This window comes from Cherax quadricarinatus, chromosome 57 (assembly GCF_038502225.1).
Source record: "Cherax quadricarinatus isolate ZL_2023a chromosome 57, ASM3850222v1, whole genome shotgun sequence".
Classification (NCBI taxonomy): domain Eukaryota; kingdom Metazoa; phylum Arthropoda; class Malacostraca; order Decapoda; family Parastacidae; genus Cherax; species Cherax quadricarinatus.
The window spans coordinates 12,592,457-12,697,456 of NC_091348.1; the positions used below are offsets into that span (position 1 = coordinate 12,592,457).

At 38.5% G+C, this 105,000-nt stretch overlaps 1 protein-coding gene across 3 annotated transcripts; it reads left to right on the forward strand.

The window, feature by feature from the left end:
- Positions 1–28,707: 28,707 nt before the first annotated feature.
- Positions 28,708–84,210, forward strand: LOC128693407 (zinc transporter ZIP1-like). 3 transcript variants are annotated; one of them, XM_070097367.1, is made up of 9 exons: positions 28,741–28,829; positions 29,351–29,395; positions 41,282–41,430; positions 43,600–43,830; positions 44,773–44,886; positions 65,820–65,997; positions 67,155–67,295; positions 75,190–75,348; positions 76,794–84,210. In XM_070097367.1, exons 3-9 carry the CDS (start codon positions 41,288–41,290, stop codon positions 76,947–76,949), a joined length of 1,122 nt encoding a protein of 373 aa, XP_069953468.1. In that variant the 5' UTR covers positions 28,741–28,829; positions 29,351–29,395; positions 41,282–41,287; the 3' UTR covers positions 76,950–84,210. The 3 variants fall into 3 exon arrangements, with proteins under 3 accessions (XP_069953467.1, XP_069953468.1, XP_069953466.1); XM_070097366.1 differs by lacking the exon at positions 29,351–29,395 and having other exon boundaries at positions 28,708–28,829; XM_070097365.1 differs by lacking the exons at positions 28,741–28,829; positions 29,351–29,395 and adding an exon at positions 29,591–29,793.
- The last annotated feature ends 20,790 nt before the right edge of the window (positions 84,211–105,000 follow it).

Here is a 105,000-nt window from a genome sequence, read left to right on the forward strand (position 1 = left end):
GTAACGGAAGATGGTTTGGGAATACCGACGAATTGTAAATGATAAAGGCACAGAAGCACTAATTAGGTGTGCCTGAAGAAGGATTCTGTGGTCATCTGGTAGGTTTATCTGATACTGTTTGTTTACTGTGAGGTTGATGTTGTTTTGTCTTGAGACCTGGACCTCCAGTGTTTCTTTCTGGGAGGATAGGAGGCAAGAATGTTAGTTCCAGTTTTTTTCTATATCTTAGTTTTGTCAGGGAAATCTGTTCTGTTAGCTACTAGGTGTTGCTCTCTCTCTGGCCAGAGATGTAGTTAGGTTAAGTTAGGTAAGGTTTGTCGGGAAACAGGACAAGATATGAATGTGGAGGCCTTTATAAGCTCAGGGAAAGTAGTTATATACATTATTTTAATTTTTAAAGGGGTGGACCTGTCTTACGTCAGTGAAAGGCCTCGGTCAGATGACCAAAACTTATATGACTAAAATCCGCGTCAGGAAACACTTGTCCTGTTTCCTGATGATTCTTACTTAACCTAACCTATTTGAGAGAGGATTTGGTTATGAGCTAGAGGACAGAGCTAGAGGACAGAGCTAGAGGACAGAGCTAGAGGACAGAGCTAGAGGACAGAGCTAGAGGACAGAGCTAGAGGACAGAGCTAGAGGACAGAGCTAGAGGACAGAGCTAGAGGACAGAGCTAGAGGACAGAGCTAGAGGACAGAGCTAGAGGACAGAGCTAGAGGACAGAGCTAGAGGACAGAGCTAGAGGACAGAGCTAAAAGACATGAAACCTGATGACAGGAGCCTGACTGGCCTTTGAGTGATGTAATAGGACTCGAATTTATACTACAAATAAATATTCATTTGGATTAATTATATTCCTCTGTCTCATTTATATTATATGGTAACTTCTCAGACATCTTAGCGTCAGGTCCCTTTCTCGTTAACGAGTATACTAGTTTGATAAGTAATCAGATACTTATAAACTATAATAATGAGATTTAGAATTTACTCAGTGGCCAGTAACGAGTGACGTGAAGTTTAGACCCCACCAGCGAGGAGTGAAGCGAGATACTCTCCTCACTCTCTCACTTCATTGCTTCCCATGCTAACCTCCGGACAAAAAATAAAATAAAACACATGGCCTCTAAAATAAGACTGAAAAATAAAACTGAACCGACCGCAGACTCATCAGAGTTCCTTGCTTATCGGGAGGACTAATGCAATGTAATCCTTAAATTTATGCCTCCCCTTATATCTGAAATAACCCGAAATCCTTTCCTCCTCCACTGCTGCTGTTGTCATATATGAAATAAGCTAATTTTAGCCTGCAGGAAAACAAGAAACGAACTCTATTTCATGTCATCCAGCCAACCAAAACAAAAAAAGAACAGTAACTGGGGCGACCACAAGGCTGTCACCACATGTAAACTAACGACCTCATATTGCGGGAATGTTGTCAGTGGGTGCGCTAACCTCTTTAACTCGGCCCATGGCTGCCTGCCTCCCCCCCCTTCCCCCTCACTCCTTTGCAACACACACATAAAATTTTTGGGAAAAACAGTCTAACAGCAGTTTACGCCCGTTGTATTTTAGCCGGAATATTTTAATTGCAAAAAAAAAAATATTTCTCTCGGTGAATGCTGGAAGCCATCGTCAGTGTGGGTAGCGTACCTTCCCCACAAGACTACAACCAATAGAACGATTTGGAGGTGTTAATGGCGTCTGTGAATGTGTTTCCCGCGAACCCAATTTTCCAAAAACCATTAAGGTCTTTAAAATACTTGGGTTTACATTTACTTTCATATATTTTGGATAGTAAATATTTGATGGGAAAATTGGCAGATGCGGTTTTTATTTTTTTAATTGATAACGCGGTATGTTGCGACGTTATGAAGTATATTGCATTAAATGTTAAGAAGCGTATGCAAGGAAATATATGCAATTAAAGACGTTACGAAAAAATGTATATATATATATATATATATATATATATATATATATATATATATATATATATATATATATATATATATATATATATATATATAATATATATATATATATATATATATATATATATATTATTGTGACCACGAACGAGTGGTATTGATCAATAACAACACTGCGACTAGCCAAAGGCTCGAACCCATACTCCTTTGGCCTGCCTCATGGTGGGCGAGAACACATGATGCCCTTATCCACTGGACCATACGATCCTTAAGAGTAGCGCATCCAGCGGAACTGGATGTTGTACTCGCTACCCTCGCTACCCAAGGACACACGATGGTGTGGATGACTCTAGACTAATTTCATTCTAGTCCCTGTTTGGTGTACTAGTACAACGAGCAGTATTTTATATTATTGTGACCACGAACGAGTGCTATTGATCAGTAACAACATTGCACTAGCCAAGGACCGGGTTCGAGTCCTTGGCTAGTGCAGTGTTGTTATTGATTATATATATATATATATATATATATATATATATATATATATATATATATATATATATATATATATATATATATATATATATATACATATACATATATATATATATATATATATATATATATATATATATATATATATATTGGTGTTGCAGTTTAAAAACTGTAGTGTAAAGCACCCTTCTGGCAAGACAGTGATGGAGTGAATGATGGTGAAAGTTTTTCTTTTTCGGGCCACCCTGCCTTGGTGGCAATCGGCCAGTGTGTTAATAAAAAAATAAAAATAATAAATATATATATGTATATATATATATATATATATATATATATATATATATACATATATATATATATATATATATATATATATATATATATAGACACACATATATATATATATATATATATATATATATATATATATATATATACATATATACATATATATATATATATATATACATATATACATATATATATATATATATATATATATAAATATATATATATATATATATATATATATATATATATACGTACATATATATATATATATATAAATATATACATATATATAAATATATATATATATATATATGCAAAACAACCACTCTGAAAGAATAGAGAAATTCCAAGCGCTTTCGTGACTACTCACATTATCAAGGAACTCAGTTCCTTGATAATGTGAGTAGTCACGAAAGCGCTTGGAATTTCTCTATTCTTTCAGAGTGGTTGTTTTGCATATTTTGAAATCACCTGTTTTTGTGATCTTATTGCATATATATATATATATATATATATATATATATATATATATATATATATATATATATATATATATATATATATATATATATATATATATATATATATATATATATATATATATATATATATATATATATATATATATATATATATATATATATATATATATATATATATATGTTGTGCCGAATATGTAAAACTGGTCAATTAGCAAGAACTCATTTAAAATAAAGTTTTTTCTAAAATTTTCTCTTATACGTTTAAAGATATATTTTTTTCATTAATACTGATGTAAAAATTTATAATTTTGCACCAAAAGAATCTTAGAAAACTTACCTAACCTTAATATAACAAGAACAATTTATTTTAGCCTAACCCAACTAAATATATTTTAGATCTGTTTACAATAATTTAACACTAAACAAACACAGTGAAATGTGTTTTTTTCGTTAGGTTCAGAATGATTTTGGCGAAATTATTGCATACACAAATTTTGCTTGTCCTATATGGCAAGATGAGCGTTGCTATTTAAGCCAAGATAGCAAGTTCTGCCTATATAATAATAATAATAATAACAATAATAAGAATAATGGTGTGAATCATGTTCGTTAATAACTTGGAAAGCATGGCGTGTTCGTCAGAATTTAATCCTGTTTTAATACAAATGCCTGAAGCAGGCTAGCAGCGAAAATTAAACCGTGAATGCATATCCTCACATTCGTTCATGTTTAATACAAGCTAAGAGAATGATATTCAGTGTTCTCTTTAACCTACCTCTCTCTCTCTGTCTCTGTCTCTGTCTCTCTCTCTCTCTCTCTCTCTCTCTCTCTCTCTCTCTCTCTCTCTCTCTCTCTCTCTCTCTCTCTCTCTCTCTCTCTCTCTCTCTCTCTCTCTTTCTCTCTTTACCCTATCTTACATTATATTTTTTTGTCAAAAATTCCATTATTTCGATTTCTTTTAATCCAAGCCCTCGTTCATTCTCAGTCATATTGTCAACTGATAAATGTAAACACTACCTACATCATCAGCTGATAAATGTAAACACTACCTACATCATCAGCTGATAAATGTCAACACTACCTACATCATCAGCTGATAAATGTAAACACTACCTACATCATCAGCTGATAAATGTCAACACTACCTACGTCATCAGCTGATAAATGTCAACACTACCTACATCATCAGCTGATAAATGTCAACACTACCTACATCATCAGCTGATAAATGTCAACACTACCTACATCATCAGCTGATAAATGTAAACACTACCTACATCATCAGCTGATAAATGTCAACACTACCTACATCATCAGCTGATAAATGTAAACACTACCTACATCATCAGCTGATAAATGTAAACACTACCTACATCATCAGCTGATAAATGTCAACACTACCTACATCATCAGCTGATAAATGTCAACACTACCTACATCATCAGCTGATAAATGTCAACACTACCTACGTCATCAGCTGATAAATGTCAACACTACCTACATCATCAGCTGATAAATGTCAGCACTACCTACATCATCAGCTGATAAATGTCAACACTACCTACGTCATCAGCTGATAAATGTCAACACTACCTACGTCATCAGCTGATAAATGTCAGCACTACCTACATCATCAGCTGATAAATGTCAACACTACCTACATCATCAACTGATAAATGTCAGCACTACCTACATCATCAGCTGATAAATGTCAACACTACCTACGTCATCAGCTGATAAATGTCAACACTACCTACGTCATCAGCTGATAAATGTCAACACTACCTACATCATCAGCTGATAAATGTCAGCACTACCTACATCATCAGCTGATAAATGTCAACACTACCTACATCATCAGCTGATAAATGTCAGCACTACCTACATCATCAGCTGATAAACGCCAGCACTACCTACATCATCAGCTGATAAATGTCAGCACTACCTACATCATCAGCTGATAAATGTCAACACTACCTAGCCATCAGCTGATAAATGTCAGCACTACCTACATCATCAGCTGATAAATGTCAGCACTACCTACATCATCAGCTGATAAATGTCAGCACTACCTACATCATCAGCTGATAAATGTCAGCACTACCTACATCATCAACTGATAAATGTCAGCACTACCTACATCATCAGCTGATAAATGTCAACACTACCTACATCATCAGCTGATAAATGTCAACACTACCTACATCATCAGCTGATAAATGTCAACACTACCTACGTCATCAGCTGATAAATGTCAACACTACCTACATCATCAGCTGATAAATGTCAGCACTACCTACATCATCAGCTGATAAACGCCAGCACTACCTACATCATCAGCTGATAAATGTCAGCACTACCTACATCATCAGCTGATAAATGTCAACACTACCTACGTCATCAGCTGATAAATGTCAACACTACCTAGCCATCAGCTGATAAATGTCAACACTACCTACGTCATCAGCTGATAAATGTCAACACTACCTACATCATCAGCTGATAAATGTCAACACTACCTACGTCATCAGCTGATAAATGTCAACACTACCTAGTCATCAGCTGGTAAATGTCAACACTACCTACGTCATCAGCTGATAAATGTCAACACTACCTACGTCATCAGCTGATAAATGTCAACACTACCTACGTCATCAGCTGATAAATGTCAACACTACCTACGTCATCAGCTGATAAATGTCAACACTACCTAGTCATCAGCTGATAAATGTCAACACTACCTACGTCATCAGCTGATAAATGTCAACACTACCTACATCATCAGCTGATAAATGTCAACACTACCTACGTCATCAGCTGATAAATGTCAACACTACCTACGTCATCAGCTGATAAATGTCAACACTACCTACGTCATCAGCTGATAAATGTCAACACTACCTAGTCATCAGCTGATAAATGTCAACACTACCTACGTCATCAGCTGATAAATGTCAATACTACCTACATCATCAGCTGATAAATGTCAGCACTACCTACATCATCAGCTGATAAATGTCAACACTACCTACATCATCAGCTGATAAATGTCAACACTACCTACATCATCAGCTGATAAATGTCAGCACTACCTACATCATCAGCTGATAAATGTCAACACTACCTACGTCATCAGCTGATAAATGTCAACACTACCTACGACATCAGCTGATAAATGTCAACACTACCTACGACATCAGCTGATAAATGTCAACACTACCTACATCATCAGCTGATAAATGTCAGCACTACCTATATCATCAGCTGATAAATGTCAACACTACCTACGTCATCAGCTGATAAATGTCAGCACTACCTACATCATCAGCTGATAAATGTCAACACTACCTACGTCATCAGCTGATAAATGTCAACACTACCTACGTCATCAGCTGATAAATGTCAACACTACCTTCGTCATCAGCTGATAAATGTCAACACTACCTACGTCATCAGCTGATAAATGTCAACAATACCTAGTCATCAGCTGATAAATGTCAACACTACCTAGTCATCAGCTGATAAATGTCAACACTACCTAGTCATCAGCTGATAAATGTCAACGCTACCTACGTCATCAGCTGATAAATGTCAACACTACCTAGTCATCAGCTGATAAATGTCAACACTACCTAGTCATCAGCTGATAAATGTCAACACTACCTAGTCATCAGCTGATAAATGTCAACACTACCTAGTCATCAGCTGATAAATGTCAACACTACCTGCGTCATCAGCTGATAAATGTCAACACTACCTAGCCATCAGCTGATAAATGTCAACACTACCTACGTCATCAGCTGATAAATATCAACACTACCTAGTCATCAGCTGATAAATGTCAACACTACCTAGTCATCAGCTGTTAAATGTCAACACTACCTAGTCATCAGCTGATAAATGTCAACACTACCTAGTCATCAGCTGATAAATGTCAACACTACCTACGTCATCAGCTGATATATGTCAACACTACCTACATCATCAGCTGATATATGTCAACACTACCTACGTCATCAGCTGATATATGTCAACACTACCTACGTCATCAGCTGATATATGTCAACACTACCTACGTCATCAGCTGATATATGTCAACATGGCCTACGTCATGATGAATGGTTTTGAAATGTTAGCACTTCCCGGCCTTAATGTTGTTGCCTTTTCTCAATAATGATGATAATAAAAAGGGTTATGTTGGTAATGACATTAATGTTGAGTAACACACACACACATATATGCAACATTAAAATTTATTTATTTATGGAACGTTTCGCCTACATAGTACACGCATCGACATACAAGTTGTACATGAATACAATATACAATACCGACACGAGGTATACAATACAGTATACAATACCGACACGAGGAGAATTTAGACACATGTGTAACATCTGGGTATCTTTATTTGTAGACATTTCTCCAACCAGTGGCTTTATCGGTACAATAAGAGGACGTAATGTGAAGAAATATATGCAAAAGATGAGGTAATGAGTCCCTCAGACATAGCAGAAGCAGTGACAAAGCATAGATGTTGTGATCAGACCGTCAGTCTTAAAGTAGTAGTTTCGAGGTGATCAGTCCCTTTGCCTTGAGAAGTGTTCAGCTTTATAGTCTGGAACATTGACAGTAATACTGATAACGAAATTTTTTTAGCTATGAAGCTGACGATAGGGATAATAGCGGCGATGGTGAGGGTGATGGCTGTGGTTGGTGCCTGGAGCCTCCAGCAGCATCTGTTGGGAAACCAAGACACGTTTTTAAAACCCAATCTCCACTCCACATAAGAGCATGTTAACAGCAGTGTACTCGATATTATAGCTATCGAACGGAGAGAGCCCCGTTTTCCTGTTTAAACGGCACTTTACTGGACTCAGTGCAACGAACGCAAAATCTATTGTTATAACGTCCCTCCGCTGCTTTCTGGAGAGGGGAGTGAAAATGGTGGGTCGTTGTATTCCTGCGGGATTATTTAAGAGCCAGAGTGGTTCTCATACTACCTGCTGGGTGACAGGGAGCCTTGGCAGCTTTCACTCGGTGTTGGAGCAAAATCCTACCTGAGAACTCTTGCTGAATGCAGTGAGTCAAGATGTTTTGTATGTGTCTTAATACATTCTGACTTTTCTGGATTTCCGTATCTATTTCTGCAACATTGCAAGCACTTGATGGTGTTGACTGCAACACGAAGGGCCTAAAGCTATCATTTAACTCTCCCTGTGGTTAATTTGCATGCTTGCCTGTATATATATATATATATATATATATATAGATATATATATATATATATATATATAAAATATATATATATATAAAATATATATATATATATATATAATGTGTGTGTGTGTGTGTGTCGTGCCGAATATGTAAAACTGGTCAATTAGCAAGAACTCATTTAAAATTAAGTCCTTTCTAAAATTTTCTCTTATACGTTTAAAGATATATTTTTTTCATTAATGTTGATGTAAAAAATTAGAATTTTGCACCAAAAGGAACTTAGAAAACTTACCTAACCTTATTATGACAAGCGCAATTTATTTTAGCCTAACCCAACTAAATATATTTTAGATTTGTTTACAATAATTTAATATTAACAAACACAGTGAAATATATTTTTTTCGTTAGGTTCAGAATGATTTTGGCGAAATTATTGCATACACAAATTTTCACTTGTTCTATATGACAAGATGAACGTTGCTATTTAAGCCAAGATCGCAAGTTCTGCCTATTCGGTACGACATATATATATATATATATATATATATATATATATATATATATATATATATATATATATATATATATATATATATATATATATATATATATATATATATATATATATACTTCAACACTTGTCCAACCTTTGGACGAAGACCTACTTACCCTAGTGGATGGTTCCACTGAGACTCCGCCTCCTCCTGCTTCTACTCACCTGACTTCAGCATATAATCAACTTCTTTGACCATATACTGTATTTTCTTCAAGATTGATGGACTGATCCCATTGATTCCAGTTTGAGTGACTGATTACCTCAAACTCCTCCTCTGCTTACACTGTTCTTCTTTGTATTTGACTGATGAAGCCTCTGCGGCGAAAGATTCCCATATATTGAAAGAGCATCGGCAATTAAGATAACCAACTTGTATAAGTCAATAAGGAACAGGAGAAGTCCAAAATTTATATACGTACTGTGGATAAGTTTAGACTTGGAAATGGTATAGGAAAGTATTGGTTTGGAAATAGGGTAGTCGATCAGTGGAACAATCTGCCTAGTAGGATTACTGAAGCTAAAACATTGGCTAGTTTCAAATTTAGGTTACATAAATACATGAGTGAGAGGGGTTGGATTGGAGTGGGACTTACACGTGAGTTAATATGGTGATTCAAGCTTATTCCTTGGGTAACACTGAAATGGATTGGGCAGATATTTTTACTAGTGGATTTGGGTTTGAGAAGAACCTGCATAGGATTTGCCAATAGACCTGTTTCTGTGTTCCTCCTTCCTTAGTCTCTGTTGACTCGGAAACAAAATTAAATGAAGAGACGTATTGTCAGATGCAATGTTTATATTCTGAATTATTTGAACTTGCTAATTTCGACATAACATTCCACATGAAACATTCTCTCTCTCTCTCTCTCTCTCTCTCTCTCTCTCTCTCTCTCTCTCTCTCTCTCTCTCTCTCTCTCTCGCTCTCTCTCTCTCTCTCTCTCTCTCTCTCTCTCTCTCTCTGTTATCCAAATACGATTCCACCTCGAGAAATGGTATTGTGATACCGACTAGATATGGGAAAAGACACTTATGTGCAGTCATCAGAAGTATTTTTTTCCACAACAAGATTCCACCCGCAACATTCCAGCTGGTATCCACACGCCTTCTGTCCACATGAAAGCAGGTTTGACCAAAGCAACACTTGCAAAAATTGTTATATCTGTCTCACAGTGGTAAGGAGACACGCTTGTAGTTATATGGAATTTAACTGACGACGTTTTTCTTTTCCATCGGTTTGTGACCTGACAAAGCCCACCACGTCAGGGGAACATTGTCAAATAATATTGCACATACCTGACCTGGATGTGCGTCTCCTCACCATCGTGTGGGCATCTTACACCATTACACACCTCATCTCACAGAAGAAATATTAAAATAACTACCACCATTTTTTTTTTTTTTACAATTACAGGAATCATCTCACTACTACAGACAGGTCTTTTAATTATAGTACTAGTGGCTACTTTAGATATAGTGAGAGGCCTAATTGCTCTGCATAGGTTGGTTTAATGGGAGGTCATTAAGGCCTCACAGCGACCTTGTGTGTGTATGTGTGTGTGTACTCACCTAATTGTGGTTGCAGGGGTCGAAACTCAGCTCCTGGCCCTGCCTCTTCACCGAGTGCTAGCAGGTCCTCTCTCTCCCTGCTCCATAAGCTTTATCATACCTCATCTAAAAGCAATGTATGGTTCCTGCCTCCACTACCTCACTTCCCAGACTATTCCATTTCCTGACTACTCTATGACTAAAGAAATACTTCATAACATCCCTTGACTTATCTGGGTCTTCAACTTCCAATTGTGACCCCTTGTTTCTGTGTCCCCTCTCTGGAACATCCTGTCTCTGTCAACCTTGTCGATTCCACTCAGTATTTGTATGTCGTTATCATGTCTCCCCTGACCCTCCTGTCCTCCAGTGTCGTCAGGTCGATTTCCCTTAACCTTTATTCATAGGACATTTCCCTGGGCTCCGGAACTAATCTTGTCGCAAACTTCTGCACTTTCTCTAATTTCTTGAAGTGCTTGATCAAGTGTGGGTTCCAAACCGGTGCTGCGTACTCCAGAATGGGCCTGACGTACACGGTGTACAGTGTACAGTGTGTGTGTGTGTTTGTGTGTGTGTGTGTGTGTGTGTGTTTGTGTGTGTGTGTGTTTGTGTGTGTGTGTGTGTGTGTGTGTGTGTGTGTGTGGTCTGAATAACCACGTGTGCTGTTAAATGATACTTTATTATCATTTGATAATTAAGTATCATCATCACTAGTTTCATAATTATTATTAATATTATTTATTTATTTATTTTGACACATGGACCATCTTCCACCAAGATAGCGTGATATGAAAAAGAAGAAACACTTTCACAGTCATTTATTCAATCACTGTCTTGCCAGAAGCGTGCCGACATCACATCTCAGAAAATTTTCGATCTGCAACTTCCCCATCACTCCAGAGGTCTAGCACTGTAATATACACCTCCAGGACTCAAGTCCGACTAATCAGATTCCCTGCATCCCTTCGTAAATGGTACCTCGCTCAAACTCCAACAGCGAGTCAAATCATAAAAGCCACTTGACCCCAATCACTCCTGTCTTGTGTAGAGAAACCTATTGGATGTTTAAGCCCCTAGCACTCGAACTGTTTCTTACCCCTTCCCTCTAATTTCTCCTGGGACGACTCCTATCCCTCCTACCATCTACCATATATTTATTGACTCTCCCAATTTTCCTAGTTTGTTACAAGCTCAATGTCCAAATTATCTCACCAACCCTTCATCTACCCTTTCAAGACTACTTTTGGTAACCCACATCTTATGGTTTCCAAGTTATGAATTTTCTTCACATTGCTCTCAAACATTACATCTTCACTGCCTCCAAGTTCCTTCTCACTCCAACCCTTCAAAACCCATGTTTCACACCAATACACAATGTTGATAATGTTATATACTGTTACATTTCCATTTTTGCCTCCTTAAAGTTCTTTGTTTCCACAAACGCTTCAAGGTAACACTCAACTTTTCCTCTCGTTATTTCTATGGGTCACCACATCTCCCATAGAACCATCTGCTAACAAGTCCACTCACAAATAAACATTTTCGCTTCTTTCTTACTCTTGATATCCAATCATTTATTGTCTTTTTTTTGTTACTCTCATCACCTTGCTCTTCACAAGGTTCACTTTTAGTTTCCTTTTTTTACATGCTCTCCCGAATTCGTCTACCAACCTTTGCAGCTTCTCTCTAGAATCTCCCAAAAGCACCGTATCATCGGCAAAAAAAGTAACTGTGGAAACTCTCACTTTGTATTAGATTCATTAACTTTTAATCCCACACTTCTCAACACCCATTTTTTTTAAACAATCTATACACATCAAAACTCTTTATTGCTTTCAATAACCTACCACCTATGACATACATTTGCAGCATCTGCCATATAGCACACCTATTCATTCTATCACATACCTTTGCTAAGTGCATAAATGCAACGGAAACTTCCTTACTCCTGTCTAAGAGCTGTTCATTAATGTGTTTCACTGTAAACAGTTTGTGGACAAATCTACACTTACTAACACTACATTGTTTCTCTGTAATTCTACTCTGTCTTACCAATAATTCTTTTAGTTATAACTCTGCCACACACTCTACCTGATATACCCCATATTTTTTTTTAATCACGTCGGTCGTCTCCCACCGAGGCAGGGTGACCCAAAAAGAAAGAAAATCCCCAAAAAGAAAGTACTTTCATCATCATTCAACACTTTCACCTCACTCACACATAATCACTGTCTTTGCAGAGGAGCTCAGATACGACAGTTCATAAGTCCTTCCAAACTGTTAATATCCCAAAACCCCTCCTTTAAAGTGCAGGCATTGTACTTCCCATTTCCAGGACTCAAGTCCGGCTAACCTGTTTCCCCGAATCCCTTCACTAAATATTACCCTGATCACACTCCAACAGCTCGTCAGGTCCCAAAATCTATTCGTCTCCATTCACTCCTATTTAACATGCTCACGCACGCTTGCTGGAAGTCCATGCCCCTCGACCACAAAACCTCCTTTACCCCCTCCCTCCAATCTTTTTGAGGACGATCCCTACCCCTTCTTCCTTTCCCTACAGATTTATACGCTCTCCAAGTCATTCTACTTTAATCCATTCTCTCTAAATGACCAAACCACCTCAACAACACCTCTTTAGTAACCCCATACCTCCTAGTAATTTTCACACTCCGAATTCTCTGCATAATATTCACACCACACATTGCCCTTAGACAGGACATCTCCACTGCCTCCAACCGCCTCCTCGCTGCAACATTTACAACCCAAGCTTCACACCCATTTAAGTGTTTTGGTACCACTCTACTTTTGTACATTCCCTTCTTTGCCTCCATGGATAAAGTTTTTTGTCTCCACATATACCTCAACACACCAGTCACTATTTTTCCTTCATCAATTCTACGGTTAACCTCATCCTTCACAAACCTATCTGCTGACAAGTCAACTCCCAAATATCTGAAAACATTCATTTCTTCCGTACTCCCTCTCTCCAATAATTTTTATAATTCTTATACTCTTTTATCCCCTTTTCCTTTGTACAGAGGAACTGCTGTAAGCGTGCCCTCTGCCAGTCCCCAGGCACCTTCCCCTCTGTTATGAATATTTTGAAGAAATGTTCCGACCACTCCCAGACTCAATCCTCACCTGCACTTAACATTTCTCTCTTGAATAACAATATTGTGGTGTTGTAGCTTGAGCGTAGTGGGAAGCTAGTGTCCTGCGTCTACAACTGGAAGTGTCTGTACTCATCTATTTGTGGTTGCAGGGGTCGATTCATAGCTCCTGGCTCCGACTCTTCACTTGCAGCTACTAGGTTCACTCTCTCCTTTCTTCATGAGCTTTATAATACCTCTTCTTAAAGCTAAGTATAGATCCTGCCTCCACTACGTCACTTTCCAGACCCTTCCACTTTCGGACAACTCTCTAACTCAAGAAATACTTCCTAACATCCCTGTGACACTTCTAAATCTTTCTAACTGCGATACGTTGTTTCTGTGTCCCATCTCTGAAACATCCTGTCTTTGTCCACATTGTCAATTCCTTGCAGTATTTCATACGTTATCATGTTCCCCTTCCCTATCCCTCCTGTCCTCCAGTATCGAGAGGTCGATTTCCCTTAACCTCTCCTCGTAGGACATGCCCCTTTGCTCCGGGACTAGTCTTGTTGCAAACCTTTGCATTTTCTGTGTATGTGTGTGTGTGTGTGTGTGTGTGTGTGTGTGTGTGTGTGTGTGTGTGTGTGTGTGTGTGTGTGTGTGTGTGTGTGTGTGTGTGATTTCTTTGGATCATCCTCAGGCCTAGCTCAAAAAAAACTTTCCCTCCAGACATTCATTTTCGTACTTTAAACCAGATCAGAATTTCTCCCATACTTTTATTTCATGGCTGCGAAAGATCTTGAAACGATACAGACCAAGGAGTCTAATATGCATATATATATATATATATATATATATATATATATATATATATATATATATATATATATATATATATATATATATATATATATATATATATATATATATAATATTCACATACACACCTACCTACCTCTCAGTGATCCAATTGTCTCTGTTCATAGGTTCGAATCTGCAACATTTCACAACTTTTTCTCAACCAAAACTCAACTCTTGCAACCAGACATAAGTGACTACTTCAGAATGCTAAGTTACATTTATAACTTTCATTGCGTTGCAGTATAAGTTTCCTCAAACACTTGCTGAAATTCACACACGAACGCGCTCTACATCGAAATTAAAAAATATATTTCCGTACATATAAGTACATTTGTAAATTCAGTCTTGCTAAAGGCTCCTTGTATGCTGCCGAGGATAACAAAAGAGGCGCACAATGTGTGCCTGAATATATGATCCACTTCTCACAAGGGATTAGAATGGAAGAGAAGACTACTTAATTCCAAAATAGATATACCATTATTATTATTATTATAATTTTATTATTAATAATAATAAAAACAAAAGTAATAATCATAATAATAATAATAATAATAATAATAATAATAATAATAATAATAATAATAATAATAATAATAATAAAAATACTGACAATAATACTAATAATAATAATAATAATAATAATAATAATGTCTTGAGGTTTTTTAGAGAGTTTTTGTTAGGTCTGTATTTTTTCTCGTAACTTTATCACGGTTTGTTGACAGAGGCATGTAAACCTAAGTTGACAGAAAGCCTCTACACCCTTTCATGTTGACAGAGGCAGTGTTTAAAGGCAGTGTACGAACCTCTACACCCTGGTTCATGTTGACAGAGGCAGTGTACGAACCTCTACACCCTGGTTCATGTTGACAGAGGCAGTGTACGAACCTCTACACCCTGGTTCATGTTGACAGAGGCAGTGTACGAACCTCTACACCCTGGTTCATGTTGACAGAGGCAGTGTACGAACCTCTACACCCTGGTTCATGTTGACAGAGGCAGTGTACGAACCTCTACACCCTGGTTCATGTTGACAGAGGCAGTGTACGAACCTCTACACCCTGGTTCATGTTGACAGAGGCAGTGTACGAACCTCTACACCCTGGTTCATGTTGACAGAGGCAGTGTACGAACCTCTACACCCTGGTTCATGTTGACAGAGGTAGTGTACGAACCTCTACACCCTGGTTCATGTTGTAAGTGTGTAGTGTATCACCATCTACAGTGTAGAAAACTAAGTGAGAAAAATACTTTTCTCAAGGATGATGGACTGAACACATCGACTCAAGGCTGAGGGACTGATTACCTCAAATTCCTTCTCATCTTCCACCATTTATCTCTGTACCCGACTGAGGAAGTCACTTGTTGGTAAAAAGTTTCCACAATGAAGATTCCCATATGTTGCAAAAGTGTCTAATTCTTCAACTTGCCGGTTTTCTAAAGCATTTACATCAGGTTATTTATTCACGTCTGTCTGTTAAATTTCACTCAAATTGTTGAACAATTTAATGATTAATTTCCCGTGATTGATATTTTTCTTAGGTATTGTCATTTCATGATTCATTTATGCAGTCCATAAAATCTTACAGTATTCACTGATATAGACCACGACTTAGCTAACATAATTATCCCAGGTGAGCCAAACTGACCGCGAGAGAGGCACGTTCATCTAACAATTCACTAACGAAGGATCGAGTCTCCACTACTCCTTGCGCTGAACGGACCGCGCGGGTGTAGTGTTTCACACAAGTGTAATAATACAAGAAGATAAGATAAGATAAGATAAGATTTCGTTCGGATTTTTAACCCCGGAGGGTTAGCCACCCAGGATAACCCAAGAAAGTCAGTGCGTCATCGAGGACTGTCTAACTTATTTCCATTGGGGTCCTTAATCTTGTCCTCCAGGATGCGACCCACACCAGTCGACTAACACCCAGGTACCTATTTGCTGCTAGGTGAACAGGACAATAGGTGTAAGGAAACGTGTCGAATGTTTCCACCCGCCGGGAATCGAACCCGAGCCCTCCGTGTGTGAAGCGGGAGCTTTAGCCACCAGGCCACCGGACCACCAAAGAAGGATATCTAATAACTTGAAGGGTACATAAGTGTTGTTTTAACATATTCAACGTAGTAAATATTTTCAGGTCCCTCTTTGTGGAACTTGGAAGGGAATAAATTCCACTGAGAAAAGTGAAAGAAGTACGAAATTCCGTGTGATCAGGATCCCAGGTAAGACGCTTTGACATTTGCCATGGGTTCAAACCCAACCCGTTCCGTGATTTGTTTGAATTTATTTTCTCCACGAAAGTTCTCTCTTTCGCACCCGGACAGACCAGTAGACCATCACTTGGTCTTTGATATGTCAACTTCTGGTGGATCTTAAAATCGGGAACCTCAGAATCGTTTTGTAATTCCATGAGTATCAAATGTGATTATCAGAAGCCGGACATAGATATGACTGAATTGTTGACAGTGGAATCAGAGTATGCATGACGCCATCAAATGCATGATAACACAAATAATTACCTAAGACCTTCATGCAGGGAGCAGATTATAACTTTTTTCTGCCATCTAAAAGTGTGAAGGCAATACAAAAAAAAAATTAAGTTAACTTCACTGGCATGAAACTGAGAGATCTCAAACTCCTGTTCTTCACGATTCTCCTTTGTATGGACTGATGAAGTCACTGTGTGGCGAAACGTTTCCCCGTTAAAGATACCCAAGTGTTGCACATGTGTTTAATTTATCAACCAGTTTTCACATTATGTCCTTGGATTGACAAAGCCACTGGATGGCGAAACGTTTACAAATTAAAGAAACCCAGATGTTGCACATGTGTCTTATTCTTAATTTAATTTAATTTTAATTTATTTAATGTCTTTGCAAACAGTACATTGAGATTGTGTATATACAATAGTGGGTTGCAATACAAAGAGAGCCTCTATTATGCCTTGGCATTATGGGCCAACTTAACATTATTGGCTTACAGTCTACTTAATACTAAGAAATAGTATATCATAGTTGTACAGTAGGAAAGTAATTATTTCATAGTTGTACAGTAGGATATTAATTATAAATGAATCAAAATTTGTATAATACAAAGATATACGTATTTATATTCTAAAATGCTTTTGTGAAAAACAATGATTCAGTTATATTCCTGTTAACAATGGATAAAAGGTTCAATGTGATTGTTTCAGTTATGATGTGGGAGTACATAGGTGAGTAAATGTGTACTGAGTATTTAGCATTTAGTCTAGGGTGATTAAGTGGCTTTTGAGAAGAGTCTTAAATTGATTTTCAGACCGGGTTACTTTAATATCTTCTGGTAATGAATTCCATATTTTGGGACCCTTTATGTGCATAGAGTTTTTACACTGTGATATGGACACGAGGTATATTAAAAAGATATCTGTGTCTTGTGTTGTGGTCATGTGTCCTGTTTTGGTTGGTGAGGAAAAGTTTGAGTGGGGGTTTATATTTGCGTGTATTGTTCTGTGTATGTAGTAGGCTCATGAATAAGTATGGATGTTCTTAATGGTAAGCAGATTCAGACTTTTGAAAATTGGTGGAGTATGCTGGCGGGAGTGGGAATTTGGTATCATTCTTACTGCTGCCTTTTGCTAGGTTATGAGGGGTTTTAGGTGACTGGATGTTGTTGACCCCCATGCACAAATTCCATATGTAAGATAAGGGTATATGAGTGAATGGTACAGTGCGAGGAGAGCTGATTGTGGAACGTAATACCTTATCTTTGATAGTATGCCTACAGTCTTCGAGATTTTCTTGGTGATTTGTTGTATGTGTGTCCGGAACTTAAGGCTACTGTCAAGGTGGATACCTAGGAATTTTCCCTCTGCGAGTCTTGTGACTGATGATCCATTTAGCGTAATGTTAATTGGATCATTTGCAGCTTTGTTTCCAAACTGAATGAAATAGGTTTTATCAGTATTCAAGGTAAGTTTGTTAGTCATCATCCAGCAGATATTTTCTGTAATTCAGCATTGACTGTGTTTGTTAGTATGACTGCGTTTGGGTGGGAAAATACATATGTAGTGTCATCTGCAAATAATATGGGTTTGAGTAGCTGTGATGCATTCGGTAGATCATTGATGTAGATGAGAAAGAGGAGTGGTCCAAGGACGCTTCCTTGTGGGACTCCTACTGTGATTGGTTGGGTGGAGGAGTTTGCATCATTTGCATACGCATATTGAGTTCTGTTACTAAGGTATGACTTTAGGTAGTTGAGAGAGTGGCCTCTAATACCATAGTGCAGTAATTTGGAGTACAGTAGTTCATGGTCGACTGTATCGAAAGCTTTACGTAAATCAATGAAAATGCCCAGCGGGACTTCTCTCTTTTCAAGTGCGGTATATATTAGTTCTAGCATGTGTATAATAGCGTCATTTGTGCTTTTATTATTTCTGAACCCAAATTGACAAGGGTTTAATATGTTGTGTGAAACGAGGTAGGAATAGATCCGTCTATGAATTATTTTTTCAAAGATTTTAGAGAGCAGTGGTAAGTTAGATATTGGTCTATAGTTATACAAGTCAGCTTGGTCACCTTCTTTGTGGATCAGAGTGACTCTCGCTATTTTGAGGATTGTTGGGAAGGTAGGTGATTCAATGGATTTGTTAAAGAGCGTTGCAATAATTGGTGACAATACTTGAGAAGCTTTTTTGTACATAAAAGCAGGCAAGTTGTTTATGTCTCCTGCCTTGTTTTTAAGGGTGTTTATGATGAGCGTAACTTCAGTGGGGTTGGTTGGAGCTAGGAATAGCGTATATGGGTAGGTTCCTCTGAGGTAGTCTGATGGACGGGCGTTTGTGCTTGGTATTTTGTTTGCTAGATTTTTTCCTTTGGTGGAGAAGAAAACATTAAGTCTGTTTGCTGTTTCGGTTTGAGTGAGTAAGGGTTCATCTGATTTTGTTAGTTTGATTGCTTTGTTTTTGGATAACTTTTTAGTTCCAAGAATTTCAGATAGAGTTTTCTAGGTTTTTTTTCATATTACCTTTGATGTTATGTAATCTATTTTCATAATACAATTTTTTTGACCTTCTTATCAGGCTGGTAAGTGCTGACGAGTAATTTCTCGACTGTTCTCTTGTTATTTGACCCATTCTATACTGTTTTTCCATATTTGTGCTTTGTGTTAATGGATTTGAGGATGCTTGGTATTAGCCAGGGATTATTCAGTCTCTTTGCTGTGATCTGTTTAGTTTTTCTGGGGCAATGTATGTTGTAGAGGCATTGGGCTTTTTTTTAGAAAATTATTTATACATTCATTCATATCTGTATATGTTTCAAGCTCATTTTGCCAATCGATGTTATTCATAGCTGCTATAAAGTTGTTAACTGCTGTCTCGTTATGTAGTCTGAAGGTTACTTTAGTAATGTCTTGTGGTAGTTTGCCCAGATTAGTTATGAGAAAGATTGGGTAGCGGTCTGTGGTGTTGTCCGTGATTATGCCTGATTTTAAAGGGGATATAGTGTTTGTCCAGATGTGGTCTGTTAAGGAGATGCTTGTCTCGGAGATTCTTGTAGGTTTAGATATTGCTGGTAGCAACAGACAGTTACTCAATGTGTTTGTGAATTCGGTCACTTGTGGGTCCTGGTCGTGTAGTATGTTTATGTTGAAATCACCTGTTAGTAGTAGGTGGTCTTTATTCATGTGTGCATCAGATTTAGATTTTGCCACCGAAGTGGCTAGTTTATTGTGCACCCCATATCCATCCTGTGGACGGTAGCGCGAGAGCATATGGATACACAAAAGGCCTAGGAACTAGGCCCCAAAGGGTTAACAGGAATACATATGGATCTATATCTACATATCTATAGCTCACTTATCTGTTACAAGCAAATTTAGGAAATTTGCTTAGTATATCTGGTATCTTATTTTCATTAATAAGATATCTTGACATGTCACATAGGTTATTATTATACTGTCTGTCTCTGTATTCCTCAATAAGTGGACAATTAAGCACACAGTGTTCAAGACAGTGACCATATGCCTGATCACATAATTTACATTTAGTTTGATCATCATCTGTGTGTCTCCCAAACTGCCAGAAGTACTTGTAACCAAGCCTAAGCCTGGCCACTACAACATCAGTCAGTCTGTTCACATTGCACGTTGCTCCATAAACATACTTATCTACGTTCAAGTTATAGTGGGTTATAGATCTCAGGCTTCTAACTGCATTCCTATAACAATCATTTTCATTATTTACTTCTCTCCTAATATTATTCCTAATGCTAGACACAGTTATACCAAAGTTATATTCTACATTCTCCTTCTGGGTACTCTTCTTGGCCAACATATCAACTTTATCATGAAGGAGTAATCCAATGTGTGATGGGATCCATAGCAAATGTACATTAATTCCTTTGTCCCTAATTTTTGAGTATCTGTACCTGGCTTCTCCAATGAGCATGTTGTTGGAGTCATTATATGAGTCAAGAGCCTTCAATGATGACATGGAGTCAAGCTCAGTATCATAGGTTAGCTTTAGCGCCATTAGGATTGCGAACAATTCAGTTTGCAGTGTAGACGCCCAGTTGTTAATTCTTATGCCTAACTCAACAAATTTATTATCGTTCTTAACTAGGGAGGTGGCAACAAGAGCAGATGCAGCCCTGCCAGAAGATTCCTGTTTAGATCCATCAGTGTATATAACTTGTGATAACTTGTTACTACCAGCTAGGTGAGAAATTTCTTCTTGAGCAGTTGCTCTAACAAGAGATTTAAGGAAGGGATTACTAGCAATGAGCTTCTTGGGAGGGACTTGTAGGTATGTGATATTAAATGAACACATCTTCCACGGAGGGGTGAAATGCTCTTGTTGCCTAGAGTGATACAGTTCATGCAGGTTATAAAACTTAATGCAATTGCACATTTTCACAATCCATTTAGATCTGTGAGTATTTACCTCTAGACACTTGGTAAGTGTGAAGGCTTACTCAGCCCTGTAACAACTTCAGTCAGTATTACTAAGGCTGGCTCCTCCTCAGGAAAATTAATGAATAGAAAAAGAAATAATAACAGACAAGGATAAACACTTTATTATTTAGAAACTGAAAATGTGAAACAATAAAACATGAATGGGAATCCTAATTGAAAGAAAAATGAAAAATGAAATAAAAGGACATTTGAACTCAACGCTAATATAGTGATTATGGGGTGTCTGGTGTTAGTGACACTGCGTGTTGCTGAAATCGTAGCAGTTGCTGATGTGGGGGGGTTTGCAGGTGTTGGTTACAACCCACCGGCTTGTTCTTCACAGAGTCTAGCCATGGATACTCAGTCCAGATGACAGGAAAGCAGGTTTTTTCCACTGCAATGATGAGGGGTTATATCCTGTTACTTGCATACACAAACAGGTAAGTGGATCAGAATTTGGGACATATCAGAACGTTAGTCCGTCTCCTTCAATTCTACTCATTGATTGGCAGGTGACCCTCTCTGTCATCCAAGCTGGAAAGATAGACAGGTTACCCACTGCTTAAGAAATCACTCTCCATGATAAGTACAATACCTAAAAGATGTGGTGATTATTACAACAGTCAACCTAGAGCAAGACTGAAAGGACTAAGTTTATTGGTGAAAAGTGAAGCTTTCAACCAATAAATCCACTAGAATACAAGGCAGGCATGTACTTACAGTAGTGCTGGGAGCTGTGAGTCTAGTGATTACTGTTTGGACCGGAGCCCCACATGTCACCTTTCGGGGGGGGGGAGGGATAGCGGGAGCTAGACTGACCCTACCTTAACAAGCAGCCAGCAATCAAACTATCACTTTCGGGGTGGGGGAAAAAAGGCGGGAATAGTGGGAGCTTGACTTACCCTACCTTAACAAGTAGCCGGCAATGAAACTATTGTTACTATATACTCCCTCGCTACTTCTATCTATTGAACTTTTCCCTCACAGGAAGATTCATTGTGACAGTGTCTGGTTCGTTTCTCAACATTCTAATACCGAGTACAGTGTTAATCTCAACAATCCTATCACTGATACTAGAAATACCAAGCTCTTTCCTCATGTTAAGAACTTTTGTAGATCTGGGACAGCCATGAATAATCCTGAGAGCTTCATTTTGCATTAACTCCAAGGGTCGGAGAGAACTTTCTCTTGCAGTAATCATGTTTCCTAGTTTTTCACTAAAGTGATAAATGTTTGACTGTGGTACTCTGTAGATGTTAATAACTGTGAGGGGTTTTTGCAGGTCTTTTGATTTAAATTTGGCTATGATATATTCTCCATGTTCATCCCTTGTGCAAGATTTATTGATACATTCGAGTTGATTTGAATAGTATATAGCTGTTCCTCCCCCTTGCTGGTCTGTTCTACAGTTGTGTATGACCATGTAGCCAAGAATGGTATAGAAATTGTAATATCAGGCTTAAGCCAGGTTTCTGTGAGTCTGATGATTGATATATTGGAATGAAGGGAACTGAGTAATGCTGTGAGGTCATCATAATGTTTGCTCAAGGATCTGACATTGCAGTTAAAGATGGTTATGTTATTATTTGTACTAAGTAATGTCTTTGCTTGGTCTGCTGTGTAGTAATTACAGTTACTGGTTGATTCATGTAGCATGTAATTCATTTTGTAAAAAGTTTACATCAGGATCTATGTCTGTAATCATAGGATGAGAGTAATTTTACAAACTAGATTTTCTGAGTAAAATGATGTAAGATTTATATTGAATCTACAACTAGACTTATGACTAAGACTGTGATTAATCTAAAACTTGTAAAAATATGAAAGAAAAAGGTATTATTACAGAATTGATAATTCAGTTATACACTGAAGTATCTAATAGCACCTTAATTATTATAACAAGTGAGTTTATGAACTACAGTAGATATTTACAATTAAAATAAAGGAGCTAATGGATATAATAGTAAAAGAATGTATTAAAAGTAAAATCAGTAGCACCTGAGGTAGTCTATAGCACCTGGAGTATTTTAATGGCAAAATAGTGAACTTATTACACTTTAGCCTCTGAGAATAGCATTTTCATTATTATAACAATTGTGAATATATGAACTAAGGTAGTTATTTAATACTAAAATAAAGGAGAAAGTATATAAGGGACTAAATTAAGTAATGGTGAACAAAGTTCAATGGACAGATAGTCACTATGATATAATATTGATTTGGGAGTAAGATCTGATTTTTAATGTATAATAAGTTGAGCAATTAATTGCACTATAAAAAGTAGAGAAATATGAGGCAGCTGGTACTAGCTAGCAAAAGATAGTTTTGGGACTCGCACAATAATGTAATTGGAATATACACTAATTGCTCACACAATATAAAGGGGATTAAAACAGTAGTGGTAAGCTGAATTAAATGGACAGGTAGCAACCATGAATAACATTAAATTGGAGTAAGATTTGTCTTGCAACACAAAATTATGAGCAATAAAAGCAATTAAAAAGTAAAAAGTATTTGAGGTAGCTGGTATTAGCTAGTAAAAGAAAAAATAATAATACACAATAATGTATTAGTAAATAATAATAATGCACAATAATATAATAATAACATACACTATATGCACCACACGTAGTAAAGCAACAGCAAAGAACTACAGACCAATAGCACTAACATCCCATATCATAAAAATCTTTGAAAGGGTCCTAAGAAGCAAGATCACCACCCATCTAGAAACCCATCAGTTACACAACCCAGGGCAACATGGGTTTAGAACAGGTCGCTCCTGTCTGTTTCAACTATTGGATCACTACGACAAGGTCCTAAATGCACTAGAAGACAAAAAAATGCAGATGTAATATATACAGACTTTGCAAAAGCCTTCGACAAGTGTGACCATGGCGTAATAGCGCACAAAATGCGTGCTAAAGGAATAACAGGAAAAGTCGGTCGATGGATCTATAATTTCCTCACTAACAGAACACAGAGAGTAGTCGTCAACAGAGTTAAGTCTGAGGCAGCTACGGTGAAAAGCTCTGTTCCACAAGGCACAGTACTCGCTCCCATCTTGTTCCTCATCCTCATATCCGACATAGACAAGGATGTCAGCCACAGCACCGTGTCTTCCTTTGCAGATGACACCCGAATCTGCATGACAGTGTCTTCCATTGCAGACACTGCAAAGCTCCAGGCAGACATCAACCAAATCTTTCAGTGGGCTGCAGAAAACAATATGAAGTTCAACGATGAGAAATTTCAATTACTCAGATATGGTAAACACGAGGAAATTAAATCTTCATCAGAGTACAAAACAAATTCTGGCCACAAAATAGAGCGAAACACCAACGTCAAAGACCTGGGAGTGATCATGTCGGAGGATCTCACCTTCAAGGACCATAACATTGTATCAATCCCATCTGCTAGAAAAATGACAGGATGGATAATGAGAACCTTCAAAACTAGGGAGGCCAAGCCCATGATGACACTCTTCAGGTCACTTGTTCTATCTAGGCTGGAATATTGCTGCACACTAACAGCACCTTTCAAGGCAGGTGAAATTGCTGACCTAGAAAATGTACAGAGAACTTTCACGGTGCGCATAACAGAGATAAAACACCTCAATTACTGGGAGCGCTTGAGGTTCCTAAACCTGTATTCCCTGGAATGCAGGCGGGAGAGATACATGATTATATACACCTGGAAAATCCTAGAGGGACTAGTACCGAACTTGCACACAAAAATCACTCACTACGAAAGCAAAAGACTTGGCAGACGATGCAACATCCCCCCAATGAAAAGCAGGGGTGTCACTAGCACGTTAAGAGACCATACAATAAGTGTAAGGGGCCCGAGACTGTTCAACTGCCTCCCAGCATACATAAGGGGGATTACCAACAGACCCCTGGCAGTCTTCAAGCTGGCACTGGACAAGCACCTAAAGTCGGTTCCTGACCAGCCGGGCTGTGGCTCGTACGTTGGTTTGCGTGCAGCCAGCAGCAACAGCCTGGTTGATCAGGCTCTGATCCACCAGGAGGCCTGGTCACAGACCGGGCCGTGGGGGCGTTAACTCCCGGAACTCTCTCCAGGTAAACTCCAGGTAATATATGTGTTAAGGACACTTATCTAATCTGTTACAGAAATGTTAGCTTTTCTAAGTAAGGTAGAGAAATTATGTTCGTTTGAGATGGTGTATTGTTGTCCTGTTGATGTTTTTCTAATTAGTATTTTCCCATCTCGAGTGAAACACTGATGTATTTTGTTTTCCTGTTTAAGTTTTTTCAACCTGAACAGGAGGTTTTGACGTTTTCTCGTTAGACACTCGTTGATGTACACTCCATTTTTCATTGTAATAGCTGATTTAATTAAGTCCTTTCTTTTATCATATGAATGAAGTCTGATCATGATACTGTGTTTACTTCCTGGTTTTCCTAACAAACGTTTCTTTGATTTCATCGTTTTGCACGATGACGTGGTCCTGTATTATCCTGACAGCAGTTTCTTTGCACTGTTCTTGGGTTATGTTACTAGGAATGTGTAGACTGTTTATTATAACTGCATCAGACAACTTATCTTGTTCAGTTTTGTCGTCTTGGAAATCAAGGTATTCATCCAGTCGAGTGTGCATGTTCTGATTCCAGTCCTTGATTACTTCTTCAACCTTCATATTTAGAGTTGTCATTTGCTCAGTGTGACTGACTATTGCTGTTTTCAGAGTATTTTCTGTGTCAGCACTTCCTGAGGTGATCTTCTCTTCAAGGTTTTGGATCTTGTTCTCGAGGTTGGTTATCTTGGATTCTCGTCGCGCAAGTGTTGCTTTAATATCTTTGATTTCGTTTTCTAGAGCAACGATGTAGTCCCTGATATTGTCAGGAATAATCATACCTGAGTTATCATGGGTGAATCCTTTGAAGGGAGTGGAGTTGGAGGGGTTCTTCGCTTACGACTATTGTACAATTCGTATAAAGACGTCAGGTACCCTCCTTGTATGGTATCCTGTTCTCTTGATAACCAGGAAGAGAATGAAATGGTTATACCAACAATATTTGGAATGTTGAAAATAGCATAAAATACCGACATGATCAAGATTTCGAGGAAAAAATGCATGTATAGTTTAGGACATTTATTATAAGAATCGTTTCGCCCCGAGCGACTTCTTTACTCCTAATACAGACAACTAAAAATGGATTATAGCTGGAGTTTGGTCATGGACGTCGGCATTTTAATGCTAGTAACCTCTTGGTTCGTAATCATGAGGACGGGCTAACGTATCGGTGACCTTCTGGAAATAAGGCAATAATTTACCTTATTCCTTACCAATAAATCCCTTGAAATATGTAGGTTCCCATGGATCTGGTAGAAAGCTGGCATACAGCGAGAAAGTTGTATTAGTAGCAGAAGCAAAAGTATTACCTCTACCATTACGGTGCCCCGTGGCCTGGTGGCTAAACTCTCGCTTCACACGGCGAGGGGGTGTGACAGGAAGGGGTTCGGGTTCGATTCCCGGTGAGGGTAGAAACATTGGGCGTGTTTCTTTACACTGATTGTCTATGTTCACCCATCAGTAAAATGGGTACCTGGGAGTTAGTCGACTGGTGTGGATCACATCCTGGGACAAACTGACCTAATTTGCCCGAAATGCTCTGGGCTGTGGCTCGTGCGTTGCATTGCGTCCAGCCAGCAGTAACAGCCTGGTTGTTCAGGCCCTGATCCACCATGAGGCCTGATCACAGACCGGGCCGCGGGGGCGTTGACCCCCAGAACTCTCTCCAGGTAAACTCCAGGTAATAACAAGCGGCTTTCTTTATAATGTACATCATTGATGTCAGCTAGGTCTGTATACCTTGTACATGTACTTGTAGTAAGTGAAGATATTATTATACTATTAGTATTACTTTCCTTCTTTTCCTCTCTTTGTCCCGTCCCTGTCCTCCTCTCCTATATATACTGACTCGATTCGTGTGTTAGTGTGACTAGTCAATGGCCCAATTCTGACTGAAACGTCGTCATAAGCTTCTTTCTCCTACTTTTGGGTTATTTGTGTATTGTTCTGGTCACGGTATTGTGCCTCTTTGTTCTTTATTGGTGAGACTGGTTGTGTATGAGAAAGATCTGTCTGCATGGGTCAGTAGGCCTGCCGCAGTCTCCTCTATACATTTGAGAGTCCTACGTCGCAGCCGTCTCCAAAATGAGCAATATCCTGTTTACCAAGAGTTTGGAAAGGATGCAACTGCCACATTTCTGAGGAACTGTTATTGGCACCAATTAGAGCGGCTTCCATTCACTTGTCTGCGTCTGAACGAAAACTATTCCAGTTTTTTTCTCCTGTCCGGTCTCTTGCCTCAAGCCTACTTGGACACATCAGTTACATCGTCTTCATGTCTCTTCTATCAACTTTTCTGTACTCGACTGAAGAAGCCTACTGTGTAGGCGAAACGTTTCGAAATAAAGATACCTAACTGTTGCATATGTGTCTTACCTAACAACCTGTCGGTATTTTATACCATTTTAATATTCACCCTACTTGGACATGCCTCATAAGGTTCATTCTTGTTCACGAGTGTGTGTAGATCATTCAAGTGTCCTGTAGTTCGATTGCTAGAGCATTCAGCTCGCATACTAAGGTCTGGGGGTCAGTCCCCGACATTATGCTGTGTTTCCTTAAGACATCTGCTGTCCCTGTTCAGCCATTAGTAAAATAAGTACCTGGGTGTTACTCGACTGGTGTGGGTCGCATCCTGGGACAAAGTTGACCTAGTTTGCCCGAAATACTTTGCTTAACAAGCGGCTTTCTATATAAAAGTATGTCATGGATGTCAGCTAGGCCTCTATACCTTGTATATTTACTTGTAGAAATAAAATTATTATTTCGGGTAAGGAGCACGCAGACTCACGAATCTCTCTTTTTCTCTCTCCTCGTCAAGAAATTTGACACGGTGGATAAGGACAGAATGTTTCAGAGATGGGACATAGCAAGGCATGTTAGGAAGTATTTCTTCAGCTTTATAACTCGCACCTGTAACTCAACCCCTGCTACCACATATAGTTAAGGGCACACCTCCAAGAATTTAGTTTAATCCCAAATCATTTTAAAACATTTGTATGTCATGCATTCAAATACCGAAATAAAAGCTTACTGACAACAACAACAAAACACTTTATTTAGGTATTGACCTACATAAATAAAACGTTGCAAACAACAAGCTAAATTTTTAATTAGATATTGCCATATTTCAACAAAAACTTGACAGTGTAAAGCTGTATAGCCCTTGATTATAATAATACTAATAATAATGTAGCGTAAAAATGTTTAACCGCTGAATCTCTGGTTGTAAACAAGAGCAGCTGAGGAGGTCGTAGCGTTTGTAAATAAATACATTTATCCTCATTTATGACCCTCTGTCTGAAAGTCCAGAGGACAGGTGAGTTACACATTTTAGTTTTAGTGTTAACCTTGATGTGTGAAGGTTAAATTGGATGAAGAATAATACAAGAGGTGTGTGAATGATGGAAATAAGGTTGGTCTCGTGACCTGATGATCTCATCCATGCCCTGTTACGTCATCCTCTACCGTCTATAGGATTAAGTAAGTTTATTTAGGCACAGGTACATATAGTATAATTATCATACATAGTGTAAATCGCCTTGGATAACCCAGATTTAGGCACATGTACACATAAGAACAGTTATCATGCATAGAGTAAATTACCAAGGTTAACCCAAACAAGTCATACCAAGTGACTTACTTCCATTGTAATGCATAATATATTCATCACCCTAGTGGAAATAAGTCAGTTTGTCTGACTTTTTTGGGTTATCTTAGATATTCTACACATACGCTGCTATTTGTGATAATTTTTGTAACGGTATTTATGTGTACCTGTACCTGAATAAACTTATTTACTTAATGACTTTACATCATTCTTTTTTTCTTGTATTTCAGTATTATGGAAATTGTGCTGCTGCTATAATTTCAAAGATCTCCCCAGTAAGTTTTTATTGAAGTATTATAAACATGACAATTTCATTTGACAATGATCTTCAGGGCACAGGTATTAACGGCTCACATAAATAAGTTTATTTAGTCACACGTTCATATAAATGCAGTTATCATACATAGTGCAAATAACATAGGATAACCCAATAATGTATATACATTAAATAGGTTTACCTGGAGAGAGTTCCGGGGGTCAACGCCCCCGCGGCCTGGTCTGTGACCAGGCCTCCTGGTGGATCAGAGCCTGATCAACCAGGCTGTTGCTGCTGGCTGCACGCAAACCAACGTACGAGCCACAGCCCGGCTGGTCAGGAACCGACTTTAGGTGCTTGTCCAGTGGATAATGCAGTACAGTGAAATTATATAACCTCTCAAGGATGCCAATAGAAGTAAGTCACTTTGGCTTTATTTGGAGTTATCCTAGTTGATTTACACTATGATCAACTTCAATAACAAAAACATACAATGGGAACAAGTCAGCCATGTCTTTATTGAAATAAGCTGGGAAGATATCCTAAACAACACGGATCCAAACTGTTGCCTAGAAAAAATTAACTCTGTGACACTTGAGGTCTGCTCAAGGCACATTCCATTAAGAAAAAGAAAGAGAAGATGTAAACTAGAAAGAGAGAGAGACTCCCTATGCAGACAAAGGCGAAGAATCACAGAGCTACTGAGAGGGGCCAATATATCTGAAATACGAAGGGAGGCACTGGTCAGAAAAATAGCAAATATCAAACTTAAGCTTAAGTTATCTTACAGGAGACAAGAATCTCAATAAGAACTAAAAGCCATAAAGGAAATTAGAAAAAAACAAAATATTTTTTCTCATATGCCAAATCTAAGGGTAAAACAACATCCAGTATTGGGCCCCTGCTTAGGTGAGATTAAGTAAGTTAGTTTATTCAGGTATACACAAATACAGTTACATAGATTATCATACATAGCAGCATATGTGTAGAGAACCTAGGATAACCCATTGGGGTCCTTTTAATACCTCATTATTATACAATGTAGGAGATATTATTATACTATAAAGCATATATACTAGGAATAAGGTAAAGAGAGTTATTTACATTTACATGTGTGTTAGCTATAAAAATAAAAGATCATTCTCCTCCCTTTCTGTCGCTACATTCATTAGGTACCTTTTGGCTCTCTTCTTGAACTGGCTCATGCTATGACTGGCTTTGACATGTGCAGGCAGTCTGTTCCATTCCTTTATTGGGACCTACACAGATGACACCAAAGAGGTGAGTAAGATGCTAAAGTTCCAATACGGCTCACTGTTCAGTGAGCCATTACCCAGACTAAGGGTCAACAGTCTAAATGAATTCTTTATGAATGAGACCCAAAATTTGGTCATCTCAAAAATCTTGGATATTATCTTAATGCCACAAGACCATGAAAAGGCAATAAAGGACATGCCCATGCACTCTGCCCCAGGCCCAGACTCGTGGAGCTCTGTGTTCATCAAGGACTGCAAGAAGCCCCTGTCATGTGCTTTCAGCAATCTATGGAGAGGAGCATGGACATGGGTCATCCCACACTCACTAAAACCAACAGACATAGCCCCACTCTACAAAAGTGGCTGTAAAGCAATTGCAAAGAACTACAGCCTGATTGCACTAACATTCCATATCATAAAAATCTTTGAAAGCATTCTAAGAAGCAAGATCATCAACCACCTAGATACCCATCAGTTACACAACCCAGGGCAACACGGGTTTAGAGCAGGTCGCTCCTGCCTGTCCCAGCTACTGGACCACTGTGACAAGGTCCTGGATGCTGTAGAGCAGTGGTTCCCAAACTTTTTCAGCTTGTTACCCTATTTAACATGCCACATAAAGCATGTTATCCCTTTCACAAAATGTTGTTATTATTGATATATATGGCTAAACGTGAACGTATACAGCCTCGCATACTCTGCTAATCCTAGCAAAACTATTGAAAACGTAAGAACCACACATACATTATATATAAAATTAATAATAGCTACAAATTCACAGTAACAGTGGGTAAGTACTAACTATATACTGCACAGGGCAGTACACATACATACCAGCTTATGTCTACCTCGGCTGATGCTCACAGATAAACTGACAGTGTGAAATAGAGGCAGCCTCAGGAAGTGAGTGATGCGTACTGGACAGGTCGATCTGGGCTACTGAGTGACTTTTGTCCTGAAGCATACTTGTCAAAATACTTTTGGGTTTCCACACACTTAGCTATATATTTCTTCTTTTCTAATACTGTATATTAGTTTTTGATGTTTATTGTCATTTGGTTTAACTTTATTACTTACTTATAATAGGTTTACTTTACAACTTTATATACTAAGACAAAGTTAACAATAATCCTCATGCCGGGTACCGCATTGTTTTCTTGATTTTCAGAATTCATAACTTTTTTTCTGTCACCCCTCCATTACCCCCCAAAAATGGTTAAATTACCCCCAGGGGGTAATTTACCCCCAGCTTGGGAACCACTGCTGTAGAGGATAGAAAAAATGCAGATGTTAACTTCCTAACAAATAGAATACAAAGGGTAATAGTAAACAGAATAAAGTCTGAGGCAGCTATGGTGAAAAGCTCTGTTCCACATGGCACAGTACCGTACTTGCTCCCATCCTATTCCTCATCCTCATATCTGACATAGACAGAGATGCAAGCCATAGCTCCTTTGCTGATGACACCCGAATTGCCATGACTGTGTCCTTCATCGAAGACACCACAAGACTCCAAGTTGACATCAACCAAAACTTCAAATGGGCCACTCAAAACAGTATGAAATTCAGATATGAAAAACTTGAGGAAATTAAAACTGTATCAGGGTATTCAACAAATTCTAACCATACAATAGAGCGAATAAGCAATGTGATGGACCTGGGAGTGATAATGTCAGAGGATCTTGCCTTCAAAGACCACAACAATGTATCTACTGCATCTACTAAAAAATGATAGGATTTATAATGAGAACCTTCAAAACTAAGGATGCCAAGCCCATGATGATTCTCTTCAAATCGCTTGTTCTCTCTAGGCTGGAATACTGCTATACATTAACTGCCCCTTCAGGGCAGGCAAAATTGCTGACCTGGAGAGTGTACAAATAACTCTCATGGCACACATAAGTACAATAAAACACCTAAATTACTGGGAACGGTTGAAGGCCCTTGATTTGTATTCCCTGGAATGCAGGCGAGAGAGATACATGATAATATGCTCTTGGAAAATCCTAGAGGGATTGGTGCCTAACTTGTACACGAAAATCATTCCCTATGAAAGCAAAAGACTCAGCATGAGATGCAGCATTACCCCAATGAAAGCAGGGGCACCGTGAGTACACTGAGAGACAACACAATAAGACTGTTCAGCTGCCTCCCAGCATACATAAATGTTTGTATTTGTATTTGTATAAAGGGGATTACCAATAAACCCCTGGCTGTCTTCAAGCAGGCACTGGACAGACACCAAAAGTAAGTACCTGACCAGCCAGGCTGTGGTTCGTAGGTCAGTTTCTGTGCAGCTGTTAGTAACAGCCTGGTTCATCAAACCCTGATCCACTATGATACCTGGTCTTAGACTGGGCCTCAGGGGCATTGACCCCCAAAACCCTCTCCAGGGATACGTGTACCTCTACCTAAATAAGCCTACTTCATTTCCATATTTCAGTTAAGCTGTTTGCAGGACGAGTATGTTAAGTAAGTTTATTTAGGTGCAGGTGCAAACAAGTACAATTATACATATAGTAACGTGTGTAAATTTCCTAGGATAACCCCCCAAAAAAAGTCAAAGTGACTTATTTCCATTGGGGTCCTTGTATAACTTAATGTTAAATTCTTATGTGCTGTATTTATATTATATCACATGGAAGTTAATATAAATATTCAAAATGACATATTATGATGATGTAACACAATAATTCTTCAATAGGGTTTAGTTCCATTGGAGTCCTCTAGTGTAGTTTAGTTCTTTATTTAGTTGAGATGTATGCAGAGGCAATTGCAATACACTAAGCCATTTTTTTTTTATATATAAGCACACATTGCCTATTGTCATTATACGTACAGTATACAAAATCTATATTTTATGGTGACCTAACTTAAAATATCCCTGCAATTCCTGAGAAAGAAAATATGTCCATCAGGGTCCACATTTTGAGTCTCATCCAAACTTGTATGTACATGCAAGAAGATCACAGTAAACAGGTGATATCAGAATATGCAAAACAACCACTGTGAAAGAATAGTGAAATTCCAAGTGCATTCATGACTTCTCACATTATCAAGGAACTATAAAAACAATACATCAAAGGAAGGCATATAAAGGGTCCAAACTACATATGTACATATATCATTTTTATTATTATGTTGTACATACATGTAATTTCTCTTCATTCATCTTACTCATATACAGTAGGCCCCTGGTTTTTGTTATTAATCCATTCCAGAAGGTTGGCCTAAATCTGAAATGGCTGAAAACTGAAGTAATATTTCCCATAAGAAATAATGTGAATCCAATTAATCCGTTTCAGACACCCAAAAATATTAACAAAAAATTAATTTTATAGAAAATAACTATAGTGTTGCAGTTCTTCAGTGGTTAGTACATTCATTACTTACCTTAAAATATTTGTAGTCTTAATGTAGGGCGAGAGGTGAGTAGTATTTATTTGTAGGAAGTCGATGTAGGTAGCCTGTAGATGTAGGTACACATATGTAGTCCTGGGCTACACCTACCGGCTTCCTACACTGCAGAACACAGCCATATTATTACCTTCGACATACCATGTTCACTGAGTTTAATCTTTTCTAACAACTAAAGTGAATCCCTGGGTTTCGGCCATAATCTGTTCCAGGAGCTAGGCCTAAACGCAAAACGGCTGAGATGTGAAACAATATTTCTCATAAGAAATAATGTAAATAAAATTAATCCATTCCAGACCTTCACACGGTGAGGGCCTGGGTTCGATTCCCAGCCAGAGTAGAAACATTGGACGTGTTTCTTTCCACCTGTTGTCTATGTTCCCCATCAGTAAAATGGGTACCTGGGTGTTAGTCGACTGGTGTGGGTCGCATCCTGGGACACTGACCTAAGGAGGCCTGGTCACAGACCGGGCCGCGGGGGCGTTGACCCCCGGAACTCTCTCCAGATAAACTCCAGATAACACAGATAAATACACATACAGTGGAACCTCAAAAATCGAACGTATTAAATATCAGACGTTTCGAAAATAAGACCATTTTTTCGGACAAACTATGTCCCAATTATTGAACGCGCCCCTAATTTCAGACCGCCAGGTACGGGACCTGTCCGCTGGCCCGCTCTGTCCGCGTCCCCGCACAGGCGCTGTGAACAGTCTAGCTTTGTTTATGCTTGAGTGAACACTAACCTGCGATCTCATTCACACATTTTACGATTATTTAATTGTGTTTAGTGCTTGTGGGGCTGTGAAATAAGCTGCCATGGGCCCAAAGAAACTTGCTAGCGGTACCCCTGTGGTAAAGAAAATGAGAAACACCATAGATGTGAAGAAGGAAATAATACAGAAGTATGAGATTGGAGTGAGACTTGTTGAGCTTGCCAGGATGTACAGAGGACTGTGGACAGTTATTTTGTGAGACAGAAATAGAAGACTGTGGAGTTATTTTGTGGGACAGAAACAGTCGACTGTGGAGTTATTTTGTGAGACAGACGATTGTTGACAGTTATTTTGTGAGACAGAAACAGACGACTGTGGAGTTATTTTGTGAGACAGAAACAGACGACTGTGGAGTTATTTTGTGAGACAAACAGACGATTGTGGAGTTATTTTGTGAGACAGAAACAGACGACTGTGGAGTTATTTTTTGAGACAAACAGACGATTGTGGACAGTTATTTTGTGAGACAGAAACAGACGACTGTGGAGTTATTTTGTGAGACAAACAGACGATTGTGGACAGTTATTTTGTGAGACAAACAGACGACTGTGGAGTTATTTTGTGAGACAGAAACAGACGACTGTAGAGTTATTTTGTGAGACAAACAGACGATTGTGGACAGTTATTTTGTGAAACAAACAGACGATTGTGGACAGTTATTTTGTGAGACAGAAACAGAAGACTGTGGAGTTATTTTGTGAGACAAACAGACGATTGTGGACAGTTATTTTGTGAGACAGAAACAGACGACTGTGGACAGTTATTTTGTGAGACAGAAACAGACGACTGTGGAGTTATTTTGTGAGACAAACAGACGATTGTGGACAGTTATTTTGTGAGACAGAAACAGACGACTGTGGAGTTATTTTGTGAGACAGAAACAGACGACTGTGGAGTTATTTTGTGAGACAAACAGACGATTGTGGACAGTTATTTTGTGAGACAAAAACAGACGACTGTAGAGTTATTTTGTGAGACAAAAACAGACGACTGTAGAGTTATTTTGTGAGACAAACAGACAATTGTGAACAGTTATTTTGTGAGACAGGAACAGACGACTGTGGAGTTATTTTGTGAGACAGAAACAGATGACTGTAGAGTTATTTTGTGAGGCAGAAACAGAGGACTGTAGACAGTTATTTTGTGAGACAGGGGTCCAATGACTCAAGCTGGTCCTAGTGGCATTAAAATACAGAGAAGGGAAGCAACCCCAAAGAGGGTTTTGATACCGGAAGTCCTCATGGAGGGGGATTCTCCTTCCAAACACAAACCCAAACTCCCTCTCTCCTCCTCCCTATCTTCTAGATGCCATCACCAATCTTCAATAAAGGTAAGTAAAAATGTTATTTTATATTACTATACATAATTAAAGACTACATATAGCATTTGTTGTGTGTATGTAAAACTGTAATTAATCTCTATAAAATGTATTATTTTTGTGAATATTTTTGGGTTTCTGGAACGGATTAATTGTATTTCCATTATTTCTTATGGGAAATATTGCTTTGAATTTCAGACTTTTCAAATTTAGAACTAGCTCCTGGAACGGATTAAGTTCGATTTTTGAGGTTCCACTGTACGTATGTTATATAGATAAAGTAAAATTTAAATAAACATTTAAAATAACATTTACTTTATTGAAGAGACTTGCTGGCATCTGGAATATAGGGAGGAGGAAGGAGGGAGGACTTATTGTTTGGAAGGGAAATCCCCTTCCATAAAGACTTTAAGTAATAAGTCTTTATCTGGGGTTACTTACCTTCTTTGTCTTTTAAGGCCACTAGGACCAACTTGAGTCACTGGACCCCTGTCTCACAAAATAACTGTCAAGAGTGCTGTTTCTGGCATCTCTTTAACCCCTTGACTGTCGCAACCCCTAATCCTGAGGTCTCTCCTGGTGTCGCAAAAACTAAAAAAAAAATAATAAATTATTTTTTCTTATGAAATGATAGAGAATCTTTTCCCAATGGTAATGACTCCAAAAGTACGAAATTTGATGGAAAACTTATGGAATTACGCTCTCACGAAGTTAGTGACCTCGGCGATATTTACGAATCTGCGATTTTGCCCACTTCGAGCCCTACTTTTGGCTAATTTCATTGTTCCAGTCGACCAAATTCATAGCTATTTCTTTAGAACTCCATTTTTTCTATCGATTGAGTACAAGAAACTGCCCATTTACTGATTTCAACTACCCAGTAACATGGTCAGAAATTTGCAATTTGGCCAATTTCGCAAAAAGTTAAAAAATATGACAATTTCAAAATATGGTCCAGAATGAACAATGCAGACATTCCTGGCTCTAAAATAACATTTTCTTTGTTCATCAGTCACGTCTCCAGGCTCCTCTGATATTACTCTTGCTTTCTATTTTTGAATTTTTATTCAAACAAAAAATAGAAGATTTACTGTTATGCAGACTACTGCAATATTGTAATAATTGTATAAATAATGTCAACTCATTCATGACTGCATATTAGAATAGCTAGTTGGACATTTATTGGACAATGGCATCATTTGTTTACTTTTGAACATCGGCAAAAATCAAACATTTCCCCTACTTTGAGCTCCATTTCCAGGTTCCTTTTACAGTAAAACCAATCAAAATCACCTCTACTTCTATAATATGTTTTCCATTTTATCAAATGAGACCAAGAAAACGAGAATACAACCATAAATACTGTACGAAAATAGACCACAAAGTCGGCATTTTAATAAAAAAAAAAGTTGGAGTTTTTTTTTTCTCATACACTGCGTGCTGCAGGATTTTTTTTATATGGTGCACACAGACCCATTCTCTCTCATGTGGGCCTACCAGCTTTCTCCTGCTTGATTTGAAGTCGCTAGAATTTATGAGTATATATATACATGCACGTCAAACACAGTGGCTCATAAGACGTATAAATACGACTGAAACAGTCAAAGGGTTAAGATTTCCCTGAAGTGGGACAAGGTTTTGTCACTGAACATGTTGCAGGTATGGCTTGTTTCAGCTTGGTCAGGGTGATACTTTTCAACAAAAGTTTGCAACTCATTCCACTTTGCACACTTTTCAGAGTCACAATTAGTGGCTGGCTGGCTTTCTGGCTGGCTGGCTTTCTGGCTGGCTGGCTTTCTAGCTGGCTAGCTTTCTGGCTGGCTTTCTGGCTGGCTGGCTGGCTTTCTGGCTGGCTGGCTTTCTGGCTGGCTAGCTTTCTGGCTGGCTGGCTAGCTTTCTGGCTGGCTGGCTTTCTGGTTGGCTAGCTTTCTGGCTGGCTAACTTTCTGGCTGGTTAACTTTCTGGCCGGCTGGCTTTCTGGCTGGCTGGTTGGCTGGCTTTCTGGCTGGCTGGTTGGCTGACTTTCTGGCTGGCTGGCTTTCTGGCTGGCTGGCTTTCTGGCTGGGTGGTTTTCTGGCTGACTGGCTTTCTGGCTGGCTGGCTGGCTAGCTTTCTGGCTGGCTAGCTTTCTGGCTGGCTAGCTTTCTGGCTGGCTGGCTGTCTGGCTGGCTGACTTTCTGGCTGGCCAGCTTGCTGGTGTGTGTGCATGCGTGCGTTTACTCAAGGATAAGCAACGCTAGACTGGCTGACGATGCCTGCGCGGGCAGGCGGACAGGTCCAGTACACCAGTCGAAACGCGGGACAAAATTTGGCCAAAGAAAAGCGGGTGAAACCCGAAGCAGCCGAATCCCAGGGTGGCTGAAATCCAGGATTTCACTGTACCTTTAGATGCCATCATAAACAAAGGGAGAAGTAATGAATAATTCATGCCGAGAATTGTAAACAAATGCATATTAAGGGTGGTGACTGGGCCAGACGCCAGATTCACAGTTTTCTCTAATGCTCAGCCAGAGAAAATGTAATGTTTACCCTCCACCCAACTCACCACTTGATAGCATATAAATATTGCATGTTTATATGCTATGTTTATATGCTATATGCTCTATAACGTGTTTCTTATGTAATTTTGAAGAAAATGTCATAGATGGATTAATGAAAATGTCTATATTAACCTAAAATAAGACATTTAATGTGCCCAAGAGTGATTATTATTACGTATTAATATTATAACTATGGCGTTAAGACTAGAGGGACACACTTAGTGAACGAGTAACAAAGGCATGTTTATATGCTATACATATATGTAATGTGTTTCTTCTATGATTTTGAAGAAAATATCATAGATGGATTAATGAAAATGTCTATATAAACCTAAAAGAAGGCATTTAATGTGCCCAAGAGTGAGTCATGAGTGTATGAGCAGCCCAGGTGAATGTGTCTGGTACCACCGATTTCCAAGTGGATGCACGAAATCCGGGGGGAAATTTTGCCGAAAAAAGTTTTCGATTTCCTCACCGGCTGAAAACCGGGGGTCCACTGTATTTTATATATAATTATAATTATATTCGTTATATAAAAATAGTGTGTCAGGATGATTGATTTTAAGAAATCTATAATTAAAAAATATTTAATATGTATACTATACCTACATTTATGTGATAAAGTTTCTAATCTTCTACATATTTATGTAATAAGAGTTTCTTGTGAAAATTCCATGAAAAATAAAGAATAAAACAAATGTAACTATTGTGCTATAAATCCTACAGTTGGACAGATTATATTATAAATTCATTTTTTGCTTATGAATATAAAGTATGAGATATATGTTTCATGTGTAATAAGTATTGCATGCTGCCCGCTTCATAATATTTTAATACATATTATACATTTAATTATCACAGATAAAAATCTGAAATTAAACTTTTTCGTTTGGCAATTTCACCATTGCACAAAGTGCTCACTCTCCATTTTTTTGTGAAACTTAAATTGCATGTTGCTCCTTGACTTTACCTTTAAGTAGGCAGTATCATTATAGGCTTGATGTAGTTTCAAGAGTTTTTCATTGCATTCTAGCTACAGTTAACTTTCTTATAAAGCTCCTCTATATAGTGCAATTTTATGTAACTTTGATTGAAAAAATGCATCCAAAGGCCTTCATAGTATGTGCTGTTAAATTTTGGAGGAACTTTTTCAATCATATTTACAAAAAATTTAACTTAATAGAGGAGTTTCATAAGAAAGCTTTTTTTCTAAATGCAGTGGGTATTACAGAATCATTTTCAATTTACCTGATACCATTTTGAAATTTATCCCATTGAGATAAAGACAACTTACGTCTGCAAATGTCTGCCAATATAGGTGTATTGTCAAGTATAATTTTTTTGAAAACAGATCCTAAGCATATATACATGTGAGTTTATAGTCAGTTTCATGCAAGACTTTGTCTTGCAAATCATAGTAAATCCTTAAAAAGACAGAAGAACAGCTAATGTAATGCAAATCCTAGTTACATATTATAATATTACAAAATAATCTGAGAAATAAAATCTGAATCACAATTTAAGAATGACATGTTCACTATGCATGTTGCCTCCTTTTAGTGGAGCATTATATTTGTGATAGAAATAGCCACTCTCCTCCCTTTCTGTACCTTTCATGCCTGAGAATGTTTTATTACATGTAAACTACATTATCTGTTTATGGCATAAAATAAATAAAGTAGTATGTATTTGAATTCAGCCTTGAACTAATCAATTCCATTACTGACTGACATTGTTAGGTAATTTATTGCAGTCTTAATGAAAGTTGTGTAAAAAAGTTTTGGTAGCAGGCTGCATTATTTGGGCATTAGAAAATTGTGTTCCTTCCCTAGCATTATAGTTTTAGTTCCTAACCTTTTCATGAATAGGCAGTGTTGTCTGTACCTGGCTTGCTGGAGATATTGAAGACATAATTTAATGTCTGCTGTTTTACTCTTATTTGCCACATTCATGTATTTGCTACTTTCTAGTTTTTGTAGTGCTTTCTTACTTATAGAGATGTTTCCTCAAACTCATTTCTATTACAAATCTTTCCTTCTTATTTTGACTAACTTGTAACTTGTTTTTCAAGTTTATTGTCTGAGTACAGCACCATTATGAGCAGGGTTAGTCTACACTGCAATATATGAGCCTGATAAATGATCCTTCATACCTCAGTAGGGATGTATGTACTGTGTCTAACTATAGTAGAACTTTAAGTTAGTAGAACTTTATCCTTGAATTAAATTTAGGGATTAGTTTGTTGCTGTTTTTACTTATCAACTTTGTCCCCAACAGAGATAAGGTACCCACTCACAGTTAAGAGACTGGGATGAGTCAGCCCACTTAGGGGTATAATGTCACTACCACACACACACTGATGGAGATTAGAGACTATGGTATTTCTGCAACATTTGGGTGGCTGTAAAACATTTGAGAAGACATTTCTATACATACTTGGTTATTCCAGAAAGTGCATTGTAACACTGAAAACCCATCATAACATTTAATTGTATGTTGTTTGTACAAGGAAATTGAAGATGTGTTATACTGTAAGTTCTTATCAGAGCAAAATTACTTATAAATTAACATTTTCTGACTTTCATATTCCTTTCACAGATAAGCATGGCAGGAACAATGTGGGACATAGTAACAATAAAGGGCATTGTCCTTGTAGTGATGTTTGTCATCACCTTTGTATGTTCGATGCTGCCTATTATATTTGTCAAACGCATCAGGCAAACACATGATTCCTATCTCAGATCCAAGTAGGTATTTTTTTCTGCAAGTTCAATTTTTTCTCATAGTTCATGATTTTGTATATAATTTTATATCCTCTTTAAATATTAATAATATAAGTAAGAAATAATCAAGCCTTTTTAAGTACAGCCTCTCCTCACTTATTGACAGAGTTCCATTCCTAAGACCACGTCGGTAAACGAATTCGTCGTTAAGTGAGGAGCATACTATAATGATAGTAGTGGGTTTGTGTCAACCATCTTTGATATTGTCTTAATGTCACCTTTGCACTATTTATAACGTTTCTGGTATATTTTTAAATGTTTATACAGTAATGTAGTAATAAACAGAATAGAGAAAATCAGCTCTTATATACATTATTTAGGTATGCATACTGGTCAGAGAGCCCATCGTAAGTCCGAGTCATCGGTAAACGAGTATGAGGAGAGGCTGTATAAATCTATTCAAAAAAAATTATTACTGTAAATGTATGCATTGTATGTGTGAGATTACCTATTGCTGTGGTTGGGCTCTGTGAAATAGAGACTTTAGTATAGACCTCTAATACCAGTATGTATATAGAATCTGTGATCACTTCTTTTCCTAGTAAATCACATTTTTTCTTCTCTTGAGCATCAGCACACCTGTGCTTAGTTTGGTGTCTGTATTACTCTCTGCACTCTGCAGCCTGCTTCAGTTCCATTCAGACCTCACAACATGGAAATCATTACTCTTGCATGTGGCCATTGTACTTGATCCTCCTTTCTGGAGGATGGTGATAAACTTTCTTATATATGATGCACAGGCTGTGCTTTTGTGGAAAGGCCTGTTCAGTGAGCATAGCTGGAACAACAATGGTTTTAGGGGAGACATGCACTAATATGGAGATGAAGGTATTGTGGATGATTTAATAGTTTATGCCCCACTTTAATGAGCTCTTCTAGGTTTACTTGGGAGTATACATAAGCTAGGCTCTTTGTCTTATTTTGGAGGAAATTGAATGTTAGGCCTAAGGTCAGTTTTCTTATGAAAATACTGTAATACATTTGTAGTTTCAAGACATTATTAATGTACTGTGATCTATTACAGAAGGTGCTAGTTATACAACTACATTCCTTGAGACTTGCCTACATAGGATGAGATCACCTCATATCTTCATTAGTTATGGCCTAACTGGTCATGTTTAAGTTTTAGCTTATGACTGGGGCTGGCCATGACTGTTAATAGAATTGAAATACAGTACACCGTACAACATTTGGCCTTGCTTTCTACAGAGGCTCTTGCAGTAACCATGTCCTCTCTTTTGATTTCAATATTTAGTTCACTTTTCATCAAAACAAGAGATCTTCTAACGAGAACTTTCACCTTCACCAGCACTCACATCCTTCATCTTAGTCATTTTGGACCCAGTGATCCAGTTCTGCTCCAGGTTGGGAGCTCGCTCATGCTTAGTGCACACAACACACACATAGACGAGTACAAATAGGAAGTTCATCTGTCTCACACTCAGCAGATGAAGGCTCAAGCCTTCACCACGTTTTGTGCTGAATGACTCACGTGAGTTTAGTGCTTAACATTAATTTATGATTTATAGTACACACAAGGTCCCATATGATATTAATACTATAGAATCCCTGGTGGGGTACCAGAGGCTTCCTGAAAGAGAAGTGACTTCTAGGGGTTCCACTTCAAGACACAGCGGGAAGTGTGTGTTGAAGGAAGACTGGGGTATATCAGTATGGCTTAAATTACCTTCCATGGCATTTCTCACTGTCAGTTACTGAAAAGGGTCTTAAGTTATTTTTTAAAGGAGATTTATCCTTGTCATTGTGCCTCTTTCCTCCATAAAGTTCTTTTATCAAAGATATTAACTCATATCTTACCAATTTGTTCAAGGCTTCCTCCATGAAGGAATTAGTATCTGAAAAGTACAAAATACTCTTCCCTGGTTCTTCTTGCTTTTTTTTTGTGATAACTCTTCCCTTCTTGACTCTTAGGAATGAGTTATGGAATGAGGGATGGTGAATGTGTTTCCTTTTTTTTAGACCATCTCTGCTGGTGACAAATGCTGATGGGTTTAAAAAAAACTATCATAAAGAACCTATTTTTTTTTTTTTTTTTTTTTTTTTTTTTTTTTTTTTTTTTTTTTTTTTTTTTTTTTTTTTTTAACTTTTTTTCCACTCAATTTTTTTTTTTAGATATCATGTTGTGCTGAGCCTGATGTCCTGCTCAGCTGGAGGAGTCTTCATGGGAACATGTCTCCTGGACCTGTTTCCAGATGTACAGGAACAGTTGGACATACTGATGGATCAAAGTTCTATAATGAGCTCCTTTCCCATTGCAGAATTCATTATTGTTTTTGGTTTTCTTCTTGTCTTGACAATGGAGCAAATTGTGTTGGACTACAAGGAATCAAGATTACTTAGTAGGTATGTCATTTATAGTTAGTATTGTGTTCATTCTATCCAGTACTCTTAGATGTGCTAAATATTTGTGATATTCAGTTTTTCTGTAACATTTTGAACTCTACCCTATAAACTTTTATATCCTCTGTACCTCTATAAATGTTTTAGGTGTACTTTCTTTAGTTCTATTATTTTTTGTTTTTAAAAAGATACACAAAATGCAGTACGTTTGATATAGTTTTATGAAATGTACATTTGAATGAAAGTATTTTCTTTGAAGCCTTTGGTATGTACAACATCTTGGACAGAACTACAGCTAATAAATATGAAGATAGATTTTACATAAGTTAAATAATAATAGAGTGCAGTTTAAATTAAATTAGAAAGACAATGTTGTAATCTTATTGGTTAGGGACTACAGTGGACCCCCGGTTAACGATATTTTTTCATTCCAGAAGTATGTTCAGGTGCCAGTACTGACCGAATTTGTTCCCATAAGGAATATTGTGAAGTAGATTAGTCCATTTCAGACCCCCAAACATACACGTACAAACGCACTTACATAAATACACTTACATAATTGGTCGCATTGGGAGGTGATCGTTAAGCGGGGGTCCACTGTATATTGAACCTGTTTATAATTTGATATCTTACTGTTGATTATGGGGGGAATACAATTTTGTTGAGAGGTGTTACACATGTGTGTTATTCAGCATAGGGAGTGATGGAGACTTAGTCCCTACATCTGCTAATTTTCTTGGGCAAGTGCAGTGCTGCCACTGAATTTTAGTAAATAGTATATGGTACCATATTGAACATTATCACCCAGCTGGTGTTATGCATGTAGTATATAGTAATTACAGTTCAGTCTGGATTGTCCATTTTTAAACAGAATTTTTGTTTTGAACAGTCATGATTAAAGAAATTTTTCTTAATTGTTTTAAATGTGTTACATTATTCCTTCAGACCACCAGAAGTACAGTCCCTTCTTAGCGACCCAAGAGAGACAAGACGCAACTTACAGCAACAACACAGCCTTAGTGGAATCTCGGACCAACCAGACCTCACCTCGTCAATGCGGTAAGTATATATTTCTTAACGTTTTATTGTGGCTTTCCTTGGGAACATTTTTTTTTTATATTTTTTTTTTTTATTATCACACCGGCCGATTCCCACCAAGGCAGGGTGGCCCGAAAAAGAAAAACTTTCACCATCATTCACTCCATCACTGTCTTGCCAGAAGGGTGCTTTACACTACAGTTTTTAAACTGCAACATTAACACCCCTCCTTCAGAGTGCAGGCACTGTACTTCCCATCTCCAGGACTCAAGTCCGGCCTGCCGGTTTCCCTGAATCCCTTCATAAATGTTACTTTGCTCACACTCCAACAGCACGTCAAGTATTAAAAACCATTTGTCTCCATTCACTCCTATCAAACACGCTCACGCATGCCTGCTGGAAGTCCAAGCCCCTCGCACACAAAACCTCCTTTACCCCCTCCCTCCAACCCTTCCTAGGCCGACCCCTACCCCGCCTTCCTTCCACTACAGACTGATACACTCTTGAAGTCATTCTGTTTCGCTCCATTCTCTCTACATGTCCGAACCACCTCAACAACCCTTCCTCAGCCCTCTGGACAACAGTTTTGGTAATCCCGCACCTCCTCCTAACTTCCAAACTACGAATTCTCTGCATTATATTCACACCACACATTGCCCTCAGACATGACATCTCCACTGCCTCCAGCCTTCTCCTCGCTGCAACATTCATCACCCACGCTTCACACCCATATAAGAGCGTTGGTAAAACTATACTCTCATACATTCCCCTCTTTGCCTCCAAGGACAAAGTTCTTTGTCTCCACAGACTCCTAAGTGCACCACTCACTCTTTTTCCCTCATCAATTCTATGATTCACCTCATCTTTCATAGACCCATCCGCTGACACGTCCACTCCCAAATATCTGAATACGTTCACCTCCTCCATACTCTCTCCCTCCAATCTGATATTCAATCTTTCATCACCTAATCTTTTTGTTATCCTCATAACCTTACTCTTTCCTGTATTCACCTTTAATTTTCTTCTTTTGCACACCCTACCAAATTCATCCACCAATCTCTGCAACTTCTCTTCAGAATCTCCCAAGAGCACAGTGTCATCAGCAAAGAGCAGCTGTGACAACTCCCACTTTGTGTGTGATTCTTTATCTTTTAACTCCACGCCTCTTGCCAAGACCCTCGCATTTACTTCTCTTACAACCCCATCTATAAATATATTAAACAACCACGGTGACATCACACATCCTTGTCTAAGGCCTACTTTTACTGGGAAAAAATTCCCCTCTTTCCTACATACTCTAACTTGAGCCTCACTATCCTCGTAAAAACTCTTCACTGCTTTCAGTAACCTACCTCCTACACCATACACTTGCAACATCTGCCACATTGCCCCCCTATCCACCCTGTCATACGCCTTTTCCAAATCCATAAATGCCACAAAGACCTCTTTAGCCTTATCTAAATACTGTTCACTTATATGTTTCACTGTAAACACCTGGTCCACACACCCCCTACCTTTCCTAAAGCCTCCTTGTTCATCTGCTATCCTATTCTCCGTCTTACTCTTAATTCTTTCAATTATAACTCTACCATACACTTTACCAGGTACACTCAACAGACTTATCCCCCTATAATTTTTGCACTCTCTTTTATCCCCTTTGCCTTTATACAAAGGAACTATGCATGCTCTCTGCCAATCCCTAGGTACCTTACCCTCTTCCATACATTTATTAAATAATTGCACCAACCACTCCAAAACTATATCCCCACCTGCTTTTAACATTTCTATCTTTATCCCATCAATCCCGGCTGCCTTACCCCCTTTCATTTTACCTACTGCCTCACGAACTTCCCCCACACTCACAACTGACTCTTCCTCACTCCTACAAGATGTTATTCCTCCTTGCCCTATACACGAAATCACAGCTTCCCTATCTTCATCAACATTTAACAATTCCTCAAAATATTCCTTCCATCTTCCCAATACCTCTAACTCTCCATTTAATAACTCTCCTCTCCTATTTTTAACTGACAAATCCATTTGTTCTCTAGGCTTTCTTAACTTGTTAATCTCACTCCAAAACTTTTTCTTATTTTCAACAAAATTTGTTGATAACATCTCACCCACTCTCTCATTTGCTCTCTTTTTACATTGCTTCACCACTCTCTTAACTTCTCTCTTTTTCTCCATATACTCTTCCCTCCTTGCATCACTTCTACTTTGTAAAAACTTCTCATATGCTAACTTTTTCTCCCTTACTACTCTCTTTACATCATCATTCCACCAATCGCTCCTCTTCCCTCCTGCACCCACTTTCCTGTAACCACAAACTTCTGCTGAACACTCTAACACTACATTTTTAAACCTACCCCATACCTCTTCGACCCCATTGCCTATGCTCTCATTAGCCCATCTATCCTCCAATAGCTGTTTATATCTTACCCTAACTGCCTCCTCTTTTAGTTTATAAACCTTTACCTCTCTCTTCCCTGATGCTTCTATTCTCCTTGTATCCCATCTACCTTTTACTCTCAGTGTAGCTACAACTAGAAAGTGATCTGATATATCTGTGGCCCCTCTATAAACATGTACATCCTGAAGTCTACTCAACAGTCTTTTATCTACCAATACATAATCCAACAAACTACTGTCATTTCGCCCTACATCATATCGTGTATACTTATTTATCCTCTTTTTCTTAAAATATGTATTACCTATAACTAAACCCCTTTCTATACAAAGTTCAATCAAAGGGCTCCCATTATCATTTACACCTGGCACCCCAAACTTACCTACCACACCCTCTCTAAAAGTTTCTCCTACTTTAGCATTCAAGTCCCCTACCACAATTACTCTCTCACTTGGTTCAAAGGCTCCTATACATTCACTTAACATCTCCCAAAATCTCTCTCTCTCCTCTGCATTCCTCTCTTCTCCAGGTGCATACACGCTTATTATGACCCACTTCTCGCATCCAACCTTTACTTTAATCCACATAATTCTTGAATTTACACATTCATATTCTCTTTTCTCCTTCCATAACTGATCATTTAACATTACTGCTACCCCTTCCTTTGCTCTAACTCTCTCAGATACTCCAGATTTAATCCCATTTATTTCCCCCCACTGAAACTCTCCTACCCCCTTCAGCTTTGTTTCGCTTAGGGCCAGGACATCCAACTTCTTTTCATTCATAACATCAGCAATCATCTGTTTCTTGTCATCCGCACTACATCCACGCACATTTAAGCAACCCAGTTTTATAAAGTTTTTCTTCTTCTCTTTTTTAGTAATTGTATACAGGAGAAGGGGTTACTAGCCCATTGCTCCCGGCATTTTAGTCGCCTCATACGACACGCATGGCTTACGGAGGAAAGATTCTTTTCCACTTCCCCATGGACAATAGAAGAAATAAAAAGAACAAGAGCTATTTAGAAAAAGGAGAAAAACCTAGATGTATGTATATATATATATATGCATGTGCGTGTCTATGAAGTGTGACCAAAGTGTAAGTAGGAGTAGCAAGATATCCCTGTTATCTTAGCGTGTTTATGAGACAGAAAAAGAAACCAGCAATCCTACCATCATGCAAAACAGTTACAGGTTTTTGTTTCACAGTCATCTGGCAGGACGGTAGTACTTCCCTGGGTGGTTGCTGTCTACCAACCTACTACCTACATACAGTATGATATTATAACTGCTAACAATAAAAATGGGTTATTCATTGATGACTATTCATTTGTAATTCCTTAACATTTATATTTACTCTCAGGAGTATGTTTATTAACCCATTCAGTGTCAGTCCCGGAATATTACGGCTTGAGAGCCAGTGTTGGTCCCGTAATGCTACGCCAAAATTCTAGCTCCTTCAAACCTGGTGGAAGAAATCTGGTAGGCTTACATGTGAAAGAATGGGTCTGTGTAGTCAGTGTGCACAGTATAAAAAAAATTCTGCAGCACACAGTGCATAATGAGAAAAAAAAAACTCTGACTGTGTTTTTGGTTTAAAACAGCAACTTTGCTGTGTATTTTTGTATGGTATTTATTTTTGTATTCTCGTTTTCTTGATCTCATTTGATAGAATGGAAGATATATTACAGAAATAGAGATGATTTTGATTGGTTTCATGATGAAAAGTACAGTGGACCCTCGAGTTTCAGCTGCCACAACTTTCGTGAAATCTGACTTTCAGCAACTTTTTTTGTCAAAATATAGCCTCACTGTTCATAATTTGCCTCACGATTCATCCGTTGTACGGGACACGGCCGGGTGTACACAAAGGCTCCCACACAACATTCAGAGGGTTAGTGTGGCATGCTTTGTGGGCGAGTGACCATCACCCCATGGGTTCATATGATATATTTCATAATACATTGTTTTTCGTGCTTGCAACTGCTAGATAAGCCACCATGGGCCCAAAGAAAGCTTATAGTGCCAGTCCTTTGGTAAAGAAGGAAAGAAACACAATAGAATTCAACAAAAAACTTATAGCGACGGGCTGGAGTTTTGAGACACTCTGACTGCGGGTTCAATCCCGGCCGGGGTATGGTTTGGGTTAACAAAGTACCAAAGTGGAGGAGGACGAGAGAGAGGAGAATGTTCTTTCTTCGGTGATTCAGTGATTCTACTATATGTACGGTACTAAAGCAGCAGATATCGATAAAGGCTATAGCGCCAGCCAGTGATAAAGTGTAGCATTAACAGTGTAGCAAGTAAGTTAAGCAATTAAGCGATAGAAAAACGACATGAAAGTAACTCCTATGTTGTTGGAGGTGTATAGGGCTGTGCAAGAAAGGTATAAAATACCGACAATATGAAAGTTAAGACACGTGCAACATCTGGATATCTTTATTGTAGACGTTTTGCCATCCAGTGGCTTTATCAATACAGATTCTAAGACATTATTGGAAGACAGTAGAACTATATACAAAAGATGAGGTAATCAGTCCCTCAGCCTTGGAGTTAGGGTTCACAGCATCGTGGTGGAGGAGAATCTGGAGCAAAGGCAAGAAGACTGGCGGTTATATAGGCGTCAGTGGATAAGGACGTGCAGCAGACGAGGGCATAGTCACTGGTAGGCGGGATTCCCCAGTGGAAGTAGGTCCTTCCCAAAGAGAAGGGTTAGTTGTAGCAGCCGTGAAGAAGGTCTTGTGGATGTCCTCTGAACCAAGATTCCATGATGTTGCAGTGTCTGACAAGTTGTGCAAGAAAGGTATAAAATACCAACAATATGAAAGTTAAGACACATGTGCAACATCTGGATATCTTTATTGTAGACGTTTCACCATCCAGTGGCTTTATCAATACGGAATCTATATTGATAAAGCCACTGGATGGCAAAACGTCTACAATAAAGATATCCAGATGTTGCACATGTGTCTTAACTTTCATGTATAGGGCCACTGAACATATGCTGCCCTGCTATCTTCCACCACCCTAAACCTCTGCCAGCATCTCCCCCATCAAACTAACTAATTTAACTAACATCTCCTCCAAGGTAAGTGTAAATCTTTCTTATTTATAAATTAAAGTGTAAATATTTCTTATTTATAAATTACGTACATTGTTTCAGTGTGAATAGTGGTGGTGGCGGCTTCTGCTGCCACCTCCACTACCACTAATATACACAAATAACCCGCACATAGAAGAGAGGAGCTTACGACGACGTTTTGGTCCGACTTGGACCATTTACAAAGTCACACTAATATGTATGGCTTCTCTCAGTGGCCTTTATAAACCCAACAACAATACCACCACTACTTACTCCTCACATACATTATGATATATGTATTTTATTAATTCTATGTTATTAATCCTTTGACTGTCGCAAGCCCCTTTCTGAAACTGTCATTGTCGCAAAATTTTTGGAAAAAAAAACTAATTTTTTCTTGTGAAATGATAGAAAATCTTTTCTCGATGGTAATGACACCAAAAGTATGAAATTGGGTTGAAAACTCGTGGAATTACACTCCCGCGAAGTTAGCAGTCTCGGCGACAAATACACATTGGCGATTTCGCCGACTTTGAGCCCTGTTTTTGGCCAATTTCGTTGTTCCAGTTGACAAAACTCATAGCTATTTCTTTAGAACTCCATTTTTTCTATTAGTTGAGTACAAGAAACCACCCATTTACTGATTTCAACTACCCAATAAAGTGGTTAGAAATTGGCAATTTGGCCAATTTTACGCAAATTAAAAAGATGCCAATTTCAAAATAGTGTCCAGAATAAACAATGTAGACATTCTTGGCACTAAAATAACATATCCTCTGTTCATTAGTCACGTCTCTAGGCCCCTCTTATATTACTATTGCTTTCTATTTTGATTTTTTATTCATACAAAAAATACAAAATTTACTGTTATGCAGACTAATGCATTATTGTAAAAATGGTATAAATAATATCAGAGCAATAGTGAAAGAATATTAGACTCCCCAGTTGACGTGTATTGGACGTGTGGTGTGATTTGCTTACTCCTGAACATTGGTAAAAATCGAACATTTCCGCTACTTTGAGCTCAATTTCAAGGTTGTTTTCATCGTGAAACTAATCAAAATTATCTCTATTTCTGTAATATGTTTTCCATTTTATCACATGAGACCATGAAAACGAAAATACAATGTAAAATACTATACAAAAATACATCTCAAAGCCGACATTTTAATCCAAAAAAATGGTCAGTTTTTTTTTTCTCATTATGCATTGCGTGCTTCAGGATTTTTTTCATGTGGTACACACTGACCACACAGACCCATTCTCTCACGTGTGGGCCTACCAGCTTTCTCCTGCTTGATTTGAAGCCACTAGAATTTACGCGTATTAATACGTCCAAAACAGTGGCGCGTAAGACGTATATATACGACCAAAACAGTCAAAGGGTTAATATTGTTTATTATGTCATATTAGATGAATTGTGATAGATAAATAAGCCGTAGAGATGATATTAGCGCCATATTGAAGCATAATATACTCGCCTCCCTCTCGCCTCGTACCTGTCTGCCATACACCAACAAGAGTCTTCAGTAAAGGTAAGTGTGATGTTAAATGTTCATTTATCCATTTTATTAGTGCTTTATATTTATTTGTCATTGTTTTCTGTATGTAAATATATATTTAATCTTTAAAAAAAATATTTTTTGTTAATACTTATGGGTGTCTGAATCGGATTAATTGCATTTCTTTTATTTCTTATGGGGAAAATGGTTTTGCCGTTCATGAATTTCGCCATTCAGCAGACTCTCTGGAATGGATTAATCAAGAAACTCGGGGGTCCACTGTACCTTGAAATTGAGCTCAAAGTAGCGGAAATGTTTGATTTTCGCCGCTGTTCAAGAGTAAACAAATGATGTCACTATCCAATACGTGTTCAACTGGCCTGTCTAATACGCATTCGTGAATGGGTTGACATTATTTATACAATTATTATAATGCAGTAGTCTGCATAACAGTAGATTTTCTATTTTTTGTGAGAATAAAAATTCAAAATGGAAAGCAAGAGTTATATAAGAGGAGGCCTGGAGACATGACTAATGAACAGAGAAAATGGTATTTTAGTGCCAGGAATGTCTGCCTTGCTTATTCTGGACCCTGTTTTGAAATTGGCATCTTTTGAAATTTGTGTGAAAATGGCCAAATTGTTAATTTCTGACCACTTTATTGGGTAGTTGAAATCAGTAAATGGGCAGTTTCTTGTACTCAATCGATAGAACAAAAGGTATTTTAGCGAAATAGCTATGATTTAGTCAACTGGAACAGTGGAATTGGTCAAAAATAGGGCTCAAAGTGGGCGAAATCACCGATGCGTGAATATCGCTGAGATCGCTAACTTTGCAAGAGCGTAATTTTGTAAGTTTTCCATCAAATTTTGTACTTTTGGTGTTATTACCATTGGGAAAAGTGTCTCTATCATTTCATCGACACTGGATCAAGAGTCTCAACACTGAAAGGGTTAATTAAATTTATTAATTGAATAATGGTAAAGAAAATACTGGAAACTTGAAGTCTTGACATCCTTTAAGGTTAGAATAGAGCTGTCAATAATAGGTATTCCCCATTTAACAAGAAACTACTACTAAAAAAAAAAGTGCATGTGCTTGTCACATTAGGGCACAAATTTGTTTAGCAAAAAGGTGACTCTACAAACACACTGCCAGTGGTTCATTGCTTGCATCAGAATTACTCAGATGAATATAGCTGCTTGGCCACTTTTGGGAGATATAGCATTGAGGTCCTGGTGCTACAACATTTGCCTCTAGGTATACACCCAAAGACTTTGAATCATTTGTGAGCAACATGAATTATCCTTTGTTTTTCTACCCATATTGTAATGTTTCTTTACATTCCATCCCGCCCAAGATAAGTCTTTAGAGTGCATACATGTAGTGTATATTGAAAATTTTATATCACACAACAAATTACTGACTGATTTAACTGAATATTTTGCACTAGGATGTTCCTGTATAACATTGCTTTCTAGTTTGCTTTTATTATAATTGGAGTTACAATTTTTTTATTTGTTTTCTTCAAATAACTGTTCATCATCTTTTTATCCAATGGATTCCACTCTACTTTCCAATTTTATTGAGAAAGCAAGCATGGTGTAGATAGGAACCAAACCAAGAGAAAACTAGAAAGGCATTGTAGCAAGAAACTCATTCATAAGGTTTATTTATATAAACTTAATGGAGTAATCACACTGAAACTATGACTAATGGCTATTCAAAAGGAAATAAAACTTGACATTTTGTGTCTAATATCAAATTGGAAAAATATTCTTGATGGGGTAGCATATGAGTGGGACTACACTGCTTGGTTTAGTGAAGAGACAGAGTAGGAAAAAAAGGAGACTAGGCAATTTTGGTAAAATAATTATTTAATGCTAGAAAATTTTCATTCAAACCACAAATAATACCAAAATTTTAGAGGTAGAGATCCAGAACAAAGATGGAAAATTAGTACAGTAACTTTAAATACACATTTATCATCATCATGGAGAGAAAAGGATTTGACAAGATGAAAGATGGACTGCATTGCCTAGTTAAGAAAACACAGCGAACAACAGAAAACACACAAATCAATGCAAAAATCATTGTAAGGGAATTTCTCTTACCTGTACATGTATAAAGAAATACACTGGCTAACCTACGAGTCAGAATGATTAATAAATGATCTGACAAATTCTTTAGTGTAAGAACTAGTTTCTTTGCTTGGTGGCACATCAAAGAAGTGATGAAAGAAGGCAGTATTCCATCATCTAGGAGTCCATTTCTGATTTACCTAATTTTTCATGTGTGCCAGTGTTCTGTGTCAGAAGTATTGGTTCTGCACGGGATGTAGAGTACTAGTTTGTCATGTTAGTACTGTGACACCAGGTTATCTGTGTACTGACCACTGTGTAAGTCCATCTACCATCCCCAGTCTCTGACTTGAACTATTGCCTTATTATTATTACTGTATTTCTGGTTAGCCAGACTTGAGTCCTGGAGGTAGAAATTACAGTGCCTACTCTCCAAAGGAGAGGTTTGGGATATTTGCCGTTAAGAGTGACATCTGAACTGTCGTAACTTTGCATTTCTGGCAAGACAGTGATTGTGTGAATGATAATGAAAGCACGTATTCTTTTTCGGGTCACCCTGCTTTAGCAATGCACATCTGCTCCAAAAGGCGAGCATTTGACTCTGGGTGAGTGGCCAATATGACATTGGTCAAATCTTTCATATATGTATTGAATGAATTAATGCACTAATTTTGTAGAGTAAAGTTTTGATGGTGTGATATAAATATGAATCTATTAACCCTTTCAGGGTCGACAGGCCCTCTCAGAGACTTGTTCTCAGGGTCGGCCAAATTTAAAAAAAAAAATTATTTTTTCTTGTGAAAAGATAGAGAATCTTTTCCCGATCATAATGACACCAAAAGTATGAAATTTGATGGAAAACTTACGGAATTATGCTCTCGCGAAGTTAGCGGTCTCAACTATGTTTACGCATCAGCGATTTTGCCCACTTTGAGCCCTATTTTCAGCCAATTCCAGTGTACTTGTCGACAAAAATCATAACTATTTCGCTAGAACTCCATTTTTTCTATCGAATGAGTACAAGAAACCACCCATTTACCGATTTCATCTATCCAATACAATGGTCAGAATTTAGCAATTTTGCCAATTTCACACAAATTTCAAAAGATGCCAATTTTTGAATAGGGTCCAGAATAAACAAGAAAGACATTCCTGGCACTAAAATAACATTTCCTCTGTTCATTAGTCATGTCCCCATGCCCCTCTTACATTCTTTTGCTTTCCACTTTGAATTTTTATGCTCACAAAAAAATAGAAGATTTACTGTTATGCAGAATACTGCATTAGTGTAGAAATAGTATAAAGAATATTAACACATCTGTGAAAGAATATTAGACTCACCAGTTGATGTGTATTGGGTGCAAAGCATGATTTGTTTACTTTTGAACTTTGGTAAAAAATTGAACATTTCTGCTACTTTGAGTGAAATTTCAAGGTAGTTTTCTTTGTAAAACCAGTCAAAATCATCTCAATTTCTGTAATATGTCTTCCATTCTATAAAATGAGACCAGGAAAACTAGAATACAACAATAAATACCATACGAAAATACAGTGCAAAGTCGCTGTTTTAATCCAAAAACACAGTCAAAGTTTGTTTTTTCTCATTATGCACTGTGTGCTGCAGGATTTTTTTTATACCACGCACACTGACCACATAGACCCATTCTTTCATATGTAGGCCTACCAGCTTTCTCTCACTAGATTTGAGGGCGCTAGAATTTAGGCTTACTAGTAAGTCAAAAACCCTGGTGCGTAAGCCGTACTAGTACTGCCGAAACCCTGAAAGGGTTAAATAGGAGCCTTACTGTATGTTATATGAACATTTAAATTATATTCAGTGGCTTTAAATTGGAATAAGTGCAGTGGAACTTCCACTAATGAGCACATCCACATGCGAGTTTTTCCAGATATGAGCAGCTGCTTGGTCGATTTTTTGCTTCCATATGCGAGCGAAATTTCCAGATGTGAGCGGGCCTCAAGGATGAGGGGCTGGTGAGGGGCTCTTGCTCTTGATCTAGGGAACTGGATCTCATTTGTTTGTTGGACTGTCTTATTGAAACTTGAGCAATGTATGATGGAAAGATGCTTCTTAACGTACACCATAACTGAAAGAAATCTGACTGTAAATAATGGAGTTCACTTGTCAGCCATTAGCTGGCCCTTAGCAGTATATTTTCGTATGGTGTCTATAGTTGTATTCTCGTTTTTTTTTTGGTCTCATTTGATAGAATGGAACATATATTACAGAAATAGATGTGATTTTGATTGCTTTCACAATGAAAAGTACCTTGTAATTGAGCTCAAAGTGGCGAAAATGTTTGATTTTTGCCGATGTTCAAGAGTAAACAAATGACATCACTGTCCAATACCTTTCCAAGTGGCCACTCCAATATGCAGTCACGAATGGGTTGACATTATTTATACAATTATTACAATGATGCAGTAGTCTGCATAGCAGTAAATCTTCTGTTTTTTGTGTGAATAAAAATTCCAAACGGTAAGCAAGAGTATTATTATAAGAATAGGTATGTACTACTACTACTAATATTTTTTTTTTTTTTTTTTTTTTTTTTTTTTTTCAACAAGTCGGCCGTCTCCCACCGAGGCAGGGTGACCCAAAAAAGAAAGAAAATCCCCAAAAAGAAAATACTTTCATCATCATTCAACACTTTCACCACACTCGCACATTATCACTGTTTTTGCAGAGGTGCTCAGAATACAACAGTCTAGAAGCATACACATATAAAGATACACAACATATCCCTCCAAACTGCCAATATCCCAAACCCCTCCTTTAAAGTGCAGGCATTGTACTTCCCATTTCCAAGACTCAAGTCCGACTATATGAAAATAACCAGTTTCCCTGAATCCCTTCACTAAATATTACCCTGCTCACACTCCAACAGATCGTCAGGTCCCAAGTACCATTCGTCTCCATTCACTCCTATCTAACACGCTCACGCACGCTTGCTGGAAGTCCAAGCCCCTTACCCACAAAACCTCCTTTACCCCCTCTCTCCAACCCTTTCGAGGACGACCCCTACCCCGCCTTCCTTCCCCTATAGATTTATATGCTTTCCATGTCATTCTACTTTGATCCATTCTCTCTAAATGACCAAACCACCTCAACAACCCCTCTTCTGCCCTCTGACTAATACTTTTATTAACTCCACACCTTCTCCTAATTTCCACACTCCGAATTTTCTGCATAATATTTACACCACACATTGCCCTTAAACAGGACATCTCCACTGCCTCCAACCGTCTCCTCGCTGCTGCATTTACCACCCAAGCTTCACACCCATATAAGAGTGTTGGTACTACTATACTTTCATACATTCCCTTCTTTGCCTCCATAGATAACGTTTTTTGACTCCACATATACCTCAACGCACCACTCACCTTTTTTCCCTCATCAATTCTATGATTAACCTCATCCTTCATAAATCCATCCGCCGGCACGTCAACTCCCAAGTATCTGAAAACATTCACTTCTTCCATACTCCTCCTCCCCAATTTGATATCCAATTTTTCTTTATCTAAATCATTTGACACCCTCATCACCTTACTCTTTTCTATGTTCACTTTCAACTTTCTACCTTTACACACATTCCCAAACTCATCCACTAACCTTTGCAATTTTTCTTTAGAATCTCCCATAAGCACAGTATCATCAGCAAAAAGTAACTGTGTCAATTCCCATTTTGAATTTGATTCCCCATAATTTAATCCCACCCCTCTCCCAAACACCCTAGCATTTACTTCCTTTACAACCCCATCTATAAATATATTAAACAACCATGGTGACATTACACATCCCTGTCTAAGACCTACTTTTACCGGGAAGTAGTCTCCCTCTCTTCTACACACCCTAACCTGAGCCTCACTATCCTCATAAAAACTCTTTACAGCATTTAATAACTTACCACCTATTCCATATACTTGCAACATCTGCCACATTGCTCCTCTATCCACTCTATCATAATAAAAATATGTATAATATAATAATTATATATGCAATAATATACATAATATAATATAAATTATTAAAAGAATATGTACGTACTAATAAATACGTAATACGTAATTATAATAATAATAATACTATAAGTGAGTTTCAGATCGCTACCACTAGATGTCGGTATGTGTGCCAAAACATCCTTACATTTTGTGCAGTTATTTTGCAAAATTTCTTGTTTCTAACCATGTATTACAAAAAAGTAATTTTTAAAAGGAAGAGAGAGATGTTAAGATTTACTTCTTTTGTAATAAAGAGTTCGGGATACATAAATACACACATTAATAAATTAATCTTTAATATATAAAAATCAACTATCTTTGGTCTAGAGGTATTTGAACTATGATATAATAATAATATGTACATGTTACTATAATAAATTATAATTAGCATCTAACTAAAATATAATTAATAACCCTACACAGGGTACAACTCTTGACACTACTGTCACTATATATATATATATCTCTATGCTAAAACAATAAATTATAAATAACATTTTTATAATAATAAATTACAATCAACTGCCTCTCACGACACGAAGTCAGTCACACGACACTGTTCAGTGTACACTACAACCAGGCCATCTTCAGTGTCCCATGACACCCTTTTCATCTCAGTGTTCCACTACGGTCCTGTGCATATCTCAGTGTTCCACTCCATCGTACGTCCCTCAGTGTCACACTACGGTCCTGGCCCAGTTCAGTGTAACACTCCAACCTTTTCTTCATGTAATGTCCCACTAAACAGCATCTGACGACTCCGGCCCACAGTTGATAAACGTAGACGGTGAGTCCACAGACATCACCGGTAGTCCAGTAAATCCTCTCCAAAGGCGGTTGACACACCGCTAGCCGAACACCATGCTGCAAGCTCACTGAATGCGGCCGTCAAGTAACTGAGGCCAACAGACTCAGTGAGCTGCGGTGAGCGGTTCTTCTAACGCCAGTAGATAGGTACGATTCGGTGGTCAGGTACCTACTGCATAGACGTGTACCCTGAGGAGTTCAGGTACTTAATGTTGAAGCCAGTAGACGTGTACCCTTCGGTGGTCAGGTACCTACTGCTTAGGTGTGTACAGCGAGGCGCTCAGGTACATAATATTTCTAAAGCCAGTAGACGTGTACCCTTCGGTGGTCAGGTACCTACTGCTTATGTGTGTACAGCGAGGCGCTCAGGTACATAATATTTCTAAAGCCAGTAGACGTGTACCCTTCGGTGGTCAGGTACCTACTGCTTAGGTGTGTACAGCGAGGCGCTCTGGTACATAATGTTACTAAAGCCAGTAGACGTGTACCCTTCGGTGGTCAGGTACCTACTGCTTAGGTGTGCACCGTGAGGCACTCAGGCTCTTACTGCTCTAAGGCCGGCTCAGCAGCCCCCACATTGGGTTTGATGACGCACCCAGTGGTACTGCCGGCCGGCAGGTTAACTATTTAACCGCTAGTTTGGCAGGGGCCGCAACACCCCCACCACAAAAGGACCGACACACAAAGATCAATGTAATATGTATCCCGAACCGTCATCCCGGATATGATCGTCCAGAAATCATTCTAGATAATCATTATCCTCCCGGACAGGCCACTCATATATTACAAAAAAGTAATTTTTAAAAGGAAGAGAGAGATGTTAAGATTTACTTCTTTTGTAATAAAGAGTTCGGGATACATAAATACACACATTAATAAATTAATCTTTAATATATAAAAATCAACTATCTTTGGTCTAGAGGTATTTGAACTATGATATAATAATAATATGTACATGTTACTATAATAAATTATAATTAGCATCTAACTAAAATATAATTAATAACCCTACACAGGGTACAACTCTTGACACTACTGTCACTATATATATATATCTCTATGCTAAAACAATAAATTATAAATAACATTTTTATAATAATAAATTACAATCAACTGCCTCTCACGACACGAAGTCAGTCACACGACACTGTTCAGTGTACACTACAACCAGGCCATCTTCAGTGTCCCACGACACCCTTTTCATCTCAGTGTTCCACTACGGTCCTGTGCATATCTCAGTGTTCCACTCCATCGTACGTCCCTCAGTGTCACACTACGGTCCTGGCCCAGTTCAGTGTAACACTCCAACCTTTTCTTCATGTAATGTCCCACTAAACAGCATCTGACGACTCCGGCCCACAGTTGATAAACGTAGACGGTGAGTCCACAGACATCACCGGTAGTCCAGTAAATCCTCTCCAAAGGCGGTTGACACACCGCTAGCCGAACACCATGCTGCAAGCTCACTGAATGCGGCCGTCAAGTAACTGAGGCCAACAGACTCAGTGAGCTGCGGTGAGCGGTTCTTCTAACGCCAGTAGATAGGTACGATTCGGTGGTCAGGTACCTACTGCATAGACGTGTACCCTGAGGAGTTCAGGTACTTAATGTTGAAGCCAGTAGACGTGTACCCTTCGGTGGTCAGGTACCTACTGCTTAGGTGTGTACAGCGAGGCGCTCAGGTACATAATATTTCTAAAGCCAGTAGACGTGTACCCTTCGGTGGTCAGGTACCTACTGCTTATGTGTGTACAGCGAGGCGCTCAGGTACATAATATTTCTAAAGCCAGTAGACGTGTACCCTTCGGTGGTCAGGTACCTACTGCTTAGGTGTGTACAGCGAGGCGCTCTGGTACATAATGTTACTAAAGCCAGTAGACGTGTACCCTTCGGTGGTCAGGTACCTACTGCTTAGGTGTGCACCGTGAGGCACTCAGGCTCTTACTGCTCTAAGGCCGGCTCAGCAGCCCCCACATTGGGTTTGATGACGCACCCAGTGGTACTGCCGGCCGGCAGGTTAACTATTTAACCGCTAGTTTGGCAGGGGCCGCAACACCATGGTTCCTAAGAAAGCAAGTGCAATGGACAGTGCTGAGAAGAAAAAAGAGGATGATTTCCATGGAATTAAAGCAGGAAATCATACATAAACACAAACTAGGTGTACTATTAAGAGTGTATCATTAAGAATGTACCATTAAGAGTGTACCATTAAGTGTACCATTAAGAGTGTAGCAATTAAATGATTAAGTGATAGAAAAAGGACAATCTAATGGAGTTTGCCTTACAAACACTCCATTTTCCGTTATAATAAAAGCATGGGAAGGTTTGAAGCCGGTAGGAGAATGGCTGCTGTGGTGGCCCCAACAACAATGGCAGCCACTAACACTACTCACATACGTAATACAGTGTACCCCCGGTTATCGGCCGTAATCCGTTCCGGAAGGTCAGCTGATAACCAAAATGATCGGAAAACGAATTAATATTTCCCATAAGAATTAATGGATATACTACAACTAATCCATTCCAGACAAAAATATTCACAAAAAAATAATTTTTTTTTAACAATTATGTAAGTATTACTTACCTTTATTGAAGGCTGATGCTGGCTTCTAGAAGATAGGGAAGAGGAAAGAGGGAGTGTTTGGAAGGGAAATCCCCCTTCATAAAGACTTAAGGTAGCAAAGCCTTCTCTGGGGTTACTTCCCTTCTTTGTCTTTTAATGCCACTAGGACCAGCTGGAGAGTCACTGGACCCCTGTCTCACAAAATAACTGTCCAGAGTGCTCTGTTTCTGGCATCTCTTTAAGATTTCCCTGAAGTGGGACACGGTTTTGTCACTAAACATATTGCAGATATGGCTTGTTTCAGTTTTGTCAGAGTGGTGTTTCTCTACAAAAGCTTGCACCCTAGTCTACATTGCACACACCTCTTTAATCTCTAAAGAAGGCACCTCCTTCACTCCCTCTTCCTCCTCCTCTGAAGCAAGTTCCTCAGCTGCAGTCTGTTGCTGTTCAAGTTGAAGCTCTTGCAGCTCTTCAGTGGTTAGCCCTTCCCTGTTGTCTTCCACATCCTCGCCACTCGCCTCCAACCCCAGGGACTTGCCCAGTGCCACAATAGAGTCTACAGGGTCAGGGTCAGCCTCAAACCCTTCAAAATCCCTCTCTTGGACACAATCTGGCCACAGTTTTCTCCAAGCAGAGTTCAAAGTCCTGGAAGACACTCCCTCCTGAGCCTTACCTATTAGGCTTATGCAATGGAGGATAGTGAAGTGATTCCTCCAGAACTCTCTTAGGGTCATCTGAGTATCCGAGGTCACTTCAAAGCACTTTTGAAACACTGCTTTTGTGTAGAGCTTTTTGAAGTTAGAAATTACCTGCTGGTCCATGGGCTGGAGGAGAGGAGTGGTGTTAGGAGGAAAGAACTTCACTGTGATGAAACTGAAGTCCCTAAACACTTGGTCTTGCAAGTCTGGAGGATGTGCAGGAGCATTGTCCAGTACCAGGAGGCACTTGAGTGGCAATTTCTTTTCCAGTATTTTTTCACACTTGGGCCAAAGACATCATTAACCCTTTGACTGTCGCAACCCCCAATCCTGAGGTGTCTCCTGGTGTCGCAAAATTTAAAAAAAAAATTATTTTTTCTTATGAAATGATAGAAAATCTTTTCCCGATTGTAATGACACCAAAAAAACGAAATTTGATGGAAAACTGACGGAGTTATGCTCTCGCGAAGTTAGCGACCTCGGCGCTGTTTACAAATCGGCGATTTCGCCCATTTTGAGCCCTATTTTCGGCTAATTCCATTGTTCAGGTTGACCAAACTCATAGCTATTTCTTTAGAACTCCATTTTTTCTATCGATTGAGTACAAGAAACTGCCCATTTACCGATTTCAACTACCCAATAACATGGTCAGAAATTTGCAATTTGGCCAATTTCACGAAAATTAAAAAATATGACAATTTCAAAATAAGGTCCAGAATGAACAATGCAGACATTCCTGGCTCTAAAATAACATTTTCTTTGTTCATCAGTCATGTCTCCAGGCCCCTCTGATATTACTCTTGCTTTCTATTTTGAATTTTTATTCTAACAAAAAATAGAAGACTTACTATTATGCAGACTATTGCAATACTGTAGTAATTGTATAAATAACATCAACCCATTCATGACTGCATATTAGAATGGCTAGTTGGACATTTATTGGACAATGACATCATTTGTTTACTTTTGAACATTGGCAAAAATCAAACATTTTCCCTACTTTGAGCTCCATTTCCAGGTTCTTTTTATAGTAAAATCAATCAAAATCACCTCTTTCTATAATATGTTTTCCATTCTATCAAATGAGACCAAGAAAATGAGAATACAACCATAAATACTATACGAAAATAGACCACAAAGTCGGCATTTTTATTAAAAAAATGGTCTGAGTTTTTTCTTTCTCATTATGCACTGCGTGCTCCAAGATTTTTTTATATGGTGCACACTGACCACACAGACCCATTCTCTCACATGTGGGCCTACCAGCTTTCTCCTGCTTGATTTGAAGCCGCTAGAATTTATGAGTATATATACGTCAAACTCGGTACCTCGTAAGACGTATATATACGGCCGCGACAGTCAAAGGGTTAACCCACTCTTTGAAAATTTGCCTTGTGACCCATGCGTTATGATTAGCTTTTCACATCACACACAATCTATTCTTCATGACATTGTTTTTCTTGAACACTCTGGGATTTTCTGAGTGATACACGAGTAAAGGCTTCACTTTGAAATCCCCACTAGCATTACCACACAACAAAAGAGTAAGCCTGTCTTTCATAGGCTTGTGTCCTGGCAGTGCCTTTTCCTCCTGGGTAATGTAGGTCATGTTTGGCATTTTCTTCCAAAACAGACCTGTTTCGTCACATGTTGGGGTTTGAATCCTTCAGCCTCTATGTACCCCTGGAATTCCTGCACGAATTTTTCAGCCGCACATTTGTCAGAACTTACTGCCTCACCATGCCTTACAATGCTGTGTATGCCCCTACGCTTCTTAAATCTATCAAACCATCCTTTGCTGGCCATAAATTCACAAACTGCAGCACTTGTTCCAGGCATTTTCTTTGCAAGATCCTCATGCAACTGCTGTACCTTCTCACAAATAATAGACTCCACAACACTGTCTCCCACTAATTCTTTTTCCTTAATCCACAATAATAACTTTTCCATCTCTTGCATTATTGGTGGCCTTTGTTTAGTTAGAAAAGTTACTCCTTTTGCAACATTAGTGTCTTTGATTTGTTCTTTCTTTGCCAGGATGGATGTAATTGTTGATCTATTCTTGCTGTACATCCTGGCAAGTTCCACCACCTTCATACCACTCTCAAACTTTTCTATCACTTCACGCTTAAATTCCATGGTGTTTCTCACTTTCTTTACCGCAGGAACTTTCTTTGGAGCCATGGTTGCTTATTTCACAGTTGCACTGCAAAAAAAAAACACTAAAAACAATGGAAAACAAGCAAAATGTTTGGATGTATGAGCAGAAACTTCCTCAGCCACCAAGAGAGAAAGCCAAACTGCTGCGCAAGCAGCCCCAGCCGGCGGATGGACACGTCCCAAACGGCCGATAACTGGGCGCCAAAAAACCCGCTGATAACTGAGTTGGCCGATAACAGAACCGGCCGATAACCGAAGGTCCACTGTATTTCATACATTCTAGTGTATATATCATGTTTCTATGTTATTAATATTGTTCATTATGTCATTATGCCTAGTCATGCTAGGTGTGATAGTGGCCCTCTTTGTAATTAGTTTTATTTATTTTTTTTTTTTTTCAACAAGTCGGCCGTCTCCCACCGAGGCAGGGTGACCCAAAAAAGAAAGAAAATCCCCAAAAAGAAAGTACTTTCATCATCATTCAACACCTTCACCACACTCACACATTATCACTGCTTTTGCAGAGGTGCTCAGAATATAACAGCTTAGAAGCATATACGTATAAAGATACACAACATATCCCTCCAAACTGCCAATATCCCAAACCCCTCCTTTAAAGTGCAGGCATTGTACAGTGGACCCCCGCATAACGATTACCTCCGAATGCGACCAATTATGTAAGTGTATTTAAGTAAGTGCGTTTGTACGTGTATGTTTGGGGGTCTGAAATGGACTAATCTACTTCACAATATTTCTTATGGGAACAAATTCGGTCAGTACTGGCACCTGAACATACTTCTGGAGTGAAAAAATATCGTTAACCGGGGGTCCACTGTACTTCCCATTTCCAGGACTCAAATCTGACTATATGAACATAACCGGTTTCCCTGAATCCCTTCACTAAATATTACCCTGCTCACACTCCAACAGATCGTCAGGTCCCAAGTATCATTCGCCTCCATTCACTCCTATCTAACACGCTCATGCACGCTTGCATATAAACCCCACATTGTCATCTTTATAGAGAATAAACTTGAATTGAATTGAATTGAATTGTGATAGATAAATAAGCTGTAGAGTTGATATTAGGGAAATTATTGAAGTATTTTATGGTGCCTGCAATTCCACTGGAATGAATTAATTGTATTTCAGTTAATTTAAATGAGGAAAATTGACTCTGCAAACGAGCAAATCCAGATGCGAGCAAGGTCACGGAACGGATTAGACTCGTTAGTGGAGGTTCTACTGTATATTGTATTTTCAGATACAGTACCAGCAATTTATATTAATGCTTAGCCTGAAGTAATATGCTCAGTATTCAAATGATTCCATGTATTCTTCTTGCACAGCTTATAAAAATGTTCATTTTTTGCTGTTCTAATTTTTAAACTACACATTTGTAACTCCGAATTTATTTTTCCTTAGAAAAAATATAGGTAGTTTAAGTGATGTTTGTTTGTAATTACAAATAAACATTCATATATCTTTTATTGTTTTAGGAGTGTCCCATTTCTAAGTGAAGTTTGTGACTTGAGCACTCATAGCTTGGCACCTACTGATATTCCCTTATAATAATTAAGTTATGTATCAGTGTCATTTATTTGGAAAATTGAGTTCCATGATTTTTTGTAGGAGTGAAAATGGTTCACTGGGTGGATCACATCGTGGATATGGAACAGTAGATGATCATTGTGAACCGGACGACAGCCACATGCACATCCAGCTCTTTGACCACTCCATCCATCACGACATCGCATCTCACTCATCCCTGCGCTCCCTTCTCCTCTTGTTTGCATTATCACTTCATTCTGTAGGTATCAGATTGTTTTAATTTGTCTTATCTGTAAATAATTTTTAATAGATCATGTCAAATAAAGTTTACTTCACTAAGAGCTATATGTGTGTATTCTTTCACTCATTATCTGATCAAGGACTTTTCAATTTGTCCAGCTACCCAATCCCAGGAAAAAAAAAAGTCCTTAGGTTGGATAAAGTCATTTATGCAGTCCCATAGTCACTCTTCTTGAGGACAGAAAAAAATTGATTTTCCAGCATTGTGGAAGTTCTGAGGCCCAATAAAATAAATTTTCTGGCTCTGCAGAAGTTCACTCGATTTGTTTTGGTCACTGCGCTATTCAAGAAAGCTATCTATTATTCTGTAAGCCCAGCCCTTAACTTTCTAAAGCAGTTAAATATCAGTGTTGAAGATCTAAAGCCAGTTAGAAGAGGCATTCACTGGTTACTGCATAAAAACTTACATCCTAATTCTTCCATAAAAATTGCAAATTGGCACTTACACAGCCTAAAACCAATTTAAATCTTCCACTGAAAGATTTATAATCTTTAAAGCCATGTTGGTTGTCATGTATGAACCCACTCTTTCTAGGTGCCCCACCACTCTCCTCCTGATAATAGGGGTGAATGTATGCTATGTATGTTTGTATTAAGTATGTACATGAATGGTATACAATACCAACAAGTTGAAAATGTTTGATTTTTCAACTGGTTGGTATTGTATAACATTCATGTACAGCTTGTCAGACACTGCAACATCATGGAATATTGGTTCAGAGAACATCTACATAACTTTCTTCACAGCTACTGCAACTATTACTACCATTAACCCATCAATTGTGTATGACCTACTTCCACTGGGAAAACCCGCCTACCAGTGACTATGCCCTCGTCTGCTACCCATCCCTATCCACTGATGCCTATTTAAGCGCCATCCTCCTCGCTTGTGCTCCAGACTCTCTTCAACTATGGTGCTCTACACACCAACTCCAAGGCTGAGGGACTTATTACCTCATCTTTTGTATATAGTAGTCTTCAAGTTATGTCCTAGAACCTATATTGATAAAGCCACTCCTTGGCAAAAAGTCTACAATTAAAGATACCCAGATGTCACACATGTGTCTAATTTTCAACATGTATTAAGTATGCTCAGTTTTCTTTTATATTTTGCAGATTTTTGAAGGAATGGCAATTGGTCTTCAGGACAGTATTGATGATGTAGTGAGCTTATTCCTCGTGGTAATCTTCCATAAAGCCATTATTGCATTATCACTTGGACTCAACATGGTGCAGTCCAAGCTTTCTATATTCCAGGTATACTTTCATTCTCAAAATTATTAAATCAAATTATTTTCCTTATTCAAGGATGGAAATATTAAGCAGCAAATTTATTCATTTTTTTGAGATGCATATAAGTTGTGTAATTTTGTGCAGCAAGGGAATATAAATACATGTAGTTTAATAAATACATAATCATTCTAAGAGTCTTGTAGCATTTTAATCCCTATACCACTAGTTAAATTCTTTCATTGGACATCACATAGAACTACATCATTGAGGCTAGGGATCCTTTATATAGTTCTATGTCATGAGCTCAGCCCTCTCAGATAAGCTGTGAGAAGTATACTTTGGCCTAGATATGAAAAAATGGGCCTGTATAGTGAGTGTGCACAGTACATATATAAAAGAATCCTGGCCCATGCATGGATGATGAGAAAAGCAAAACTCTGACAATGTGTTTGGTTTAAAATAGAGAATTTGAGGTGTTTTACAAGATGTTTTTTATGGTTTTATTAGCTATTTCTTGGTATAATTTGATAGAATGGAAGAAATACTATCGAAATAGAGATGATTTTGGTTGATTTGAAGACCATGGGTTTTGTAATAGGTCTGTTTCAAATACTGGGATGTTGCAAACCATGACCAACCATTCCTGATTACATTTTATTATCTGAAAAATAAAGTAATTCATCCATTTGTCTGATTAAAAATTTAAAATGGAAGGCAAGTATAATTAGGAGAGGCCTGGGGACATGACTAATGAACAGAGAAAATGTTGTTTTTAGTGCCTGGACTGTTGTTTATTTTTTTTGTATTCTATTTTTAAACTAATATTTTTTTTAATTTTGTGTAAAATTAGTCAAATTACCAACTTCTGTGCATTTTATAAAGTAGTACAGTGGACCCCCAGATATTGGCCAGTGCAGATATCGGTCAAATTGGATTTTGGCCTCTTTTTTGGCCGAAATTCTATCCTGGATTTTGGCCAGCAACTTGGAAATCGGCCATATTGGACGCGTCCACCCACCACGCCGCATGCGTGAGTCAGTCTGGCAGTGTCTCTCGGTGAGTGAGCAACACTCCAGGCATTGATCCAAACATTTCATTATAATCCATTGTTTTTTGTGGCTGTTTATTTAGTGTGACTGCAAAATAAGCCACCTCGGGCCCAAAGAAAGTTCCCTTGCCAGCCCTTTGGTAAAGAAAGTGAGAAACACGATAGAATTCAAGAAAGAAATTGTTGCAAATTATGAAAGTGGTGTATGTGTGCCAGGGAGGTGCAAAGTTTTGTGGAGAAGTATCACCCTGACCAAGCTGAAACAAGCCAGATCTGCAACATGTTCAGTGACAAAACATTGTGCCACTTCCAGCAATAGACCTCTCTGGACAGTTTTTTTGTGCAACAGGGGTGCAGTGACTTTCAAGCTGGTCCTAGTGCCAGTAGAAGACAAAGAAGGGAAGTAACCCTGGATAGGGACATGATACCTGAAGTCCTTATGGTGGGGGATTCCCCTTCCAAACAATAATCAGTCCTCCCTTTCTCCTTCTCCCTGTCTTCAATATGCCAACAAGAATCTTTAATAAAGGTAAATGTGATGTTAACCCTTTCAGGGTTGACAGGCCCTCTCAGAGACTTGTTCTCAGGGTCGGCCAAATTTCAAAAAAAAAAATATATATTTTTTCTTATGAAAAGATAGAGAATCTTTTCCTGATCATAATGACACCAAAAGTATGAAATTTGATGGAAAACTTACGGAATTATGCTCTCGCAAAGTTAGTGGTCTTGACAGTGTTTACACATCGGTGATTTTGCCCAATTTGAGCCCTATTTTTGGCAAATTCCAGTGTACTTGTTGACAAAAATTATAACTATTTCGCTAGAACTCCATTTTTTCTATCGAATGAGTACAAGAAACCACCCATTTACCGATTTCAACTATCCAATACAGTGGTCAGAATTTAGCAATTTTGCCAATTTCACACAAATTTCAAAAGATGCCAATTTCCGAATAGGGTCCAGAATAAACAAGAAAGTCATTCCTGGCACTAAAATAACATTTCCTCTGTTCATTAGTCATGTCCTCATGCCCCTCTTACATTCTTTTGCTTTCCACTTTGAATTTTTATTCTCACAAAAAAGAAGATTTACTGTTATGTAGACTACTGCATTAGTATAGAAATGGTATAAATAATATCAACACATCTGTGAAAGAATATTAGACTCACCAGTTGACGTGTATTGGATGCATATCATGATTTGTTTACTTTTGATTTTTGGTAAAAATTGAACATTTCTGCTACTTTGAGTGAAATTTCAAGGTAGTTTTCTTTGTAAAACCAGTCAAAGTCATCTCAATTTCTGTAATATGTCTTCCAATTTATAAAATGAGACCAGGAAAACTGGAATACAACAATAAATACCATTCCAAAATGCAGTGCAAAGTCGGTGTTTTAATCCAAAAACACGGTCAAAGTTTTTTTTTTCTCATTATGCACTGTGTGCTGCAGGATTTTTTTTGTACCGCGCACACTGACCACAGAGACCCATTCTTTCATATGTAGGCCTACCAGCTTTCTCTCTAGATTTGAGGGCGCTAGAATTTAGGTGTACTAGTACGTCAAAAACCCTTGTGCCTAAGCCGTACTAGTACGTCCGAAACCCTGAAAGGGTTAAATGTTCATTTATTCATTTCATTAGTCATTTTATTTAGTTCTCATTGTTTTGTGTATTTAAAACTATAGTTAATCCTTGGTTAGGCCCCATTTAGACTATGCTGCTCAGTTCTGGTCACCGTACTACAGAATGGATATAAATGCTCTGGAAAACGTACAGAGGAGGATGACAAAGATGATCCCGTGTATCAGAAATCTTCCCTATGAGGATAGACTAACGGCCCTGAATCTGCACTCTCTCGAAAGGCGTAGAATTAGGGGGGATATGATTGAGGTGTATAAATGGAAAACAGGAATATATAAAGGGGATGTAAATAGCGTGCTGAAAATTTCCAGCCAAGACAGGACTCGCAACAAAGGTTTCAAGTTGGAAAAAATTCAGATTCAGGAAGGATATAGGAAAGCACTGGTTTGGAAATAGAGTTGTGGATGAGTGGAACAAACTCCCGAGTACAGTTATTCAGGCTAAAACATTGTGTAGTTTTAAAAATAGGCTAGATAAATACATGAGTGGGTGTGGGTAGATGTGAGTTGGACCTGACTAGCTTGTGCTGCTGGGTCTGGTGCCATGCTCCTTCGTTGAGTGGAGGTGACCAGACTGGGTGGGTCATTGGGCTAATCCAAGGTGGGTGGGTCATTGGGTTAATCCGGGGGGGGGGGGGGGGGGGGGGGACATGGACCTGCTCCGCATGGGTCAGTAGGCAGGCCTGTTGCAGTGTTCCTTCTTATGTTCTTACATCTCCCGCTGAGGCAGGGTGACCCAAAAAGAAAGAAAATCCCCAAAAAGAAAATACTTTCATCATCATTCATTAATTGTTTTTTTTTTTTTTTTTGTCAACAAGTCGGCCATCTCCCACCGAGGCAGGGTGACCCAAAAAAGAAAGAAAAAATCCCCAAAAAGAAAATACTTTCATCATCATTCAACACTTTCACCACACTCACACATTATCACTGTTTTTGCAGAGGTGCTCAGTATACAACAGTTTAGAAGCATACACATATAAAGATACACAACATATCCCTCCAAACTGCCAATATCCCAAACCCCTCCTTTAAAGTGCAGGCATTGTACTTCCCATTTCCAGGACTCAAGTCCAACTATATGAAAATAACCAGTTTCCCTGAATCCCTTCACTAAATATTACCCTGCTCACACTCCAACAGATCGTCAGGTCCCAAGTACCATTCGTCTCCATTCACTCCGATCTAACACGCTCACACACGCTTGCTGGAAGTCCAAGCCCCTTGCCCACAAAACCTCCTTTACCCCCTCTCTCCAACCCTTTCGAGGACGACCCCTACCCCGCCTTCCTTTCCCTATAGATTTATATGCTTTCCATGTCATACTACTTTGATCCATTCTCTCTAAATGACCAAACCACCTCAACAACCCCTCTTCTGCCCTCTGACTAATACTTTTATTAACTCCACACCTTTTCCTAATTTCCACACTCCGAATTTTCCGCATAATATTTACACCACACATTGCCCTTAAACAGGACATCTCCACTGCCTCCAACCGTCTCCTCGCTGCTGCATTTACCACCCAAGCTTCACACCCATGTAAGAGTGTTGGTACTACTATACTTTCATACATTCCCTTCTTTGCCTCCATAGTTAACGTTTTTTGACTCCACATATACCTCAACGCACCACTTACCTTTTTTCCCTCATCAATTCTATGATTAACCTCATCCTTCATAAATCCATCTGCCGACACGTCAACTCCCAAGTATCTGAAAACATTCACTTCTTCCATACTCCTCCCCAATTTGATATCCAATTTTTCTTTATCTAAATCATTTGATACCCTCATCACCTTACTCTTTTCTATGTTCACTTTCAACTTTCTGCCTTTACACACATTCCCAAACTCATCCACTAACCTTTGCAATTTTTCTTTAGAATCTCCCATAAGTACAGTATCATCAGCAAAAAGTAACTGTCAATTCTCATTTTGAATTTGATTCCCCAAAATTTAATCCCACCCCTCTCCCGAACACCCTAGCATTTACTTCCTTTACAACCCCATCTATAAATATATTAAACAACTATGGTGACATTACACATCCCTGTCTAAGACCTACTTTTACCGGGAAGTAGTCTCCTTCTCTTCTACACACCCTAACCTGAGCCTCACTATCCTCATAAAAACTCTTTGCAGCATTTAATAACTTACCACCTATTCCATATACTTGCAACATCTGCCACATTGCTCCTCTATCCACTCTATCATATGCCTTTTCTAAATCCATAAATGCAATAAAAACTTCCCTACCTTTATCTAAATACTGTTCACATATATGCTGTTCATATATGCATTTTCATAGGTAGTAGGTTGTTAGACAGCAACCGCCCAGGGAGGTACTACCGTCCTGCCAAGTGAGTGTAAAACGAAAGCCTGTAATTGTTTTACATGATGGTAGGATTGCTGGTGTCCTTTTTTCTGTCTCATGAACATGCAAGATTTCAGGTACGTCTTGCTACTTCTACTTACACTTAGGTCACACTACACATACATGTACAAGCACATATATACGCACCCCTCTGGGTTTTCTTCTATTTTCTTTCTAGTTCTTATTCTTGTTTATTTCCTCTTATCTCCATAGGGAAGTGGAACAGAATTCTTCCTCCGTAAGCCATGCGTGTTGTAAGAGGCGACTAAAATGCCGGGAGCAAGGGGCTAGTAACCTCTTCTCCTGTATATATTACTAAATGTAAAAGGAGAAACTTTTGTTTTTCCTTTTGGGCCACCCCACCTCGGTGGGATACGGCCGGTGTGTTGAAAGAAGAAAGAAGATATGCATTTTCGGATTTAGGCTGACCTTCTGGAACGGATTACTGCCGAAATCTGGGGTTCCACTGTAATAGTTAAATGGGAAGATTCTTGTGTTCACTTAGTGGAACAGAAAGCATACTGGTAAAATTGCTTAAGAATTTGGTCAAATGGATTAATGGAACCAGCTGAAAATAGGACTCAAAGTGGGCAAAATTGCCAATGTGTAAATTGCGTCCAGACCACTAATTTTTTGCCTGCGTAATCCCGTAAGTTTTTCTGTCAGATTTTGTATTGGTGTCATTATGTTTAGAAGATTCTTCATCATTTCAGAAGAAAACAAAAAATATTTTTAAAGTAGATACTGAGAGTAATATTAATTTTGGGGGCTGGACAGCGAAAGAGTTAAGACAAGCTGAAGGTATGGGAACTGGTCTGTAAATTACAAGGTCAGTGTGAAAACCACTAGTGAAATACCAGTAATTGATTTAGTAATTTTTCTTGTTTTAATACTGCCGCATAATGAACATATATTCCTTAGTAAGGTTCTGCCAGCAGGTACTTATCCCTTAATACAGAACCTCTAGTGGGTACATATCATTTAGTAAGGATTCTCTAGTAGATACATATCCCATAGTAAAGTTCCTCTAGTGGGTTTAGTATAGATCCTCTACTGGATACATATTCCTTAGTACAGATCATCTATTGAGTACATATCCCTTAGTGAGGATCCTTTAGTGGGTACATATCCCTTAGTATGGATCCTCTAGTAGGTAAATATCCCTTAGAACTAGATGAACAAGACATACGTTCAACTGCTATCTATTTCCAAAATGTTTTGCCGTTGCAGCAGGCTTCATCAGTAAAATATGAAGGTCATTAAATTACTAATGACATTTGAAGAAGAGAATAATGTATTCAGTCTGTCTTGCTGGAAGTGGGGAAGTAATTTTGAGGTGTTCAGTCCTTCTGCCTGCTGTGCAGGCAAAAAATTTTGGAAATAAAGACCCCAAAGTGTTGCACGTCTTATTCATCTACTTGTCGGTATTGTATACAGTTAGTATAATAATTATATATCGCTTAAGGATTCCCTAGTGGGTACATATCTCTTTGAAAAGATCCCCTAAGAGGCATGGATTCCTTAGTAAGCATCTTCAAACAAGCACACACCCCTTAGTAGGGTTCCTCTAACATGTATCCCTTAAAGATTCTGTAAAAGGTGCATATTTCTTAGTACCGATCCTCTAGCTTAAGATAGTCAGAGGTTTAGTTTTAGATGTTTAATAAGTAAAATTATACAGGGTGTTTGATTTGATAATATTTTTAGCAATAGAATTTTTGGTCACTCCCTTTATAAATTTTTTTCTCCTTTCAACAAACTGGCCATATCCCACCGAAGCAGGGTGGCCCAAAAAGAAAAAAAAAGTTTCTCTATTTAACTTTAGTAATTTTATTTTTTTTATTATCACACCGGCCGATTCCCACCAAGGCAGGGTGGCCCGAAAAAGAAAAACTTTCACCATCATTCACTCCATCACTGTCTTGCCAGAAGGGTGCTTTACACTACAGTTTTTAAACTGCAACATTAACACCCCTCCTTCAGAGTGCAGGCACTGTACTTCCCATCTCCAGGACTCAAGTCCGGCCTGCCGGTTTCCCTGAATCCCTTCATAAATGTTACTTTGCTCACACTCCAACAGCACGTCAAGTATTAAAAACCATTTGTCTCCATTCACTCCTATCAAACACGCTCACGCATGCCTGCTGGAAGTCCAAGCCCCTCGCACACAAAACCTCCTTTACCCCCTCCCTCCAACCCTTCCTAGGCCGACCCCTACCCCGCCTTCCTTCCACTACAGACTGATACACTCTTGAAGTCATTCTGTTTCGCTCCATTCTCTCTACATGTCCGAACCACCTCAACAACCCTTCCTCAGCCCTCTGGACAACAGTTTTGGTAATCCCGCACCTCCTCCTAACTTCCAAACTACGAATTCTCTGCATTATATTCACACCACACATTGCCCTCAGACATGACATCTCCACTGCCTCCAGCCTTCTCCTCGCTGCAACATTCATCACCCACGCTTCACACCCATATAAGAGCGTTGGTAAAACTATACTCTCATACATTCCCCTCTTTGCCTCCAAGGACAAAGTTCTTTGTCTCCACAGACTCCTAAGTGCACCACTCACTCTTTTTCCCTCATCAATTCTATGATTCACCTCATCTTTCATAGACCCATCCGCTGACACGTCCACTCCCAAATATCTGAATACGTTCACCTCCTCCATACTCTCTCCCTCCAATCTGATATTCAATCTTTCATCACCTAATCTTTTTGTTATCCTTTAGTAATGTATACAGTAATTGTGTTGTGTAAATACTACATACAGTAGTAGCTCTGCCATCATGAACATATTTGCCATCTTATTTAATTTTTTTCTTATATTTTTATCTGTTTACTTATTCAACAGATGTTGATGGCCAATATGTTTTTTTGTGTAACATCGCCCCTGGGTCTAGGCATTGGCATGGCCATCATGGAGATGCAAGCCTCCTTCACCACTACAGCTATTTCTGGCACTCTCCAGGGCATTGCCTGTGGCACATTCCTTTATGTTACATTCTTTGAGGTAAGTTTGTTTGAAACAGTCTTTATATTTTTTTTCATTATTGTAGAAGGCTGGAGGATCTCAGAAAATAAAAATGTATATGCGTATTTGTCAGTGTAACATCTGGTAGATCAGTGATATTTATCTTGTGTTTTTTTAGCACAAGTACCCCATGAGGAGCAAAACAAAGAAAATAAAAAGGATTATTACAGCTCCCCACCTTTACTTTATATATGGCAAATATGAACATAGACAAATCAGGAAATAATAAAAAAATTATTTTCATCTTTGCTACTGCCTAATGTCTTTTAATTAATTTGTTAGGAGAAACTCTTTTTAACACACTTGCCTTTTCCCACGACGGTAGGATGACCCAATCAAGATGAAACACATTTATGGTCATACATTCAATCACTGTTTTGCCATAGGGGTGCTGATATCACAGTTTAAGAGAAACATGACATTCATTTAAAAAAAAAAAAAATTAATTCTTATACCTTGGCATACTAGCCCAACATTAAGTAAGATACAATTCATAATAAATGATACTTAACAGATGAATGTATCTGTAGAACAGTTGAAATTGTTTCTTCTTAATCAGAGGTGAGGTGTAAAGCTTTGTCATACCTGTAGCATGTTGATCCAACATATTTCATACTTTTTTGAATGATTCAGTTTTTCACCATTATGTCCAAAAGTCAGGAGAAAGGGGCTAGTAACCCTTTCTATATAAATTACTAAATGTAAAAAGAAAAAAAATGTTCTATCTTTTTTTTCGGGTCACCTTGCCTCGGTGGGAGATGAACGATGTGTTAAAAAAAGAAAATGTCCAAAAGTGAGATCTGGCTCATCCTTCTTGCTTCTCCCCAATGACAACCCTCACTACTTTTAGATGTAGCTTTATGAGACCACTTCAGTAGTAATGGAACTTTTGCATTCAACATTAGAAACAGTAATGTAATTGGGAGAGTAAAGGGCAGCTACATATGTGTTAACATTATGTAAAATTGAATTCCATATAAAAAATATCAGAATGCACTTTAGCTTCTTAAAGTATTCATAATCTTTACTTGCTCAGCAATGCTTGATATTTTCATAATGTTCCTCTAACTTGCTGGGTTTCATGCTCTCTGCACTAGGAACTTTATTGCAAACAACACATTGAGACATTTCACTGGACTTCCCAGCTGTGCTTGCTAAGCTCCAGTATGCAAACATTTTCTTTGTATTACTGTTTCTATATTGAAACTGCAGTGCACAGATATGAGAATTGAAATAACAATGAAGTTGGGTGTGTACAAATTAGACTTACGTTTCACACTGTCATAGATTATGTTTTCAGTTGATTTTGAATAAAATTTATGAAATGTATCAAGAATAAAATGAAATTGTTTTTTGAAAGGGATTCTGTGTATAATTTTTCTGAAGATATTGTAAATAACAATGATATAAATTTATTTTTGCAGGTTTTACCTCATGAGATGAACAATGGTGAAAACAGGTTACTCAAGTTACTCTTCATAATATTTGGGTTCTCAGCTGTGTGTGGTGTACTATATCTAGACCCAGACATACAGCGTCCTCGTTGCTATCAGCCACCTACAGTTATGCCTCACCCATAATCACATTCCTCTGTTTATCCTTTTGTAGCTTTACCTTTGTCTCTTGAATAATGAGTTAAATGGAAAGGCATACTGAAAGTCACTGTTGAAATATTCGCAGAAGTAATGTTATGAAGAGGATATTGCTGTTGGGTTGATTTTGGTCAGTAATTTGCTTCAGGGTTCTCTTCTAGCTTATTTTTTTAATTTTTAAGAACTTCTATAATGGAGGTTGTCTTGAATAAGAATTTTGAAGAAATTTTTTGTATATTTATTTTTACGAAACTTGTAACATTTTGAAATTGGTGATTTTTTTCTTAACTGCAGATAATCTTGACTTCTATATTTGTATTAGGCCCCTTGGCTGGATAAGTTAACCCTCCTCCTCGCCCCCCCCTTCTTTTTCATGAAATAATATTGGAAGTCTAAGGAGCAGGTTGGTAGACATCAGCTGCCCAGGGAGGTAATACCGTCCTGCCAAGTGAGTGTAAAACAAAAGCCTATAATTGCTTTAGATGATGGTAGGATTGCAGGTGTCTTGTTTTTTTGTCTCATAAACATGCAAGATTTCAGGTACATCTTGTTACTTCTACTTACACTTATGTCACACTACACATGCATGTACAAGCGTATATATACATATCCCTCAGGGTTTTCTTTTATTTTCTTACTAGTTCTTGTTCTTGTTTATTTCCTCTTATCTCCATGGGGAAGTGGGACAGAATTCTTCCTCCGTAAGCCGTGTGTGTTGTAAGAGGTGACTAAAATGCAAGGAGCAAGGGGCTAGTAACCCCTTATCCTGTATACATTACTAAAGTTGAAAAGAAAAATTTTTGTTTTTCTTTTTGGGCCACCCTGCTTTGGTGGAATACGGCCGGTTTGTTGAAAGAAGAAAGAAGTATTGAAGTGCAGTGGTTTGACTTTGCAAGCTTCCTCCACACATGAGCATAACACTTGTCATGCATTTCAGAGCATTAACCCACTTGAGAATTCCTGGCTAATCTGTGTGTTGAGAATCTCCATAAGTATGTGAAACATTTCCTTTGTGGCCATAATCACAACTGGTTATACATATATTAAATTTAATCATGATCAGTTTTTATGGATAACAGTGTCCCATGGCTTGTTTGGCAACACCTGCTGTCCCTGTTCTAGTAGTAAGTTGGTACTTGGGTGTTAAGTCGACTGGTGTGATCATCCTGGGGGACAAGATTAACAAGATAATAGCTATCAGAGTTGATGCATCTTTAAATCTTACTGGATTGCTTATTCATCAGTAATTAGTATCCATTACAGCTAATATTTAATATGTTCTTTGAACATGTTATGTATTACAACTTGTTGAATACTTTATTGTTTCAACTAATATCTCTGTGATCAAATTGAGTATGTAAAAGTTGTCTGATCATATAACATCTCTACAGAATCTTATCTATATTTTAGGAACTAATTTTGGATTAAAGGTGGAACACCTTTAGCACAGAATGCATTGAAATCTTGAATTTTACAATGTTTCACCCATGAATGGTTGCATTGTGTCTTTACCAACTGTTATTTTGCTGTCTACCTAGCAGCATTTTATCGTATTCCATGCCTTAATGTCTGATCAAGGCAGTGTGCATTTTTCTCCAGTGGGCTTGGTTCCCTCCTAATAACTAGATTAGTCAGCAAACTTTTCTTCTTTGAATGCAGGAAGGATCATAGCTACTGAAAGCTTGATAATATTGTGCATGCAGTGAAGAGCAGGTGCTGAGGATATTCGACTGCTCTTCATTTTAATTATCTCATTTCTCACTTGTATGATGGGGATAAAATTATTGGAAGAGAGGGTTAAAAATATTCTCTGGCACTTAAAAATTCATAATGTCTTCCACAGTTAGTAATATTGTGGGAAAACTGTCATTCCAGTTTCTGTTTACTGATGGGATTACTTATCCAGTCAAAACCTTGTATGTATGCCTGAAGCATTTTGTACTACAAAGATAGGCCTTATGAAATTTTAGAAACAAACTTGATCATACCTAAAAATAGAGTAGATTATCCATAAGAAATGATTATGCATTTTCTTCAAAATTTATGCATTTAGGTTTAGAGTAAATTTTCTTCTGTTGTTTTATATAATATTGCCTAATATTACTTTTTTTTTTTTTTAATTCCCATATTGTATATATATACTCTGGTACAGCCTAGTCTCAATTAGTGCTAATTATGAATCCCATGAAGTGGTCGCATTTTTCAAATTTGCACTATTCAAAATATATGTAATTTTTTCGCATAGTTTGAAGAGCTTGGGGAAAATCTGACAGTTATTAATTTCACACTGAATTGCAATTCACACCATTCAAACTTGCCTTAATCGAGATCTAGCTGTACTGTACTCATAACTTTTCATGTCTTCAGAAGAAGTAAGTAAAACAAGTATTTCTTAATTGCTTACAAATATTTTTTTATCTTGTGATTTTTGACAGTTATATAGAGATACAGTTTGTAGATATTGTGTATTTGTTGACAGTTATATAGAGATGCAATGTGAATGCAATATTTTTATTTTACCACTAGACTTCCAAGTTGTGAATGTTTGCATCGTCTCACTGACGACTGTTGCAAATATTGACTTTATTTTTGAGATACGTGTTACACAGAGACACTGTAATTACTTATTTTTATTTAGCTACCCGACTTTGAGGGTGGTGAACTTTAACTCTTGGTCCAACCTTATTACCTTCAGCTAATTGATGTTAAATATCATTTGTTATATCTTATTTTGAATCTTTATATGAAGTGTACTTGCACTGTCTGTCTGCCAGAATCATTCCCATTCTTAACTTGTGTGTTGAAAAAGATGGTTTAGTTCATTTCTGTCACCCCAAAAAGTTTAATTTCATTCATTAGTACTTTTAGTACCAACAGTATAAAGCAGCTTCAGATATTGATGAAGGCATTGGTGAAGTAATATAGTTATATAGTCATTCTCTAGAATTATTTTTTTTACACAAGTTACCGAATAAGTTTTTAAATTTACTTTGAACTGAGAATACCTTTTGTTTTGTAAATAAGGCAGTAGTTTGAAATTGTGTATGGATGAAAATTGTGTGTTGCTCCTCTTTCCTCTAACCTTTGTGAGTAACAAGCAGATGTACAGGAAAGGCTGCTAATAGAGCTACATTTTTAACAAGGTGGTTATCACTTGAATTATATCATATACCATTAGTAAGACAATATCAGAGAGGTAGTAGAGAGATTTAAAACTGCAGATATTTTATTATAGATTTATCATTGAAGGTATATCAGTAGTGCAACAGAGAAAGAGAGTAGTAATGCTACATTATGAAGAGAGACTTGCTGTTTTTAGATTCTGTGCATAGTTTGAGTCTCATGTGTTGTTATGAAGAGTTATACATAGGTCAGCCAACACATAGGGAATGAGAATGCATAATCAATTTTGATCTATTGAAGGAGAGGGTAGTTCCAATTTCTTGCATGAAGAACTCTTCATCAAATGTGTGCAAGACTTGAATTATACAAAGTCAGTCATGGTAGGGCTTTTATTGAATGAGGTGGTGAAATATCTTGCACTTTTAATTCACCAGACATATTAAGGATAAATTTTCCTAATTACCAACACTTGAAGCTTTTCTCTGTTTAAATGCTTTTTCATATTAGAACCTATTTTTTTTTTTAACACATCAGCCATCTCCCATAGAGGCAGGGTGGCCCAAAAAAGAAACACTTTCACCATCATTCAGCACTTTCACCATCATTCACACACAATCACTGTCTTTGCAGAGGCGCCCAGGTGCGACAGTTTAGGCGTCACTGTAATATTTTCTTCCAGGTGTTCAAACAATGAAAATATACAAGCACATCAAAAGTTTCTGTTGCGTAGATGCATACCTGCTCAGTACTCTGAATTGTATTAGAGATTATCTTTAAGATATAATATATAAAGTGAACTGAAGCTACCTGTGATTTTAGAATTAATGAAATAATATATAGTACAGTACTTTAATATTAATGAATATTTGTCATGTCATGCTTGCCATGGCATGACAATTTTTTTTTTTTTTTTTTACATTTCAGTGTCTTTTACTTCATCCTTTGTTAATAAATACTCATCAGCAACAATGAAAGTTTTCATATTTAACCAGGCTATCTCTAAACCAGATTGTAAGTGGCTTGAATGAAAAGACACAAAGCAGCATTAGCCCCTGTTACTTATTATTCAGTATTTCTCTCCCCTTTAACAACATTCTGATGTTATAAAGACTTGCACTGTTTTGTGTGTTGTCATCCACTTGTCTTGCTGTCTCTTCCACTTACCATTGGCATGTTTTAGTATACTAGGAATATTTGTTATATGGCCAACTTCCTTACAAATACTGGATCATTCTCAGGTGGAGGAAGGCCACCTTACTCTGTGAGAGCTGTCAGTTAACCTGGCAGGGTTTGTATCTTACTACTGAAGTGTCTCAGTTTATACATGTTTATTTTCTCTGTATCTATCATTGAAGGAACTCCCTTCTGAGTTTGTGGTCATGCATGTAAAACGTCCACCAACCAACAGTACTATTTCCTTTATTGTTGGGCTGTTGAAGCCACTGTTTAGCATGCCTCTGCATGATCATAAAATAATATAGTTAAGAGTTTACTGTAGTTTATATATGGGGGAATATAAATGCTGGCATCCGAGAAACTTTTCATAAACAATATTAATATGATATGAGAGATTTAATTACACAGTATTTTGTTGGGTCAGATTAACAGCTGCAAAGAGCCTTAGCTTTTGCTTAATTCAAATGCAATGAATAATCTGATAATCTGGGCATCAACAAATATAATACTCTGAATATTATGTATACATACTGTATGCAATAAAATCACAGGAAACAGCCGATATCTTAATATGCAATATAACCAGTGAAAAATAGCAATATTCAAAATGCTTTTATGGTTTCTTGCATTATCTCTCACTATTCCTTGATGTGAGAAATCATGAAGGCACTTTGGAATATAACTAATTTTCACTGTGGTTATATTGCTCTGTACAGTATATCAATAGATTTTCAATAGAATTTATGAAGTCTCTGTTTTCATATTCATTAAGTTGCACATTGATGAGAATACATAGATAGGGGGAGATTATCTGACTTTTATTAGCTAAAAGACATTCATAGTTTTAATAGGTAGCTGCTCTTAGTTTCTTGAATTGAGACAGCTCATGTCTACCATTATTAGTACATGAAATACACATATGGAAAGGAGGATTTATTTTTAGTTTCATAGCAAGTTAGAATATTTTTGTATTATCTCACAAGAACGGTAAACCTGTATGGGTCATACAGCAAAATATTAACAAAAAATTTGAAAATGGAAAAGAAAACAAGTGTTGCAAATACTTGTACAGTACACAAATATTTCTTTTCTTTGTGATATATTTGTTAATAAAGCAGATAACTTGTGAATCTCAAGCATTACAAGTTCCACTATATTATTATTATAACCAAAAAGAAGCGCTAAGCCACAAGGGCTATACAGCGCTGCAGGGTAGGGAAGGAAGCGAGGGTATCGGGCGGCAGAAGGGGGGAGGGATGATCAGGTTACAGAAAACAGTGGGACAGGGGATAGTGTGGGGGTAGAGAGTAGCAAGAGATTGAGGTAGAAAAGTTCCACTATAGTATATCCAATTTGTGGACATCATTATTAATATGGTTTATAAAACACACATTGAAAGAATTCAGTTTCATTTTAATGTAGTAAGTTATAAAGTGAATGCATTGTAATATATACTTTAAGTATATATATTTTTTCCTGTAATTTATTAGTAGTAAATATTGCTTATTTGCCATGAATCTCTAGCATTACTAAGCCATTTATAGTTTCATTGTATAAAATTTAAATGTATTTTTATTTTAAAGCACCATTGTTTCATATCTTCCATTATCCTATTTCTTACACCTATAGCCCCTGAATTTTGACATACTTAAAGTTGTTTGTGTACATGGGATTTTTGTTTAGGGATCTAGGTCAACCCAACCATCACACAACAAAAGGAAGCTGTGAGAAGCATCAAACTCAAACTTCAGACATCACACACTGTACTTATATCCCCAAGCTTACTAAGTGCCATCCATATTACATTATTATTATTATAATCAAGGGGGAAGCGCTAAACCCAGAGGATTATACAGCGCCTGGGGGGGGGATGTGGAAGGCATTCAGGCTTAATTCGGGGAACTGGAGCACAGATCCAATTCCCTAAATCAAGAGCCCCTCACCAACATCAAGGAACCTTCCTTGAGGGGCATCCATATTACAGTTCACTCTACATCTAAACACTCACTGTAACACTCCATATCATTTAAACACAATACTTTAATGCTTTAGACTGCCCAAAATGCTGTGAACAACAATGGGCTTTTCTTTTAAGATCTATTTATTAACCTAATATTGTACCTATTTTACCTTGTTCTTGGAATTATATTGATCTTATCAACCTATATAAAAAGACCAAGAATGTGGAATAGTTTACCAGATGAGTTATAGCCAACCTTTCCTTGTTTTACTGTGTTAATTTCCTTAAAAGGTACCAAAATCAATTTCTTAACACTTCTTATTAATATAATAATTATATAATTAACACTTTCCTATTAAGACTGTACTATCTTTCCTTTATTTTACATTAGGATAGGTTACGGGTAAACCTACAAAAATGTAATAGATTTGGAAATGAGGTGGCCAAGCTTTTTCAGGACTTTAAAATATATTTTCTTTTTCATGTTGCAAAGCTAAAGTAATAAAAGCCTGTTTGTTTAAATTTTATGCATGTTACTGGTATAGGTCACTGAGTTTCATATGGTAATTTCAGTATTTTCCATATTATACATTATATTGATGTGTAATTTGTTTTTAAAAGGCTATTTTCATATTTAAAGTTATAAAATCTATATCTATGCATAGTTATACATTGCATCAAGATTCTCTAGTTCTGTATTATAGAAGTAGAGCATAACTATTCATTTTAATTTTAGGCTTTGAAGAAAAAAAAGTTTATTTTAATTAATCACTATACTGTATGATACATTTTGGAGGTATAAATTGTAAGGTGACCTGTGTACAAAGTTTGTACATGAGTTAGTTGTCTTCTCTGACAACTCGTCTTGTGGAGAAACTGGTTGCTGCTTCCAGTTTCAGAGGGTAAAATTGTTAATTTTTTTTAGGGTTGATTAATATTGCAAGTTTGTCTTATTGTAATACCATGTGAATAAATGTATGTTTTGTGAAAGCTCTATTATTATAATCCTAACTAAACGCTAAACCCACGAGGGTCATAAAGCGTTGTGAAAGCTCTATAAATATTACCTCTTAATTATTATATTATTATTATAATCAAAAAGAAGCGCTAAGCCACAAGGACTATACAGTGCTGCAGGGCAGGAAGGAAGCGAGGGCATCAGGTGGCAAAAGGGAGATGGATGAGTAATAGGTTACGGATAACAGCGGGGTAGTGGATGGTGAAAGGGTAAAGGGCAGCAAGAGACTGAACTAGAAAGGGCTGAGGGGAGTGCGAAAACTATCATCAGAGTTTGTGGAGTAAATCAGTCGTTGTCAAGAAGTCAATGAGAGAGTCAGGATTAAAGGAGGGTCCATCTGCAAGAAGGGAAGGTAAAGAGAGAGTAGTAGAACGAAGACGACGTTGGAGGTAAATTCTGCGTGCTCGTTGATAGAGAGGGCAGTCTAAGTGTTTCCCTACTTGACCACATCTGGACCAACACCGTATCCCCTTTAAAATCAGGCATAATTACAGATAATACCACAGACCACTACCCTACTTTCCTCATAACAACTCTTGGTAAAATACCCCAAGACACTACTAAAGTCACCTTCAGACTTCACAATGAGGCAGCCATTAATAACTTCACAACAGCAGTAACAAACATTGACTGGCACACTGAGCTAGAAATTTATACAGATATTGACGAATGTTTTAATAATTTTCTAAAAAAGACCCAATACCTCTATAACAAGCACTGCCCTAAAAAAACTAAACAGATGACAGCTAAGAGACTGAACAGTCCCTGGCTAACACCCAGCATTCTCAAATCCATAAATACAAAACACCGATATGAAAAACAGTACAGAATGGGTCACATAACCAGAGACCAAACAAAACGTTACTCGTCAATCCTAACCAGCCTGATAAGAAGGGCAAAAAAATTGTATTATGAGAACAGATTATCCAACTTACGAGGTGATATAAAAAAGACCTGGAAGACCCTATCAGAAATTCTGGGAACAAAAAAGATATCACGAAATAGCGAAATAAAATTAGCAAAATCAGATGAACCCCAACTCCCACCAACAGAAACAGCAAACAGACTCAATGATTTCTTCTCCACTATAGGACAAAACCTTGCCAATAAAATCCCAAGCTCAGATACCCCACCAAATGACTACCTCACTGGCAACTACCCGAACACACTGTTCCTAGCTCCGACTAACCCATACGAAGTCTCCCTTATTATCAACGCACTAAAAAACAAGGCAGGAGATTTAAATACCTTACCACCCTTTATATACAAAAAAGTGTCACAAGTACTATCACCAATCATTGCAACACTCTTAACAAATCCATTGAATCCTCCACCTTCCCTACAGCTCTCAAAATAGCAAGGGTCACCCCGATCCATAGAGGAGGAGACCAAACAGAGTTGAATAACTATAGGCCAATATCCAATTTACACCCTCTCTCACAAATCTTCGAAAAATTAATTCATAAACGAATCTACTCCTACCTCATCTCCCAAAACATTCTCAACCCCTGCCAATTTGGATTCAGGCCTAATAAAAATACTAATGATGCTATTATACACATGCTAGAACATATATACACTGCAATAGAGAAAAAAGAAGTCCCACTGGGGATCTTCATTGACTTCCGTAAAGCTTTTGATACAGTTCCCCTCAAGGAAGGTTCCTTGATGTTGGTGAGGGGCTCTTGATTTAGGGAATTGGATCTGTGCTCCAGTTCCCCGAATTAAGCCTGAATGCCTTCCACATCCCCCCCCCAGGCGCTGTATAATCCTCCGGGTTTAGAGCTTCCCCCTTGATTATAATAATAATAATTTTGATACAGTTGACCATGACTTGCTCCACGTAAAATTGTCACACTATGGTATTCGAGGGCACTCCCTCAACTACCTCAAGTCATACCTCAGCAACAGAAGCCAATATGTGTACGCAAATGGGGCAAGCTCTTCCGCTCAACCAATTACAGTTGGTGCCCCACAGGGAAGTGTCCTTGGCCCTCTTCTCTTTCTCCTATACATAAATGACCTACCAAATGCTTCGCAATTACTCAAACCCACACTTTTTGCAGATGACACTACATACGTCTTCTCTCACCCAAGCCCAGTCACGCTAGCCAATACTGTAAACACCAAATTACAGAAAATATCTACCTGGATGAGGACTAACAAACTTACACTAAACATTGACAAAACCTACTTCATTCAGTTTGGTAACAGAGCTACAGATGTACCTCTTAACATAACGATAAACAGATCACCTATCACAAAGCTAACAGAGGGAAAATTCTTAGGAATCCACCTTGATAATAGACTCAAATTTCATACACATATACAACAAATTTCTAAGAAAATTTCCAAGACTGTAGACATACTATCGAAGATACGGTACTATGTTCCACAGTCAGCCCTCCTGGCCCTTTATCACTCTCTTATTTACCCCTATCTCACCTATGGAATTTGTGCATGGGGCTCAACAACAATTAACCATCTCAGACCACTAATTACCCAACAAAAGGCTGCAGTTAGAATGATAACAAATTCTCACTACAGGCAGCACACTCCACCAATATTCAAAACACTCAACCTACTTACCATACAAAACATCCATACTTATTACTGCACCTATTACATACATAGAACACTTAACTCTGATATTAACCCTCCCCTCAAACATCTCCTTGCCAACCTCAACAGAACACATGACCATAACACAAGGCACAGATCACTCTTTGATGTTCCTCGTGTCCATCTCACGCTATGCAAAAACTCAATGCACATAAAAGGCCCTAAAATCTGGAATTCATTACCTGTAAATATAAAAGAAACACTACCTGTTTATAAATTCAAGTCTCTTCTCAAAGATCACTTACTCACTCAAAACTAAATAAATACTGAATAACTGAACCTTATAAATTGTATATCCTAAATGTTACTCACAATTATATCACACAAATGTTAAACCTAGGACCCAATCTAACTTTATTATTTTTTTAAATACACTACCTAACAGAATACTCCATTCGACTGAATGTACAGCAATGCATGCAACCATATGACCTGTCTTTGTAATACTCATTTGTGCTTTATAGTTATCTGTTTACAATAATGTTTTATCACTGATTTCATCATTGCTTAGTTAATCTTAAGTTAATTTTAAGCCAGCTCGTAATGCTATGCATATAAGTGGCTTTGGCATGCTGCTCTTACCTGTATTTTTTTGTACCTCTGTATGTATGCTAAAATTACTAAATAAAATAAAAATAAAAAAATAAAAAATAAAAATGTGGCTAATCGATACTGGAACTTTACACTGCTCACAGAGAGGAACAGGGTGCCTCTCCATGAGATACCCATGAGTAAGAGTAAGACGAGTGTGGCCAATGCGAAGGCGGGAGAGAGTGGTCTCCCAACCTCGGCACTGATGACAAGAAGACGGCCAGTAACCTATGCTTGGTTTAATAGAATGAAGTTTGTTACCGAGCAGAGTTGACCAACGTTGTTGCCAACGGGTGCGAAGGTGGGTAGCTATTGCAGCAAAATAGTCCAGAAATGGAACACCTCGATAGGAAATTGGTAGGTCATGTACTGCTGACAGCGCAGCAGTGTCTGCCTGTTCATTGCCCTTTATGTCGACATGACCAGGGACCCAACAAAAAACAATACCTTTATGTTTGGTAGAGATACGGCGTAGCCAAAGTTGGATACGGAGAACTAGGGGATGAGATGTATCAAATTTTCGTATAGCCTGTAGAGCACTAAGGGAGTCTGAGACTACTACAAATGATGACACAGGCATAGATGTGATACGAATAAGTGCTGCAAGAATGGCATACAGTTCAACAGTAAAAATGCTAGCTGAAGATAATAAATGCCCCCGCACGACGCTGTCCGGAAACACTGCTGCAAATCCGACGCCGTCTGAAGACTTAGAGCCATCTGTGTACACAGCGGTGGCATGAGAATGGGAGTGGAAGTGATCAAGAAAAAGAGAGCGGGAAGCCACCGTAGGCAGTTGAGCTTTCGAGCAAGGGAGTGAGAAAGAACAGACCTGAACAGCTGGAACTTCCCAGGGGGGTAGGGAAAAGTGAGATGCTACATGAACATATAAAGGTGGTAACTGAAGGGAAGACAAGAGTGAATGTAGGTGAAGAGAAAAGGGACGGAGCAAACAGGGGCGGCGAACGAATAAAGAATGTCTACTAATATCGGTGACCATTCTATAAATGGAAGGATTGTGTAGATCGTGAGAGCGTACATAGTAGCGAAGGCAATGGGCATCACGGCGATCAGACAAGGATGGAACATTCGCTTCTGTATAGAGGCTCTCAACAGGGGAAGAGCGAAAAGCACCAAGGCACAAACGTAATCCTTGGTGATGGATAGAGTTAAGGCTAGAGAGAGTAGCAGGAGAGGCCGCGGAATAAATCTGGTCACCATAATCAAGTTTCGATAAAACGAGGGCTGAATGTAGGCGAAGCAGAGTTCGACGATCAGCTCCCCAGGAAAGATGAGCAAGGGTTTTAAGAAGGTTTAGCCGGCTGTGACAAGTTGCCTTCAGAGAGGTAATGTGAGGTTTCCAGGATAACCTACGGTCAAAGAGAAGGCCTAGAAACCTGACTGTATCACGTTCGGGGATACGGGAGCCATAGAGATACAAAGGATGATCGGAGATAACAGAGCGTCTAGTGAAAGTAATCTGGTGAGTTTTGGTACTTGAAAATTTAAACCCATGCGTGGTGGCCCAAGTGGAAACACGGTCGACTGCATGCTGGAGAGAAACTGCAATAAGATGACAGTCAGCACCTGCACAAGCAATAGCGAAGTCATCAACATAGAGTGATGACCAAATATTGGGTGGAAGAACAGAGGCCAAATCATTTATAGCAAGGAGAAAAAGTGTTGTGCTTAGAACACATCCCTGAGGGACACCTTCAGCTTGGACGAAGTCCGGGGAAAGAACATTATTGACTCGAACACGGAAATGTCTGTCAGTTAAAAAGTTCTTAAGGAAGGATGGTAGATTGCCTCGGAGGCCTAAGGAATGGGCCTGGGCCAAAATATTATACCTCCAAGTTGTGTCATATGCCTTCTCAAGGTCAAAATATATGGCAATAACTGAGTGATTATTCGCAAAGGCATTACAAACATACGTATCCAAGCGTAGTAAGGGGTCTATGGTAGAGCGACCCTTACGAAAGCCATATTGACTAGCGGAGAGACTGTTGTGTGTCTCTAAATACCACATTAAACGTCGATTTACGAGACGTTCCATCACTTTGCAAACTGCACTAGTAAGAGCGATGGGACGATAGTGGGAGGCATCATGTCCTGTAGTACCCGGTTTGCGGAAAGGGAGAATAATTGCAGATTTCCACAGCTGGGGAAGAAATCCTTGTGCCCAAATAAGATTGAAGAGGTGTAAGAGGACTACAAGGGCTGACCGATGTAAATGTTGTAACATACGAATATGAATGTCGTCAGGCCCAGCTGCCGATGATCGGCAAGCTGAGAGCGTTGCCTCCAGTTCTTGAAGTGTAAAAGGCACATTATACTGTTCTTCTCTGAGAGAAGAAAAGTCCAAGGGTACTAACTCTCTGGCAGACTTTGAGGAAAGAAACGAGGGGCATAGATGGAGCCCTCAGGAAATACGGACCAGATGTGTGCCAAGTTCAATGACAACGTCGAGAGGGTTTGCTACATCAACACCAGCGACCCGTAGAACAGGAGCCGGGTCAAGAGAGTATTTACCACTCAATTTCCTCACTTTTTTCCAGACTGCACTCATAGAAGAAGCAGAGGTGATGGTGGAAACATAGTCTCGCCAACAAGTGCGTTTAGCTTCACGGATGACACGGCGAGCGATCGCACGCTTCTGCTTAAAATCAAGAAGTCTCTCAGCGGTTCTATTGTACCGGTACCTGCCCCATGCAGCACGTTTCAAACGTACTGCACGAGCACAAGCAGGAGACCACCAAGGCACGCACTTCTGAGAATGCCTGCCTGAGGTTTGGGGTATAGAATGAGAAGCTGCGGTATAAACTGACGTCGAGAAGAGGTGTAGGAGCTCATCAATGGAGGATGAAGAAGGAACCTCACTAAAAGCAGTGAGGTGTGAGTAAAGATCCCAATTTGCCCGATCAAATTGCCAGCGAGGGCTACGGAAAGGTGGTGAATAGGAAGGAGAAGTAAGAATGATCGGAAAATGATCGCTGTCATGTAAGTCCGGTAAAACAGACCAGGTGAAGTCTAGTGCAGTGGAGGAAGAGCAGACTGATAGATCGATGCAAGAGAGAGTATGAGTACGAGGATCAAAATGGGTGGGAGTACCCGTATTTAAAACATGGAGGGGGTGAGAGGCGAGAAAAGCCTCCAACTGGATGCCACGTGAGTCACAATGAGACCCCCGCCAGAGGAAATGGTGGGCATTAAAATCACCAAGTATCAGAAGTGGTGGTGGTAAGGATGAAACAAGAAAGGCAAAGTCTGGGATAGAAAATGCTCGAGAAGGAGAGAGATATAAAGAACATATTGTAAACCACTTATTCAAGTGGATACGGGCTGCAGTGTAATGCAGCGAGGTATGGACAAATAGTTGACAGTACGGAATATCATTGCTTAGAAGAAGGGCACTTTCATTAAAGGTCCCATCTGAGAAAGGATCCGAAGAATACAATAAATTATAGCCTGAGATAGGTTGGAAGATAGCCGAGTGTAATTTTGGTTCTTGTAAGCAAGCACCAACAGGGGAAAACCTGGAAAGCAACATCTGAAGCTCACCCCGATTACCCCTGAGGCCGCGGATATTCCACTGTAAATAGGCCATGATTGGCGATGAAGAAAATACCAGGAATCTGTAGGTAAAGGCACCTACGGACTAGAGGGGTTAGAAAAATCAACGTGTGGTGGCATCAGAAGACGTTCAAGTAGCGAAGGAACGGAGCGTTGCGAAGAATGGGGTTGTGAAGATGGAGGAGAGGGAAGAGAAGGAACAGGAAGTGAATCAGTGTCCATTGAAGGTTTAGTCTCTGCAATATATTCTGAAATGGCTTCAAGTGTTTCTGAATTCAAAGATGTATAGGAGACCATATTGGAGATAGAAGGAGGAGGGTGAGTAAAGATTGGGACAGTAATGGACTGTACCAAAGTAGAGGGGGAGGGAAGAGTGTAAGGGACTGGAGATGAAGTGTGGGGGGGGACAGAAGAGGCAGAAACCTGGGAGGTGGCAGAAGAGGGAGAAACTTGGGAGGGGACGGGGGTGGAAGGCACAGTACGAGGAGGAGGGTGAATCTCCACACTTGTAATAGAGCCAGAGAGAGGGGAAGAACTAGGTACAGAGACTGGAAAGGTAAAGTGTGGAGGTGGAAGAAGGGAAGGAAGGGGCAAAGAAGATTTGAGCAATGTGGATTTTTTGGACTTCTGAGAAGTAGAGGGGCGATTGGTATTAGGTGTCGTACGAGGTCTTGTCGATACTGGGGCTTGTGAGGAAGGACGCGAAGATGTGAGAACAGACTGAGTTGTAGTCGGGACGTCAGAGCCAAGGACAGCAAAAGGATTAGATGCCGGAGTGGCTATGGGAGGGGTAACAACAGAAGAGGCTGCAGAAGATGGGACCCCAGAAGTGGGGGGATGTTTGGAAACACGAGAATAAGAAACACGGGGTAGTCTCCCTTGGAGGTGGAGATGAGTAACTGCCATAGCATAAGGGAGACCTTCTGCCTCTTTGAGGCAACGGATTTCACGTTCATTTAAGTAGACCTGGCAACGGCAGGAGTACGAAAGGTGAGCTTCATTACAATTAAGGCAAGATGGAGGTTGACTGTAAGATGTATTAGAATGGTCGTCGGCACCACAGACTGGGCATTCGGCCATAGATCTGCAATATTTCACTGGGTGACCAAAACGCCAGCAATTTCTACATTGTTGCAGTGTAGGTATCACCTTTCGAACTTGTAACCGATGTCCCGCGACATATACAGAGGACGGGAGTTCTCGGCTGTCAAAAGTTAAACGAGCCACATTGCAAGGGTAACGTCTCCGCCCCCAGGCAGGAAGGACATAAGTGTCTACTTTGAGGATTGGGAGATCCTGGAGTTCCAGCTGTTCAAAAATGTCATTGCCACATGACTGGAAATTCTGTTGGACTATGGTATGGGGCAGAATGACAGTACCACTACAAGAATTGAGAGAAAGATGTTTTTCAATAGTGATAGGAGTAGTATCGATATTCGAAAGGAGAGAAAGATCATGAGCTTGGGTAGCATTCTGGACAGTGATGATGCGCGTACCGCTCGAGAGCATGAAATGAAATATCTCTACCAACATGACGCAGGAGCGCTTTGCCAATACTATGGTCAGAAAGGTAGGCAGAAGAAGAAGTCGGTCTTAAAGTAAAGAATTTAGTCCATTGTGTGGTCCGAAACTGAGCGTGGAGAGGGAGTGCTTGACGTGTCGGTCTTTTCCAAGTAGAATGGGAAGGTAACGAAGGAGCATCATCAGGAGATTGACGTTGGCGTTTAGGAGTAGGACCGGAGTTGGTCCGGCGTGAAATGGGCGGGCGATTCGAAAATTGCCGTACCGTAGAGGGAGAAGCCAGAAGCATAGTCAAAGGAGAGCGGAGTTCAGACAAATCGAAGGAGTCAGTCGAAGCCCCGGTACCTGAAGCGGGTGAGGAAACAGCACCAGCAAGAGGTACAGGGGCATCAGGAGTGTCCGAAGAGTGGTCTAAACACAAGGCAGGGTCAGAATGGGGTGCGGTATCAAGAAGGGGCCCGGGGGTAGTGGGTTCATGGATTGGGTTCTCCATGGTTAGGTTACTCCTTTGCTTTTTGTTTTTAAGAAAAAAAAAGAAAGAAGAAAAGAAAATAAAAATAAAAAAAGAATAAAAAAAGGGGGGAGCGGGGAGGAATAGTTCCCAGGAGGAATGAAAGGGCCAGAAATCTCCCTCCGCACCCAAGAGGACCTCAGCACCGCTAGTAGCACAGATGCAGCATGGAACCCGTGCCATACCCTACCCTTCATGCCAGTAAACCAGCAAAAGAGAGGGCGGCCGGATATCCGCCACAAAGCATACCTCCTTCGGCCACCACCCCCGGAATCCGAAAGGTGGCTTCCAGAGATACACCCGTCGCCCGAAAGACACCCAAAGCTACTCCGGGATACCGGAGAGGGATCGGGACATCCCCAGGCAATCCAGATTCCACGGCAAACTACGCCACTGCCAAGAACCTCAACGGAATGGGATGGACCCCGGTGTCCTTTCTCCTACCTAGGAACTAGCACGCCTGTGGGAGAAATCCCAAAGGCCAAAAAGAGGAAGGGCAAAAGGGAGGGGTGGGGAGGAGGAGGAGGAATGGAAAAAGGGGAGGATGGGGAGGATGGGATAGGGGAGGGGAGAATGGTGGGTAATTAGGTTCGGTCTGAGGAAGAAGACCAACAGGGCTAATTCCTCAGACCAAGAGCCTCTTCACCACGCCAAGGAGCCCCCGTTGAAGAGGTATTACCTCTTAAAGCGTTAAATCCACACGGGACATTTATTGTCATTTATACTGTACATAAAATAGAGCGTCGTAATACTATAGCTGTATTATTATTTTTTCGAGAGGTTGAAATTTAGCCACTTTAAAATTTCCCTAGAGGCATTTCTTTTATGAGGTAGCCCCCACAAAGGACGTTCCTTGATAGTGGTGAGGGGCTTGTGGTCTAGGGAATTGTATCTGTGCACCAGTTCCCTGAATTGAGGCTGAATACCTTCCATCTCATTCCCCCCAGGTGCTGTATAATCCCTATGAATTTAGTGCTCCTCCATGATGAAAATTTTGAGGGTGGGGATTAGCTATTTTTGATGTCCTTGACTGCACTTTCTGGGACCTTCCATGCTGGGGTGACTAGAGCCAGCAAACACACACTGCAGTGTATGGAGACCCATATACTGTTATTATAATAAAAAAACAAGCACTAAAATATACTGTTATCTTGTTCCTACTTGCCTGGACGTTGCATATTTGACCATTGAAGCTGGTTCACTTGTGTATTCAAAAAGAAATACTAAATCCATGTCACACAAATAACCCGCACATAAAAGAGAGAAGCTTACGACGACGTTTCGGTCCGACTTGGACCATTTATAAAGTCACACTAACCAGAAGTGGAGCAGGACAGTTATATATAGGCAGGAAGAGGTGGTGGTAGTAGTACAAGAATGGTATATAATACCGACAAGATGAAATTAAGACACATGTGACTGCCCTCTCACGTGCTAAACGTAATTTCTTCTCTCCCAAACTCTCTACTCCTGGGAACTCTTCTATCCTCTGCCTTCCCTACATTTCCAGTCTTTCTAACCTCAACAATTCTCTCCGTCCCTTAGACATCAAGCTTACCTTCCGCCAGACTAACACTCTTCGCACTAATCTCGTTCATACCTCTCCTCCCTCTACTGATGTTCCTGGTGTCTACTCTATTTCTTGCTCCTCCTGTCCTCTTCAATACTTTGGAGAAACTGGTCGATCTCTTTCTGACAGACTTAGGGAGCACAAAAATAGTGTTAGGCTTGCCGACACTAACAGTGCTCTTTTCTGTCACATCAGAGATCGTAGCCATCCTATTGACTGGTCTTCTGCTAAAACTGTCTTCCCTACTTCCAACTCAAACAGTCGCCGTCTAGTTGAATCCTCTCTAATACACAACTTTCCTTGTATGAATCTTAGCCCTGGCTTCGTCTCTGTAGATGCCTTCCTCTCCCACTACATTGTAAAATGCTCCAAACTTCAGAACACCCGTGACTTAACCTGACTCCTCATTTTTTCTTTTTCTTTTTCTTTTTCTTCTTCTCCCTCTTCCCCTTTCCTCTTTCCTTTTTCTCCTCTGGGTTGTCTTTCTCTCTTCTGTCTCGTGTTTCTGTTCCTTCTTCATTTATTTCACCACTTCCCCTTTAACGCACCTCTGTGCGCTTGCTCTCCCTCTGTGGGCACCTAGCTCCCTTGCAGTGCTCTCCTTCCTTTGTATTTGACTGGCTCGTCCTCCTTATTCCCCACTTCTACCACTACTACTACTACTACTACTGATGAAATTAAGACACATGTGCGGCGTCTGGGTGTCTTTGCTGTGGACGTTTCGCCATCCAGTGGCTGGCTGGATGGCGAAATGTCTACGATAGAGATGCCCGGGTGTTGCGCATGTGTCTTAATTTCATCTTGTCGGTATTATATTCCATTCTTGTACTACTACTACCACCTCTTCCTGCCTACATATAGCCGTCCTGCTCCACTTCTGGTTAGTGTGACTTTGTAAATGGTCCAAGTCGGACCGAAACGTCGTCGTAAGCTTCTCTCTTTTATGTGCGGGTTATTTGTGTATCGTTCCAGTCACGGTATTGTGCCTTTTTTGTTATTTATTTAAATCCATATCATTCAACACTGCAACCTTTTTGATTTACAGGCTCTGTGAAAGAAGTGTTTGGTTTCAAGTTATGTAAAAGGAATGCTTGTTGAGGCTACATCTGGCCTGCTGGCAATCTGTAGTGGGGCAGCAGTGTATTTTGGTAGGGAGGAGAGCACAGGAGGGTGCACCTTGTCTGTGTGATACCTAGCCCTCTCATGGTTACTAGTTCATGCTGTACCTCTACTACCCCAACAGCTGTTAGTTCTGAGTGCTGCCTCTTGCTAGGTATGCTACAGGACAATGTAATGTGATGTGTCTAAGAGGAATGTGTGGTGTAAATATTGTGCAGAGAATTTGCAGTGTGAAAATTAGGTGGTGTGGAGTTACTAAAAGTATTTTTCAGAGGGCTGAGAAGGGGTTGTTGTGGTGGTTTGGTCATTTAAAGTGGATGGCACAAAATAGGATGACTTGGAGAGTGTATAAATCTGTAGTAGAGAGGAGGGGTAGGGGTCATCCTATGAAGGATGGAGGGAGTGGCTAAACGAGGTTTTGTGTGCAAGGGGCTCGGATATACAGCAGGCATGTGAGTGTAAGATAGGAGTGAATGGAGACTAAAGGTTTTTGGGACTTGAGCTGTTGGAGTGTGAGCAGGTTGATATTTTGTGAAGGGATTCAGGAAAACCAGTTGGCCGAACTTTAGTCCTGGGGGTGGGAAGTACAGTGCCTGCACTTTAAAGGAGGGGTATGTGATATTTGCTGTTTAGAGTGATATCTGAACAGTCATATCTGGACACCTCTGCAAAGACAGTGATTATGTGTGAATGATGATGAAAGTGTTGAGTGATGGTGAAAGTTTTTCTTTTTTGGGGCCACCCTGCCTCAGTGGAAGACGGTTGATGTGCTAAAAAAAAAAATACATACTTCTGGAGCACTTTTTTCCATGCAAGGCTGAAATTAACTTTTTAAGGAGTTAACAAACATTTACTGACATCCACATTTGCATCTACTTATTATAATTAGAAACAAAAGATAAGTCGTAACAATGTTCAGTATGAAAAACATCAGCACCATCAACCCTTTAGCCACATAGTACAATATTAGCACTTTAGAATAATAACTAAGCAATTAAAAATGTTAGCGAATAAAATATATATACAATACCTAGACTCATAAAATTTGAAACCATCCATAAAGAGATATACATTATTTTGGGCCCACTGAACAATAACAAAAATATCAACAGAGCATGTAAAATAAATACTTTTGAAATCATCACTTTGTGATGCAGACATTACATTTTAACATGCCTCTATTTTTACTTACAATGATTATAACCTGAACTTGAGAATTTTTTATTAAAATGAATTTACTATACAAAATCACTTTATAAAAAGTGTAGTAACAGAGGCATTAATGAATGTATAGACATGGTACAATAAGTATGCTTACATTCATTGTGCATTAACTCGTATATACTTGGTAAATTACTCAAAATTTAAGAACCAGAAACAAACTTTTAAACAGAATAGCAGTTAAAACTTTTTTAAAATTACTAAACAATGAGTCTTAAAGACCCAGAAATTAAAAATTTATTAAAATAAAAATAAATTTTTGGATAAATTGATCTCTAATAACTTACAAGAAATTTATATTAAAATTCTTTATAAATTTCCACAGCACCAATGAAGATATTTTATGTTCAAAATAAATTAAATTAAACTTTCATATTTATAATCAGAGAGAAGAGCTAAACCAGTAGGGCTCATATAGCACCTGGGGAATGCTAGGCATTCAGGTTCAGTCTGAGGAAGGATAAATTCAGTTCCTTGCATCAAGAGCCCCTGACCTTGACTGGGTATTACTGTATAGGAAGCAAAACCTGACATCATTTTTACTGTTCATCTCTAAAGGCCCTTCACAGGAGGTTGCATTGATGCTGGTGAAGCTTTTAATCCAAGGAATTGGAGCTATATGCATCTTCCTTGATTCAAACTTTACTGCCTCCCATTCCCCAGATACTCTATGACTCCTATGGGTTTAGCGCTTCCCCATCATCTCTAGAGGCAGGCAAACTAATACAGAATCTATTGTACCCTTAACTACCGGTATTGTCTTAAACCATTCTTAACTAGTACTGTACAGGAGACCACATGTACAGTACCTCTTTTTGGTGTTCTACGTTTTCATTTCTTTCAACTGAGCCATTATGTTAGGTGTTTTTACTGCTCTTCCACCATTTTCATGGTTTTCATACAACAGTTGTTTAAGGGAAGAGCAACTGGCACCATATTTTAAAGTAGGTACTGTGTATTTATTTTACTTTTTTTATGTTTTTTATTGCCTAGCTGTATTAAGCACTTAACCCTTTGAGGGTCGACAGGCCCTCTCCGAAACTCGTTCTCAGGGTCGGCCAAATTTAAAAAAAAAAAAAAATTATTTTCTCTTATGAAAAGATAGAGAATCTTTTCCCGATCATAACGACACCAAAAGTTTGAAATTTGATAGAAAACTTACGGAATTATGCTCTCACAAAGTTAGCGGTCTCGGCGATGTTTACGCATCGGCGATTTTGCCCACTTTGATCCCCATTTTCGGCCAATTTCACTGTACTAGTCGACAAAAAACATGAATATTTCGCTAGAACTCCATTTTGTCTATCGAATGGGTGCAAGAAACCACCCATTTATAAATTCAACTATCCAGTACAGTGGTCAGAATTTAGCAATTTTGCCAATTTCACACAAATTTCAAAAGATGCCAATTTCCGAATAGGGTCCAGAATAAACAAGAAAGACATTCCTGGCACTAAAATGACATTTCCTCTAGTCATTAGTCACGTCTCAAGGCCCCTCTTATATTCTTTTGCTTTCCACTTTGAATTTTTATTCTCACAAAAAATATATGATTTACTATTATGCAGACTATTGCATTAGTGTAAAAAATGGTATAAATATTATTGGTGCACTTGTGAAAGAATATTAGACTCACCAGTTGACGTGTATTGCACGCTTGGCACGATTTGTTTACTTTTGAAGTTTGGTAAAAATCGAACATTTCTGCTACTTTGAGCTCAATTTCAAGGCACCTTTCATTGTAAAACCAGTCAAAATCATCTCAATTTCAGTAATATATCTTCCATTCTATAAAATGAGACCAAGAAAACTAGAATACAACAATAAATACCATACGAAAATACACTGCAAAGTCGCTGATTTATTAAAAAAAATGGTCAAAGTTTTTTTTTTCTCATTATGCACTGTGTGCTGCAGGATTTTTTTTAGACTGTGCACACTGACCACATAGACCCATTCTTTCATATGAAGGCCTACCAGCTTTCTCCCACTAGATTTGAGGCCGCTAGAATTTATGAGTACTAGTACGTCAAAAACCCCTACGCGTAAGACGTACTAGTACGACGAAAACCCTCAAAGGGTTAACATATGATAGTGTGAACACGTTATCAGGCATTTTAAATGCATTCGATAATGAAAAACCACTCTTTTCCACCCGCCAGTGATTTTAAATTACCCTAAGGGATTGGAAACCTAAAAAATGTACAAATTGGGCCCTCCTGTACTTTTCTTTTTATAAATATACAGTACACATGGAAAGAGGTGATGTTATTCCTGCCTTACTGAGCTTATGTATTATACACAATGACTATTGTTATTATTACAATCAAAACTAAGCACTAAGCCCACCACACAATGACTAGATTATATACAGTCTGTTATGTTTAACTTTTGCTCAGGTAGTGTGTTTTTGGGGGTCTAAAAAAAAAAGGACGAAAAAGCAAGCTACATAGAAAAGGATGATATATAGTTAAATACAAGTTTTGGAAAAGTATGAAGTATTCATAAGCATAACATTCGAATATCTTCCACTTAGCAGGTGGCAATTTAAAAAGATGGCATAAATACAAATTAATCCAAGTGGAAGGTTTGTTTGTTTTGCTGTATGCAGTCTCCCTTTCACACTTCCTGCTTTAAGACTAAAAAAAAAAAAAATTCACAGCTAGATGAGACTCAGTCTCACTTGAGGATAACAATTAGGATGAGACCCTGAAGCTCAATGATTTGTTAAGTTTTAACCCTTGTGGCTGCATGTAGGTTACTCAGCATTTACACCAATAAAAAAAAAGTCATGATATACAATACACATGATAAAACAAAAGATAAGATTAATAAACAACAAATGCTATTAACATGGATAAAATGCTCAACATAAATAAATACTATAATACCAAGGCAGACTAACCACCAGCATCAGTCAGAAACTCCATTAGCTAGTCAAGAATATTTTAATCCCTAATATAAGGATCAAATCATATTTTTAATGTATATACAGTACAGGAAGATACACTTCAAACCACAAAATGGGTCTGACACTAGCTAAAGAGTACATAGTACTGAACTGCTTCTAACCTCAGTTCCTGAGGCTACTACCATACTCCTCTACAAATCTTAAAGCCTAAAGATAGTGAGTGTATCCATGTGTACTACCCACATTCATTTTTAAAACTACATCTCCCTAATGCAAGTATTATTATTGCGTTCATGCAAAACACTGAATCTGTATGGGCCAATCAATGAGAGGAATTGTAGAAGGTTGATCCTCCGAGCTCCAGGCCTGAGGCTGACATGCCACTCTGGTGGCAGGTCACTCTCTTCCCTATCTGTAATACAGCATCTAGTACAAGCACCCTTCCAAATAAAAACTACATGATCTTATGGCTGGAACAATTTAAATCAAACCCACGAATTAAAAAGGACAGCTAGACAGATAAAAATTTACATTTCCAAAAAAATTGTTATGCAGCTTTCCTAATTATTTACTCACATAGCACAGATGTACCTTCATGCTTGGAATATTCTTCCTGACAACTTATCACCTAATCTCTATTTACCATACCCTAAAATTTATTATTACAGTATTTAATATACTGAATATGTACTGAATATTTTGTTTATACGTACATTAACTTACTCGGGTGGGGATGTTGCAGATCGGAATATCATGTGAATTGTGATGTCAACACCCTGATGGCGAGACAGTGATTCAATGATGGTAAATGTTTTCCTTTTAGGGGTCACCTTAAATAAATGAATGCATGAATAAAAAAATGGAAAGTACAGTGCCTGTACTCTGAAGCAGTGAGGACATGTAGTTTGGAGGGGTATCTGAAATGTACTAGCGGCACACCTCTGGCAAGACAATGATAGAGTGACTGTAAAAGTGTTTCTTCTTTTTCAGGTCACCCTACCTCAGTGGGAGATGGCTGGTTTGTATATGAAAGATGAGGTGAACAATAGAATTGATGAAGGAGAAAAGATGGGTGGTGCAGTAAGGTATCTTGTGGAGACGAAGAACGTTATCCATGGAGGCAAAAAAGGGATGTGCATGAGAGTATAATGCTACCAACACTCTTATATGGGTGTAAACTTTGGTTGTGAATATTGTAGCAAGGAGGCTGGAGGCAGTGGAGATGTTGTGTTTGAGGGCAATGTGTGGTGTGAATATTATACAGATAATTTGTAGTTTAGAGATTAGAAGGAGGAGGGGGTGCAGAGTTACTAAAAGTATTATCCAGAGGACTGAGGAGGGTTTGAGGTACTTTGGTCATTTAGAGAGGATGGAGCAAAAAGGATGATTGGAGGGTGTATAAATCTGTAGTAGAGGGAAGGCAGGGTAGGGTGTCATCCTAGGAAAGGATGGATAGATGGATGGAGGGGGTAAAGGAGGCTTTGTGTGCAAGGGACTTGGACATCCAGTAGGCATGTGTGAGCATGTTTGAAAGGAGTGGAGGCAAATGGTTTTTGGGACCTGACGGGGTGTTGGAGTGTGAGCAAAGTAACATTTTGTGAAGGGATTCAGGGAAACTGGTTAGCTGGACTCAAGTCCTGGAGGTGAGAAGTACAGTGCCTGCACTCTAGAGGAGGGGTGGGGATATTTGCTTGAACTGTCATATCTACATGCCTCTGGCAAGATGATGATAGTATGAATGATAGTGAAAGTGTTTATTTTTTGGGTGGCCCTATGTATAATAAATATATAAATAAACACACAACAGAACCCCAGTATCCACTGTTTCAGTTATCTACTGTTTCAGTTATCCACGGTTTACTGTGGCCCAAAAATACCTCTTAATTTCGCATAACAATGGCCCCAAAACACAAAAGTAGAAAAGCTGGCAGTTCTTCAAAGCCTAAGAGAAACTGTGAAGTACTTCCCACCCACCAGTGAAAAAGTCATAATTCTCCACTTATTGTGCATAATTTATCAATTAAATTTGATAATAAGAATGCATAGGACTTATATATAGGGTTTGCTACTATCCACAGCAGGTCCTTGGAACATATCTTCACGGATACAAGGGGTCCATCTCCATCTATCTATCTATCTATCTCTCATATATATATATATATATATATATATATATATATATATATATATATATATATATATATATATATATATATATATATATATGCAGGTGCATATTTATAGTGCCTGTTGTATGTTGAAAGGTATCCCACATATGGACAAGAAAGCAAAATTGAAAAACACTCACATGCACACACATACACACACAATTAAATACTAACTGTGTGGAAAATAAAATAGGAAAATCTATACTGAAGGTTAAGGTTAAATGTGTATATGTTCAAACCAGGATCTCTGATTCTTTTTCAGTATCTTAATTTGGTATAGTAATTTTTTAGAAGGAGCTGCCTATAAAATACATCCTATCAAAGCCCTTGGCAAATATGTAATCTTCAACCTTTCTCTCAAACTTCTACAGCTTCTCTGCATGTTGGTACTGATAAACTTTCATAATTTCATTAAAAATATATAACAAGATACATTATGAAAGGTATTTAAATACATTATAAAATTTCAACATAAATCAAAACAATTAACAAGGATAATACACACACACATATATATATACAGTGGAACCTCAAAAATCGAACTTAATCCGTTCCAGGAGCTAGTTCTAAATTCGAAAAGTCTGAAATTCGAAGCAATATTTCCCATAAGAAATAATGGAAATACAATTAATCCGTTCCAGAAACCCAAAAATATTCACACAAAAAATATATTTTATAGAGATTAATTACAGTTTTACATACAACAAATACTATAGTTTTTAATTATGTATAGTAATACATAGGTAGTAGGTTGGTAGACAGCAACCACCCAGGTAAGTACTACCGTCCTGCCAGATGACTGTGAAACAGAAACCTGTAACTGTTTTGCATGGTGGTAGGATTGCTGGTGTCTTTTTCTGTCTCATAAACACGCTAGATAACAGGGATATCTTGCTACTCCAACTTACACTTTGGTCACACTTCACAGACATGCACATGCATATATATATATACATACATCTAGGTTTTTCTCCTTTTTCTACATAGCTCTTGTTCTTCTTTATTTCTTCTATTGTCCATGGGGAAGTGGAAAAGAATCTTTCCTCCGTAAGCCATGCGTGTCGTATGAGGCGACTAAAATACTGGGAGCAATGGGCTAGTAACCCCTTCTCCTGTAGACATTTACTAAAAAAGAGAAGAAGAAAAACTTTATAAAACTGGGATGCTTGAATGTGCGTGGATGTAGTGCAGATGACAAGAAACAGATGATTGCTGATGTTATGAATGAAAAGAAGTTGGATGTCCTGGCCCTAAGCGAAACAAAGCTGAAGGGGGTAGGGGAGTTTCGGAGGGGGGAAATAAATGGGATTAAATCTGGAGTATCTGAAAGAGTTAGAGCAAAGGAAGGGGTAGCAGTAATGTTAAATGATCAGTTATGGAAGGAGAAAAGAGAATATGAATGTGTAAATGCGAGAATTATGTGGATTAAAGTAAAGGTTGGATGCGAGAAGTGGGTCATAATAAGCGTGTATGCACCTGGAGAAGAGAGGAATGCAGAGGAGAGAGATTTTGGGAGATGTTAAGTGAATGTATAGGAGCCTTTGAACCAAGTGAGAGAGTAATTGTGGTAGGGGACCTTAATGCTAAAGTAGGAGAAACTTTCAGAGAGGGTGTGGTAGGTAAGTTTGGGGTGCCAGGTGTAAATGATAATGGGAGCCCTTTGATTGAACTTTGTATAGAAAGGGGTTTAGTTATAGGTAATACATATTTTAAGAAAAAGAGGATAAATAAGTATACAAGATATGATGTAGGGCGAAATGACAGCAGTTTGTTGGATTATGTATTGGTAGATAAAAGACTGTTGAGTAGACTTCAGGATGTACATGTTTATAGAGGGACCACAGATATATCAGATCACTTTCTAGTTGTAGCTACACTGAGAGTAAAAGGTAGATGGGATACAAGGAGAATAGAAGCATCAGGGAAGAGAGAGGTGAAGGTTTATAAACTAAAAGAGGAGGCAGTTAGGGAAAGATATAAACAGCTATTGGAGGATAGATGGGCTAATGAGAGCATAGGCAATGGGGTCGAAGAGGTATGGGGTAGGTTTAAAAATGTAGTGTTAGAGTGTTCAGCAGAAGTTTGTGGTTACAGGAAAGTGGGTGCGGGAGGGAAGAGGAGCGATTGGTGGAATGATGATGTAAAGAGAGGAGTAAGGGAGAAAAAGTTAGCATATGAGAAGTTTTTACAAATTAGAAGTGATGCAAGGAGGGAAGAGTATATGGAGAAAAAGAGAGAGGTTAAGAGAGTGGTGAAGCAATGTAAAAAGAGAGCAAATGAGAGAGTGGGTGAGATGTTATCAACAAATTTTGTTGAAAATAAGAAAAAGTTTTGGAGTGAGATTAACAAGTTAAGGAAGCCTAGAGAACAAATGGGTTTGTCAATTAAAAATAGGAGAGGAGAGTTATTAAATGGAGAGTTAGAGGTATTGGGAAGATGGAGGGAATATTTTGAGGAATTGTTAAATGTTGATGAAGATAGGGAAGCTGTGATTTCGTGTATAGGGCAAGGAGGAATAACATCTTGTAGGAGTGAGGAAGAGCCAGTTGTGAGTGTGGCGGAAGTTCGTGAGGCAGTAGGTAAAATGAAAAGGGGTAAGGCAGCCGGGATTGATGGGATAAAGATAGAAATGTTAAAAGCAGGTGGGGATATAGTTTTGGAGTGGTTGGTGCAATTATTTAATAAATGTATGGAAGAGGGTAAGGTACCTAGGGATTGGCAGAGAGCATGCATAGTTCCTTTGTATAAAGGCAAAGGGGACAAAAGAGAGTGCAAAAATTATAGGGGGATAAGTCTGTTGAGTATACCTGGTAAAGTGTATGGTAGAGTTATTATTGAAAGAATTAAAAGTAAGACTGAGAATAGGATAGCAGATGAACAAGGAGGCTTTAGGAAAGGTAGGGGGTGTGTGGACCAGGTGTTTACAGTGAAACATATAAGTGAACAGTATTTAGA

Excerpts from the sequence above, each read along its gene's own strand:
- LOC128693407 (XM_070097365.1), top strand. Across the intron at positions 44,887-65,819 it reads GACCTCACCTCGTCAATGCG|GAGTGAAAATGGTTCACTGG; the intron begins GTAAGTATATAT and ends GATTTTTTGTAG. Across the intron at positions 65,998-67,154 it reads TTGCATTATCACTTCATTCT|ATTTTTGAAGGAATGGCAAT; the intron begins GTAGGTATCAGA and ends TATATTTTGCAG.